Below are 144,179 nucleotides of genomic sequence, written 5' to 3'. Positions count from 1 at the left end.
CTGTGAACAGGGCCACGACTCCTGAGGCACTATTGTGAACTTGTCGTGCTAGTAGAAAAGATGTGTATCTAGCACAAGAAAAAATGGAATATAATAAATTAGAATTGTGACGCGTTAATTAGCGATTCAAGGGAAAAGACTGGTATTCAAGAATTTGCTTTAGGTACCTATATTAACCACCTCAGTTGCAACTTGGTAGTGACTTGTACTGATCAGCTTGGCCTGGTGTCCAGCAGTAAAAAGAAAGCCATTAATCTTAGTCATGTACTCTTGCAACTCCTCATGTTATTGTGAATCCAGGAATGAGGACGGGCTCATGGTCTTTGGATTTGGCCCCAATACATGTCATTTAGTTGTTCGTAATAATAACTATATACAGTATTGTAACAGATACTGGTCGTAAGAGTAATACAATTGCAGTGCCTTTCCTTGTAGTGCAGAAGATGGAAAGTGTGTGCTGAGATTTCATGTATTCTTAATCCCTGTACAACACTAACTTTATTATTTTTTAAAAAAGGAAAGTAAACCTACAGGATTTGGGAAGTGATTGTTTTTAAAAAAAAAAATTCACCTGCGGTTCATAATTTGGCACTATCTAGTTGATTGATGAGAACCATGTCGGCAGAGAAGCCAAAGATTTTTTTCATGCAAGATGATGTAAGCTTGTGGAACATGGTCATGGACAGATGGTTTGAAAGAGTTTTTGACATTTTCGCAAGATTTTTAAACAAAATGACATTTCATTTCTGGAGTGCTCCAGTCATATTTGATACTATGGGTGACTCACAGGCATGATAAATGTTCTACAGAAACTCAGGACTTGAAAATTGCTGGATCTGATTTTTGTGTTAATGAAGTTTAGCTCTACTTGAAATTGTGTAATCATTCTCAAACTCTGTAAATTGTGATGTACTAGTAAGTTCAATTTGTTTTAATTGAAATAGACATTACTTTGAATGATGGTGCTTCATTGTATATTGTTTTATTTGAGACTTGTGTATGTATTTGCTGCAGGACAAGAAGTTGGTTGTTTCTGTTGCACACGGACATGTCAATAAACTAGAAAATTTTGGAGAAAATGGTGGTCAATGCGTCTGTCTTTCTTTCACAAAGAACATTTCTCATTGGTACTGTTGAAAATAGTTTATTTCAGCAGTCTTCAAGAGTACATTGATATATTTGTTCCAGTCATTTCCACGTGTTGCCCCACAGATATAGAATTAGACATTTCACACACTTTTTCACTAAAGTTGGAGCTAATGTGTAAAATAATTATTGATCATTAAATGTGCACAATTCCTTTTATAGAAAAGCACCAATTTGGTTTGTAACCAAATGTCCATCTTTCCCCAAAGATAGTTGAAATATTCAAGGTTAAACAATGATTTACTGCAGAAAGCCTAGAGGAGTAGAAAGTATAGAGGTGAAATTAAAAAGGAAATTAGGAGAGTAAAGAGAGGGCATGAAAAAATATTGGCAAGTAAAATCAAGAAAAACCTAATGATGTTTTATAAATAACTAAAGAAAGAGTAGGGCCTATTAGAGACCAGAAAGGTAACCTGTGTGTTGAGGTAGACGACATGGGTATGGTTCTTAATGAATACTTTGGCCACGATTTCACTGACCGAGGTGGGTCCGGGGCTGCCGGGGCCAGTGTCTCGGTCCCAGCCAGCACTCTCCAAACGATTTTTCGCTGATTGGGCTTGTGAAGCCCGCCTTGTGAGATTCCCGGCCAATTAAAAGGAAGCGGGTCTGCGGACGTCATTTGATGATGTGTCATCAGCCAGTTTCCTTAAAGGAACCATGTCCAAATGGATCTTGACAGTGGCGCTGTCAGTATTCTACAGCATTGAGGTGCTGCAAACACTGACGAGCACTGCACAAAAGTGCACGGCTGCACCCAGACTCTCCCATTAGCTGCTCCATATGCTTATGGAGGGAGTCACAGCACACAGGGAGGTTCTCTTCCCTTCCAATGGACAGAAGACACCTCCCCAGGAGATCAACGCAGCCTGGTTGCACATTGCACAGGAGGGCAGAAGCAGGAATGTCGTCAGGAGGACCTGGCTGCAGTGGCGCAAGCCTTTCAATGATCTGAGCAGATTGTGAAATGTTACTGCCAAGCCACACTCAACCTCATCCTGCTGTGCCACTTGTAGTGTATGTACCCGTCTACCTTTAAGGGAACGATTGAGTGTAACCGTTCACCTTTAAGAGAACTACTTTAGGTGTGGCACTATTTGATTGGCTTCTGTATACGGTAATACCGACAGTGACCACACCAGTATATAAGTGATGTTACAGGATAACTAGGGCAGATTCGCCCTGACCTCTGAATAGTAAAGACCTGTTTGTACTTCAAAAGTCTGTGTATTTATTTACTGCACAACCCACAGACTTTACAGTGGCGACGAGTCCAATCGTACCCTGCGGCAAGAATAGCAAAGTAACAAAGAGCGTCGAAGAGAGACAACCGCCCTTGTCGTGCTACCAAAAGAAAACACGAGGCTACAACAACAGAAAGTGTGGTACTTTACAGAAGCTGGAAGACTAGCAACAAAAGCTTCATCAGCAACAGGCACTGATTACCCTGCTACCACGGTGTGGAGTGAGCTGACCAGCAAGAAACAAGGCGGCCGAAGAGACTGTGAGTAGGGGAAGGGGTAGAAGTATCCGGAGGAGAAGGGCAGAGCACTCGACCTCGGTCGAGGGGGAGCTGTACCGGCCAAAAGTCGGGTCCAACGGCGTCTGGTGACAGCCGGACCGCGATCGGCGGGAAAAATCCGGGCAGCGACCGCAGCCACGAAGCGCTGAACCTGCGAGTAGGCGCGGGAGGAGAAACCCAGCCGCAGCCGGGGAGGGAAACACCGGTCTGCGAGAGGGCTGGGGAGGCGAACGGGAACCGTGCGGGTGAGAGCCGGGTGCGGAGTGAGAGACTGCGAGGAGCCAGTCCAGCGGCTGAGCTGTTCTCCACCAACGGGGTACTCAGAGCTGGCAAAACCGAACGTGCGGGAGTGGGAGAGCGAACAGGAGCCGAGAACGGGGAGAGAGACTGCGCGAGAGCCAGTCCAGCGGCTGAACTGTCCTCCGTTAACGGGGTGTACCCAGCGCCGGTAGAGCCGTGCGGGCGGGAGGAAAAGACAGAGCCGAGTAAGGGGAGCTGTGCGAGAGCCAGCCCAGCGGCTGAACCTGTCCGCTGTGGGGAAAGCATACCCCTTACACCAGGGAGAAACGCGGAAAGCCGCCATTAGGCGGAGAAGACGACAGAGGCGGGAAACCGCCATTGAAGTGGGCGGGGAGAGAAAGGAAGAGCGGAAACCGCCATTTTCGCGGGAAAAGAACCGCCATCTTAACTACCATTGAAGTGGGCAGAGAGAGAGAGAAGGGAAGAGCGGGAAACCGCCATTTTCGCAGGAAAACCGCCATTTTAGAAAAAAAAAAGATAATAAATAATACTTAAAGAAATACTGTGCTGCTTCAAAGAAAGAAAGATGCCTAAGCGAGGGAATATTAACGATTTTAATTCTGAAATAGAAGACTGGGCCACGTACGTGGAACGCATAGAGATCTATTGCGAAGCCAACAAAATAGAGGAAGACGACAAGGCGATAACATTGCTAAACTCGATGGGGGCAAAAACATATGGGCTCTTGAAGCATCTAATAGCACCAGCTAAACCAGCGGATCAGACCTTCGAAGAAATTGTGGCTGTGCTGAAGGACCACTTGAACCCCACACCGTTGATGCTGGCTGAGCGATTCAAATTCTACGCAAGAACGCAGAGGAAAGACGAAAGCAATGCGGAGTACTTGGTCGAACTGCGTAGGCTAGCGAAATACTGCCAGTTCGGAGGGAATCTGACAGAGGCACTGCGGGACAAGTTCGTATGCGGATTGTCCAAAGAAGGAACGCAGAAGCGACTACTGGAAGAAAACGACCTCACACTGGACAGGGCTGTCCTCATAGCTGCATCACACGAAGCCGCAGCGAAAGGAACGGCCGAAATGCAGCTAAAGGCGGCGGCACTCGGGGTGGACCAAATTACTTCGAGCACAACAAAATGCTACCGTTGTGGGAAGACCACGCACGACCAGAATCACTGCTGGTTTAAGAACCAAGAGTGTCGGAAATGTGGCAAACTGGGTCACATCGCGAAGGTATGCAGGTCCGGGAAAAAGACCAACAATCAACGGAAGCCACCACAAGAAAAGTACAACATGGTACACAAGGTGGCTGAAAAGAGTTCAGACGAACAGAATTCAGACTCGGACCCAAACAACCAGGAGCTGGGTAGTCTGAAGATCCACAATGTGGGGAAAGAAACTGATCTACAAACTATTTGGGTCGTACTAAAAATAGCTGGAGTCCAAGTACGAATGGAGCTGGACACTGGATCAGCTCTATCAGTCATCAACCGAAGGGACTACCACCGGCTGTTCCCTCACATACCTTTGAGAAATACCAAGTTCGTATTACAGACATACACGGGGCATAATGTATACCCCATGGGGAAAATAAGAGTCAAGGTGAGAGATAGAGGAAAAGAACACCCAAGAATGAATTTGTACGTATTACCTGAGGGAGGACCACCACTTCTAGGACGGGAGTGGATTAAGAAAATAGACATGGAATGGCACTACCTAAAAGCCATAATGAAGGAGGATTCGGTGCAAGCTATCAGCTCAGATTCTGAGATGGATGACGATAAGACCAATTCAAATATGCATGATAAGGCTAAAGGGGACTTGCCGACGATGGGGAAGGAAACAAAGACATGCAGAAAGACTTATGTCACCAAGAAGAATAAAGTTACAGAGCAGAACTCCAGGTTGACAGAGAATTCTGAGCCTGTTCAAGCTAAGGATTCATCCACGACGGAAGAACACCGAGCTCGGACTCAAACTTATGTCAAAGTACGACAACAATTAGAACAGTGGAGTGACCGTCTCGTACAAGAGATGAAAAATATGGAAAAGTTCTGGGACACTGAATGGGAGAACCTGGAAAGACAACAGAGACAGCTAGCTCGAGAAAAGAGCGACCATAGAGCCATCGTGGCCAAGTACCGATCACATCTCCCTGAAACTGTTCAGGAACTAGACTATTTACAGAACGACCTAAAGGAAGAGGAATCTTCAGGAAGCCAGGATTTTATCCCAGTTCATCTCTACGACTCGTTGCAAGCAGAGTGTAACAAGTTGAAGGAACAGTATGAACGGGCCCAGACTACAATCCTGGAAGGGGTTAACTCGGCAACCTCCGAAAAGCTAGTTTTAGTGAAAGCATATGAACAACTAAAGTTTGAACATGAGCGAGAATTACAAAGGCTGCAGGAAATGTTTGACGAGCTCCAGGCCAAGACAGACTCATCGGTAGAGATTCCATCCGTAGATGGAAAATTAGAGGTGGAAGACATAGCAGAACGTGAAATTCAAGATGTCCAAGAACTCGTTAAATTATTGAAGGAAACCCAAGACAAATATGAGGCGGCAATGGCAGAGGTCCAACAACTTGAACATATTCAACTAGGAATCCGGGCAGTGGAAGGAAAGGCCAATGGGAGGAACACAGAGACTGTAGGAATGGCCCCTGATCAGGAGTTAGAGAACACCAAGGCGCAATTTCTTCGAGCGCTTAAAACCAAAGGACCGGAGGAAAGGAAGGTGAAAACATTGGAGGGAAAGGTGGATGAAATGGAGAAGGCGCTAATCCACAGTGTCCCCGTAGAAGAGTTAACGGCCAGCCAACTCTTATACACGCTGAGGGACAAGACTCCAAGATGGGAACACGAGTTTCAGGTTTCAAAGGGAAAGAATTCGGAGCTTCCAAAAGTCACGGAGAGAGCTGAGGGGGCAACACAGCTTGCACATGGATGTCAAAAGTATGCTGAATTACGTCAAGGGGAACAGAAGAATGCGGAAACAGCTACTTCAGTAGAAGGATTAAATAGCCTGATAACGGAATCCCCGATGGAAGGGAAGGTATTGAACTCACAAATGAGGCCAGGCGTGAAGGAATGGCAGACATCCCAGGAAGAGCGGGATGAATATGAATGCTTGAAGAAGTCTTTTCAAGAAAGATGGTCAGAGAAGGAACCACCGTCGGCTAACGTCCAGTTGGATAAGAAGGAAGTAGAAGGGCCCCTCACTGGCCTAACTCAGGACGACCCCGAATACTATCATGACCTATTGAGTGACACTGAATATTACGAGGATCTGGTCTGCCCAGTTTGTGATGAAAACTCCCAAAGTACAGAAATCCGCATGAAGCACTTAAGGTCTAATGAACATAGAGAGTTGGTGGCGCTACAGATGGCCGCAGAGAAAGGAGCTCCGAGAGTTTCAAAAAGGCAGAAAAGGAAAAGAAGAAGCAGGAGATAATAACTGTCTAAAATACTATCATCTCAGGCGGGACACCATGAAAGGAGCTAAATTAGTTGGAAACCCGAAAATTATCAAGACAGCCAGTTGGTTGTAAAAGTCCGCACTGCTGGTTCAACAGGACGGAAGGTCAAGCTGTTACGTTAAGAAAAAGGCTATGGAGGAGTCACGCTAGCCATGTGAACCGGCTACACCAAAGAGATGCTGTTCGGAATGAGTCAAGATCAGAGACTGAATCTATGAACTGTTTCCGCAGAGACTGAACCTGTGAACTGTTCCCACCGAAAGTATATCTGTAAACTGTTTTATATGACGTTGACTCCACCGGAATTATCTCTGTAAATTGTTTGTTCTCCACCGAGAGTATATCTGTAAATTGTTATGTGAAGTTGAAGATATGTATGTTTAACAGGGACCCTGTAAGTAATAAGCTAAAAAGGGAGGATTGTAGTGTATGTACCCGTCTACCTTTAAGGGAACGATTGAGTGTAACCGTTCACCTTTAAGAGAACTACTTTAGGTGTGGCACTATTTGATTGGCTTCTGTATACGGTAATACCGACAGTGACCACACCAGTATATAAGTGATGTTACAGGATAACTAGGGCAGATTCGCCCTGACCTCTGAATAGTAAAGACCTGTTTGTTTGTACTTCAAAAGTCTGTGTATTTATTTACTGCACAACCCACAGACTTTACACCACTCATCACATCCACATCACTCTGCCTCCCCTACCCTATTCCTGCATATCTTTACTCACACCAACTTACCTTGCACCTCCACCTTTCCCTCTCTACATTATCACTTCCCCATCTCACTAGCCACCCCTCGCACTCGCCCTCAACCTACTGCAAGCATACAAACTAAACACAAGGGTAGGCACCTGGGTGGTTTAGCCAATGTTCATGTGAAGTTTCTGTTAATGTGTTGTCAAATATTGAAATCTTTATTTTCAACACTTTACCTTATTGGACAGATCTGTGCCCCCCCCCCCCCCGCCGCCCAATTTGTGATGAGTGTGAAAGGATTGGCTTGGACATTGTAGGGATGGATGCTTTATGGTGCTGCTGTGGGGTGGTGTCAACCTGGCGCATCATGTGGCAGCCAGGGTGTACAGCATCAAATGAAGTAAATCTAGCCATGGTGATGCCATCGCTGGCCTCCCAGGCAGCAATGTTGTCGGGTGCTGATGCCCTGTGTCCTGTGCAGCATCAGGTGATTGCGGAGAAGTTTGGTATTGTTATTGGTGATGTTGGGGCTGATCGTGGAGGGATTCAGAGGACCAAGGTGAGATTTTTTCAAGGGCACCGATGTTGCTGGAATAGATGGCAGCTGAAGTTGAGATAATAGAAGCAACCTGTCGATGGTGACAGAGACTGCTCCAATGAGGTGACGGTGGATAGAGAGTTTACTCAAAACATTTCCAAACTGCATAAAGTTCAAAAGTGTCTTCCAAGTTCTTAAGGCTCAAGCTTCTGACATTGGAAAGTGGACAGCTGTGAAATGGTAACTTTCATACCACTTTTGCAGCTGTCACCTAATCACAGCAATGGGGAGACATAGGGATCCCGACCTACTTACCTGACGTGATCTCCGAACGACGTGAAGCCCGTTAAAAAAGTGGGAAAATAGAAATAGGCTGGCAAAATAGTAACAAGCATTTAACTATCTTAAATGCCTCCCCCCACCGCTTGGTGTCGGGTCTGTTGTGAAATCACACTTTGGAAACTGACATGGAGGCGGGTTCGGAGCAAGTTCCCAACCCGCTGTCAATAATTTTGATTTTGACAGCGGACCCGCCCTCTGAGCACCGGCAAAATCACAGCCATCGTGTCTGTCTTTACAAAAGAGAGGGACGATGCAGACATTGTAGTTGAGGAGGAGGAGGAGTGTGAAATATTAGATGAGATAAACATAGTGAGAGAGGAAATATTAAGGGGCTTAGCATCTTTGAAAGTAGATAAATTGCCAGGTCCGGATCAAATGTATCCCAGGCTGTTAAGAAAAGCAAGGGAGGAAATAGAGCCTATTGCCATCATTTTCCAGTTCTCTCTGACTACAGGTGTGGTGCCGGAGGACTGCTAACGTTGTACCGTTGGTTAAATAGGGAGAAAGGGATAGATTGAGTAATTACAGGCCAATCATCCTAACCTCGGTGGTGGGCAAATGATTGCAAATAATTCTGAGGGGCAGTATAAGTCATCATTTAGAAAGGCACAGATTAATAGAGGACAGTCAGCATGGATTTGTTATGGGAAGGTTGTGTCTGACTAACCTGATTACATTTTTTGAGGAGGTAACAAGGAGGGTCGATGAGGGCAGTGCATTTGATGTAGTCTACATGGACTTTAGCAAGGCTTTTGACAAGGTCCCTCATGGCAGATTGGTTAGAAAAGTAAAAGCCCATGGGATCTAAGGGAAAGTGGCAAGTTGGATCCAAAATTGGCTTAGTGGCAGGTAACAAAAGGTAAGGTAGCAAAGGGTAATGGTTGACTGGTATTTTTGTGACTGGAAGGCTGTTTCCAGTGGGGTGGTGCAGGGCTCGGTACTAGGCCCCCTGCTTTTTGTGGTATATATTGATGATTTAGACTTCAATGTAGGGAGCATGATTAAGAAGTTTGCAGATGATACAAAAATCGGTCATGTGGTTAAAAGGAAGAAAGCTGTAGACTGCAGGAAGATATCAATGGACTGGTCAGGTAGGCAGATAAGTGGCAAATGGAATTCAATCTGGAGAAGTGTGAGGTAATGCATTTGGGGAGGGCTAACAGCTAAGGGAATACACAATAAATGGTAGGATACTGAGAAGTGTAGAGGAGCAGAGGGACCTTGGAGTGCATGTCCACATCCCAGAAGGTAGCAGGACAGGTAGATAAGGTGATTAAGAAGGCATATGGGATACTTTCCTTTATTAGCCGAGGCATAGAATATAAGATCAGGGAGGTTATGCTTGAACTGTATAAAACACTAGTTAGGCCACAGCTAGAGTACTGCATACAGTTCTGGTCACCACATTAAAAGAAAGATATGATTGCATTAGAGAGGGTACAGAGGAGATTTAGAAACATAGAAGATAGGAGCAGGAGTAGGCCGGCCCCTCGAGCCTGTTCGCCATTTAATGAGATCATGGCTGATCATCCAAATTCAGTACCCTGTCCCTGCTTTCTCCCCATATCCCATGATTCCTTTAGCCTTAAGAAATATATATAACTCCTTGTGAATTGGCCTCAACTGCCTTCTGTGGTAGAGAATTCCACAGGTTCACCACTCTCTAGGTGAAGAAATTCCTCCTCATCTCAGTCCTAAATGGCTTACTCCTTATCCTTAGACTGTGACCCCTGGTTCTGGACTCCCCCGCCATCGGGAACATCCTTCCTGCATTTAGTCTGTCTAGTCCTGTTAGAATTTTATACGTTTCAATGAGATCCCCTCTCATTCTTCTAAACTCTAGTGAATATAAGCCTAATCGACCCAATCTCTCTTCTTACATCATTCCTGCCATCCCAGGTATCAGTCTGGTGAATCTTCGCTGCACTCCCTCCATGGTAAGAACATCCTTCCTCAGATAAGGTAACCAAAACTGCACACAATACTCAAGGTGTGGTCTCACCAAGGCCCTGTACAACTGCAGCAAGACATCCTTGTTCCTGTACTCGAATCCTTTCGCTACGCCTGCATGCTTACCTTCAGTGACTGGTGCACAAGGACACCCAGGTCTCGTTGCACTTCCCCTTTTCCCAATCTATTGCCATTCAGATAATAATCTGTCTTCCTGTTTTTGCTACCAAAGTGGATAACCTCGCATTTATCCATATTATACTGCATCGGCCATGCGTCTGCCCAATCACCCAACCTGTCCAAATCATCCTGCAGTTTCTCTGCATCCTCCTCACAGCACACACGCTCACCCAGCTTTGTGTTGTCTGCAAACTTGGCGATATTACATCTAGTTCCCTCGTCTAGATCATATATATATATTGTGAATAGCTAGGGTCCTCACACCAATCCCTGCGGTACCCCACCAGTCACTGCCTGCCACTCGGAAAAAGACCCGTTTTTTCCAACTCTTTGCTTCCTGTCTGCCAACCAGTTCTCTATCCAAGTCAGTACCCCCAATCCCATTTGCTTTGACTTTGCATGCTAATCTCTTTTGCGGGACCTTATCGAAAGCCTTCTGATGAAGGGATAATTACAAGTCCTAGCCCTTCCCGGGCTATCCCAGATCAGGCGTATTCCCCAGACATTCACCTTCAACTTAAGTTAGAGATAGCTGAATTCCATAAGACGCTTAAGTGGGTCTAAAGGTTCAGGTTATCTCTCCCTAAAGGAAAGGAATGACTGAAGATGTTACCGTCCGCCAGATAGTACTTTTAATAAGTTGAACTAGACTGTAACCTTCTGGATATTAGGAGGGTCTGGAATACCCCCCAGAATTCTGCAACTCCTTACAAAAGAGTGTACAGAAATTGGGTTTGCGAGTTTATACAGAAATACTCTTTGAGACAATTCTAAAAATATATAGTTTTATTTAAGAGCCGACATTCATTTAACAGCTGTTGAATCAGTCGCAACATTAACAATTCAAAATACAAATAGCTTACTTTTCTTATTTCTCAGAGATCCTTATTTTCAAATCTTTACTTCGTTTCATTTCTACATTTCTTTCTTATTTCTAAATCCAGAACATCCACCAAAATCAATTACTTGATTTCCTGAGACTCAGTTAAAAACTTACAGAGCATGCCTGTGAAGTTGAGAAACGCTTGCCCCATTCAGCGAGTTCTGACTTTCTGTTTGAAAAGCTCTTATTTTTATACCCTTTTGCAGTGGTTTCTTCTTTGAAGTTCTTTGCTGATGTCAGAACATAAGAACATAGGAAGTAGGAGCAGGAGTAGGCCATACGGCCCCTCGGGCCTGCTCCACCATTCAATAGGATCATGGCTGATCCGAACCTAGACTCACGTCCACTTCCCTGCCCGCTCCCCGTAACCCCTAATTCCCTTATCAGCTAGGAAACTGTCTATCTCTGTTTTAAAAAATTTTAATGTCGCAGCTTCCACAGCTCTCTGAGGTAGCAAATTACATAGATTTACTACCCTCTGAGTGAATAAGTTTCTCCTCATCTCAGTTTTGAAAGGGCAGCCCCTTATTCTAAGATTATGCCCCCTAGGTCTAGTCACACCCATCCTACCTGATCAAGCCCCCTCACCATCTTATATGTTTTGATAAGATCGCCTCTCATTCTTCTGAATTCCAATGAGTAGAGGCCCAACCTACTCAACCTTTCCTCATAAGTCAACCCCCTCATCTCCGGAATGAATCGAGTGAACCTTCTCTGAACTGCCTTGAGAGCAAGTATATCTTTTCTTAAATATGGAAACCAAAACTGTACGCAGTATTCCAGGTGTGGCCTCACCAGTACCCTGTATAACTGAAACAAGACTTCCCTGCTTTTATACTCCATCCCCCTTGCAATAAAAGCCAAGATTCCATTGGCCTTCCTGATCACCTGCTGTACCTGCATACTAACCTTCTGTGTTTCATGCACCAGGACCCCCAGATCCCTTTGTACTGTAGCACTTTGCAGTTTCTCTCCATTTAGATAATAACTTGCTCTTTGATTTTTTCTGCCAAAGCGCATAACCTCACACTTTCCAACATTATATTGCATCTGCCAAATTTCTGCCCACTCACTTAGCCTGTCTATGTCCTTTTGCAGGTTTTTTATGTCCTCCTCACTCGCTGCTTTCCCTCCCATCTTTGTATCATCAGCAAACTTGGATATGTTGCATTTGGTCCCCTCCTCCAAATCGTTAATATAGATTGTAAAGAGTTGGGGTCCCAGCACTGACCCCTGTAGAACACCACTAGTTACTGATTGCCAACCCAAGAATGAACCATTTATCCCAACTCTGTTTTCTGTTAGATAGCCAATCTTCCACCCATGCCAGTATATTACCCCCAATCCTGTGATTTTTTATCTTGTGCAGTAATCTTTTGTGTGGCACCTTGTCAAATGCCTTTTGGAAGTCCAAATATACCACTTCCACTGGTTCCCCTTTATCCACCCTGTTTGTTACGTCCTCAAAGAATTCGAGCAAATTCGTCAAACATGACTTCCCCTTTATAAAACCATGCTGACTCTGTCCGATTAAATTATGCTTATCCAAATGTCCTGTTACTGCTTCCTTAATAATGGACTCCAACATTTTACCAACCACCGATGTTAGGCTAACTGGTCTATAGTTTCCAGCCGTTTGTCTACCTCCCTTTTTAAATAAGGGCGTTACATTAGCAGTTTTCCAATCTGCTGGGACCTTTCCTGAATCCAGGGAGTTTTGGAAAATTACCACCAATGCATTCGCAATCCCTACCGTTACTTCTCTCAAGACCCTAGGATGTAAGTCATCAGGTCCAGGGGATTTATCCGCCTTAAGTCCTGAGTACCATCTCCTTAGTGATTTTAATCGTGTTTAGCTCCTCCCCCCCCCCCCCCCTATAGCCCCCTGTTTGTCCAGTGTTGGGATATTTTTAGTGTCCTCTACTGTAAAGACTGATACAAAATATTTGTTCAGCGTTTTTGCCATCTCCATGTTCCCCACTACTAATTTCCCAGTCTCGTCCTCTAAGGGACCAACATTCACTTTAGCCACCCTTTTTCTTTTTATATAACTGTAGAAACTCTTGCTATCTGTTTTTATATTTTTTGCTAGTTTACTTTCATAATCTATCTTCCCTTTCTTAATTAATCTTTTAGTTATTCTTTGCTGGCTTTGAAATGCTTCCCAATCTTCTATCCTCCCACTAGATTTGGCTACTTTATATGCCCTTGTTTTCAGTCGGATACTATCCTTTATTACGTTACTTAGCCACGGATGGCTGTCTTTTCTTTTATGCCCCTTTTTCCTCAGTGGAATATATTTTTCTTGAAAGTTGTGAAATATCTCCTTGAATGTACACCACTGCTCATGTACCGTCTTACACCTTAATCTATTTTCCCAGTCCACTTTAGTCAACTCTGCTCTCATACCTTCATAGTCTCCTTTATTTAAGCTTAGTATGCTGGTTTGAGATCCAACTCTCTCACCCTCCATCTGAATTTGGAATTCAACCATGTTATGGTCACTCATTCCAAGGGGCTCCTTTACTAGGACATTTTTTATTAATCCTGTCTCATTACACAGGACCAGATCTAAGATTTCCTGCCCCCTGGTTGGTTCAGTAACATACTGCTCAAGGAACCCATCCCTAATGCACTCTATGAACTCTTCCTCAAGGCTGCCCTGCCCAATTTGATTTGTCCAGTCAATATGAAAGTTAAAATCTCCCATGATTATAGCTGTTCCCTTATTACAAGCCCCAACTATTTCCTGATTTATACTCCGACCAATAGAGTTGCAACTGTTAGGAGGCCTATAGACTATGCCCACTAGTGACTTTTTCCCCTTATTATTCCTTATCTCCACCCAAACTGTTTCACTATCCTGATCCTTTGACCCAATATCATTTCTCACTACTGCAGTGATTCCATCCTTTATTAACATAGCCACCCCGCCTCCCTTTCCTTCCTGTCTGTCCTTCCTAATAGTCAAATACCCCTGGATGTTTAGTTCTCAGTCATGGTCACCTTGCAGCCATGTTTCTGCAATGGCCACCAGATCATACCCATGTGTAGTTATTTGTACCGTCAACTCGTCTATTTTCTTACGAATGCTGCGTGCATTCAGATAAAGAACTTTTAAATATGTTTTGTGACAATTTATTCCTGCTTTTACCCCCTTTACTACTTTACCTTTATCTTTATACATTCTGTCCCTTCCTGACACGCTCTGGTTTTTAATTCCCCCACTGCTACCTTGCTCTATTGCCTTCTCGGCTGGCATTTTTATTTTTCACTCTCTTGAAACCTCCCCCCCACTAATTAGTTTAAAGCCCTCTCTACAGCCCTAGTTATTCGATTCACCAGGATTCTAGTCCCAGCACTGGCCAAGTGAAGTCCGTCCCAACGGAACAGCTCTCTCCTGTCCCAGTACTGGTGCCAGTGTCCCAAGAAGCAAAACCCATTTCTCCCACACCAATCTTTGAGCCATACATTTAACTCTCTGATTTTATTTACCTTAGCCAAATTTGCTCATATCAGCTAATTGTCTTATTCATTCTCTCTGTTTGAATGCTTTCTATCTTACTGTCAATTCAACTATTGCATGCATAATTATGTCTCTACCTTTAGGTGTTTCAAAAACCATCATAAAAACAATATGACAGCTAAGATGTTAAACTGAGGCTCTGCCCTCTCAAGGGGACAAAAAGATCCCACGGCACTATTTGAAGAAGAGCAGTGGAGTTTGCTTTGTGTCGTGGCCAACATTTATCCCTCAATCAACATTACTAAAGCAGATTATCTGGTCATTTATCTTGATGCTCTTTCTGGGGGCTAGCTGTGTGTAAATTAGTTGGTGTTTCCTTACATTACAACCGTGACTACATTTCAAATTACCTAGATTCTAGAATGGTCCCAGCAGATTGGAAGGTCGCAAATGTAACACCGCTATTCAAGAAAGGAGGGAGAGAAAAAACAGGGAGCTACAGGCCAGTAAGCCTGACATCAGTCATTGGGAAAATGCTGGAATCCATTGTTAAGGAAGTGGTATCAGGGCACTTAGAAAATCATAACATGATTAGGCAGAGTCAACATGGTTTTATGAAAGGGAAATCGTGTTTCACAAATTTATTAGAGTTTTTTGAGGATGTAACTAGCAGGGTAGATAAAGGGGAACCAGTGGATGTAGTATATTTGGATTTCCAAAAGGCATTCGATAAGGTCCCACATAAAAGGTTATTACACAAGATTAGGGCTCATGGGGTTGGGGATTGGTTAACGGACAGAAAACAGAGAGTAGGGGTAAATGGATCTTTTTCAGGTTGGCAGGCTGTAACTAGTGGGGTGCTGCAAGGATCAGCTATTTACAATCTATATTAATGACCTAGATGAAGGGACCAAGTGTAAAGTATCCAAGTTTGCTGATGATACAAAGCTAGATGGGACAGTAAGCTGTGAGGAGAACACAGAGTCTGCAAAGGGATATATATAGACTAAGTGAGTGGGCAGTAAGGTGGCAGATGGAGTATAATTTAGGGAAATGTGAGGTTATTCACTTTGGTAGGAAGAATAGAAAAACAGAATATTTTTTAAATGGTGAGAAACTTTCAAATGTAGGTGTTCAGAGAGATCTGGGTGTCCTTGTGCATGAAACACAGAAAGCTAGCATGCAGGTACAGCAAGCAATAAGGAATGCAAATGGCATGTTGGCCTTTATTGCAAGGGGGTTGGAGTATTAGAGTAAGGAAGTCTTGCTACAATTGTACAGGGCCTTGGTGAGACCACACCTGGAGTACTGTGCACAGTTTTGGTCTCCTTATCTAAGGAAGGATATACTTGCCTTGGAGACGGTGCAACGAAGGTTCACCAGATTGATTCCTGGGATGAGAGGGCTGTCCTATGATGAGAGATTGTGTAGAATGGGCCTATACTCTCTGGAGTTTGGAAGAATGAGAGGTGACCTCCTTGAAACATAAGATTCTGAAGGGGATTGACAGGGTAGATGCTGAGAGGTTGTTTCCCCTGGCTGGTGTGTCTAGAACTAGGGAGCATAGTCTCAGGATAAGGGGTAGGCCATTTAAGACCGAGATGAGGAGGAATTTCTTCACTCAGAGAGTTGTGAATCTTTGGAATTCTCTGCCCCAGAGGGCTGTGAATGCTGAGTCTTTGACTATATTCAAGGCTGAGATAGAGAGATTTTTGGATTCTAGGGGAATCAAGAGATATGGAGATCAGGCGGGAAAGTGGAGTTGAGGTCGATGATCAGCCATGATCTTATTGAATGGTGGAGCAGGCTCGAGGGGCCGTATGGCCTACTCCTGCTCCTACTTCTTATGTTCTTAAATGGCTGTGAAGCACTATGGCACATTCTGAGTTCATGAAAGATGCTACATAAATATAAGTTATTTATTTCAACAAAGTTTTTACTTGAAGACTGGCCTATTCCAGCAACCTGGGCTTGAACTTGACATATTTACTCAGAGCTGTGCTTCTTTAAGCTGAAGGCAGATCCTGCAGTCTGAGCATGTGCAGTGTGAACAGTTTCCCAGGCCCATGTCCTCTCCCTCCTCCTGCTGCTGGCAAGTACCAGGAATCCACCAGTGAGCTAAATCCCACATGCCACCACTAGTTTTGCCAAACCTCAGATTTCCTCTCCCCAGTTCTACCAATTCCCAGGCTGTTCCTCCAGTGATGCCAGGCTAAAGGCTCCAACTACCTCATGCTGCCAAGCCCCAGCAACCCTGGCATTAGTACTGCCAAACTTAGGACCCTCACCCCCGTATTGCTAATCCCCAGTGGCACAAAAGCCCAGGAGTACTTTCCCGGTGTAGCTAAAGCCCACTCCCCTTCCCCATTGCCGCTAAATACCAGAGTATAGATTTTCCACCTTTCTGTCACTGGGACGCATCTCTGGGTTGAGGGAGCAGCACCGTGGGCAGCACGGTGGCATAGTGGTTAGCACTGTTGCCTCACAGCGCCATGGACCCGGGTTCGAATCTGGCCTCGGGTGACTGTCTGTGTGGAGTTTGCACATTCTCCCCGTGTTTGCATGGGTTTCCTCCGGGTGCTCCGGTTTCCTTCCACAGTCCAAAAGATGTGCGGATTAGGTTGATTGGCTATGATAAATTGACCCTTAGTGTTAGGGGGATTAAATACGTGGGGATAGGGTGGGATATGTGTAGGGGTTACGGGGATCGGGTGGGATATGTGTCGGTGCAGGCTCGATGGGCCGAAATGGCCTCTATCTGCACTGTGGGGTTTCTGTGATTTCTGTGATTCTGTGATTTCTGCCCGCCATAAAGATTCAACCTTGACCCCTAGTCAGTCACCTGGCATCAGGCATATTTGAATATTGGAAGCAGCTTCTCTGCCCTCCAGTGGGGAGCCTACTGTAATTGAATCATAGAATGGTTACAGCACAGAAGGAGGCCATTCAGCCTGTGGAGCTGGTGCCAGCTCTCTGCAAGAGCACTTCAGCCAGTCCCACTCACCGCCCTTTCCCCGTAACCCTGCAATTTTTTTTCCTTCAGGTACTTGCCAATTCCTTTTAGATAGCCACAATTGAGTCTGTCTCCACCACCCTTTCAGGCAGTGCATTCCAGATCATAACCACTCGCTGCGTAAAACAGTTTTTCCTCATGTTGCCTTTGGTTCTTTTGCCAAACACCTTAAATCTGTGTCCTCTGGTTCTCGACCCTTCTGCCAATGGGAATAGTTTCTCTCTATCTGCTCTGTCTGGACCCCTCATGATTTGAACACCTCTATCAAATCTCCTCTCAACCTTCTTGTGGTGTACGTCCCTTTAAGGGAATAACTGGTCTCAGACTGCAGTACCGGCAGTGACCATCCCTGTATAAAAGGCCCTGGCAGGCTTCTGTAGTTTCAGTTTCCAGATGGTCTCCATTCAGTAAAGACTTGTTAAACCAACTCCTGCATTCCGTGTCTCCATTAACACACGGATTTAATACTGGCGACGAGTAAGAAACGAACTTACCTGCAACTCGGCAGCACCTCAGACGACGTTATTGAAGGTCGAAGCCAGAAAAGAAAAAAAAAATAATCCAAAGAAACTTGAGAAACGGGCGTCGACCGTGGGCAACCACCCTCCAAATCATCGGATTGAAAACTTGCAGGGGAGACTGTCAAGAGCCAGGCTTGGTTCCCCAGTCTGTGGTTTCCCAGCTAATCGGGCTGGTGGCAGGTAGTGCACTGATCCTTCCTGGGCTGCGGCGGGCTAGAGCTCGATTGGGTGGCTCTGCAATGGGGCCGGGCAGCGAGTCGGGAAGCAGAGAGAGAGAGAGGGTGGAGCACACAGGGCGCGGCCGGTGCTTCGCAGCCGGGCAGCGTTCGGACCTAAGAAGAGGGAGGGAAGTGTCCCAGAGGGTTTGCTCCACGACGGGAACGGTTAAAAATAAAAATACCGCGGAGAGCGGCGTTGACAGTAGCGGCAGCGGCGGGAAAGCGCGGGAGGCGCCATCTTAACTCGGCGGGGAAGAAGGAAAAGCGCGGGAGGCGCCATTTTGATCCATCGGGGACGACGGAAAAGCGCGGGAGATGCCATCTTAGATTTTCAAGATGCCAAAGACTGGCGATATCACTGCCTTCGATAATGCAATAGAAGACTGGACCACGTATGTGGAAAGAGTCGAGGTATATTGCGAGGCAAACGAAATAGCCGAGGGGAAAAAGGCATCGGTATTGCTAAATTTAATGGGCGCAAGAACGTACGGCCTATTGCGGGACCTAATTACTCCAGCCAAACCGAAGGCGAAGAGTTTTAACGAAATTGTTGCTATCCTACAGGAACACCTAAATCCTACACCGCTGCTGATAGCAGAAAGATTTAAATTCCACAGGAGAAATCAGCATAAAAATGAGAGCAATGCTGATTACCTTACGGAACTACGCAAGCTATCAAAGCACTGCCAGTTCAGAGCAGGACTGGCAGATACCTTACGGGACAAATTTGTCTGTGGACTCCTGAGTGAAGGAACCCAGAAGAGGTTACTCTCAGAGAAAGAGCTGACGCTAGATAAGGCTTTCAGCGTGGCAGTATCGTACGAAGCAGCAGCAAGGGGAGCTGCAGAAATACAACAAAAGCCACAGGAATACGGCACCCACGAAATGACACGGGGATTTGCAAAATGTTATCGCTGCGGCAGAACAAACCATGACCAGAAGGACTGCTGGTCCAAGGACAAAATATGCAGGCAATGCGGAAAGATGGGACACATTGCACGAGTTTGCAGGTCTGAGAAGAAGACCAACGACAATAAAAAGGCAACTAAGGAACCGTACAGGAAAGTACAAAAGATGACAGACAGTAGTTCCGAAGACCAGATGAGCGATAGTGAATCCGGGAACAAGAGACTAAGCTGTCTCAAACTTCACAACGTAATCGCAAAAGAGGATCACCGAACCATTTGGGTCACCCTCACGATAGCAGGGTCTCAAGTCAAAATGGAATTGGATACAGGATCAGCTCTAACCGTCATGAATCGACGAGACTACGAGCGGCTATTCTCACACATACCCTTGAGAGAGACATCCATTGTCTTGAGGACGTATACGGGGCAAAAAGTATACCCCAGAGGAAAAATAAGGGTGCCTGTCGAATACAACAGCAAGAAAATACAGAAATTATATCTCTACATTCTGCAAGATGGTGGACCACCGTTATTGGGACGTGAATGGATCAGAAAGATAAGTTTAGACTGGCACTCCATTCAGGCACTGATGGTGGCTGGTAAAAAGGATGACGACGTCACTCCTGGACGATTGTCAACAATCTTAGCTGACGCCAAAGAGGTATTTCAACAAGAACTGGGCACCCTTAAAGGCGTAACCGCCTCGATAAAAATAGAGGAGAATGCAATTCCCAAGATTTTCAAAGCAAGACCGGTACCATATGCAATTCGCCCAGCCGTCGAGGCAGAGCTGGAGAATCTGGAGAATGCAGGCATGTTATCTAAGGTAGACTGGAGTGAGTGGGCGACACCCATCGTTCCTGTCATGAAGAAAACGTTAAACAATAAGTCTGAGGAGCCAAGGAAGGTTCGCATCTGTGGGGACTTCAAGGTGACAGTGAACCCAGTCCTTCACACAGTACAATATCCTCTTCCAAGGATAGAAGATATCTTCGCCTCACTATCCGCAGGGAAGCGTTTTACAAAAATTGACCTAGCGCAAGCATATTTGCAGATGGAGGTTGAAGAATCCTCTAGGAAGTATCTCACGATACACACTCACAAAGGTCTTTACCAGTATAATCGACTGGTATTCATAGCAGCATCAGCTCCGGCGATATGGCAAAGAGCGATGGAACAAGTCCTGCAAGGGATTCCGAGGACTCAGTATTACTTGGACGACATCCTAGTGACAGGTGATGATGACAGTGAACACCTTGCCAACCTAGAGCAGGTGCTCACTAGACTACGTGAACATGGGCTACGAGCCAATTGCCCCAAGTGCGAGTTTTTTAAGAAACAGATATCGTATTGTGGCCACGTGATTGATGAAGAGGGGTTGCATAAGTCCCCTGACAAAATTGAAGTGGTAGTTAAGGCTCCAGCGCCTGAAAATGTGTCACAACTGAGGTCATTCCTCGGATTGGTGAATTACTACCATAAGCTTTTGCCGAATTTGTCCACAATTCTGCATCCACTGAACGCCCTACTACGAACGGGAGTAGCATGGAAATGGAGCAATGAATGTAAGCGGGCCTTTCAGAAGAGTAAGGACCTAATCACTTCAAGAGAAGTATTGGCTCACTACAACCCATCACTACCGATAAGACTGGCGTGTGATGCGTCTCCCTACGGCATTGGGGCGGTACTGTCACATAAATTCCTTGATGGTTCTGAGAGGCCGATAGCTTTTGCGTCACGCTCGTTAACTTCAGCCGAGCGTAACTACGCCCAGATTGACAGAGAGGCCCTCAGCCTGGTGTGGGGGGTGAAGAAGTTCAATCACTACCTGCACGGTCAGAAATTTACTCTACTAACTGATCATCAACCTCTCGTCTCCATTTTCAACCCTCAGAAGGGCGTACCGATAATGATGGCACAACGGCTACAGAGGTGGTCCCTTTTCCTAGGGGCACACCAATATGACATAGAGTACAAAGGAACTAAACAGCATGGGAATGCTGATGGATTGTCACGCCTACCGTTGCCAACGGTGGATGAAGAACTGGCAGTGGATCCAGTGGATTTATTCCCCTCGAGTATTGTCGAATGTCTCCCTGTGACGAATGCAAACATAGAAAAGGAAACACGAAATGACCCGACACTCTCCTGGGTCTATGATTTAACGGTGAAGGGATGGCCAGCTCATGGCGAACCACTGCTGCCAGCATTCTCGCCGAGAAGAGAACAGCTGTCAGTGTGCAGAGGAACCTTGATGTGTGGATCCAGAGTAGTAATTCCACCCAAATTGAAGGATAGAGTGCTCAATGAGCTTCATGAGGGTCATCTGGGAGGGGTAAAAATGAAGAACTTAGCCAGAGCGTTTGTGTGGTGGCCGGGAATCGATAGAGAAATCGAAGAGATGACCAAGAGCTGTACAGGATGCCAGAAGGTCCAAAACGCCCCACCACAAGCCCCTCTACATCCATGGGAGTGGCCCTCATCTCCATGGCAAAGGGTGCACATTGATTTTGCTGGTCCCTTTATGGACTCGATGTTTTTAATTGCGGTGGATGCACATTCAAAGTGGCCAGAGGTAATAAAAATGTCCTCAACCACCACAGAAAAAACTATCACAGTCTTACGAACCATATTCACCAGGAATGGGCTGCCTGAACAGATTTGCTCTGACAATGGACCACAGTTTGTGTCTGAAGAGTTCCGGAGGTTCTTAAAGAACAATGGTGTTAAGCATTACACATCCGCCCCATATCATCCAGCCACTAATGGATTGGCCGAGAGTTTGTTCAAACATTCAAGAAGGCTATCAAGGCAATGTGTAATGAAGATATACCCCTACAACACAAGGTGGACAACTTCTTGTTTGCCTACCGGAATGCGACACATGCGGTTACCAACCAAACTCCAGCCATGATGTTCTTCAATCGAAGACTACGATGCCGCTTGGATTTGGTTAAGCCAAACGTCAGAAGAGATGTGGAGAACAGACAGTTTCAGAATATGAATGAAAGGCCGACCAGGAGTTTTAAGATAGGTCAACCAGTTTTGGCCCGGGACTACCGCACAGAGAAATGGCAGCCAGGAACGATCTGTACACGGCAAGGACCTCTAATGTATACCGTGGACGTTGGAGAAAGCATTGTAAGACGCCATGCTGACCAGATTCTAAAGTCACTGGAAAACCTCAACTCCACACCACGATCTGATACACCTGGCGATGAAATCGAAGTACCAATTACATCTACCGCAGAATCGGTGATATTGGAAGCAGACGAACCAAACAACGACATTGATCCCGACTCAACCTTGCCAGAAGAACCTGATATCCCAAAGAGGCATTATCCAGACAGAATCAGGAAGCCTCCTCAAAGACTGAACTTATAATTGCTTAACTTCAACTAATATATCTAGCAACCGTAATTGTAATTGTAATTAGTTATTATTTAGTTGTTAAATGAATGTTATGTACTGTTTATCTAAAAGGGGAGGAATTGTTGTGTATGTCCCTTTAAGGGAATAACTGGTCTCAGACTGCAGTACCGGCAGTGACCATCCCTGTATAAAAGGCCCTGGCAGGCTTCTGTAGTTTCAGTTTCCAGATTGTCTCCATTCAGTAAAGACTTGTTAAACCAACTCCTGCATTCTGTGTCTCCATTAACACACGGATTTAATACTTCTCTGCTCTAAGGAGAACAACCCCAGCTTCTCCAGTCTACCTGTGCAACTGCCGTCCCTCATCCCTGGAATAATTCTCGTAAATCTTCTCTGCACCCTCTCTAAGGCCTTCACATCCTTCCTAAAGTGTGGTGCCCAGAATTAGACACAATGCTCCAGTTGAGGCCGAACCAGTGTTTTATAAAGGTTCATCATAACTTCCTTGCTTTTGTACTCTATGGGTTCGATTTTGCCATTGGGGCGGGCTGGGGGCATGCCAGGTGTTTTTCGAGTCCTGAACCCGACTCCAGTGTGATGTGGGAAAAAAGTGTGATTTCCCCCTAATTGGGCAATTGATTTGCAGCGTGTGGGAACCCCTGGCCCAATTAGTCTTTCCATCCTGAAAGTCACCTCCGATGACGTCATCAATGCTGCTGGATTTAAGGCCTGCAAGCAGCCTTGCTTCTTCTGGAGACTGCAAACTTTATGCCCATTGATGTGATCACTTCATTCAACAACTATGTCCAGCAGTAGGCCAAAGTGGGCTCCACGGTTCGATGACGCCGCCCTGCAAGCTCTGGTGGAGGGAGCAAGAGCAAATAAGGAGGTGCTCTTCCCTTTCTCAGGGAGGAAGAAGCCTCCCCAGCAGACTAAAACTGTGTGGATGCAAGTGGCCCGGGAGGTCAACTCTATGTCTATGTGCCGCAGAACCTGGCTGCAGTGCAGGAAGAGCTTTCATGACCACCTGCGCGCAGGAAAAGTGAGTATGATTTACCCATCACCCTCAAACTGATCCCCATTGCCTCTCCTCAACAGCACTCAGCTTTGCCAACTTCTTCCTCCACATCCCACTTGACTCTTACATCCCTGCACCCTTACCCATTCCCTCTCTCTCTATGGTCACATTCACTTAACTATTCGACCATGCAGCCCTCACACTCTCTATCACTGTGATGCAATGACAACTTACAACACACAGGGAGGGCTCTTTGTCTCCATCTAAGCATCTATGCTATGGATTCTCTACACTTACTCCTTCATTCTCACTCAAGCTCCACTTGTGTCCCTCATTGCAGGAAAAGAGAGCCCACAATAAGAGGGAAAGAGCCATGACAGGAGGAGGGCCACCCTCAGTAGCCCAGCTCACCACCTCGGAGGAGGCGGCCCTGGAAATTGACGGGATCGAGGAGGATTCCTAAGTGGGGGACGGACAGGCAGGCGCATCACAGCAAGCTAGTGACAGAATAGTTTGGCATCTCTCTCATTGACATTGCATGAGTCACTGATAATGAATCTGATGCTCTAACAGATTGACTTATGATCATCTGCACTATTCAATGTGCATGTAACCTTGACCTCACATCTCTAACTCTCCTTTACTCCCCCACAGGACCATCGAAAGCCCCCGTCCCCACTGTCCAGGAGGAAGCTTCCAGACTCCTCAGAGGAAGCTGCAACCTCTGAGGGTGCTGCATCAGCAGAATTAAACACACACATCACCAGCGCACACACTCACACCTCGGTGGGACCTTCAGGGCATAGAGTAGAGTTGTCACCTGGTGTATCACAGCTCACAAGTGAGCATCAGCAGATGGTGGAGACAGGGACAGCAGTGGAGTGTCCTCGTCAGAGGGTGCAGGACGCTCCCAGCTCGGCTCCGCTGCATGTTGACCCTGTGACTCCGGGTCCATCCAGAAGGACAGCGGTGCTGGAACTCCAGGAACAGGTGCAGGAGTCTCTGGCAGGTTTTGTCTCCAGGGTCGCTGCGAGTGTGAAGTGAATGGAGGAGTCCATCGCTAACATGAGCAGAGCCTGTGTGGAGGCATTGGCGCATGAACGCATCACCACGGAAAGGATGGCAACCTCCTTGGAAAGGATGGCTACCTCCATGGTGAGGCTGGCTGGCTACCGTAGTCACTTGGGTGTAATGTTGTGTTTAATTTTGAAAAGCCATCAATTGTTTGTCATAAAAAATTCTGATGGCAAACTGTTGCAGGTGTGGCGTGTGTCATTTCGCTGAGGGCTTAGGGTGCCTTGCAACTGTCAGTATGGTCGTCAGAGTGATAGGAATCTGCAGGTTCTTGGCCATTGTCGATAGTCTGATAAGAAGGTGCGAGGCAAAATTGTTTGATTGTGCAGGCTAAGCAAATCTGGCCAAGATGAGTGCATCCCTTGCATCCCGGGCAGCAATGTGGTCGCGCGCTGGCGCCTTCTGGCCTGTGCAGCTTCAGATGGGTGAGCAGCAGCTTGGCGCTCCTGTTGATGCTGCTGCTGTTGGTGGTGCTGTTATTCATGGTTCTGCTGCTGCCACGGCTGGTCTTTGTCTGAATCTGATGTCCAGGAGGAAAGGAAATAAATGGTTCCCATGCTTCTGGTATATGCCTCAGTTGAGGAAGCGCTCAGTCAAGGTGGCGAGAGGGGTTTCCCAGGAGGTCACACTGGAGATGGGTGTCAGGCTCCAAACTTCCACAACAATGGGTATGTCTGCTAAAAGTTCCCCCAGATCTGAGACAACAAAGTTCTGCCACCTGTTTTGAGTCTGTGTTTTCCAAATGTAGTTATGCTGAATAACTGGACACAGACAACAGAATACTTAAACAGGTCTTTAGTAACTGAGGGTCAGGGCTGAACTGAAATACAATTTGCTCCACAGGGTTTATATACCGGTGTGGTCACCACCGGTACTACAATATACAGGAGCCATCAGAAAGTAGTCCATCACCTTAAGGTAGTCTCTTAAGGTGGTACAGGTTACATACACTACAATTCCTCCCCTTTTAGCTTAACAGTGTACACCCCAATTTAAACATAACATGGATAACATATATACAACTTTCATACAAAACTGTTCAAAGATTCAGTCTCTGAGGAGGCCTCCTGATCCAGGCCGGATAACGCCTTTCAGGGGTCTCTGGTTCTCGTTGCTGGGGTGACTCATCCATTTGATCTCTTATGGATTGAACATCATCATGTACATTCGAGTCTGAGGTAGATGCTACAGGCTCAATAACTTCTTCAACTGGTGTCTCTGCCGTAGACATGGGGTCGACCCTTGTTCTCGATTACACCAGTTGGTCAGCATGACGTCGTATTACGTTCTCACCAACGTCTACCGTGTACATCAAGGGTCCTTGTCGGGCACGAATTGTTCCGGATTGCCATTTATCATTCCTATAGACCCTGGCCAACACTGGTTGTCCTATTTCGAAACTCCGAGTGGCTTTGTTATTTACGTGCTGGAATTGTTTGTTTTCGACTTCCCTACGCACATTGGGTTTTAATAAATCCAACCGGGACCGCAACCTCCTGTTATAGAACATTATGGCAGGGCTTTGATTTGTCACTGCATGCGTGGCGTTTCGATATGCCATCAGGAAATTGTCCACCTTGTGTTGTAGTGGAATATGGTCTTCGCTCATGGCCTTTATCACCTTTTTGAACGTTTGTACAAATCTCTCAGCCAACCCATTGGTAGCCGGATGATATGGGGCAGATGTATAGTGTTTCACCCCATTCTTTTTCATGAATTTCTGGAATTCTTCTGACACGAACTGTGGTCCGTTGTCTGAACATATTTGTTCCGGCAACCCATTCCTTGCAAATATGGTTCTTAGAACTGCGATCGTCTTTTCAGAGGTAGTGGTCAACATCTTAATCACTTCTGGCCATTTAGAATGTGCGTCTACCGCTATCAAAAACATGGAATCCATGAATGGACCTGCAAAGTCGATATGCACACGTTGCCATGGGGTTGAAGGCCATTCCCACGGATGCAGCGTTGCAATTGGAGGTGCGTTTTGAACTTTTTGGCACCCTGAGCAGCTTTTAGTCAGATCCTCTATTTGTTTGTCGATACCTGGCCACCACACATAAGCCCTAGCAAGGCCTTTCATCTTGACTCCCCCCAGATGACCTTCATGCAGTTCCTTCAGAACTCTCTCCCTTAATTTAGGAGGAATAATCACCCTTGTTCCATACATCAATGTTCCTTGACAGACGGACAGCTGTTCTCGTCTGGCTGAGAATGCAGGTAACAGTGGTTCGCCATGTGCTGGCCATCCCTTCACTGTCAAATCGTAGACCCGAGACAGTGTCGGGTTGTTTCGGGTCTCTCTCTCTCAATACTTGCATTGGTGACTGGTAAGCATTCGATGATGGTCAAGTGAAATATCTCGACAGGGTCAACTGCCGGTGCCTCTTCCACTGTAGGTAGTGGCAGGCGCGACAGCCCATCAGCATTACCATGTTGCTTTGTACCTTTGAATTCGATATCATATTGATGTGCCCCTAGGAAAAGGGACCATCTCTGAAGCCTCTGCGCCGTCATAACCGGAACACCCTTCTTAGGGTTAAAAATGGAAACCAACGGCTGGTGATCTGTCAGCAGCGTAAACCTTTGGCCTTGCAGGTAATGGTTAAATTTCTTAACTCCCCACACGAGGCTGAGAGCCTCCCTATCTATCTGAGCATAGTTGCGCTCTGCGGAGGTCAATGATCTGGATGCGAACGCGACTGGCCTTTCCAAGCCATTTGGCAACTTATGTGAGAGCACTGCCCCGATACCATATGGAGAAGCATCACAAGCTAAACGAATAGGCAGCGTTGGGTAAAGTGAGCCAACACTTCCTTAGAGGTGATCAGTGCCTTGCTTTTTTGAAAAGCCCGCTTACAGTCCTCGCTCCACTTCCATGGTACTCCCATTTGCAAAAGAGTGTTCAGCGGGTGTAACACCATGGATAAATTTGGAAGAAACTTGTGGTAATAGTTAATCAACCCAAGGAACGACCTCAACTGGGATACATTTTCCGGAGCGGGAGCTTTCACAACAGCTTCGATCTTGTCAGGTGACTTATGAAGCCCCTCCTGGTCAATGACGTGACCGCAGTACGAGATTCGCTTCTGAAAGAACTCACATTTCTGGCGATTAACTCTGAGTCCATATTCTTTCAATCTGGTGAGCACCTGCTCCAAATTCGCGAGGTGTTCCTTATCATCATCTCCTGTAATCAGAATGTCGTCCAGGTAGCATTGTGTGCCTGGAATTCCCTGTAATACCTGCTCCATGGCCCTTTGCCAAATCGCTGGAGCCGATGCCACTCCAAAAACCAGTCTATTATACCGATATAAGCCCTTATGTGTGTTGATCATGAGATACTGGCGTGACGCTTCATCAACTTCCATCTGTATGTACGCCTGCGCCAGGTCTATCTTGGTGAAGTGTTTCCCGCCAGACAGCGAAGCGAAGATATCCTCAATCCGCGGAAGCGGATATTGCACCGTGTGAAGAACCGGATTAACAGTGATCTTGAAATCGCCACAGATGCGAACCTTCCCAGGTTCCCCCGGCTTGTTGCTCAACGAACGCTTCATGACGGGAACAATGGGTGTGGCCCATTCGCTCCAGTCCACCTTTGACAGTACTCCTGAACGTTCTAGCCCTTCCAGCTCTGCTTCCACAGCAGGTCGTATCGCATAAGGTACCGGTCTGGCTTTGAAAAATTTTGGGTTTGCATGTTCTGCAACCTTGATGTTTGCCGTAATTCCTTTCAGTGTTCCCAGTCCCTGTTGGAACACCTCCTTAGCATCGTCCAATATTTTGGACAGTCGTTTAGGTTTGACGTCGTCCTCTTTACAGGAATCTACAGTTAGTGCTTGTAAGGAATGCCAGTCCATATTTATCCTCCGGATCCATTCCCGTCCCAGTAGTGGCGGACCTCCCTCAGGTAACACATACAAGTCCATTCCCTGACTTTCTTTACCATTGTAGACCACCTTTACCTTTATCTTTCCGGTGGGGTATACTCTTTGCCCCGTGTATGTTTTCAATACAATCTCCGTATCCCTCAGGGGAATGTGTGAGAATAACCTTTTGTAATCGTGCTTATTCATGACCGTCAATGCCGATCCAGTGTCCAATTCCATCTTCACTTGGACTCCTGCTATCCGAAGCATGACCCAGATAGTTTGGTGGTCTGCTGTGTTACCCACATTATGTATTTTTAGACAACCCAGTTCCTTACTGCTGGAGTCTGAATCCGTCTTCTGTTCATCCGAACTGTTCTCTGTCACCTTGTGTACTTTTTTGTACTTCTCCTGCGGCGACTTTTTGTTGCTGGTCTTCTTTCCTGACCGGCATACTCTCGCTATGTGACCAAGTTTGCCACATTGCCTGCATTCTTTATCTTTGAACCAGCACTGGTTCTGATCATGCGTTGTCCTTCCACAACGATAGCACTTTACTGCGCCCAATGCCATTTCACTGGTGCTGAATTCCGATGGCCTTTGCTGCATTTCTGCAGTGCCTCGTGCTGCTGCCTCGTGCGATGCTGCAATGCTGAAAGCTTTGTCCAGCGTAAGATCCTTTTCCTCTAGCAGTCGCTTCTGGGTTCCTTCCTTTAGTAGCCCACACACGAACTTATCTCTCAGAGCATCTGCTAGTCCTGTACCGAACTGACAGTACTTTGATAACTTGCGCAGTTCGATTAAGAATTCAGCGTTGCTTTCCTCTTTAAGCTGAATTCTTTTGTAAAATTTAAATCGTTCCGCTATCAGCAGCGGCGTGGGGTTTAAATGCTCTTGCAGGATAGTAACAATATCCGCGAAACTCTTTCCTACCAGTTTATCTGGTGTTACAAGGTGCCTTAATAACCCGTACGTCTTTGCACCCATCGAGTTTAATAGGGTTAGTGCTTTCTTATCCATTGGTACCTCATTCGCTGTACAGTAAATTTCAACGCGTTCCACATAAGTGGCCCAATCTTCTACATCGCTATCAAAAGCAGTGATGTTACCCGTTTTTGGCATCCTTGTTGAGTTTCCTTTATTTTATTTTATTTTTCAAAATGGCGGCTTCCCGCGCTTGGCGGCTTTTCCCATGCTTGTCTTCTTCCCCCGCCGACTAAAATGGCGATTACCGCGCTGTTGCCGTTCTCGCCTCCCAGCGGTCCTTTATTTCCCCCGACGCTGCTGCTCTTGTTCCCCGCCGCTCCCGCGGTCCTCGTGGACATTAACGCTTTTCTGGCTGCTGCGCGTCTCTGCCCCGATTGCAGTCCGGCCCCTGACACCGGCTGCGGTCGTGTTCTCCGCCCTTTTCTTCGTTTTCCCTCCCCTTCTCCCACTGACAACTCGGCCGACTTCCCCTCCGTGCCGTTCGATCGGGGTTACCCGCCGCTGTCGTAGAAGGGATGATCACTGCCTGTTGCTGATGGTGGACTTCGTGGCCAGCAAACCAATCCGGGTTCCCGATGGCCTCCCGTGCGATGCAGTGCTCAGCAGGATGTTGAGGGCGGATGCCCCTTTTCGACGCCCGTTCTGAGGACGCAGCTTCCTTGGATGCAAAACTGCCGCTAGGTACAATCAGACTCGTCGCCACTGTTGAGTCTGTGTTTTCCAAATGTAGTTATGCTGAATAACTGGACACAGACAACAGAATACTTAAACAGGTCTTTAGTAACTGAGGGTCAGGGCTGAACTGAAATACAATTTGCTCCACAGGGTTTATATACCGGTGTGGTCACCACCGGTACTACAATATACAGGAGCCATCAGAAAGTAGTCCATCACCTTAAGGTAGTCTCTTAAGGTGGTACAGGTTACATACACTACAACCTGCAAATGATGATTGCTGAAAACTCCTTTTTAATGGTGGAGCTGCAGCTGTTAGTAAGCAGTCCATTTGTTCCCACTGGCGTGTTCCAGAGGAGACATGCAGGACGTGGGAAAAGTGGTAAAATCTGAAAGGCCTCTCAAATGGGATTATAGAGGCTGGTTGCTAAGGGCCTTAAGGGCCTATCCCGCCTCTTGGAGGCGGGATGGAAACGGGGTTAGAAAACACGCATTTGGGAAAATTGCTCGGAGGCGTGATCGGGCCCGCCTGCCATTTTTGCGATTTTAACACCTTACACGCCTCCAATCCCGCCTCCTCGGGCCTGGCAAAATCGAGCCCTATGCCTCTATTTATGGAGCCCAGGATCCCGTATGCTTTTTTAACCGCTTTCTCAACCTGCCCTGCCACCTTCAACGATTTGTGCACATATACCCCCAGGTCTCTCTGTTCATGCACCCCCTTTAGAATTGTACCCTTTATAGTTTATATTGCCTCTCCTCGTTCTTCCTACCAAAATGTATCACTTTGCACTTATCTGCGTTAAATTTCATCTGTCACGTGTCCGCCCATTCCACCAGCCTGTCTATGTCCTCCTGAAGTCTATCACTCTCCTCCTCACTGTTCACTATACTTGCAAGTTTTGTTGGGGCAGAATTTTGCTGTGGCAGGCCTCAAATCTAGGCTACTTCTTACTCAGTTGGATGGTGACTATTCCCTTCATGAGCTCGGGCAGTAAGCCGTTTCCTCCAGTCTGTTCTGATGATCTTTACTTCTAAGTTTAGTTCTTTTTCTACTTCAGAATTCCACAGCACTTATTATTTTAATCTGGAGTGAATTTCTGATTGCCTTCGCACTTGCTATGAACTTTTTAATACTGTTTTAAATTTAAGAGTAGTAAAACAAAATTGAATCCAAAGAAAGCTATTAGATTGGTAACTCTTAGACATTTTTCTGCGAAAAAGCAGAAGCATTGTATGTATTGTTAAGTGGGAAAATAATACACATAATGGGCCAGAAATTCCAGGCCAGAAGCGTGAGTGCGGTCGGCTTACTCACACTTCTGGCCGTTGGAAATGCCGGCGTTCAGCATGAACAGCGCATGCGGGGAACGCCGGCATTTCCAGACCTCGAGCGCGTGCGGCTGCACAGGCAGCGCTTGCGCAGTGAACTTCGTGGATTTCATTCATGAAATCCGTGAGGTTAAGTCCTTAGAAGTTACACTGAAAAAAAGCAAGTGTAAAGTGGTTCATTGGCTGCGGAGGAAGATATATTTTATCGTGGAGCTTTTGAAATGCAATATTTTTGTTTGGGAAAGGGAGGGAAGTTATTTTAAGAAATTTTAAGTAAGTTTTAAAGTTAAAATTTTTTTTTTTTTTAAAAGGGTTTTCAGAACGGTAGGTAGAAGGAGCAATTGTGGCTGTGTGAATGGAATGTGAGAATGAGTTATGTATGTATGTCCACATATATTCCTTTACGTATATGTATGTATTTTTTATATTCCTTTACTATGAATGTATGTTTTTAATTATGATTTTCCAATAAGTTACTTTCTCTGAAAGTCATAATTAAATAATACATTCATACACATAAGTAAAGGAATATATACATAACACGCAAAGGAATATATACAGACATACATACTTTCAGAAGCTCCACGATAAGAACTATCTTCCTCCGCAGCCTCTGTAGCAACTGTACCCATGCTTTTTTCATGTGTAAGTTGTAATGACTGGACCTCACTGAAAGCATTAATGAAAGCGGCGAATTATACTGCGCACGCGCTGCCTGTGCAGTCGCACGCGTTCTGCCTCTGAACCCCTTCGTTCAGAGGACAGGAAATGCCGGTTTTCCCCACATGCACTGTGCATGCTGAAAACCGGCATTTCATCCGGCCAGATGCGTAAGTACCCCGATCGTACTAGCGCATTTGGAAGGGAATTATTGGGCCAACATTTTACATGTCAATAAAATAAAAAATTTAACACTTGCACGACTTGCCCCCTCGCATCTGCGACTGAGGGTCCAAGGAGGTGCATTGCACAAGAGGTCATCATCGCACGTATCCTCACACTGTTCCCTTTGGGGAACTGTATGAAGTGGTGGAAGGATTTATGGCCATGATTAACGCTCATTCCGTGACCGTAACCATCTTTGAACCAGCCATTAGGGTGGTTAGTCCTATGGCGGGAGGGTTTTACGGGCTCCCACAACCCATCTGAGGGGGGGGGGCCACCAACACCCACGGACGCAAGTATCCCGCTGGATGTCCACACAGAATTTAAAGTTGGAGCTCCGACTCCACTTGCCGGGACTGTCTGGAGTGGGGTTCAAAACCCCACTCCTTCTGGCCCAACGGTGGGGATGCTTACTGCTACGCAAAAGGCCCACTCCGCACAAAAGGTGACACCCATACGTTTCCTGCGCCTTTTCCCTCCCCGTGACTGGAGCCCTATGCTGCCATTTCACGTAGCTAATCGGGTTGGGCGTTTGTCATAGCGGTAGGATCCCCGCCGCTGGGCCAGATCAGGGTAGGGTTTCGAACCCCGCTCCAGACAGTCCCGGCAAGTGGAGTCGGAGCTCCGGCTCTAAATTCTGGGTTGACATCCAGTGGGATATTTGCGTCCATGGGTGTGGGTGGCCCCCCCTCCTTGTATAGCTTGTGGGAGCCCGTAAAACCCTCCCGCCATAGGACTAACCGCCCTAATGGCTGGTTCAAAGATGGTTACGGTCACGGAATGAGCGTTAGTCACGGCCATAAATCCTTCCACCACTTCATACAGTTCCCCAAAGGGAACAGTGTGAAGACACGTATGACGGCGACATTGCTAAATAAATAAATGGAATTTAAAAAATTCTTTTAGGGCTTTTAAAAGTCTTTAAATTGCTTTAATTCTCTTTAAAACTACTTCAGATTACTCAAAATAATGTAAACATTTAAAAAAGTTTATAAAAGTTACCAAAATCTTCAAAAAACTTCCAAAAACCTATTTAAACTGCTGCTTTGCATGTAAAAAAGCAAAGCAGCTTGACAGAAACATTGGGGGCGTGTCCAGTGAAACTGAGACCTCAAGGGGCGTGTCTCACTTACACTGCACGCTCCTGGGTCCGCGCTGGCTGCACTCCTGGGCGGCGTGACGTCATACGCTGCCCGGGAATGTGCTTTCAATTTCTCCAAGTTCAGGCGTCCCAGAAGCTGATCGGCAGGAGCGCGGGGTAAGTGCAAATACGTGCAAGCCCCGTTCTGGAATTTCTGGCCCAATAATAGACCTTGTTCATTCAGTAACTATCACTTTTGATTGAACATAAAAATGAACGACTCCATTTTGTAACCATAACAGATTTTTTTTATTTCTAATATAAATAAACAGATCCCCTATAATTATTCCCTGCAAGGAAAGATATCATAAATGCAAGTTATAGTCAAAGCTATGGAATATATATACTAAATGTAGCGAATTCATGCAATATATATATATATTATTTTCTTAAATGGTTAATTTTTTTTTAAAGGTTATCACCCAAACTTGATCTTACAAAAAGGACTACAAAACTTGCTTGACACTTCCATTCACTGTAAAAGAGTTTTTTTTTTAAAGCATTGCTAGTCCACAGTGTTCCCTCCACTGGAATATGAAATTAGGGTTTGGGGCCTTCCAGTCAAACTCACTGTTTTTAGTATACTCTTGTTCTGCCCCATTCCCTCATATGAAAACATCTTTGATTCCTAAAACAGAATGAATACATTTGCTCAAGTTTTTTCCATTTTGCTTTTGGGTCTTGGAGACTCAGTCCATTATTGCTAAATTCTTGAATTGCTTGTGGACAAAACTAAATCAATTCTGAAAATGTAGGGTGTTTCTTTTTAGGTATCCAATAAAACAAACACAGATTTAAAAAAGGTCCTTTGCTGTTGAGCATCATGTATTAAAGCTCCCTTTCTTGACTTGCTTTAACTTTCTTAATATGTGTATTGCAAAAGTCAAAGGCCCCAAAATTCCTGGAACAGGAAAGGATGATATCAGCCAAGTGGGGAGACAGAATTTGAGGTGGAATCTGTCTATGATTGAATTCTGCTCTAGCCTTTTAAATTCCGGTAGGTAGGACCATGGGTGAATCTTCTGCCTGGTCCCCCACTACATCAAGAGCTTCCTCAGGAAATTCTCTTTCCATCCTTGAAAGGCCTCAATGAACTCACACCCATGAAGGCCTTCTGAAAGGCCCCAAACCTTTACTAGACTAAAGTAATTGATCTCAGACAGAACCAATTACCCTGTCTGGAAGCTAAGTGGCTCCTTTTGGAGCTGAAAACTGTAGGCAAGTCATTTCTTCTTCGGTTCCATTGAGCCTCAGGGAACCTCAAGGGCGGATCAAGCTAGGCCAGGGCGGTGCAGCTGATATGCTCTTGCAGGTGTTGGAGGCCCACCCCAGCCATGTAAACAATCCTGTTCTCAGGGGTTGGGATGGAGTCTCTGGCTTAGGGCTAGGGTGGGCAGGGTTTCCACACCACCGAGCACAGCCGGAGAGTGCCCCCCCCCCCCCCCCAGTAATTTTGGGGGCCAAATTATTGGTAGATATTATGCACAAGGTTCAACTGTGACATGGGGCAACTTATGTTGGTTTTCTTTAAATATGTTACTGTATTTAAAACGTATGCAATGGAGATCAGAAATAAATTTATTTTAAGATATAAAAGCTTTCAGAAAAAATAATCCTGAAGTATTAGTAATAGTAGTTTACATTAATATTGGCTTTAATTCAGGTAGCTTCCCCCCATCCCGAATAAATTCAACTGGTTTCATCCAATAGTTCTAATACAGCATTCTTTTGTTTTCAAGGTGGTCTGTAAGTTGATAGCTATAGACGATTGCGCAATGATCTTTGCATGAAGATAAAGGCATTAGCGAGATTTGGAGGAGACAGGTAGCAGCAGCAGCCCAGTTTCCTGGTCAGTGATGGATATATCCAAAGCTTCCTTGTAATTAATGGGATGTTTGCTAATAGGGTCCACCAGATCGTTAGGGTAAGAGGTGTCATCTTTGAGTTTTTTGGCCACATCGTCATCTATTAGACCAGATGATATTGCTTTTGTTAGCGAATTTTTATCAGATGTGAGAGGGTCAATCAGACCTCCAGTTAAGTATTGTGCTTCGAGATATCGTTCTGTAGCCTCAGGGTAAAGCCAGCCACGTTCTGCAGCCTTGGCAGCTGAAAGCAATACCTTGGTTTTAGGATCTTCAATACCTGTGTAGGCACTCTCTGCACTGGATAGCTTCGGTACGAGTGCATAATCAATCAGGCCAAGCTCTGCAGCCTTCTTCACATTGTACTTACTGCCATCATTCACGTAGATAATTCCACCAGTTGCAGCTTGGGCCTCCAGAAGCCTCAGAGCAGTGTCTGAGTTAATAAGATTTCGGTTAGCCGCATTGGTGATGGACATTTTACTGTCTGTGTCTACATCAAATATACCTCCGATTGCCTGCAGTTTTGCTTTGGTCGAAGGGAAAGACTGTTGCTGGCTAGAACTTGTGGAAGAGATTGACTGATCACTATCTGCTTTATTGATGTTGTTGAAGATAGCTGGAGGTGTCGCATGTTTAGGTGATTCTTCAATTTTTCCTGACACCAGGACTGCAAATTCTTGGATTGGAATTTCCTTATTCAAGTACTGTTTAAACTGTTTCTCGGTAATCTTTCCCTTCTGTAAAGCCTCGTCAATGGAATACTTCTCTCCAGATTTTCGGTCATGGAGGACTGAGGAAATGCCAGAAGGACCTTTTACTGTTATCTCCTCCCAGTCACATTCCTGATTTTGAAGGTTGATAAACATGTCCCAGTTGATGAGGCCAAGACTATAGGCCTCCTGTGGAGTCATTTCTTTGCCAGTATCTGGATCTATTACTACAATGTGACGTTTTAAACTGTTCTCCCGCTGTTCTCTATTTATTTTCAGTGAGGCTAATTGCTTCTCCAAATTTGCAATTTCATTTTCTTTGGATGATGTTGTCCGCTTTAGATCATCCAGCTCTCTTTGTAGTGATGCAATTCGAGACTCCATAAGATCTGCACCTGGCATTGACTTTTCTGACTTGACATCTTGGGTTTGTTGAACGGTTACCTGTATGTCAGAATGCAGTCTTCTGTGTTCATTTACCAGATTTTGGTTTTCCCTCTGCAGATCGGTGATCTCCTCTCTCAAATGCTCTATGTCCTCCAGTGCCTTTGTATCCTTGAATTCAGTGTCTGACAGTTTAGCGTTCAGATGGTCAAGTTCATTTTGCAGGTCACGCTTTAGTTTTCCCTCTTCCTCTAAGTTTTTTCGAAGGCGTTGAACTTCCAATTCTGTCTCAGGATCTCTCTCTACTTGAACTTTCTCCGTAAAAATATTTTTTTCCTTGATTTTCTTTGTTTCAAGTTCTATCTGTTTAAGTTTTAGGGTATGAAGCTTATTTTCAAGTTCGTTTCGATTTATTTTTTCATCTTCCACGTGCAATTTAAGCAGGGAAACTTCTTTTTCTTGCTGTGGATCCTGCTTCAGCACCACCTTTTGTTTTATTATTACTTTATCTGTGACCTCCTTTTGTTTCTCTTCAAGGTCAATTAGCTTTATTCTTAATCTCTTGACCTCCAGCTCAGCATTACGCCGAGCCTGCTTCTCTGCCTCGAGTTCTTGCAGCTGTTCCTCCAAGTCGGATTTTCGAAGTTGTAATGTTTGGATCTGGGCTTTCAGATTTTCCTTCTGCCTTTTTTCCTGCTCAATTTCGCTTGCCAAATTACCACATTCTGCCTTCAAAGCTGGGTCCTGTTCGAGCTTCACCACTTCTTGTTGCACCACTTTCTCTCTCACTTGCGCTAGATCCTTCTTTTTCAGTTGGATGTTTTCTTCATTCATTGCTTTCTCTCTCTCTTGCTCCAATTGTTTTTCCTGTTCTTCTAACAGTTTGGCTCTAAGGAATGTCTCTTCTTCTTTGGTCTTTGGATTTTCACGGTACTGAAGGACCTCATTGACAACTTCTTTTGTTTGAATTTGAGGCTTACTATTCTTCAACATCTCAATCTCTTTTTCTAGCTGACGTATTTCTACCTCACATCTTTCCACTTGTCGTGATTTGTCCACTACCTCGTCCCTTAATCTCTCCAATTCTTGCTCAGTTTCAGGATCTGGTTTGTATTTTATGACTTCTTTTATGTTGTCTTTTATCTCAATTTTGGGACCTTTATCTCTTAAAAGGGTAATTTCATCATGGATACTTCTCAGCTGCAGTTCAGCATCATTGTATCTTCTCTGCTGCTCAATCAGATCAGTCCTAAGGTTAGCCACCTTAGCTTCAGCATTTGGATCAGGCCTGACAATCTCACGCACCTTTTCTTGAACAACAGGTTTTGACTTTTCTTCCTCAAGAATCTTGATCCTTTTCACAAGATCATTAATCTCTCGATCATGGGAACGTTTTTTGGCCATTTCATCCTCGTGTTGATGTCGGAGATTATGAACCTCCTTCTCCAAGTTGACATCTTTTTCCATCTTCAGTACTTCCTTCACCGTCACTTTCTCCTCCTCCTTGGCTTTTTCTCTTTGCAGTCGCACCAGCTTTTCCTGAAGCACTCTTAGCTCCTCCTCTTTCTGCTGCCGTAAGAGACTTTCATGTTGTTTATTGTCCCGGAGACGGTTAAACTCTGCCTCTAACTGTGGGTCATTTTTTACTTTGAACACCTCTTTCTCTGTGATTTTCTCATGCTCCTTGCTTTTCTCTTCAGTCAAAATGCGGAGACGTTTCTGAAGCAGCAAAATGTCACTTCCCTTTGCTGATTTTTGCCTTTTGATGTCTTCAAGCTCCTCCTTGAGTCTCAGTATCTCATTTTCCTGATCCTTGTCCTGTTCAATTCGAAGAACCTCCTTGACAACATATTGCTTTGCAGGGTCTTTCTTTTCTTGTTCCAGAGAAAGTAGCTTGCGGCGCAAGATCTCCAGCTCATTCTCTAAGGTTTTGCTTTGCATCTGCTCATCTGCTAATGCTACCTGAACCCTGTGCATCTCCTCACCTAGCTGGGGATCAGCCATCTTTTTGACAACCTCTTTCTTGACCAATGACCCCTTGACCGTTTGACTCTCCAGGGCTGAAATTTCTTGCTGTACTTTCTTTAGTTCATTCTCCACTTCTTCCCTGTGTTGCAGCTCATCTTTCAGTTGTTTATCCCGTTTGTAGGAATCATTAGGCGCTGCTGCAAAGTTTCTGGATTGAACCTGTTGCTGGATCTGTTCCATTTCTGGTTGCTAAAATAAAAAGAAAAGAACAATCTAATGAACTCAAGGCATATTTTACAATGGGAGCAATTGATGGCGGGTCAGGTGGGAAAGTTGTTTTTTTTGACAGCGGGATACCAATAACTTCACAATTAAAGTACTTTTTAAATTATGTTCTTGATTGTATTTGTAGATGGAGTCATATTACTTAATATTATTTAAATATTTCTTTGTCACTCATATATAACTTTTATTATATTATTGTACGGTAAAGATTCAATACCCACTATGTTAGATTAAACTTAAAATTTAATGTGGCCAGGGTCCCTTTAAGGATCCCGGCTTAAAACGCGTCATGAATGACGTCACCAGACCCGCTCCATCTCATTGGGCCGGGTAACGCGCTGGGTGGGCTTAATAGGCCCTATTAAGGTAAGTTCATTTTCTGCAGCGGGATGGAGTCAGCAGCGGGGTCGCGACTCGCCACAGGCACCGCTTGCACCGGACCCGCCAAGGTAAGGAAAATTCCGGCCAATGACTCCAATTATGTATTTGGTTAAATATTAGGCACTGGTGCCTTTTTTGCTGGATGACGATTCTGGAGGACATTTTTGGTAAACCCTTGGTTAATCTTCAGCCTAATATCAACTTCAGTAATCAATGTATGATAGGAAGCTGTGGATTTTGGCACCATCCAATTCCTTTTTTCATTAATCTTTTGATTTTAACAAATATGTATTACAAGAGACTGTTACCTGTTTCAGCAAGCCTTGTGCAAACTCTAAGTTCCGCATACGCTGATTGTTCACAGCATTCACTGCTGAAAATTTGGTGGCTAAGGCGGTTTCCTGTGGATTGACAACACAATATTTTCTCAGAGGTCAGGTATAGAAAGTAATGTCTACGTTTCAGATACTTACTTAGTAAGTATAATATATGTTATAATGCAAACTGCATTCTAGAAGAAGGCTGGCTAAAATGCTAACTTTTAAAATGTTATATTTAATGTATATTTATAAACAATGAGTCCATTACAATACAAAGTGTCAACTGTATTTAAAAATAAGTTACTTCATGTTGGTTTCTTCAGACCGGGAGCTGGGAATTCATAACTTCCTTCTAATCTGCAGAATTCCCTTGCTAATTATAATCTCTAATTGGCCTATTTATAGCAATTTGTGGCCTTAAGGGACAGGTCAAGATAAACGCAGCTACATCTTACCAGCAAAATAATACATTATGTATTACACAGTACAACGCTCTTGTCATTAGTACATGGTTATGGCATTACAATTTACCGTAACCAACACCATGAGAGACCCACTAGCTTAAACAAAATTGTATGATAATTGTTAGCTCTGCTGTTTCAGAGGACAGTTTCTCAATTATTTAATCCCAAGAGCTTGTGTTTCTTCAAGATGCACTGCAGCAACTCGCCAAGGCTTCTTCGGCAGCACCTCCCAAACTCGCGACCTCTTCCACTGAGAAGGACAAAGGCAGCAGGTGCATGGGAACACCACCACCTCCAAGTTCCCCTCCAAGTCACACACCATCCTGACTTGAAAGTATATCGCCGTTTCTTCATCATCATTGGGTCAAAATCCTGGAACTCCCTCCCTAACAGCACTGTGGGAGTACCTTCACCACACGGACTGCAGCGGTTCAAGAAGGCGGCTCACCACCAACTTCTCAAGGGCAATTAGGGATGGGCAATAAATATTGGCCTTGTCAGCAACGCCCACATCCCATGAAAGAATTTTTTTAAAAGACATATATACAAGATGGTAATTGTATGGCAGAGGTTAATCTTGGAATACTACTTTAATTAAAACTGTGGGAGTAGGGCAAGGGGACACAGGTTCAACTAATAAAAAGGCAACTTTTCACACAGAGAGTGATTAATACTTGGGCCAGGAATTTCCTCAGAGCTGCTCCCACTTCACTTCAATTACAACGGTGAAGTGGGATCAGCGCTAAGGATTTTCCCGGTCTTGGAATGGATTTCCAGGCAGAGCGGTGGAGGTGAGAACTCTGGAACCATTTAAGAAGCAACTCGATGCAGCAAGAGTAGGATGCCCCCGGATGAACGAATTAAGATGGACCAAATGACCCTTCTTATCTGTAAGTGTCTTGTATGCACACTGATGCTTCCCAAAGTGTTTGCAGCGTTTGCACATAGACTTTGTGCCTTGGCTTGTTGGCTCGTTGAATGTTTAAGACCAGGAATATTTAGAGGGAGAGAAAAAAATCTACTTCAGGGGCAAAAGTATTCAACGTCAAAGTTCAGTCTTTAACATGCAAACTGTGAGATCATCTAGTCAACCATCTGTATGTTGTATAGTTTTCCTATTACCACAGAACACAATTTCCTGATGGCCCAGAAATTCGGGTCCCAACGCGTGAGTACGCACGGGGTACTCACGCGTAGGCCCATCGAAAGTGCCGGTTTCGTGCATGCGCGGGAAACCGACACTTCCGTTCCCCTGAAAGAAGGGGTTGAGAGGTGGAACGCGTGCGCCGGAGAGGCAGCGCGTGCGCATCGAACTTACGTTTTTTTTGCAGGTTTCTCCGGGAGGGTAAGTCTCCAGCAGTTACACTTTTAAAAAGCAGGCGCAAGGCCTGCTTTTAACAAGGTAAGTGGTGAATTAATTAAAATTAAAACATTTTTTCCACAGGTTTATTATTGTTAAATACTTTAAAGAAAGGTAAGTTTATTTTTAGCCCCGTTAGAAAATGTAATTAATTTTTTCAAAAATTTAAATTATTGTTTAAAATAGTTATTTCATATAATTTATAGTTATTTTTAAAATGTGATGTATTTATTTGAAGATTTAGTGATGTTTTGGGGTTTATAGTATTTATAGGTTTGACAGCTCTTCCTGTCAAACTTATGAATGAAGCATTCCCTGCTACCATTGGCTCTCCATGGCCCACGTGATCCCAGGGGACGCATCGAACTAACTGCGCCCCTGGGATACGCAAGCACTGCGCGCCGGCAGTTGGAGGAGGCCCAGGATCGGAATCCCACGGGGGTCCACAGCTCAACGGCCGGCGCGGTAGGTAAGTGCAGGTCGGGGGCTTGCACCCGCGGGAAGCCCCCGACCCGAATTTCTGGGCCAGTGATTCTTTTCACTTCAATAAATAAAATCTTAGATACTAAACACAACTCTCAAGATTATGCATAAGCACTAACAAATTTTTGTGAATATATTCAGCTTATAAATACTCTTTTTTTCCCCCCAAACAGCCATGTATATTCATATGACTGGGTTGAAAAAAATTCAATTTATTAAACTTTTTTGAAAATCATAAATTTCTGAAATCTATTTTTTTGTCTGTACTTAGTATTGCAAAGTGTAACCAAACAGTTAGGTGATAACTTTAAAATAGTTTCCATTGCCATGTCTGAGAATGAACTGTCTGTGCTGTTTCTATCTCCCATCGTTAAAACATACAATTTAAGCAATTCAATCAACTGAAGTTTGCATCAGGGTTTCAACATAGTGTACATTTTTGTTACACAGACAATATCATAAAATAATTACCTCATCTTTAATCTTGTCAGCTGGTGATGTGAATTTTGTTTTTTTGGAGGATGTTTGCACATTGTCTGGGTTGATCAGTGACTTAAACACCTCAGCCTCAAGTTCGTAATCCTGTGATCAGGCCATGAGAGACACAGAGACGGAGACAGAAATAAAAAGAGGGAAAAAAGTGTGAATGATATTCTTTCTTGCATTTATAAATTATGAAGAGTTGACTAACCTTCCCAGAAACTTATAAAACCAGACACTGTGGCCTAGAAAATCGGGGGTGGGGGGGGGGTACCCATTACTGGATCACTCCACATGCCTGAGTGATGCAGTATGGTGTCCGTCACACTTCTGGCTCGCAAAAAGTGTGCACTTCCAGTCCGTCATTTTGGAGGCTTGAGGCTATTTAGCGCTCAAAAACAGATGCTGTGCGGCCAAATTTCTAGACCTATAAATTAATTCTCCCACCTACTTCTGTGTGTTATGTTCTGGAAACATCAAACAGAAAATCTAGATTAAACCCATGATCCCACCCACTGTCCCACCCATATCCTGCCACTTGTCTACATCAGAACTTGGGAAAAGATAACTCTAGTTATGAATAATCTACAGACTACAGGAAACTTTGTGATATCCGGCACTGACGGGACCGAGCTGTTGCCGATCTATCAAAACTGCCGGACATACAAAGTTAATGTTGAAGCATACGGAGGTTTTCATCTCCGTATCTGACAACAAACACTGTTGCTTAGCAACAGCTTCTAAAGAGTCGGCTGCAGCTGCAAGCGTCTCTAGCTGAAGCTGTTGCTATAGCTACAGACCTTGCAGTGGCTGACTGGGAAAAAAAAAGAACGAGATCTAAAAAAACTTACAGAAAACGGCTCCTGATTTTTGCTGTTAGATCGAGTATTCCGGACATACAACCTCCGGATAAACCAAAGTTTCCTGTATAAAAAGAAACTAATCTTCCAGTACAATGGACCCAATATAAAAACAGCAATGCTTGCAGCCACCATTCTTATCGAACTGACAGTCTCCTCCTCAGTATATCAGTTTACAACTTAATTTCTTACCTTGGCTGCCTGCTGATATTGCTGTGCATTATCGGTTGCTTTCACAAGTTCGGGCTCCTTGTTGGTAATATCTGTTAAAACGCGCTGTTTGAAAAGGTTAATAAAATTAAAGTTAACACTGAGAATAATGTAACTCACTGGAGGTCAACTATAAATGATGGTCTTTGTTAATAAAATAGGCTGTATGGAAGGATTTGTTTCTAAAATCAATGTTGTATGGGAAGGAAGAAAAACCTCAATTCGGAGTCTCTAATCTTCCATCCCCCTGGTACATTAAACCTCTACTGATTAAATGTTCAAAAATAAGCTTCTCAAAAACAGACATATGTTGTGAAATCATTATGAATCCAATTCCATGTAACTATTTCCAGGCCTTAAATGCTTCATGGGGAATAAGCAATCTCTTCAGATTAAGTTTGGATAAAATAGTGGAAGCAGCTGCAGGGAACGACAGCTCTGGTCTCCATTGACTTGGCACTGGAGAGAGAGTCAACCTGATGACATTTTGTCAAAGCCCCTCACATGAGGACCTGAATCGGGCAGTTGGTGATGAGCGAGCCTGGATGGGGCCATGCTGAAGGTGGATATCCGCTGTATAGCTCACAAGCAGACAGAGATTTGGTATTGACATTTGCTGGAAGGCGTTACTCAAAGGACTATTATGAGAAAATGTGCTTTATATAACCAGGATTCTTCACCTACTATAAGTGGGTTGCAAGAGAGGCAAAAAGCTACTGCTGAAGCTTTGCATCTCCAACTGTTGACACCACTGTGTCGTTGGAATTTGGAGTCCAGGAGATCAGCATCCATGAGCAAACTTCCGCTACTTAAATTCAGCTCCCTTTTATTCTGGCAACAGACTTGCAGGCACCCAAACAAAATTGGGTCTACAAGATCAAACACTGGTCTACCTGAATCCAAATTAAAAATGTACCTATATAAAAGCAGCTTTAAGCACAGAAGTGGGTTTCTACACGTCAGGCACATGTCTGGCCAAAGGAAAACAACTCGGACAAGTGGCTTTGGCATGTTCATGTAAATAAGATCAACGGAATATCATTTCTATATTCTGCCTGGCAGATTCAATGCAATCTCATAAAACAAGTTGCCCCATTTATAAATATGCAAGAAACAATGGGGGAAGTTAGTCACTTCTTTAATACATGTGCACAAGTCTGAAAATTCACTGAGGTTGTGCAAGTAGAGCTTTCAATACAAGTGCGATCCTTTCACACACACAGTGACTGGTATGGTTTATAAAGGGTTCTTGATTGGCAAAGACTAATTATAGAGTTACACAAATATTTTGTAATTCCAAAAATCAACCTGAGCCAATGATTTGTCTTTTAGAAGAACCCTAGACTGTCTGGCATGGAGAATAGGGCATTCTGAGAACTAAAGCCCAGATTTAACCCAGGGGATGAGTGCGACATGTGGGGACTGTGGCAAGCGGCAAGCTGGCATGACAGCACCATGTGAATCCCGGGGAGATTTTAACTCCCGGGCCTCCTTTCAATGTTGGATGTCGGACTTCCATCTGAACCCGGTGGGAATCGCTATCTGGCCGGTGGGCAGGAGTGGTATTTTGGGCAGCAGGAGGCTTCTGCTGGGAACTCGAGGGAACAGTCCTGTGACAACCACCTTTCCCGGATCCAAAAACTGTGCAGTTAAAATGGCAGTGGGCAGGCGGGATTGCGCAGAGAACGCAGCGAGAAGCACGTAGGCGCCATTTTAACCTGCCTGCCTCCTTCCCGTCAAGCGAGCAGGGCTAAAGTTGGGCCTTAAGCCTCTCTGCAAAAATGCCCTACCATGGTGGCACAAACCTTTACGAGTCCCTCCTTAAGGATGGAGCAAATATATGAATGGACAACTACAGACATTGTACCCTGTGCCATCAAGCTAATTTGTTTTGTGTTTCTTTTACAATTGAAACAGAAACTCAAATGAAAAAAGATCTTGAAATATTTTCAATATCCCACGCTGATTATTAGTTGGATATTAATCAATCATCAAGTATATGTGTAGTTCCACATTGATTAAACTTTGTACCATTTGATGCTTCAGTTTATTATCAATAGTCTTGGCACTGTCTGTTTCCCGTGGTTCGTAGTTAGGTATGTTAGAGAGCCAGCTGTCCAAACCATCACTACTAGTCCGGAAATCGGAGTATGCAGTCTTGGCCTTTTGTAGATTTTCAGACCTGTTTAATAGAGGACAAGAAAGTGAAGGGATGTGCTTGCTATATTAATTTCCTCTGAATTAACACATTAAAGAGGTATTAAATGAGAAAATGGCACTTAAAAAAAAAACTGTTTTAAAACTAGATCTGCCAACCAGTCCACATCCATGTTAAAGCTTAGTCATGAAATTAAATTTACATTTGAAAAAAATTAGTCAACACAAATATTAGTTGTAGTGCTGCAAAAGTAATCTGGCAATTATAGGCCTGTCAATCTAACTGGGTCCTACAAGCAACTTCCTTTAAGGATTCAAATGAAGAGGGGGAGGAGACAACAAAATGAGAACAGTCTCCTTCCTTGGCGGTGAACTGGCATTTAACCATATTACAGCTCATGAGAAAAATGGAATCAAAATGTTTCCTTATGTCCAATCATTATGTCCTATTAAAATAAACTGACGTAGAAGAATATATCCAGATTTGCTAAAGTATTCTTTTTAAACACTCATTGCCAATTAACAGGTTGTTCATTGCCTGGTATGGACTGCTTCTAATGGCCAGGAATATTAAATATCCATTTATTCAGCAGTTTCTAAACTTGAGCACGTAATCCAGGCTGACACTCCAGTGCAGTACTGAGGGAGCACTGCACTGTCGGAGGTGCCATCTTTTCAATGAAACATTAAACCGAGGCCCTGTCTGTCCTCTCAGGTGGACATAATAGATCCCTATTTCAAAGAAGAGCAGGGGAGTTATCCCCGGTGTCCTGGCCAATATTTATCCCTCAACCAACATAACAAAACAGATTATCTGGTCATTATCTCAGTTGTTGTTGTAGTATTATCTCATTGTTGTTTGAGACCTTGTATGCTCAAGTTGGCTGCTGCGTTTCCTACAACAGTGGCTACATTTCAAAAGTACTTCATTGGCTGTAAAGCACTTTGGGACGTCCTGAGGTTGTGATGGGCGCTATATTGATGCAAGTTCTTTCTTTAATTGGCAGATCAATTGTCAGCAAACCTGATTATTGAGATAGAATAGAAACCAACCGGCTGTCCAGTTGCTTGTTGAGATTGTCGTAGCGTTGGTTGAGTTTTTTGACCTCGGCTTCCTGTCGCTCGACGTCTGGGCAGTGCTCCCGAAAGTTGTCGGTCAGCACATTGCAGGTTCTCTTTACTGAATTCAAATTCTGCTCAGCTTCCTGCAGGATTGGTTTCTTGGATTTGAGCTCTGAGCGCATGGCCTATTAGAAAAGTAAAATGCTGGGTTATATAAACAATTAAAATGCAGTGACAGATCAAGAAGTGTTTTCACTACCTGCGACACCACTTCTACTCCCTAACCCCAATCCTAATCTGAGGTGTTAGCATAACTGTGGAGCATTAAGTCTTGTGTAGCAGAAACCAGCCAGAAACTTAATATAATCAGTCTGGATTAATCTTGGAAGGGAAAGTAAGCTTTTGGTGCACAGACAATAAGGAGATAGAAAGACTGAAAGTTACACAGGACAAGATGGTGGAAATGAAAATAAAATAAAATCAGGATGTGAGAAGGCAATAAGAAGGAAAAATTGCAAACCAAGGGAATTCAAATTAGACTGTATTTATCTCATTGCACAGAGAAATAAAATGGAGGAACTAGAAACATTGATGAAAATAGATATCCATGACCTAATAGCAGTAACTGAAATATACTGCAGCTAGGTCAGGATTGACAATTACACCTTCTGCGTTATAAAACTCTCAGGAGGGATAGGGAAGGAAGACAATGGTATCAATTAGAGGCAATATCACAGCACTAAAGCACAAGGATTTAAATAGAGATGTGCTCCAAACAGAATCCTTTTGGATTGAATTGAGGAATGGCGAGGGATTAGTCACATTACTGGTGACAAAAAGGGGAGATTAGAAAGGCTATTTCTTGGGTTTAAACTCCTTTATGGAGTAGGCCATCAGGGCTACACTGTATTTGAGTATGTATCTTAGGATGTAGTACTCACGTCAAGCTCCTTCTTCTTGGTATCCAGTCCCCAGATACTATCTGGAACTGTTTGATCCTTTACCAATTTGTTTTCGTATTCTGACAGCGAGTTTCTGCCTTTCTGTAGGGTGTTCTCCAGCTTGTTAGCAGCCTGAGCTCTGCGAAGAATTGCATGTTAGTGTGCCTGTTATTTTGTATTTTGGACAAAGGATCACATAACAAAAGTAAACCAGCATCAAGTACAAAAGTAAGGGGAAAGCTAAGTATGCAGTACATATCTGGATTAATTCACCAAGCTCATGCTCCCAGCAGGAGCATTGCTCAGTGGGATCCTGGACTGGAAACAGGGCTACAGCACTGTAGCCCCACTTCTACAACCTGTGATCCTTCCAAGCACGCCTCCCTGCTACGAGCAAGGTATCAGTGAATTTACCCTGTAATGTGAATGACAATGTTGGTTCACATATAACTAGGTGTGCATATTAAATGAATATGTCTGATTGTACCAAATGCATAGAGGGTTACCTTCACCCAGTGTATAATAAAGTAACATACAATTTTTTGGGGAGGGAAAAGGGGCTGGGAGGCATTTTGCAATTTTCGTCATGACTTCAATGGAAAAGAAAATTGGGCAGGGTGTAAAATGGGCTGACAATTCGATATTGCCTGTTTTACACTCAGTGTGTGTTTGTAAACAAATAAAAAAGGTTAGCTAGACTTGTTTTTATGAAGACAGAATCCATTTAATGATTGACCTAGAAACCACAATATCCAGACTTGGCAGTACCCCAAAATTTCCATCTATAAGATCATTCCTACCCAACATCAACCTCTCTGCCCAGACGTCCCTTTATAGATTGTGCACTGGAATAATCTGTGGACTCTAACTCAGAGATTGCCCTTCAGAGTTTGTCCCATACTCTGTGAAAAAGCTTGTTTACCACAACAATGTTACTTACTTCTCTTGAGAGCAGTTGAGCAGGAGGCTGACCTGGTCAAACTTGTTGTTTGTGTCATCCAGTTTGGTGCGAAGCTGAGGTGCACCAGCTACTTGTGGGTACTGTGCAAGAAAACCCTGGCATTCTCTTTCTTTCGACATCTTTGTTATTTCAATTTGGCCAACGGAACCACTGATGTTCTAGAGAGAAACAGATTTTTTAAAAGAACAGGTTCAATACCATTCACATTTCAGAAGTGTTCATCCACTTAAAGCGACCTACTCCCTCCAAAAAAAAAAAAATCAACTCCCTAAAACCCATCTAACTCTCATAGAAACTATTTAGTACAAGGCAGGTTTTTTTAAGCAGGGAGGCAGGCTGATCTGGGTCAAAGACAGTTTACTGACAGCCATCAAAGTTGCTATACGCTCAAGGATATGTGAAGACAGTGCAGTGAGCTAACTGTCCATTCAACATTGAGTATTATGAGAGAGCTCATCTAATAGGCCAACTCCCAGCAACAGGTGAACTAGCACAGCATTGTGTCAAGAAGTGGCCCCTCTACTGCACCATCAAATTTAACATGATGGCAAACACAAGATCACATGTCCAAGAGTTCAACAATATGACCGGAAAACAGACCGTCACAAAACATCTGCAAGATTTCTAAAATAGATTACTAAAATTGGATTTTATATTTGTAAAATGCAATTATTGTCCTCATAATCTGAGTTCAAACATTCTGACTGAGCCAGTGATCATCATTACTAAACTGAAGTCTTTCTCCTTCTCCCTCGCGCACCCCCATTTAAAAATTAGCATTACGGTATTGGCATCTGAACATTGAAAGCTATGAGTATCACAACACTGCCCATTGTTGATCATTGATATTGACATGCAGAAACAGTCATCGATTTACACCCAGACTCAAACATCTCAAAAGAACATGTAGTTTATGTGAATCAGCCTTGGCTCAGTGGTAGCAGCCTTGCCTCGGAGCCAGAAGATTGACGGTTCAATCTTTCCTCCAGGATTTAAGTGCATAATCTAGGTAGATACTTCAGTGCTACACTGTTGGAGGTGCTGTCTTTTGAATGATATGTCTGCCCTCTCAGGTGGATCTATAAGATCATATTGCATTATCTGAGTGCTCCTGGTATCCTGGCCAACAGTTATCTCTCAACCAACACCACCAACACAGATTGTCAATGAGCTCAATTCCATTTGTGAGACCTTTGTGTAAATTGGCTGCTGCATTTCCTACAATATTACACTTTGAAAGTACTTCAAAGCTTGACGCGCTTTGAGATGTCCTAAGGTTGTGAAAAGCGCTATTTAAAATGCATATTCTTTCTTTATCATGAACCCTAGAAACTGAGATTACCTTTAAATCCTGAATTCGGTCCTTGCTGTCCTGGATAGGCTTTTTCTGTTCCAGTGGTGGTCGTGTACAGGACTGGATTCCCTTCTCCTGTTTGGCCACACTGTTCTGAATTTTATCCAAGTCAGATAGCAGTTTCAGACATTGATTGTCCTGGGAGTCTGACCACACATAATGAAATAGTTAGAATATTGGACTTACACGGAGCTTCACCGTGTCTCCCTGTTACTTTCCCACTTGCTGAATATGACGCAGCTCACTTCAAACCATCTGGAATAAAATCACTTTGTACAGTCCCTCCCCATTTAGTTAATGCTAGTCCATTCCTTGTAGCCTTGATAAATGTTTCTTCTAAATAATCTAGTCCATTAAGATTTCAGCTACTTCACACTGTCTTCGATCTCAACAGGCAATTTGCAGCAAACCATTATAACTGGATGGATTTCAATGTTTTCGCAGGAGAGGAAGGGAGCTTGTAGCATGTACCACTGTGGGCATTTAATCCCATCCGTCAGAGGAAATACAGTGAAGCTAAAGCAAATTTAAATCTTGGGTGACTCTATTGAGCTCAGATCATCCTGAATCCAAAGTTAGTACAGTTGCTATGTGGCTGTAGTATAAAGGGGGATTCAGATCACTTCCCAATCTTTTTGCATAAGGCCAAAGGAAGAAAATCCCAAGCGACTGCAGAATCACTTTTCACTTACAATCAGGTTTAGTATCAACTTATGCTGATCATTACGTAAAGCTCACTAAAACATTGTTAATCCACAATACCTCAGAAAGGATTATAACAGAAATTCTGTTAGCGTGGTGGCTTTTGCATTCATTTTGCAACTTGTGCAGCAGGGAAATGATTTACTCTAATGGCCTACTTTTGTTAAAATTATACTTGAATTTAACAATAATCCATTTGTTTAATTTACAAAAGACTCAACGAGTTATGGGTTATATTTTAGTGGCAGCTTGTATAAGTACTATTGATCAAGTTTTGATTTTATCTGAGATGACGAGTGGATTAATTCACTCACTTTTAAGGCTTTGCTCCCTCATTGTGAATCATTTACAACAACAAGTTCTACTTCAACCAGTAGAGCAGGGTATTCTGGGTCACTACATCGGTGACACCCTGAAAAGATGGCAAGCGGCTAAGCTTAACTGCATTGAGATAAATTCCATTTTCATCCATCAACCATGTTCACCAAAAGCCAATCATTTCAAGATGTGAGCCAGAAATCACTGTATCCACAGTTAATGACAAGATGGCTACCAGCACATAAATAAATTAAGAGACTGCTTTCCCCAAACTGATATCCGCACAAACAGGTAAGCATCTATGAAAATGTCAATCATAATTTCCACCAATTAAACACTGGGAAGACCAAAGCCATTGTCTTCGGCCCCGGCCATGAACTCCGTTCCCTTGTCTCTGATTCTATTACCTGCTCTGATCACGGTCTCAGGCTGAACCAAAATGTTTGCAACCTTGGTGCCTATTTGACCCCGAGCTGAGCTTCTGACCCCCATATCCTCTCCATCACAAAGACCGTCTGCTTCCAGCTCCATAACCTTGCCTATCTCTGCCCCTGCCCCAGCTGATCTCTTGCTGAGTCCCCCATCCATGCTTTTCTTACCTCCAGATTAGACTACTCCAATACTCTTCTGGTCGGCTTCCCATCTTTCACCCACCAGAAACTTGAGCTCATCCAAAACTCTGCTGCCCGTATCCTAACTCATGCCAATCACAGTCCCCCATCATCCCTGTGCCTGCTGACCTACATTGGCTCCCAGTCCACTAATGTCTCAATTTTAAAACTCTCATTCTCATGTTCAAATCTCTCCATGGCCTCACCCTTACTTATCTCTGTAACCTCCAGCCCTACAACCCTCCAAGAACTCTGCATTCCTCTGAATCTGGCCTCTTGTGCATCCCCCCCACTCGCTTCACTCCACCATAGAGCAGTGCCTTCAGCCATCTAGGTCCGAAGCTCTCGAATTCCCTCCATAAACCTCTCCGTCTTTCCACCTCTCTCTCCTCCTTAAAGACCTTCCTTAAAACCAACCACTTTAACCAAGCTTTTAGTCTCCCATCCGAACATCCTAATATCTCCTTCTTTGGCTTGGTGTTAATGTTCTCCTGTGAAGCGCCTTGGGATGGTTTCCTATGTTAAAGGCCCTACATCATTGCAAGTTGTTGGTGTTATTATAAATATAAAGCTAAAGTACAAAAAAGTCAAAAATTGTACTGTATACAATCCACTCGTGTAATAAGAAAATGTTACATACTTGACACGGGCACCACGGGGGTCTTCACCACTGTGAAGAAACAAGAAAAAAAGTAACAAAATTGTTTGAATAGATGAGTGTGCCAAACCAGTGCCATCAATATTAAAGACCTTCTCATGACCTGAAATACCCTAGACCCTACCCGAGACGAGTAAATGTTGGTATTCTGAAGGATTTGGGGGTCCTTCTACACGAATCACAGAAAGTTAACATGCAGAAATTAGGGAGACAAATGGTATGTTAGCCATTATTGCAATGGGGTTGGAGTATAAGAGTAAAGAAGTCTTGCTGCAATTATATAGGGCTTTGCTGAGACCTCAGGAGAGAAATTCAGTGTAGCTTCGATTGGGACACTAAAATTTTAAAAGTTGAAAAATTAGCGGCAGGCGCTAATCATTCTCACCTCCCGCAAAATTCAGTTTTAGCGCTCCAAGAAGGAAATGGAGCGCTAAATCAAACGCTAACCACTTCCCTTAGGGCGCTAAAGTCCAAGAGCGGGGCGGTAGCGGCAGAGCGCTGAACAATTTTAAGCGCATTGTAAACGGCACTCTTTCATCACAGAGGCTGCTTCCCCAGCTTAAAGGGAAGGGCCAATGATGCTGCACAAGCTAGTTGTCAGTCAGTTCTGTTTTGCAAGGTGACCTGGGCAACTGCCATCACAGCCCCAAACACTCTCACAAAAGTGGACGTCTTGCACCAATGAAACAATAAAGACTTTGCGCAGGCACCAAACTGGTGCAAATAATAAAGGTTGCGCTAGCTGAAAAGCATTCCCTTTAATTACCGCTCCCGAAGCGGCCAGCCGAGGTCACAACGCCTCCTCTTGCTGGCATTGTCAGCGCAAGGCGATAAAGCAGGGGGCGGGAGTCAATTTTCCATCTGGGGCGATAATGGCACGCTGCGAACTTTATGACATCACGATCTGCGAGGCACTAGAGGCCCAGGCGCTAAGAGTTAGCGTCGGCGGTAAGCCAGCACTGAAGTCCGCGGGCGTCGCTGCATTGCACTGATGGAAAAATTGTTGAATTGCCCAGTACCCTTTGAAAACTGCTTCTCACCTGGTTTGTTAACTGGTTTCAGCTCATTGCAACGCTTCTGGAAAACATTCTTGGCAGTGCTGCTCTTCTGTTTGACGCCATTGTACTGATTAGCGATGCTGGGGTGAAAGGTAACATTGAGAAATATATGAATCACTGATCGCTGGGTAAGGGAATTGGTCAATTTAAAACTATGGAAACACCAACACTTCACAATAAATTTTGATCAGATGATTGACATGATGGCGGATGGAATTGATCCTGCAAGTGAGAAGGACTACCTTCCTTGCCCCCATTTTATTTCTCTCTTCCTTTTTGGTTTGTCTCATACGATGCATCATCTCACAGTCAGGCTACAGTATTGAGCACAAGGTGTCCAGCCAACAGGAGGGAGAAAAGTAGCTGAGATCGCCACCTTGAGGCCCATTTCAGCACCAGCATCATTCAATACTGGCTCGCCATTGTACTGCGGGCATGGAGCAGTGGAGATGTCAGCTCTCCCGGGCAAAGCCTAACTTTTGGTCATGGGAAGATACAGGGAAAGAAATGGAGCTAAAATACATAAATATTAAACAGCTGATCTATTTTGTTACAGATCTGTGATAAGAATGGCATTACATGGCTATCAATAAAGTATCAGTTTGTTTAAAAAATAACGTGACTGGTCCACTCGAATCGTACCACTCACTGACTGAATCTGCTGCAATACGGGAGTTTGTGGTCACTTTAAGGGAGCAGGAGGGTGAATTTTGGAATAATGATGGCACTTATTTCCAAAGAAATTATCAAAAAAATCCGAAAATGTCATGTAAGCCAAATTATATTTAAAAAAACTGGCCGATTTTTTGATGCGTGCAGTAAATTCACAACACTAATTCCACTGGACTTCATAGAATAGCTCCTTTCACAGCCTTCTCTGAAAGCTGACTGCCATTGGCCATCTCTGGGGTACACTGTGGCTACTGAAATTCAAACACATATTGCAGATAAAGGGCCATTAAGTTCCCTTTCCAAGCCTTTTGGATATGCTCTTGGAGGTTGGTTTTAGGACTTACTCATCTCCAATTGTTATTGCCTTAGGGTCAGTTGGAGGAACTACAAAACAAACAGCAGGAGCCTTCTGCTTCTGTCCAGCTGTATCAACCACCTCCCAGTGGGCTCCATTGATGTTCTTATTCAGTGTGTACCTCTCCCCACGTTGGATATTTGTCTGTCAGGAGGGAGAACAAAGAATGATTTGCTAACAAATACTCACTTCCCAAATCAGTTTAAAACAGCCAACGTTTCACAGGGGTAATACTTTGGCCTTCCTGCTCTCCACATTACATGGAATTCACTAATCGATTTGCTGGTAGACGATCTGTTGCTTCCAATGGCAACTATCAGCCTGTGTCAGCCGCAGCTCAGTTGGTAGCACACAAGCCTCTGAGTCAGAAGGTCATGGGTTCAGAGTCCCACTCCAGGGACTTCAGCACAAAGATCTAGGCTGACACTCCAGTGCAGTGCTGAGGGAGTGCTGCACAGTCAGAGGTGCCGTCTTTCGGATGAGACGTTAAACCGAGGCCCCATCTGCTCTCTCAGGTGGACGTAAAAGATCCCATGGTACTATTTTGAAGAAGAGCAGCGGAGTTATCCCCAATGTCCTGGCCAATATTTATCCCTCAACCAACATAACAAAAACAGATTATCTGGTCATTATCACATTGCTGTTTGTGGGACCTTGCTGTGTGCAAATTGGCTGCCGCATTTCCCACATCACAACAGTGACTCCACTTCAAAAGTACTTCATTGGCTGTAAAGCGCTTTGAGACATCTGGTGGTCGTGAAGGGTGCTACATAAATGCAAGTCTTTCTTTTTTTTATGTCACCAAAACTTAAATCTTTAAATCTGAGATCGATAGATTTTTTTCTAGACATAGGTATACAAGGATATGGAGCCAAGGCAGGTGGATGGAGTTAAGATACAGATCAGCCATAATCTCACTGAGTGGCAGAACAGGCTCGAGGGGCTGAATGGCCTCCTCCTGTTCCTATGTTCCTAAAACTCTCCTTCAAGATGGAAGTTGCACTGGATGCCTCTGATGGCAAAGCTAAGTGGTTCTCTCCGGTGGCACTGCTGTCTTTTGCCACTCAGTTCAGCTCATGAACAGACTGCCCTCTCACCCTGCCCCCACCATGCGCTTCTAGCATTGCTGGCCCGTACAGCCTTGCGGGGAAGTTCCATTCACGTCTTCTTGCAAATTTCCTGATTGTCCATTGCTGCCAAATCCACACCACTGTTTAAATGGAGCAGATTCAACACCAATGAAAACCGACTTAATTTTAGGAACCACTTCCAATGCAAGTGCTCCTGTAATATAAGAGGGCCACATATCTCACACTGATAGTCAGCTGACTAGATTAGGCCACACTCAGCCTTGTAGCCTAACAAACAAAATAAACAATTTGGTATTCAAATTCCTGCCTGAAAAAGAAATTGGACAATGGGAGCTGGATGGCATTTTGTGACTATAATTGCACTCGGTGGTGCAGCTTTTGACAGTAATGAGTTCCACCTAGGAGAGCACTTCCCAACAGATGATCACATAACCTCATTTGTTGAGAACACCATTGTCAGCTCCTAGTCTGGCAGTTGAAGGTCACATCAAAGAAACAGTAATTCTCACCCATTAGAGGTAAAACTGAGGAATAGCGAAGGACAACTATGGAGAACTCTACAATTAGGCTCATTTAGGAAGATTGCCTTGAACCTTGGTCTTGATTACCACTTGAATTCAGTTCTTAGTGTGGGCAGAGAGTGAAGTTGCAATCGTTCTTTGCCAGGACACGCAACAGTAGCGCACACACAGAAACACTCCCCGTCAGCTGATCATAGGGAAAAGTATACTTTCATGCAATTACTTTTCCACCTTAATTCAAGTGACTATCGTTTTCAGCTGAATCTAGATAAGCTTATCTTTGATAATTTATAAAGAATTTTGATGTTTCCATTTGTTAACTGTACATTAAGATGAAAGCACCATTGGAGAGGGTGTATTCAAAATGATAGCTATGTAAATCTATTATTATTCTCAATCAGATAAAGTTTTGAGTACTAGAGCAACACTGACTTACAGGCACACATAAATCACACTTAGTACATCTGTAGTTTTTTTTATTTGTTCATGGGATGTGGGTGTAGCCGGCAAGGCCAGCATTTATTGCCCATCCCTAATTGCCCTTGAGAAGGTGGTGGTGAGCCACCTTCTTGAATACAACTGAGGGCAGTTAAGAGTCAATCACATTCCTGTGGGTCTAGGAGTCACATAGGGGCCAGACCGGGTAAGGAGGGCAGATTTCCTTCCACATTAGTGAACCAGATGGGTTTTTATGACAATCCGGTAGTTTCATGGTCACCATTACTAATACTAGCTTTTTATTCCAGATATAATTAATTGAATTTAAATTCCCCATCGTGAGATAGAAGATAGGAGCAGGAGTAGGCCATTCGGCCCCTCAAGCCTGTTCCGCCGATTTGAACGCATGTCTCTAGATTAGTAATCCAGGCTTCTGGATTATTGAGCGAATATTAAAATATTTTCGACATTATTTTGACAAGTTGTAGCGTTGGGTACTGTATTTCTAATCCAAAATAAGCTAATCAGGCAGCAAAGCCAAATTATTCACTAAAATGGCAACAAATAACATTTGGTCGGATATGATTAAATGTCTGACTTAAAAGAAAAAACCCCACTGTGGATTGAATAGGTGTGAGCTCAACTAACAATTAGCATGGCTGGAGTTTGTTTCCCTTCACCAAGCAAGTCAGAGTAAACACACACAGTGCGCAAGGAGGTTAGCTCCACACAAATTAAACTGAGAAATTCTTACTTGTTCTGCCTCAAAGTCACAAAGTGCCTCCACTGGAACGCATTTGGGAGGGTTTGCACGGCGATACTCGAGAGGCAGCACCTGCTGGCTGCGTTTCTTCAGGGTTTTCACCGCATCATCATACTTGTCCAGAGCTCGGTCCTGGTCCTGCAGAGGGCGAAGCAGAAAGCATCATTAACATTAATAAGACTTTGGGTGTTCGCACACACACTGCCCGTAGCATAGCGGTGAAGCGGCTTCTGCTTTACGCTGACACGAAAGGTGTTGTGTAAACGGGGTGCTGGAAAATTGATCGCCAGACCCGACTTTTTAATGCAATCTAGTATACTGTATTCGCTGCTCACGATGTGGTCTCCTCTACATTGGGGAGACCAAACGCAGATTGGGTGACCACTTTGCAGAACACCTCTGTTCAGCCCGTAAGGGTGACCCCGAGCTTCCGGTCGCCTGTCACTTTAATTCACCGCTCCATTCCCACTCAGACCTCACCGTCCTCGGCCTCTTGCATTGTTCCACGGAAGCTCAGCGTAAGCTCGAGGAACAGCACCTCATCTTTCGATTAGGCACTTTACAGCCTTCCGGACTCAATATCGAGTTCAACAATTTCAGATCATAACCTTGGCCCCTATCATATTTTTATATATTTTTTATCACACTTTTGGTTTGTGCCTTTTCTTTTTTTCTCTTCCATGTGACAGCTGGCTTTCATTCTGCCAGCGCATTTCACACTTCATCTAGAACCATCCTTTGTCTCTTTACTTGTCCTATTACCATCTCGTCTCACCTTGTATATCTCTTAATGTCACTCCACCTCTCCCAGACCTTCCCTTTTGTTCTTTCATCCCCTCCCCATTTCCCAGCCCCCAAACTTGCTTCTTAATCTGTTTCATTTCCTGCTTTTTTCTCAGTTCTAACGAAGGGTCTTCGACCTGAAACGTTAACTCTGTTTCTCTCTCCACGAATGTTGCCTGGCCTGCTGAGTTTTTCCAGCGTTTTCTGTTGTTATTTCGGATTTCCAGCATCCGCAGTATTTTGCTACCGACTTTTTAATGCTCAGTCCCCCTGCTGGCTTCAGTCTCACATTGCAGGTCACAAACCGCAGTGTAGACACCGCCCGGCCGACTCGCTCAGGTCCTACATGGTCAATTTTACCAGGCCCAAGAAGAAAACAAAAATTTAATGGCCAAAACAAAAAAGAACTGCCGATTGTTTACCCTCCTGGGGATAAAGTAACAGTTTTAAACAAAATAAAATGAACTGCAGTTTTTGTTGAGTGTGTCACCGCCAAAAGAATTAGAAAAATTGGCTTTACGCCCTTTAGTGCAGTGCTGAAACCTAAAATAAGTGCACGCTTTTGACTGCTGCCTTGAATCAATTACCAGCACAAGTCACCTGTTCCTGAGGCCAACAGGGCCGACTATATTGTGGCACTACAATAAGTCTGCATGGACTCGCTGCAGAACAACTGATGTTCTGCTGCAGATTCCAAGCGTTTCTCAGAGTAAAAACAATAGTGGCCCGTAATTTGCGGACAGCGGCGAAGCAAAGGCGTTCGGCGCTGGCCCTGAAGTAAGCTTCTTCACAAAGATCTCGTGAACTCTGTGGCGAGAAGTTCGGCTTTTCTGACGAGCTGCTGTGACGTCAACAAGCTGCCTAAGCAGCCAATCAAAATGCCGAATTCGCACAGACGGCGAACCAGGAAGTCAGTAAGCTCCTTTGGTTCTAACTTTTTTTTAAATGTTAGAGAGAGCAAAAACAAAAATTGGGGCTCTCACATGGGGAAAAGGCAAACCTGAAATAAAGATGAACAAACTTTAAAGAAAAAACTTTTTTTTAAGTTTCTTAAAAATTTTAATTTTTATTATAATGGCTAAATTTGACACTCCACAAAATTAAAATTAGTTTTTCAGGGCCATAACCTTCGTTTAGCAGAAGAACTGAAGTCTTTGTCAGTTTCCCTGATTTGACAGATTACACTGATTGCCGGCTATGGGGGGTGGGGGTGGGGGTGGGGGTGGGAGGAGGGGTGGGAGGAGGGGGGTCCATAGCGCAGCCAGTGTTGGAGCAGTGAATGACTGACCGCAACTTCAGGATTTCCGCGTTAGGATGCGCATGCGCTACATCCTGACGTTGCGGTCAGTTTCAAAAGGAGTAATAACAGCGAATGCTGTTCGTTCGCTGTTATTACCCACCGCAAATTCCGGGCCAGTGTGTAACTGCTCCAATTTGACACTGGCTGGGCGTGTCGTTGATAAAAGGTGGATCACTCATTCTCCGCTCTAGACACTTTGCAACTACTTACATCGAGGTCACGGAGCAGAGTTTGAAGCTGGAATTCGTCCTTGAATTCTGGATTGTACTTCTGATCCAGATCATTGTCAACTTTTTTGAGAAGATCCTGCATGTCATTTGCATCTTTGTAAAACTAAAGGATTAAAAATAAATAAAGATAAAAGATGTTAGTTTACACAGTTCTATGGGCTAAATTCAGACAATGGACTAGCTTCACTCCATTTTGTTGGCTAGGAAGCTAGAGATTTTGGGAGTTAATAATATAGAAAGAATTAAATAGTCAGCCCTGAACATGTTCAAGGTGAAAGAAGAGGGGAGGTAGGAGCTTAATCTGTGGGCAGTGCAGAGAGCTAGTTGTGCATTGATAGTTTTAGAACTGGCTCTACTGGATATCTAGGAGGTTTTAGGCTATACTTCCCCAGAAAATTTTCATCATCACCACTTCATTTGGTGCATGTTGCAGCAGAAGGTATTATATTCTTTAATGGCGATTGTCGAAGTGGGTATACTGCAAATGACACTAAACGCCACACTGCTTAAAGAGAAATCCCACTTGCAGAGATGTGAACTGAAACCAAAACCATTACAACCTGCAGATCTCTTCTGAAGTGCAGCACCCTCAACTGAATGGCCCACAAGGCTGTTACAAATGGGTGCCAGGAAGAACAAGCCATCCTTCCATTCACTCCTTGAAGTCAGTGAATCCAAGGAACACACAAGCCATTCCAGAAGACACGGTAAAGCTGACCAGCAGCTTCACATAGCTGGCACAGCTCCCAAAGGATGGGCAATTCACGAACGGCCCTGGCTATAAGCCTCTGGCCTCGCAAAAACAAGTGGTTGCATTGGCTTTGTAACTTCACCGCGCGATGTACACCCAACATTCTTTACACTTATTTTAGACACAAACAAACATAAGTACATGAAAGCCTGAAGGAGAAAATTCAAATGTTGAAGATGCAAAATTGGTGGTGCATCTCTAGGAGGTTCCAGATGCACTTTCCCCTGGAAAATTTTGAATATTAAAATTTTAAATGATGCACTGGGGTTAATTTTAAGCACTTCTACAATCCACAGTTGTTCTTCCTCTTTTATTACATAAAAAATCTAAGTAGCATTAGATTTTAAACAGAGCAGCCAGAACATCAGTTCCCCAAATGTTACGTCGGCAATCACTCTCACACATTCCCGCCCCCCATTCCTTTCAGAGAAACAATCTCTCCTCCTTCAACCCCCTTTCCCAACAGTTCATTCTGCCACTTTTCTTCCACTCCCAAACCTATTCAAGTCCATACTCTTCTCCCTCATTCCAACCTGGTACTCTTCTCCCTTCCAACACAGTTCAAGCTTCGACTCTTCTTCCCTTCCCCCTCTCCATTCAAGCTACTGTAGCACCCTTTATTCCCCTTAACACTCCCAGTTCAAGCTGACTATCCCTCTCTCACTCCCAACCCCCCACGCCCACCCTTCTCTACTCCAATCGGTTCATGCTGGCATTCTCCTTCCCTAATCCGTCTCAGCTAATGCTGGCACCCTTTCTCTCAACTCTGTCTGAGTTAACACTGGCACACTTTCTCTCAACTCTGTCTGAGTTAACACTGGCACACTTTCTCTCAACTCTGTCTCAGTTAACACTGGCACCCTTCCTCTCAACTCTGTCTCAGTTAACACTGGCACCCTTCCTTTCAACTCTGTCTCAGTTAACACTGGCACCCTTCCTCTCAACTCTGTCTCAATTAACACTGGCACCCTTTCTCTCAACTCTGTCTCAGTTAACACTGGCACCCTTCCTCTCAACTCTGTCTCAGTTAACACTGGCACCCTTCCTTTCAACTCTGTCTCAGTTAACACTGGCACCCTTCCTCTCAACTCTGTCTCAATTAACACTGGCACCCTTTCTCTCAACTCTGTCTCAGTTAACACTGGCACCCTTCCTCTCAACTCTGTCTCAGTTAACACTGGCACCCTTCCTCTCAACTCTGTCTCAGTTAACACTGGCACCCTTCCTCTCAACTCTGTCTCAGTTAACACTGGCACCCTTCCTTTCAACTCTGTCTCAGTTAACACTGGCACCCTTCCTTTCAACTCTGTCTCAGTTAACACTGGCACCCTTCCTTTCAACTCTGTCTCAGTTAACACTGGCACCCTTCCTTTCAACTCTGTCTCAGTTAACACTGGCACCCTTCCTTTCAACTCTGTCTCAGTTAACACTGGCACCCTTCCTTTCAACTCTGTCTCAGTTAACACTGGCACCCTTCCTTTCAACTCTGTCTCAGTTAACACTGACACCCTTCCTTTCAACTCTGTCTCAGTTAACACTGGCACCCTTCCTTTCAACTCTGTCTCAGTTAACACTGGCACCCTTCCTTTCAACTCTGTCTCAGTTAACACTGGCACCCTTCCTCTCAACTCTGTCTCAGTTAACACTGGCACCCTTCCTTTCAACTCTGTCTCAGTTAACACTGGCACCCTTTCTTTCAACTCTGTCTCAGTTAACACTGGCACCCTTTCTTTCAACTCTGTCTCAGTTAATACTGGCACCCTTCCTTTCAACTCCGTCTCAGTTAACACTGGCACCCTTCCTTTCAACTCTGTCTCAGTTAATACTGGCACCCTTCCTTTCAACTCCGTCTCTGTTAACACTGGCACCCTTCCTTTCAACTCCGTCTCAGTTAACACTGGCACCCTTCCTTTCAACTCTGTCTCAGTTAACACTGGCACCCTTCCTTTCAACTCTGTCTCAGTTAACACTGGTGATGCGCTATCAATTACTCATAAAAGACGGAGAGTTAGGAGAGTAACTAAAGGCTTTTATTAGCAAAGAACAGAGCATGCCTCTCATGGTTGACTGGGTTCCAAGAAGGCAGGGGGCTGCAGAGCGGTCACCTTTATACCTGGGCCTGTGGGTGGAGCCAGGGGCGGAGCCAGCAGAGACATGCAGAGGCATGCATAGGTACAACAGTGTGCAACAACAACAACAACGGTGAACAACAATAACAGTGGTTTACCACATTCACCCCTTGTTTAAAATTGAGTCCGGCGGGGTGAAGTGTACTAAAGGTTCGTGTAAGTAAATCTATCAGGTGGCCTTGTATGCCGTCCTGATCGTCGTGGTGGCGGCGGTGATGGTGCAGCATCCAACGTTGAATCTGGCGTCTCATTGAGTGGTTGGGTGGTCAATGACGGGTCCTGGGGCTGCAGCATGCCGTCTAGCGGGGTTGGGTTGTGGGTAGTGGTGGATGGCAATGGTAGTGTTTCGGGGCACCCGAAGGTGCGAGATCTCGTGTGGAGGCTGTGTCCTCCCGCCCGTCCGGGTACGCTACGTAAGCGTACTGGGGGTAGGCGTGGGTAGTGGTGGGTGGCGAGGGAGGTGTTTCGGGAGCACCCGAAGGTACGAGGTCTCGTATGGAGACTGTGTCCTCCCGCCCGTCCGGGTACACCACGTAAGCATACTGAGGGTTGGCATGGAGGAGGCTCACCCTCTCGACCAGGGGGTCCGTCTTATGGGACCTCACGTGCTTCCGCAGTAGGACGGGTCCTGGAGAAGTCAGCCATGTCGGTAGCGAGATCCCCGATGTGGACTTCCTGGGGAAGGAGAACATTCTCTCGTGAGGGGTAGCATTGGTGGCTGTACAGAGCAGTGACCGAATGGAATGGAGCGCCGCAGGGAGGACCTCCTGCCAGCGAGAGGTCGGAAGGCCCTTAGATTTCAAGTTTAAAAGGACTGCCTTCCAGACCGTTGCATTCTCCCTTTCCACCTGACCATTCCCCCGGGGGTTGTAGCTGGTGGTCCTGCTTGTAGCAATACCTCTCGCGAGCAGGTACTGCCGAAGTTCGTCGCTCATAAAGGATGAGCCCCTGTCGCTATGGATATAGCTAGGGAAACCGAACAAGGCGAAGAGGTCATTCAGACATTTAATGACCGTGGTACTGGTCATGTCTGAGCAAGGGATGGCAAACGGGAAACGGGAGTACTCGTCAATTATGTTGAGGAAGTACACATTGCGGTCGGAGGAGGGGAGGGGCCCTTTAAAATCGACGCTCAGCCATTCAAAGGGGCGGGTGGCTTTGATCAGGCTTGCTCTGTCTGGCCTATAAAAATGTGGTTTGCACTCGGCACAGATTTGGCAGTTCCTGGTCATGGTCCTGACCTCCTCGATGGAGTAGGGCAGGTTACGGGATTTGATGAAGTGAAAAAACCTGGTGACCCCCGGGTGGCAGAGGTCATTGTGGAGGGTCTTCAGTCTATCAACCTGCGCGTTGGCGCATGTACCACGTGATAGGGCATCTGGGGGCTCATTGAGTTTCCCGGGCCGGTACAAGATATCGTAATTGTAGGTGGAGAGTTCGATTCTCCACCTCAAGATCTTGTCATTCTTGATTTTGCCCCTCTGCTTATTATTAAACATAAAAGCTACTGAACGCTGGTCAGTGAGCAGGGTAAATCGTTTTCCGGCCAGGTAATGCCTCCAATGTCGCACAGCTTCCACAATGGCCTGGGCCTCCTTTTTGACAGAGGAGTGTCGAATCTCGGGGCCCTGGAGGGTCCTTGAGAAAAAGGCCACGGGTCTCCCCGCCTGGTTAAGGGTTGCAGCTAGGGCAAAGTCGGATGCGTCGCTCTCCACTGGAAAGTGATGGACTCATCCACTGCGTGCATCGTGGCCCTTGCAATATCTCTTTTTATGAGAGTGAAGGCTGCACAGGCCTCTGCTGTCAGGGGGAAGGAGGTGGACTTGATGAGGGGTCTGGCTTTGTCCGCATAGTTGGGCACCCACTGAGCATAGTACGAGAAAAACCCTAGGCATCTCTTCAGTGCTTTTTGGCAGTGGGGGAGGAGGAGCTCCATAAGGGGGCGCAATCTGTCGGGGTCGGGGCCGATGACTCCGTTCTCCACTACACAGCCAAGAATGGCAAGGCGCATGGTACGAAACATACACTTGTCCTTGTTGTATGTTAGGTTCAGCCATTGGGCCGTACGGAGGAATTTCTCTAGATTAACATCGTGGTCCTGCTGGTCGTGGCCGCAGATGGTGACGTTGTCTAGATAGGGGAAAGTGGCCCGGAGCGCGTTCTGGTCAACCATCCGGTCCATCTCCCGTTGGAAGACTGAAACCCCGTTGGTGACGCCGCAGGGAACTCTGAGGAAGTGGTAGAGACGACCGTCAGCTTCAAAAGCTGTGTACTGGCGGTCCTCAGCCCTGATGGGGAGCTGGTGGTATGCCGACTTCAGATCAATCGTCGAGAACACCCGGTATTGTACTATCTGATTGACCATGTCAGATATGCGGGGGAGTGGGTATGCATCTAGCTGGGTGTAGCGATTGATCGTCTGGCTGTAGTCAATAACCAGGCGCTGTTTTTCGCCAGTCTTCACTACCACCACTTGTGCTCGCCATGGGCTGGTGCTACTTTCAATAATCCCTTCCTTCAGGAGTCTCGCTACCTCAGATTTAATGAAGCTCCTATCCCCGGCACTGTAACGCCTGCTTTTGGTAGCGATGGGCTTACAGTCGCGGGTGAGGTTAGCGAACAAGGAGGGGGGGGGGACTTTAAGGGTGGAGAGGCTGCAAATGGTGCGCGGCGGGCGATTTAAAAGCTGCTGGCTGCAGACTGTGAGTGGGGGGAGGGGTCCGTCATACGCTAATGTGACACTCTTAAGGTGGCACTGAAAATCCAACCCCAGTAGAACGGCAGCGCAGAGATGTGGCATGACCAGAAGTTTAAAATTTTTGTATTCTGTGCCCCGTACTGAAAGGGTCACTACACAGTAGCCAACGACATCCGCTGACTGGGCTTTGGAAGCCAAAGAGATCCGATGGCGCGTCGGCAGGACCGGGAGAGAGTAACTGCGCACCGTGTCGGGGTGGATAAAGCTCTCCGTGCTCCCGCTGTCAAAAAGGCAGGTAGTGGCGCGGCCGTTTACCGTAATGCCCATCATGGACCTGGACAGTTGATGAGGGAGAGATTGGTCCAGCGTCATGGAGGCCAGCGTATGGTCGAGCGGGTCGATGTGGTCGTCAGATGAGGCGGTGGTTGAGTCCGGGTCCCCCGTGGTTGAAGTTGGAGACGTCCAAGATGGCGGACAAAATGGCGGCGCCCATGATCCCGATCCCCACGCGGCTGGGGGAGCACAAGATGGCGGACAAGATGGCTGCCCCCACGGTTGGCACGCGGCGCTGCTGGCGTTAGCGGTTTTACCTTTGCAGGCGCTGACATAGTGTCCTTTCTTCCCGCAGCCGGAGCAGGTAGTGTTTCTCGCCGGGCAGCGTGCTCTGGGGTGTTTTGCCTGGCCACAAAAATAACATTTCTGTGCCTTGGACATCGCAGCAGCAGTTGAAGGTGGCGGTCCCGTGACCCAAGGTTGTGGCGTCCACGTTGCAGAGCGGTTAGGGGAGAAGGCGTCCATATTCCTGTGGGCCGCGTCGAGCGAGAGCGCGAGGGACACTGCCTTTCTCAGGTCCATTTCTCCCTTTTCCAACAGTCTCTGCCGGGAGTAGTCGGACCTTAGACCCGCAACGAAAGCATTTCGGATCAGTCCCTCCGTGTGTGCTGCGGCTGATACTTCTTTGCAATCGCAGCCTCGGCCGAGTATCCGTAGTGCCCGTAGGAAGGCCTCCACCGATTCCCCGGGCTGCTGTCTGCGGGATCTTAAGAGGTGCCTGGCATAGACCGTATTTACCGGGCGTGCGTACTGCCCTTTTAGCAGATCGATAGCCGCCGTGTAGGTCGTCGCGTCCTGGATTATCGTATAAACTTGGTGGCTCACCTTTGAGGCCAGGATTTCCAGCTTGTTTTCATCCAGGGTCACAGTTGAGGCTTGCAGGTAGGCCTCGAAGCAATGCAGCCAACGCGCGAATTTGGTAGCCGAACCCGCTTCTTGGGGGTCTAGGTCCAGGCATGTTGGTCTGAGGGCTCGCAGCAGCTCCTGCTGCTCAGCGTTTGTTGTCGACATTTTGTTTTTGCTAATAAAATTGATGCGCTATCAATTACTCATAAAAGACGGAGAGTTAGGAGAGTAACTAAAGGCTTTTATTAGCAAAGAACAGAGCATGCCTCTCGTGGTTGACTGGGTTCCAAGAAGGCAGGGGGCTGCAGAGCGGTCACCTTTATACCTGGGCCTGTGGGTGGAGCCAGGGGCGGAGCCAGCAGAGACATGCAGAGGCATGCATAGGTACAACAGTGTGCAACAACAACAACAACGGTGAACAACAATAACAGTGGTTTACCACAACTGGCACCCTTCCTCTCAACTCTGTCTCAGTTAACACTGGCACCCTTCCTCTCAACTCTGTCTCAGTTAACACTGGCACCCTTTCTCTCAACTCTGTCTCAGTTAACACTGGCACCCTTCCTCTCAACTCTGTCTCAGTTAACACTGGCACCCTTCCTTTCAACTCTGTCTCAGTTAACACTGACACCCTTCCTCTCAACTCTGTCTCAGTTAACACTGACACCCTTCCTCTCAACTCTGTCTCAGTTAACACTGACACCCTTCCTCTCAACTCTGTCTCAGTTAACACTGACACCTCTCCTCTCAACTCTGTCTCAGTTAACACTGACACCTCTCCTCTCAACTCTGTCTCAGTTAACACTGGCACCCTTCCTCTCAACTCTGTCTCAGTTAACACTGACACCCTTCCTCTCAACTCTGTCTCAGTTAACACCGGCACCCTTCCTCTCAACTCCGTCTCAGTTAACACTGACACCCTTCCTCTCAACTCTGTCTCAGTTAACACTGACACCCTTCCTCTCAACTCTGTCTCAGTTAACACCGGCACCCTTCCTCTCAACTCTGTCTCAGTTAACACTGACACCCTTCCTCTCAACTCTGTCTCAGTTAACACTGACACCCTTCCTCTCAACTCTGTCTCAGTTAACACTGACACCTCTCCTCTCAACTCTGTCTCAGTTAACACTGACACCTCTCCTCTCAACTCTGTCTCAGTTAACACTGGCACCCTTCCTCTCAACTCTGTCTCAGTTAACACTGACACCCTTCCTCTCAACTCTGTCTCAGTTAACACTGACACCCTTCCTCTCAACTCTGTCTCAGTTAACACCGGCACCCTTCCTCTCAACTCCGTCTCAGTTAACACCGGCACCCTTCCTCTCAACTCCGTCTCAGTTAACACTGGCACCCTTCCTCTCAACTCCGTCTCAGTTAACACTGACACCCTTCCTCTCAACTCTGTCTCAGTTAACACTGGCACCCTTCCTCTCAACTCCGTCTCAGTTAACACTGGCACCCTTTCTCTCAACTCTGTCTCAGTTAACACTGACACCCTTCCTCTCAACTCTGTCTCAGTTAACACTGGCACCCCTCCTCTCAACTCCGTCTCAGTTAACACTGGCACCCTTTCTCTCAACTCTGTCTCAGTTAACACCAGCACCCTTCCTCTCAACTCCGTCTCAGTTAACACTGGCACCCTTCCTTTCAACTCTGTCTCAGTTAACACTGGCACCCTTCCTCTCAACTCTGTCTCAGTTAACACTGGCACCCTTCCTTTCAACTCTGTCTCAGTTAACACTGGCACCCTTCCTCTCAACTCTGTCTCAGTTAACACTGGCACCCTTCCTCTCAACTCTGTCTCAGTTAATGCTAGCACTTCTGCTTCCTCCTCTCCCCCCAAAGCAGCGCCCCTAGCTTCGGCCCCCTTCTTTCTCCCCTTCATTGTCATCCACTTCAGCCTTTTCCCTCGCCCCTTTAGTGCCATCCATTTTCTTCCTACTCCCCGCTCCCTTTCCCTCCTCCATCCAGGGCTGCTCCTGCCTCACTTCTGCCATTAATGGACGGGAACAGGCTCCTGTCACCTCAGCGCTGCTCACCTAGTGCTGCCGTTAGTGGAAGTAGGCTCCACCTCGGAGTACTGTAGATGGGAACTCCGCTTTCCCGTCCACTAGTGGCAGCACCGGGGGAAAAGCACAACCTGTGGTTTACAGCAGCTGAAAAGTAGGCAGATGTTTCTCTCCTGAAATTAAAAGTGGGCATATGGAATATACTCATATAAACCCCCCAAAAGAGAGCTGCACTAACAGATTGTGGCTATCAGCACGGACTCTGTTCACGGTGTGGGCACCTATCCTATTACTCTGTTTTGCAAGTGTTCCTTTACAAGGATACTGAACCATTGTGCCATCCTATAAAACTATTCAGAAGGAATCAAAAGAAGTGAAACTGGCAGGTATAAAACTATGCTGAAAGAGACAAACATCAAAGGTGGACAATTACTTTCTTATTGTTAATACCTGGTCTGACTTTCCAGTCATTTCTCTAACTTGACACCACAGCAATGGCAATTGGAGAGTTGGCAGGTTGAAACACAATCCTGACAACAGGGGAGCTGTGTGTTTAATAATTGTATTAACTGTTGGCTCAGAATTCTTTTAATTCCCTGTTTATGCCTAGTTACTTCGATTAATCAGGCAGCGGGTGTAGACTGGATAGTGTAGTGGCTTTTTACCGCTGGGACCCGAGCTGGAATCCAGCCCAGGCAAATGACATTAAGGCCTCTTCTCTCTGATAGGCAGAAGAATTCTAATTTAAAATAAGTTTGCACATTGTTTCAACCCTAATGGGTATGGGTTCAAGGTACAAAGCCACACAACATTGTGTACAACTTCCACCTGCCCACTGAATGAAGTACCAGGGCTAACAATTTGATTAGGCCCAAAAACAGGTGCAGGGATCGCGATGCGCGATTGGCTGCACCCATTGAAAGTAATGCAGGCAGCCATGCCACATTTGCTGAGTGCGCTACTGAGTGGCTGAGCGCTCAGCAGAGGGCCAATGTTCGTGCGAGGTTCGCTCTACTTAAAGCTAGCCTCCACTTTTAAAGGCAGTCTGCACCTCTTAAAGGTGAGGTGCATTCTGCATTCAGCAGCTGCTGCAACTGCTTGTCAAGGCAACTGTGGCTCAGTAATGGCTCAACAGAGCAGAGAAAGGGCACCAAGGTTCTCCGGCACAGCACTAGAGCCCTTAGTGCAGGGAGCAGAATGGAGGAGACAGGTCCTCTACCCATAGGGGGCCAGGAGGCCCTCCAGACTCACAGTCAGAAGGCAGTGGGAGCAGATTGTTGAAGCGGTCACTGCCAGCAGTCTTTCCCCGAGGACCTGGATCCAGTGCCAAAAGAAGTTCAATTACCTCACACGAGTGGTCAAGGTTAGTGAATGCATCTTCAAAAGCCATCTCACACCAACTGCACCACTCGCCTCACACACTGCTCCATACACCACACCCCCATCACTCACCTACCAACAATCTCCATCAATCTCGACTCATACCTCACATTCATAGCTTCACCTCACCCTCACACACTTAACCTCTGCTGCAAGCCTCACACCCATAATCTCACACCTTGCACACATTGCCAGCTATTCAACCATGGCAGGTACATCACCCAAACACATTGCACCACACTCACTGACACACTTCTCTTTCTCTTGCAGGCCAAGGTGGCTCATAACCGCAGACAGCAGCAGCTAACCGGCGGGGGATAGGCACAGCTGCATATCCTGACCCAGCTGGAGGAGACCGTGCTTGACATTATTGGAGGAGCCGTCACTGAGGCCGTGGTGATCGGCGAGACTGAAACCATTGATGACGGTGGTATGCTCATACCTAATCCTCCTTCTTACATCCCACTTCCCCCTCATCCCACAATCTCTTCTCACTTACAAGCTGCTGATGGTGTAAGAATGCACATCTTGCTTTCCCCCCTCCCCTCACCACAACCCTACCCTTGTGCCTTTCTCCTTTCAGATACCCAAGAACTCCAAACTGCCCAGCCTGTGCAGGAAGAGCAAGAGGAGAGTGATGGAGAAGAAGAGACACCGTCACTCGATCTGACACTCACAGGCACCAGCTCAGAAACTGGTACTGTGCATACTTTAGCGGGTAGTATAGAGGCAAGATCTGCACATGGTGAGTCACCGGGCACGAGTGGCCTGCAGCCAGGGCAGAGGGAAAGGGTGGCGCAGGTGCCAGCTCCTTGGAGGACGAGGTCGCACACAAGTTCTGCTGCAGAGGACTTAGATGTGGACTTCAATGGGGCGGCCTACAGAAGAAGGGTGATGGGCATGCACACAGAAATTGTGGATTCAGGCCTGCCAAAGAGCCTGTTGTCACTGTCAAGCAGCATGGAGGAGTCCGGCAGGGCTTTGCACAGAGCTTGGAGCCCATGATTTCCAGGATGGAAGTGATGGGCAACTCCATTAGCGCACTTGTGGACCCAACCATGATGCTGGGTGTGATGGGCGATGTTGCAGCTTCCATTGCAGAACAAGTGGAAGCACCCAAGGTCTGAGTGCTGCAGTGGAAGCTCAGACTTCTGTCATGCAAGCTCAGCTTGTTGCCATGCAAGCCCAGACTGCTGCCATTATGGCTGTGTTTACCAGTGTGGAAATGGGCTTGCAGGGGGTCACAGCAGTCCAGCAATCTGTCCTCCAACAGATTACTAGGAATGCTAAGGCACTACCCCGGGGGAGTGGCAATGGTTCCATGGAGCACGAACCTGCTGTCCTCTCTCAGAATGAGAACATTCATCCTCCCACCCCTGCCACTCTGCCAGTGCCCTTGCTGTTGCCTGTTAGCCAGTCAACCCAGACTGCTGCCGCCCATGCTGAGGTGATGCAGTCTACAACCGAGCCTTCTAGGCCCAGAGCTGCTCGAGGTCGTCCTGCAAGGCCATCTGCAGTCTCCACCACTGAAAGTCAGCAGCCTTCCACCAGCCATGCTGCAGCCACTGGGGTAGCACTTCAGAGGAGCACTAGGACAAGCAAAGGCATATGGAAGACAGGCACTAAAGGAATGCACAAGGGTGATTAGTTGACTTTGTTATGTAGTATTGGATTGACTGATTTATAAATGTGGTTTGGAATGTTTGTTTTGTGGTGGCTTTCATTTCAGCATTGTGCCCAAGAGGACGCTGTGATGAGGGATGGTAAGATGGGGAAGTGTTGAGCAACGGGGATCTGGGGCATTATTCAAGAGAACTTGAATCTGACGATGCGCTCACAGACAGCCCATCTGGAATGTACAGACTGCTTCCTCTCTTCCTCCTCCTCCGGAACCTGTGGCGGTAAGGGCTGGGCCCTCATGATGGCCAAGTTGTGGAAGATGCAGCAGACCATGATGAATTGTGACACCCGCTCCGGTGAGTACTGGAGGGCTCCTCCCGAGCGGTCAAGGCAGCAGAACCATTGCTTCAGCACCCCGATGACATTCCTCGTGGCAGCATGGCTCTCATTATGTAAGTGGTGGCCAAAAGTGGTGGGGTTGCGGAGGGGAGTCATCAGCCAGGTGTAGAGTGGATAGCCCTTGTCACTGAGCAGCCACCCTTGGGTTCGACGTGGTGGCTGGAAGATTGCTGGCACAGCGACTGGTGCAGGTTGAATGCATCATGACTGCTGCCAGGATACCAGGCATTCACCAGCATAATGTGCTGTGTGTGTTTGTACACCAACTGCACATTAAGTGAGTGGAACCCTTTGCGGTAATGGAACATCTCACCATTGAGATGCGGCGCCCGCAAAGCCACGTGTGTGCAGTCGATGGCGCCCTGCACCATGGGGAAGCCTGATATCCTGGCAAAGCTACGTGCGCACTCCTCCTACTTCTCTCTGTTTGGAGAGAAGACAATGACATCCCCTCCCCTAGCGTACAGAGCCTCTGTGACCTCCCGGATGCAGCGATGGATGGCAAACTGTGAGATGTTTGCTATGTCGCCTGTTCCAGCCTGGAAGGAGGCACTGGCAAAAAAATTCTGGGAGCTTGAGGGCCACTGGCAGAGCTGTCATCACCCTGCTCTGAGGCTGCAGGTCTGGTTCCAAGAGGTGGCAGAGTTCTGTGACCTCCTTGGTGAAGCGGAGCTGCCGAACACACTGCTCCTGGCTTAGGTGCAGGTATGAAAAGTGCTCCCTGAAGACCCTTGGTGGGTAAAGCCTCCTGCTGAGAGCTCTCCTCCTCCTCCTCCTCCTCTCTCTGCAAGCAGCTTGTCCTCTTCTTTGCTGCCTCTGCTCTATCTCCCTGTCAAGCTGCAGTGCGATGGGGGGCTGCAACTAGAGCTCCCATGACTGGGACCAAGTGGTGAACTCAAAGGCCTTCCAGTAGCAGTCAACACCTTCCCAATATCCAGCAGCACTCCCTGCACACTAACTCCATCTACCCGTCTTGGTTCCATAACCCTTAGTTCTTAACAAAAATCTATCAATCTCAGTTTTGAAATTTTCAATTGACCTAGCCTCAACAGCTTTTTTCGGGGGGAGAAACTACCGTTGTTACTTTTAATGGAAAAATAATCACTGACATATTTGCTTATAGCAGGTTTACAGTGAACTATTTTGAAGATATTTTGCAGGACATGTAATATAAAAATTGGCAATAGCTTGGCATTCTCCAACAGCCATTCCAAACTACAAAGTAACCGATTGTACTGAGGGAAGACACCAAGAATAGTTTGACTTAAGTTCATCAATTGAAACCTTGTACAAACTAACAGTGTAACTGGTCAGCGACTAATCCTCAACAACTGAGAGTTTTAAACCAGTTTGTCATGAGTTTTGTGCTCTATCCAAACAGTAAGCCTGATGGTCAATTGAACAAATTTTATGTGTCAAAAGAAAGCTATCACTTTGTGTGAAACAGTTGGAAACAATGGAGCTTAAGTACCACACAGCAAACACAAAGAGCAGTCTCTCAATAGAAAAACTTGCATAAGAAGAAGGAAATCAATTGCATAACATGGATATCCTGATCTAGCATTTGAAATAGAATCAAATTTCAGTGCAGAAGGAAGGTATTTGATCCATGTAGCGTCTAACAATTGGAGCTGCCTGCTCTAATAATATTTCCTCACTTGTTCCCTATACACATTAATATTTTTCTTCTTTAAGTGGTTATCTATTCCCCACTAAATGTCCGGATTGACTCAATTTCAAAGGAGAGGTTCTTGGAGCAGAAGCATTTAATTAAATCAATGATGTGTGTTTTCAAAAAAATAATTCTTACTAATTTTTCAGAAAGTGTGCAAGTTGCTGCAAAACAACCATGAAAAAGAAAAGTCAAACTAACAATTTAATTGAAAAATCTTTAAATGCAACCAGCAGCCCATTAAGAGTTGCTGGTACCAGATCGTGCACCTCTTTGCTCATGTGCTGTGTTCTGGGAGCACATTGATATTGTTGAAAGGAACAGACTTTGTATTATAACTCAAAGTCAACTAATAGCACTGCAGGCACTTGAAATGCTCAAAAAACGGCACTTCCATTATCACAGTGCTGGAAGCACATTAACCACCCCATAGATCAGACCTCAGAAAGTGAAAAATTCAAATCAATTTCTTTCCTTCCCAACTGGGATAAAGCGGGTTTAGCTTTTTGTGGCAGGGTTGGGGGGGCGCGGGTGGTGGGTGGGTGGGGGGTTCCCCTCAGAGCTGCATATCCCTTTTACCTTGTGGTAGTCATCCATATTTTTGAGATGATTCTCCTCACAGATCAGCAGGTTGAGGTATTCTTTCCAGTCAGCATGTACAGCTTCCATGTGAGCCTGAGGGAAGAGAGTTACAATAATGTAATCAGCACTTGTATTATTGATGAACAAGACCTCAAAATTCAGTCCTATTGTTCTGATGCATCTGTGGAATTATTTACACCAGAAGTAACACAAGTTCACAAGAAATTTTAACATAACTTTTTTTTAAAAGGAGAAGGAAGCATCGCTATAACAACAACATTTAACCCATCTTGAGAAAGAAGTTGATGATGAAGATGGTTCTCAGTGACTTTAAATGGCTCATTGTGTAGCAATCATATCTCAATTATTTCAGAAACTATGACATTGATCAAACTCGCTCATTTAAAAATCGCTTCAAATCATCCGCACAACAAACTTGATGCAGTCCTCTCGTTAGAGAAATGAGCGAGAAGAGGGCAGGTGAATTTTAAATGCGCTAGAAATTGATATGCCTTGGCATTTGTCTTTTGGGTGTAAAACGGGTGCAAAGTAAACCAATTTAGTAGTGGGACGGCCTGCATCCAATCTGCACAAGCATTGGTCCCACTGCCAAATTCGTGAGGCCCACTTTTTAGGCATCCCTGGCAAGGCCCCTTCAACATGTAAATTAGGCACCCAACGCCTGTTAGAGACACCTCTCCTAAATTAGTGACCGATGAGCAGAGCAGGCCTTGGCTGCTGCGTTTATCTATAAAATAACAGTGACTATACTTAAAAAGTAATTTATTGGCTATCATGTGCTTTGGCACATCCTGAGGACATGAAAGGTGCTTTAGAAAGGCAAGTTCTTTCTTTGCTAGAAAAAAATGACCAAACTAAAATACAAAGCCACAAACTTAAAATATTCTGAGAATGAGCAACAATAAATTTCAGCCAGCACTTTGGATACAATTTTTTTTCTACTTATTAAAATTCATGCAAGTGAAAAGTCACAATACAATTCAGCTGAGTTAGAAAGAAAACTTGACTAACTAAACTGGTTTGGGGTTGGGACACGTTTCTAAGCTGTTATACAACATAATGTTACGGCTACTCTACTGACTTTATAAAGCCAGGCAGTTGATGCAGTCACAAGCGTGGTTTTAAGAATATCACTGAAGTTCTCCCAATTACCTCAATAGCGTTCTTTCCTGGGTGGTTCGCTTGTAACAGTTTGTTACCGTCATTATGAAGTTTGGTAATGGCAGCTTCCTTAGCCTCCAGATGTCGGTTTACAAAGCTCTGTAACACACAAGCAAGGTCTCAGGCAGATTATCTTTTATGCAAATGTTCTCCTTATCCTCCTTATAGCGCTGACTCTTGCAGAGGTACAGTTCCACTCTTACAAAAGGTACAGTTCGTCTCTTAGAGATAAAATTCCAGTCTTGCAGAGGTATAGTTCCGTGAGTGTCGGAAGTGCTCTGCTACCTCCCCCAATTGCCCATTCTTCGTCTGTTACCCTAGCCTGTGAGTGTTATCAGGCTATTTAACAGCGAAGAACATTACAGCAGGGCACTGAGCCTGTTTTCACATCTACACTGATCAGAAGTGGGAACCATGGCCAACTTTCTCCCAGCCCAAGGGGTCCTGAGGCCAATTCTGGTACCCAACCGTTGTGCCAGCTGGGATCCAGTAAGTCAGCACAAACTGGAGAACCAAAAGTTTGACAATGATTTAAATGTCTGTCTGGATTAGAAATTTCTTGCTTCCTGTTCTCCTCTTCAAGTGGGTGGTTAAATCACAATTATTAGCAATTGTACCTCCAATACATCAATTAAATTTAAACTGTGCCACAACTCATGCCTGCAATCCCTCACACAGTGAGTTACTTGCCTTAGCTGTGTCACCATGGAGGGGCACAAAGCTAAGGCCAGCAGTTTCCACATGGTGGGAGCAAAATGCTGAAAGGAACATATCAGGCCACTCTCACTGACCGGTCAGCTTCAGACCAGTACAGGCCAATGCATGTGAGCAGCTCCCCACTTACTTGTCCTCTCAGCCAAGGATGGGGTGTGAACCACAGATGTCGACGAGAGAGACGCAAGAGATAAAATACTTTAAAATAATTAACAAAAGGTTTCTCTGCAGTCATTTCAAGTAGACTCTCATCCCTGCCACCCTGCAAGAGCAACTGTTTTTAATGTGATTGGACTATGCTGCTTTTCTCACCCATCTGCTGCCTTCTCATATTTTACAGGTTGTCCATAGGTGTATCAAAGACATGATAGACTTGTAATTTGAGATAATCTAGAGAGAGATAGGACCTACTAAATTGAGGTGAGCCAAGACAACTCTAACAAGAGTAAGAGTGAAAAGTATTAGACAGCCTCCACAGATAAGCTGCAACAATCCTTTTATATCAATTATTATCTGATTGTTCTCTACAATCACTTCTTCTCACCCAGTGGAGGGAGAGTGACATTTCAGGCCCGCACTTCAGTGTCAGATTAGAAGGTATATATGCCACCTTCAACCTTCACTCCCTCCACCACTGGCGCACCATGGCTACAGTGTGTACTATCTACAGGATGCACTGCAGCAACTTGCCAAGGCTTCCAAACCCGTGACCTCCACCACTTAGAAAGACAAGGGCAGCAAGCGCATGGGAACACCACCACCTTCAAATGCCCCTCCAAATCACATGCCATCCTGGCTTCAAAATATATCGCCGTTCCTTCATCGTCACTGGGTAAAAATCCTGGAACTCCCCCCCTAACAGCACTGTGGAGTACCTTCACCTCACAGACTGCAGCAGTTCAAGAAGGCGGCTCACCACCACCTTCTCAAGGGCAACTAGGGTTGAGCAACAAATGCTGGCCTTGCCAGCGACACCCACATCCCAAGAAAGAATTTTTGAAAACCTAACTCTGTCGTCATGGTTACCTCGTACTGGCGGTGGCGGTTTTTGTAGTCTAGGTTCTGGTCACTCCAGTCATAACGCAAGCGGTCTTCCTCCTGGGTGTCCATCCAGTACAGCTCGTTGGTGCAGTCCTGCATGTACTCACGGAGGCTTCCCAAGTCTTTCTGCCGCTGCTGCGATCCTCTCTGTAGAATAAAAAGAAATGGGCACATAATTTCTTCCTGACTGGTATCTAATAATAATGGGCATTATAGTGATTTTATACGCTATCAGTTTCACTTTGTAAGAACAAGCGCTTTACATTATTGGAAAAGGATTAGAAGAGTGAGCCTGTCTCCGGATGTTGTTAAAATCACAGCTCAGATATCATTTTCTTACTTCTTGATAATACTGGTGATTTGCAGGATCATGCCATTCTAAGGCACATGGGGTATGAGACAGCATGTGGGCTGATACAGCTTAGAATGAGCTTGCTATTCTCATACTCACCAACAGTTTGTTGTACTTCACCTGGATGCTACTGATGTAGTCCTGTTGAAAGAAGAAAGGCAAGCACTTTAAGAGATTAAACAGTGTACTTTGTGGGAGAGGATTTCACTTGATTTCCGCCAGTAAAAGCTTTAAATGGGGATACATTCTATCGCGAGTGATTACACAATTTAAGGGAGGAGAGCCTATCTGGGTGTTTGACACTGCAACAGTAAAGCTCACATGATATACCACCAGTTGAACACGGAGGTGAAATTACTTTAATTGAAATGAATCCTTAACAATCAACCTGAATCGTTAACTCTGTTTCTCTCTCCGCAGATGCTGCCTGACCTGCTGTGTGTTTTCAGCATTTTCCTTTTTATTTCAGATTTCCAGCATCCGTAGTATTTTGCTTTTGTTTTCAATTTTATTTAACATCACTTTAAATAGCATTCCAACATCCCTGAAGGATCACTCTTGATGTACAAGATTACAGGGATTTAGTCTGTTTTAGGCCATCAGGAACAAATGTCTATGAATATTTACTCTGCAGTTCAAGAGTTAGACTTTACGGATTGTACAGCATGCCTGATGTCCTGTAATAACATACAGTAAGTATGTTACCCCACTGCAGTAAAGAAGCCTTTCACCTGCTGACTGCTAACTTTACCTGGTCTTCATTCTTGTTGATGTGATCCCCAATTGTTTCAACTTCTTTAACAAAGAGATTGTGGTGTTCCAATTGCTGATCGACAAATGGTAGCTCATTGCCAAAGCCTTGGCTGTTCAGTTCTGCCTGAAGGAGTAAATGGACATTGGTAAGGTGCGTAGGAGGAATCGGAACTTGCAGAACAATGGCTCCATGGAGTTTGGAAAAAGACAGAACTTTCCTGCACTAAAACAATAGATGAATTGGAAATCTAAACAATCTGGATATGTGAATGTTGTATCTTTATTTAATGGGGTTTTTCCCCTTCTCACTCCCACTTGTCTGTTTCTGTGAATAAATACACTAGAATTAAATGCCCAGATGTGCCAAGTCTGAGTGTTTCAAAAACTAGATCCAGTTCATTAAATCCATTATGCAGTACATTAGGGATTTGAAGTGTTACAAGGTGGTCCATCACATTCGAGGAGCAATGCACCGACTCGCACAGACAGATAAAATGTGTGTTTGTGCTTAAATTAACTTTGCTGTAGTGGACTGACACCAGTACAGTGATCAACAGAACTCTGACAGAGAGAGAGAGCTCAACTGTTACACAAATGGGTGAATTTAAAAAAAAAATTTATTCATTGATGGGATGTGGGCGTCGCTGGCTAGGCCTGCATTTAGTGCCCATCCCTAATTGCCCTTGAGAAGATGGTGGTGAGCCGCCTTCTTGAACCGCTGCAGTCCATATGGTGTAGGTACACCCACAATGCTGTTAGGAAGGGAGTTCCAGGATTTTGGCCCAGCGACAGTGAAGGAACGGCAATACAGGTCCAAGTCAGGATGGTGTGTGGCTTGGAGGGGAACTTGTAGGTGGTGATGTTCCCATGCGTCTGCTGCCCTTGTCCTTCTAAGTGGTAGAGGTCACGGGTTTGGAAGGTGCTGTTGAAGGAGCTTTGGCGAGTTGCTGCAGTGCATCTTGTAGATGGTACACACTGCAGCCACAGTGCGCCGGTGGTGGAGGGAGTGAATGTTGAAGGTGGTGGATGGAGTGCCAATCAAGCGGGCTGCTTTATCCTGAATGGTGTCGAGCTTCTTGAGTGTTGTTGGAGCTGCACTCGTCCAGGCAAGTGGAGAGTATTCCATCACACTCCTGACTTGTGCCTTGTAGATGGTGGAAAGGCTTTGGGGAGTCAGGAGGTGAGACACTCGCCACAGAATTCCCAGCCTCTGGCCTGCTCTTGTAGTCACAGTATTTATATGGCTGGTCCAGTTCAGTTTCTGATCAATGGTAACCCCCAGGATGTTGATAGTGGGGGATTCAGCGATGGTAATGCCATTGAATGTCAAGGGGAGATGGTTAGAGTCTCGCTTGTTGGAGATGGTCATTGCCTGGCACTTGTGTGGTGGAATGTTACTTGCCACTTGTCAGCCCAAGTCTGAATGTTGTCCAGGTCTTGCTGCATATGGACACGGACTGCGTCAGTATCTGACGAGTCTCGAATGGTGCTGAACAGTGTGCAATCATTATGATGGAGGGAAGGTCATTGATGAAACAGCTGAAGATGGTTGGGCGTAGGACACTGCCCTGAGGAACTCCTGCAGTGATGTCATGTGAGGCACGGTGGCATAGTGGTTAGCACTGTTGCCTCACAGCGCCAGGGACCCGGGTTCAAATCCAGCCTTGGGCAACTATCTGTGTGGAGTTTGCACATTCTCCCTGTGTCTGCGTGGGTTTCCTCCGGGTGCTCCGGTTTCCTCCCACAGTCCAAAGGTGTGCGGGTTAGGTTGATTTGGCTATGATAAATTGACCCTTAGTGTTAGGGGATTAAATACGTGGGGTTACGGGGATAGGGTAGGATATATGTCGGTGCAGGCTCGATGGGCCGAAATGGCCTCTATCTGCACTGTGGGGAATTGTGTGTGTGATTCTGTGTGTGATTGAGATGAATGACCTCCAACAACCACAGCCAACTTCCTTTGTGCTAGGTATGATTCCAACCAATGGAGAGTTTTCCCCTTGATTCCCATTGACTTCAGTTTTCTCGGGACTTAGGCGTAAACTCCCATTTATGCATTTTCCACTGCCATCTTTACAGAAGTTACAGCGGCAGAGCAGAAGGTCCAACGAAACCCATCCACATTGAGTAGATTTCAATATCAACACACGTTCCCTGCTCCATGCTGCCACACATAGGAAGCCTCTTGGATAGGCATCTGAGAAACAACTTCCAACACCCATTGTGTGTACAAGGTACATTTTCAGTTTATATTGTGGCAGAACACCAGTGGTTTTAGAATGAGAGACTAGCACCTTTTTTATCCACTACTACTACTACCTTGTAGCCTTCATGTTCCGCACAATGGGTAGGACATGGGTTTTTAGGGGCAATTTTAACCTAACATGCCCATCGGGAAACATAGAAACATAGAAGATAGGAGCAGGAGTAGGCCATTCGGCCCCTCGAGCCTGCTCCGCCATTCAATGCGATCATGGCTGATCATCCAAATTCAGTACCCTGTCCCTGCTTTCTCCCCATATCCCTTGATCCCTTTAGCCTTAAGAAATATATCCAACTCCTTCTTGAATATATTTAATGAATTGGCCTCTACTGCCTTCTGTGGTAGAGAATTCCACAGGTTCACCACTCTTTGGGTGAAGAAATTCCTCCTCATTTCTGTCCTAAATGGCTTAACCCTTATCCTTAGACTGTGACCCCTGGTTCTGGACTCCCCGACCATCAGGAACATCCTTCCTGCATCTAGTCTGTCTAGTCCTGTCAGAATTTTATAAGTTTCAATGAGATCCCCTCTCATTCTTCTAAACTCCAGCGAGTATAAGCCCAATCGACCCAATCTCTCCTCATACGTCATTCCTGCTATCCCAGGTATCAGCCTGGTGAATCTTCGTTGAACTCCTTCCATGGCAAGAACATCATTCCTCAGATAAGGCGACCAAAACTGCACACAATACTCAAGATGTGGTCTCACCAAGGCCCTGTACAACTGCAGCAAGACATCCTTGTTCCTGTACTCAAACCCTCTCGCTACAAAGGCCAACATACCATTTGCCTTCTTAACCGCCTGCTGCACCTGCATGCTTACCTTCAGCGACTGGTGCACAAGGACACCCAGGTCTCGTTGCACTTCCCCTTCTCCCAATCTATTGCCATTCAGATAATAATCTGCCTTCCTGTTTTTGACACCAAAGTGGATAACCTCGCATTTATCCACATTATATTGCATCTGCCATGCTTCTGCCCAATCACCCAACCTGTCCAAATCATCCTGGAGTTTCTCGGCATCCTCCTCACAGCACACACGCCCACCCAGCTTTGTGTCGTCTGCAAACTTGGAGATATTACATCTAGTTCCCTTGTCTAGATCATTAATATATATGGTGAATAGCTGGGGTCCAAGGACCGATCCCTGTGGTACCCCACTAGTCACTGCCTGCCACTCGGAAAAAGACCCGTTTATTCCAACTCTTTGCTTTCTGTCTGCCAACCAGTTCTCTATCCAAGTCAATACCTTGCCCCCAATCCCATGTGCCTTAACTTTACACGCTAATCTCTTATGCGGGACCTTATCGAAAGCCTTCTGAAAGTCCAAATACACCACATCCACTGGTTTTCCCTTATCTATTTTACCAGTTACATCCTCAAAAAATTCCAGTAGATTAGTCAAGCACGATTTACCTTTTGTAAATCCATGTTGACTTTGTCCGAAGGGGTCAAGTGCAGTGTTGAGTTACACCCTGCTGTCAGTGGAGAGTAATATTGGGCAGAGTGTAAAACCAGTGTTTCACCTGATCTCGTGGGTTTCAACCTGGCTAAAATGACCCATTGTTTCCAGAAATACTAAAAAATGTATACAGGCCCACAATTTAGGAATGAGGAGATTAAAGTTCATCTTTGACTTTAGGAAGTCCATGACCCATCTAATGCCCGATAATGACAGACCAGATCCAAGGTGCTACTTTCTAAAACAGACCAGTTTAGATTCACGGAGATTCTGGAAACTATGTTTACCCTGTTCCACACAATGACAGATGTCGCTCACAGCACTTCTAAAACAAACTGTTATGATGAAGACTTAACAGAAGGAAGTCTAGAGATGTCTGAAAGATGGCTTTTGTGCTTACCTGTTTCTCATCGATCATTTTGGACCAGTCGATACTGGGAACTCCATCTGTTCGGGTAAGAGTGTAGACCTTCGTATGTTCTATTCGCAGCTTACGTATTCTTTCTTGCAACTGCCGGACACTGAAAAGAAACTATCTTTTTTACTGAAAGTATGATGGTAACCACAGCCCAAGGATACATTACCCTCTGTACCCCACCTTTATTTCAAATCATAGAATCATAAAATGGTTACAGCACAGAAGGAGGCCATTCGGTCTGTCGAGCCCGTGCCGGCTCTCTGCAAGAGCACTTCAGCTACTCCCACTCCCCCGCCCTTTCTCCGTAGCCCTGCAATGTTTTTTCCTTCACCACCCTTTCAGGCAGTGCATTCCAGATCATAACCACTTGCTGCATAAACAAGTTTTTCCTCATGTCGCCTTTGGATCGTCTGCCAATCACCTTAGATCTGTATCCTCTGGTTCTCGACCCTTCCACCAATGGGAACAGTTTCTCTCTATCTACTCTGTCTAGACCCCTCATGATTTTGAACACCTCTATCAGATCTCCTCTCAATCTTCACTGCTCTAAGGAGAACAACCCCAGCCTCTCCAGTCTATCCACGTAACTGAAGTCCCTCATCCCCAGAACCATTCTTGTAAATATTTTCTGTACCCTCTCTAAGGCCTTCACATCCTTCCTAAAGTGCGGTGCGCAGAATTGGACACAAGACTCCAGTTGTGGCTGAAACAGTGTTTTATACAGGTTCATCATAACTTCCTTGCTTTTGTACTCTATGCCGCTATTTATAAAGCCCAGGATCCTGTATGCTTTTTTTAACTGCTTTCTCAACCTGTCCTGCCACCTTCAATGATTTGTGCACATATACCCTCAGGTTCGTGCACCCTGCACCCCCTTTAGAATTGTACCCTTTAGTTTATATTGCCTTTCCTTGTTCTTCCTACCAAAATGTATCACTTTGCACTTTTCTGCATTAAACTTCATCTGCCCCGTGTCTGCCCATTCCACCAGCCTGTCTATATCCTCTTGAAGTCTATCACTCTCCTCCTCACTGTTCACTATACTTCCAAGTTTGGTGTCATCTGCAAATTTTGAAATAGTGCCCTGTATACCTAAGTCTAAAATATTAATATATATCAAGAAAAGCAGTGGTCCTGATACCGACCCCTGGGGAGCACCACTGTATACATTGCTCCAGTCCGAAAAACAACCGTTCACCGCTATTCTTTGTTTCCTGTCACTTAGCCAATTTTGTATCCATGCTGCCACTGTCCCTTTTATTCCATTGACTTCAACTTTGCTGGCACTTTATTAAACGCCTTTTGGAAGTCCATGTACACCACATCAATCGTATTGCCCTCATCAACCCTCTCTGTTACCTCATCAAAAAATTCAATCAGGTTAGTTAAACACGATTTGCCTTTAACAAATCCATGCTGGCTTCCCTTAATTAATCCACACTTGTCCAAGTGACTGTTAATTTTGTCCTGGATTATCGTTTCTAAAAGCTTCCCCACCACTGAGGGTAAGTTGACTGGCCTGTAGTTGCTAGGCTTACCCTTACACCCTTTTTTGAACATTTGCAATTCTCCAGTCCTCTGGCACTACCCCCGTATCCAAGGAGGATTGGAAGATTATGGCCAGTACCTCCGCAATTTCCACCTTTACTTCCCTCAGCATCCTAGGATGCATCCCATCGGTTCTGGTGACTTATCTACTTTAAGTACAGCCAGCCTTTCTAGTACCTCCTCTTTATCAATTTTTATCCCATCCAATATCTCAACTATCTCCTCTTTCTCTATAACTTTGGCAGCATTTCTTCCTTGGTAAAGACAGATGCAAAGTACTCATTTAGTACCTCAGCCACGCTCTCAAATGGAATTCAGCATTCCTCAATGATTAAAGCTATTTTAGCAAGGTTTGTTGTAGCTCCTCCAATGGCCTAATGGCTTAGTATAGTACCAGGCTACATAGACCAGAAGTTCCTGGATTTTATCCCTGTTGGATGTTACAGTGCAGCTAGGCTAAAGAGGCAAACATCAGCGAGGATTCCCGTTCCTATGGCCAATTCCGCCATTTGCTGTCTAGGCTTATATGTCATGAAGGGCTGAGTGGGGGAGATACCAGTGGGTTCCTGGCATCTGTGGAGCCATGCCCTGGCAAGAATTGGCCCCCTTCAGGAAAATAAATCCAATAAGGAATTCAGGAGCAATGTCTTTACCCAGAGAGTGTTAGAATGTGGAACTTGCTACCACAGGGAGTGGTTGAGGCGAATAGCATAGATGCATTTAAGGGGAAGCTAAATAATTATATGAAGGAGAAAGGAATAGAAGGTTATGCTGATAGGGCTAGATGAAGTAGGGTGGGAGAAGGCTCGTATGGAGCATAAACACCGGCATAAGAACTGTTGGGCAGAATGGCCTGTTTCTGTGCTGTAAATTGTATGTAATCCTATATAATCGGGATGGAGGAAGAAACAAATGCAAGTAACATTGGCCTACATTCATTTATCTTGAATTTGTATGACCGATCTTTGTGAAATGACCATTACAAAAATGAATCCACTTACTCTTCTACAATCATGTCAGACTGCGGATGCCTCTCAGAGTGCACTGTCTGAGCGTCATCCTGAAGGCCTGACAGTACTACATCTGAATCATCCAGCAACTTGGCAGCGTCCTCACGGAACATGAAGTTTTTCCCTTCCTCTATCCGCTTGACATCCTAGAAGGAGAAATAAAAGAGCATGAAAATAAACCTATTCAAGATAAGGCTTTAACTCCTTGATAATCCCTTCCATCCATTCTTCATCAAGAAAGAAGTGAATCACTTTTGGGAATATCCTTCGACAAGGATGCTTGAGTCTGCAATCTCCTTTAATGAGGAAATGGTAGGATTTAAGAAAAACCTTGAAAAAAATCAGTTTGTGCTACCAACTTTTTCTTTTGTGATCCTTATTGGAATTTCTCACTGCAGTCTTCAATCAACTGAGTAAAGGTTGGTTTGAATAAAGTTGAGACTTTTTTGATTCTAATGCAGTAAGATCCCTCCACCAGTGCGGTGCTGTGATTATGGGGAATGAACCGTGACCCCTTCAAAAGTACACCATGATTGATCGTGTGGAGATCCACAAGCCAATAATAGAGGTGCATTGGCAGAGGCCTGGAGCAAAACACATGGGGGGAGAAATTCAGTATCGCCCCATTTGGGGCGCAATTATCGGCCGGGCGCAAAGTTTAGCGCCTGGCGCTAATTATCGCCTCTGACTGCAAACTTGGCTTTTATCGCCCCTGGAGGTGATTGGAGCGCTAAATCAGGCGCTTCACACCTGTCTTAAGGCGCAAAGGCCGAGGAGCGAGGCGCTACCTCAGAGCGCTGGCGAAGCTCATGTGATGTCAGTCAGCAATGGAACACAGACACAATGGCACTGGCCAGTTCTTAAAGGGGTGGGTTGATTTTGCTCTCCATCCACATCCTGCTCATTGCAGCCTTGAATCTCGGCCTGGAGAGACCTGTACATCAAATCCGCTGGAAAGAACAATGGAGAGGCCCAGGGAAAGAGCTCACAGTGCAGCCCCCACAAACTCTTCTAAATCGATACAAGGGCAAATCAAAATGAACCTGCAAAGTGCTGCTCAGTACCCTAAACTCCTTTACACAGCGTTGAATCTCTCCAGAAGTCTCTCTCTCTCTCTCTCAGAATGCGTGGTGCAAAAATGTCACCAACAAAAAAATGCAGGAAGTGGTCGCCTTTAAATAGCACTCCCCCAGTCCCTTTCTGACTGCAGAACGCTCCCCTCAACCTGTCGTTGCTAGCAGCAGGCGGTAAGGCAGGGGGCGCCACTCAATATCCGGTCCTGGGCGCTACCGGGGCGTTGCGCACTCGACTGACATCACGATCTGCCGGCGCAGGAGATCGTAGCGGTAGTGTTTAGCGCTGCCGCAAAATGTCTAGTTAATTTCGCGAGCGGCGCAAACATCGCCGCGCCCGGGCGCTAGTTGCTTTGCACCCCATTAGCGCCCTCTTAAGGCGCTAATGGGAGGCGCAAACCAACTGAATATTTCCCCCATGTAGCGTAATAAAGGTTTTCTAACGGCACATTAATATTAAGAGGATCGTCAAGGTAAAGGGAGGGCCACTAAGAGATGTAGGAGGCCAGTTTGTAGTGGAGAGTGAGGCAATGGCAGAGATAATAAATAAGTAATTTACCTCAGTTTTCATAGATGAGGTGATGATTGGGATTGTACAAAGACCAGACATGGATGGAGAAGAGTTAGTGAAAGTTAGTAGCCAAAGAAATATTAAAGGAGTTACTCAAATGTAAATAGATCACTGGGGCCTAATGGTTTGGGTCTGATGATTTTCACCCAAGGATCCTGCAGGAGACTAGGGAAGAAAGCTCTGACTATAATTGTCCAATATTCTGTACCAAGGAAAATTGTGCCAGAGGACTGAAGGCTGGCAAATGTGATGCCCCTCTTCAAAAAAGGCCACAGGGATAAACCAGGAAATTATAGGCCAGTTAGTCTTACTTCAGTTGTTGGTAATCTGCTAGAATTTATGATACAGTTCAAATTACTACAGATTTGAAGAAAACACACTATCAATAGATTTATTGTAATTCTGAATATTGGTTAGACCACACTTGGAGTACTGTGTGCAGTTCTGGTCTCCGAACGCTAAAAAGGATTTGAAGTACGAGAGAAAGATTTACAAGGATGCTAACAGAATTGAGGGGATGCAACTATCAGGAAAGGTTGAGCAGGCTACAGTTCTTTCCTCTGGAAAAGAAAAGTCCAAGAGGAGACATGATAGAGGTCATTAAAATTATGAAGGGATTCAATAGGTTGGTTGCAGAGAAACTGTTTCCACTAGTGGGTGAGTCCAGAATAAGGGAGCATAAATATGAGATAGCCACTAACAGATCAAATGAAGTATTTAGGAGAAATTTCTTTACACAGAGTGGAGGTAATGTGGAACTCACTGAAGCAAATAGCATTGTTGCATTTAAGGGGAGGTGTGATGCATACATGAGGGAGAAGAGAATAGAGGGATATGGAGGGCAGGGTCGGAAGAAATAATTAGAGTGAGAGGAGGCTCGCGTGGAGTATAAACATCGGCATTGGCCAGTTGGGCCAAATGTGCTGTAGATTCTATGTAATCTCAGTGACTGGTTTTGACAAAGGGTCCATCCACACTTGATATGTTAACTCATCTGTTCTCTCCACAGATGCTGCCTGACCTGCTGAGTGTTTTCAGTATATTATTTTTTATGGGTTTAATATTCTTTGGCCCACACGTTAAGCCATTACGTTAAATTCCTTTGTGAGCTGCTTTTAAACACATTCAATGGCCCAGTAATTCCGGGCACAACGCGCGAGTACGGACAGGGTACTCACGCGTGTGCCCGGAGGAATTGCCGGTTTTCAGCATGCACAGCGCATGCGCTGAAAACCGGCATTTCCTGTCCTCTGACCCAAGGGGTTAAGAGGCAGAACGCACGCGACTGCACAGGCAGCGCGTGCGCAGTGAAATTCCTTTTTTTTTTCAGAGTTGCACGTGTGTAAAGGTCCTCCGGTCTTTACGCATTGAAAAACCACATGTAAGTACTTAGTTTTTCAGGTAAGTGGGCTTTTAGTACAATTGAGAATTTTTTTTTCCACAGGTTTGTTATTTTTAAAGAATTTACAGTAAGGTAAGTTTAGTTTTAGCACCGATTTAAAAAAAAATTTTTTTTTCAACTTTTAAAATTATTGTTTAAAATAGTTTTTCAGAGTTCTTTATTGTTCATTTAAGTAGTGCAATGTTTTTTTTAATTTTCTTTCAGGTTTAAGTAGTGTTTTAGGGCCAGGAGTTTTCATGAGTTTGACAGTTCTTACTCTCAAACTCATGAATGAGTTTCCCCTCCCCTGATTGGCTGAGCAGAGCAGCCTTGCGGATGAGTTCATTGAGTGTATTAGGGATGGGTTTCTTGAGCAGTATGTAACTGAACCGACCAGGGGGCAAGCAACCTTAGATCTGGTCCTGTGTAACGAGACAGGATTAATTAAAAATGTCCTAGTAAAGGATCCCCTTGGAATGAGTAACCATAACATGGTTGAATTCTATATTCAAGTAGAGGGTGAGAAGGTTGGATCTCAAACAAGCGTGCTGAGCTTGAATAAAGGAGACGATGAAGGTATGAGAGCGGAATTGATTAGAGTGGACTGGGAAAATAGATTAAAGGGTAAGACGGTACATGATCAGTGGTGTACATTTAAGGAGTTATTTTACAACTTCCAAAAAATATATATTCCACTGAGGAAAAAAGGGTGTAAAAGAAAAGATAGCCATCCGTGGCTAAGTAAAGTAATTAAGGATAGTATCCGACTAAAAACAAGGGCATATAAGGTAGCCAAATCTAGTGGGAGGATAGAAGATTGGGAAGTCTTTAAAAGACAGCAAAAAATAACTAAAAGATTGATTAAAAAAGGGAAGATAGATTATGAAAGTAAATTAGCAAAAAATATAAAAACGGATAGCACAAGTTTCTATAGTTATATAAAAAGAAAAAGGGTGGCTAAAGTAAATGTTGGTCCCTTAGAGGATGAGACTGGGAAATTAATGGTGGGAAACATGGCGATGGCAAAAATGCTGAACAAATATTTTGTATCAGTCTTTACAGTAGAGGACACTAAGAATATCCCAACACTGGACAAACATGGGGCTCTAGGGGGAGAGGAGCTAAATAGACAGTTTCCTAGAAGTAAAGGGAATTAAGGGTTACGGGGAGCGGGCAGGAATTTGGACATGAGTCTAGGTTCGGATCGGTCATGGCCCTGTGGGTAGCGGAGCGGGCCCAGGGGCCGTGTAGCCTGATCCTGCTACTATTTCATGTGTCTAATTCTGTTAGATTCAGGAGATAGTTCTGTGATAGTAGATTGGCGGTTAGGATCAGATCAGCCATGATCTTATTGAATGGCGGAGCAGGCTCGAGGGGCCGATTGGCCTACTCCTGCTCCTATTTCTTATGTTCTTATGTTCTAAATACGATTAAAATCACTAAGGAAGTGGTACTTGGTAAAATAATGGGACTTAAGCCGGATAAATCGCCTGGACCTGATGGCTTACATCCTAGGGTCTTGAGGGAAGTGGCGGTAGGGATTGCGGATGCATTGGTAATAATTTTCCAAAACTCCCTGGACTCAGCAAAGGTCCCGGCAGATTGGAAAACTGCTAATGTAACACCATTATTTAAAAAGGGTAGTAGGCAAAAGGCTGGAAACTATAGACCTGTTAGCCTAACATCTGTGGTTGGTAAAATGTTAGAGTCCATTATTAAGGAGACAGTAATGGGACATTTGGATAAACATAATTTAATAGGACAAAGTCAGCATGGTTTCATGAAGGGGAAGTCATGTTTGACAAATTTGCTTGAGTTCTTTAAGGAAGTAACATACAGGGTGGATAAAGGAGAACCAGTGGACGTAGTGTATTTAGACTTCCAAAAGGCATTTGACAAGGTGCCACACAAAAGATTATTGCTGAAGATAAAAAATCACGGGATTGGGGGTAATATTCTGGCGTGGGTGGAGAATTGGCTCTCTAACAGAAAGCAGAGAGTTGGGATAAATGGTTCATTCTCATACTGGCAATCAGTAACTAGTGGTGTTCCACAGGGGTCAGTGCTGGGTCCCCAACTCTTTACAATCTATATTAACGATTTGGAGGAGGGGACCGAGTGTAACATATCAAAGTTTGCAGATGATACAAAGATGGGAGGGAAAGTAGTGAGTGAGGAGGACATAAAAAACCTGCAAAGTGACATAGACAGGCTAAGTAATTGGGCAGAGATTTGGCAGATGGAATACAATACTGGAAAGTGTGAGGTTATGCACTTTGGCAGGAAAAATCATAGAGCAAGTTATTATCTTAATGGCAAGAAACTGGAAAGTACTGCAGTACAAAGGGATCTGGGGGTCCTGGTGCATGAAACTCAAAAATTTAGTATGCAGGTGCAGCAAGTGATCAAGAAGGCCAATGGAATGTTGGCTTTCATTGCTAGGGGGATAGAATATAAAAACAGGGAGGTATTGCTGCAGTTATACAAGGTATTGGTGAGACCGCACCTGGAATATTGCATACAGTTTTGGTGTCCATACTTAAGAAAAGACGTACTTGCTCTCGAGTCAGTACAAAGAAGGTTCACTCGGTTAATCCCGGGGATGAGGGGTTGGTCATATGAGGAGAGGTTGAGTAGATTGGGACTCTACTCATTGGAGTTCAGAAGAATGAGAGGCGATCTTATTGAAACATATAAGATTGTGAAGGGGCTTGATCGGGTGGGTGCAGTGAGGATGTTCCCAATGATGGGTGAAACTAGAACTAGGGGGCATAATCTTAAAATAAGGGGCTGCTCTTTCAAAACTGAGATGAGGAGAAACTTCTTCACTCAGAGGGTGGTAGGTTTGTGGAATTTGCTGCCCCAGAAAGCTGTGGAAGCTACATCATTAAATAAATTTAAAACAGAAATAGATAGTTTCCTAGAAGTAAAGGGAATTAAGGGTTATGGGGAGCGGGCAGGAAATTGGACATGAGTCTAGGTTCGGAATGGTCATGGCCCTGTGGGTAGTGGAGCGGGCCCAGGGGCCGTGTAGCCTGGTTCTGCTCCTACTTCTTGTGTTCTAATTCTGTATTAGATTTCAGGAGATGGTTTTATTCCTGTTCCTGGCTGGGGTGGAGATCGCCTTTACAGAAGGTAAGTACTGTAGAAAATATAGGGACAGAGTGATCTCCTGGAAGAGTTTCGATCGCCTAGATGGGTCGGAGAGGAATTTATAAGAACATAAGAACATAAGAAATAGGAGCAGGAGTAGGCCAATCGGCCCCTCGAGCCTGCTCCGCCATTCAATAAGATCATGGCTGATCTGATCCTAACCGCCAATCCACTATCACAGAACCATCTCCTGAATCTAACAGAATTAGACACACGAAATAGCAGCAGGATCAGGCTACACGGCCCCTGGGCCCGCTCCGCTACCCACAGGGCCATGACCGATCCGAACCTAGACTCATGTCCAAATTCCTGCCCGTTCCCCGTAACCCTTAATTCCCTTTACTTCTAGGAAACTGTCTATTTCTGTTTTAAATTTATATAATGATGTAGCTTCTACAGCTTTTTGGGGCAGCATATTCCATGGACCTACCACCCTCTGAGTGAAGTAGTTCCTCCTCATCTCAGTTTTGAAAGAGCAGCCCCTTATTCTAAGACTATGCCCCCTAGTTCTAGTTTCACCCATCATCGGGAACATCTTCCCCGCATCCACCCGATCCGACTCCTTCACAATCTTATATGTTTCAATAAGATCGCCTCTCATTCTTCTGAACTCCAATGAGTAGAGTCCCAATCTACTCAACCTCTCCTCATATGTCCATCCCCTCATCCCCGGGATTAACCGAGTGAACCTTCTTTGTACTGACTCGAGAGCAAGTATGTCCTTTCTTAAGTATGGACACCAAAACTGTATGCAGTATTCCAGGTGCGGCCTCACCAATACCTTGTACAACTGAAGCAATACCTCCCTATTTTTATATTCTATCCCCCTAGCAATGAAAGCCAACATTCCATTGGCCTTCTTAATCACTTGCTGCACCTGCATACTAACCTTTTGAGTTTCGTGCACCAGGACCCCCAGATCCCTTTGTACTTCAGTACTTTCCAGTTTCTTGCCATTAAGATAATAACTTGCTCTACGATTTTTCCTGCCAAAGTGCATAACCTCACACTTTCCAGTATTGTATTCCATCTGCCAAATCTCTGCCCACTTACTTAGCCTGTCGATGTCCCCTTGCAGGTTTTTTATGTCCTCCTCACTCACTACTTTCCCTCCCATCTTTGTATCATCTGCAAACTTTGATATGTTACACTCGGTCCCCTCCTCCAAATCGTTAATATAGATTGTAAAGAGTTGGGGACCCAGCACTGACCCCTGCGGAACACCACTAGTTACTGATTGCCAGTCTGAGAATGAACCATTTATCCCAACTCTCTGCCTTCTGTTAGATAGCCAATCCTCTATCCATGCCAGAATATTACCCCCAATTTCCCAGATTTTTTCTCCCAAATTGGCCACTGGGTTTTTAACCTGGTTTTTCGCCTCTCCCGGGAGATCACATGGGTTCGGGTGGGATGGAGAGTGATAGAAGATTTGAGGTTAGGATCAGATCAGCCATGATCTTATTGAATGGTGGAGCAGGCTCGAGGGGCCGATTGGCCTACTCCTGCTCCTATTTCTTATGTTCTTATGTTCTTATGTTCTGCACAGTGCTCACCTGATCCCAGCCGGCACATCGCACTAACTACGCCGCTGGATCAGGTAAGCAGATCGCGCCGACATGTGAACCGGGCCAGTGACAGGAAATGCAAGCAGGCCCGGGCTTCAGATGTCGGCGCGCAGGGTGAGTGCACATCGGGGGCTTGCACGCGCGGCAAGCTCCCGATCCTAATTTCAGGGCCATTAACTTGCTTAAAACAAGTGAATAAACAACTGCTTTTGCTAAAATAGCAACAAAAGAATTTTGCCCAAATGCACACCCAAAGAAAATGAATCACATCATTGTGAAATAGTTGGAATTTGTACTTCAGCTACTCCCTAAAGAATTATTGAAATGATAATAGGGTTAACTTTAAATCAGCACATGCATCATTTGCATAGTATTGGTTGACTCATTTTTAAATTATGAAACTGACCTGATAGTGACAAGCAAGTGGGTGGAAAAAAGCTAAAGCTTTAAAATCAATACAACCAGTACTCTCCAAGCACCTCACGGTGTTAGAAACAATATAATACAGGGTGGGGTTTCCCCTGGAAATATCTGCGAGATAATGAGAGAGAAAAAAAACACACAACCACACACACCCACGCCAACACAAGATTTTAAAACTGGGTGTAACCTGTGAAAACTGTAGACAGGGAGAATCTGATTTAGGAAAGAAGCCAGATAGTCATTCAAGCAACTGCTGTTTGCAGCCAATTCAAACTTACCTGAAGCAGGCTTTCCTCAATCTTGTAGATGTTCTTCTCCACGTGATCTGCATTCTGTTGCAGTTGTTCAATCAGTTGTGTGAGCTTTGAAGGCACCTTTCTGTAACAGATGAAGGGAACTATTCCATTATACTGGAAACAACAAATTTGAACATGTTCAATTACTTTCCAGGCACATCATCGGACGCTTGCACACAGTGTATTTCTGTTTTATTATCACTTTCCAATTTGCTTCCAATACAGGACCGCCAATTCCTTCTCTTTTGTTCTTTTTCCCTCACACCCACTCCTCCAAAACTTCACCAAGCAGCTTTCCCTGCCTTTCCCTCCCTAAACCTCTCCGGCTCTCACTCTCCACCTTTAAGATGCTCCTTAAAACCTACATCTTTGACCAAGCCTTTGGTCACCTGTCCTAATATCTCCTTATGTGCCACAGTGTCAAATTTTGTTTGATAATTGCTCCTGTGAAGCACCATGGGACATTTTATTAAATGCAAGTTGTTGTTGTTTTCAGGGGGGAAATAAAATTCAAACTGAAGTGATGTATTGCTACCCCAGTTGGCTGTGCTAACTATCCTCGATTGATGGGAAGTGCTCGGCAGGACCCTTATACTTCACCATCGTGGGGGTGGGAGGGTTGGGGGAACAAGTGAGAAAAGCAGGTCACTCCATTACTCCTGTGAATCTGCTGATGGCTAGATTCAGAGTGGCACTGGCAGAGGTTTCTGATCCCCACCCCTCGATCCCAAGCACCACAAATGAAATTCAAAATTCGAAACCCATTCTCCAGTAAAAACACTTTCAAACAAAGACATTTCTGGCAACTTCTTTTAATGAAGGTGTTTGGAAGTAAAGAGGAAAATATATTCTACAAACAGGAAGCAACATGGAGATCACAGACATTATACAATCTATGGAGCCCTGACCCAGAAGTTCTAACCCATTACTGCATTTTCTCAGTTTCACAAAAGAATTAGTACCGGCTTTGTGTAGGCACTTACTGGAAGATAATTGTACTGAACTAGTAGTTATTTGACACCAACATAGCAGACTTCCCAACCACTGGGCTGCTAAACTGCACACGTGTGCTTGTATATTCTGTGACCAACTCCCAGTAGTACTGATGGTTGACACTAACACAATGGCTTCATCTATGTGTTCCCCAGAAATTACCAAACTCATCTAGAATCCTATAAATAGGGCACTGAACTGCATATTGCACTGAATCACTGGAATCAAAATCCTGACTGATTTAGTATCAAATGCATTGTTTCCTGACTGATTACTTCCCAATTCAGCCAATATGTCTGAAAATATAAACACACATTTTCAAAATTGAAAGTTCTTGCAGCAAGTGTTTTCCTTATCTAAGGTAGGATATACTTGCTTTGGAGGCGGTGCAACGAAGGTTCACTAGATTGATTCCTGGGATGAGAGGGCTGTCCTATGATGAGAGATTGTGTAGAATGGGCCTATACTCTCTGGAGTTTAGAAGAATGAGAGGTGACCTCATTGAAACATAAGATTCTGAAGGTGATTGGCAGGGTAAATGCTGAGAGGTTGTTTCCCCTGGCTGGAGTGTCTAGAACTAGGGGGCATAGTCTCAGGATAAGGGGTAGGCCATTTAAGACTGAGATGAGGAGGAATTTCTTCACTCAGAGGGTTGTGAATCTTTGGAAATCTCTGCCCCAGAGGGCTGTAAATGCTGAGTCTTTGAGTATATTCAAGGCTGAGATAGATAGAGTTTTGGACTCTTGGGGAATCAAGGGTTATTGAATGGCGGAGCAGGCTCGAGGGGCCATATGGCCTACTCCTGCTCCTATTTCTTATGTTCTTATGTTTTTATGTGTTGTAGGTGTTTAAAAGGAAATCAGCAAGCTTCTTGGTTTCTAAGTACAACTTCCGAGCAGTGGTCCAGGATACCTGACTAACTGGGCAGTGATTCAGAGTTAACAACAGAAAATGCTGGAAAAACTCAGTAGGCCAGGCAACATCCGTGGAGAGAAATTAGAGTCAACGTTTCGGGTCTAACCCTTTTTCAAAACTGGAAAGGAAATGAAATAGATCGAAAGGCAGGGCTGCGAGAGAACAAAAGAAGTGAAGAGACATTAAGAGGTATTCAAAACAAGACGAGATGGTGATAGGACTACTGGAGACAAAAGACAGCTCAGATTAGGTGTGAAATGTTCTGGCAGAATGAGAGACAGCTGCCATGTGGGAGAGAAAAAAAAAAGGAAAGGGGGGGGAGGGAGAAACCAAAACAAACGGGTGGATAAAAAATGTAAGTACAAATGTAATAGGGGCCGAGGTTATGATCTGAAATTGTTGAACTCGATATTGAGTCCGGAAGGCTGCAAAGTGCCTAATCGGAAGATGAGGTGCTGTTCCTCGAGTTTACGTTGAGCTTCCGTGGAACAATGCAAGAGTTCGAGTACAGTGAGGTCTGAGTGGGAATGGAGCGGTGAATTGAAATGACAGGCGACCGGAAGCTCAGGGTCACCCTTACAGACTGAACGGAGGTGTTCCGCAAAGCGGTCACCCAATCTGCGTTTGGTCTCCCCAATGTAGAGGAGACTGCATCGTGAGCAGCGAATACAGTATACTAGATTGCAAGAAGTACAAGTAAATCACTGTTTCACCTGGAAGGGGTGTTTGGGGTCCTGGACAGTGGGAAGGGGGAGGTATAGGGGCAGGTGTTACATCTCCTGCGCTTGCACGGGAAGGTGCCAGGCGAAGGGGAAGGGGTGCTGGGGGTGATAGAGGAGTGGACTAGGGTGTCTCGGAGAGAGCGGTCCCTACGGAATACTGAAAGGGATGGGGAGGGGAAGATGCGTTTGGTGGTGGGATCACTTTGGAGGTAGCGGAAATGGCGGAGGTGATCCATTGAATGTGGAGGCTAGTGGGGTGAAAGGTGAGGACAAGGGGAACTCTATCGTGGTTCCGGGAGGGAGGGGCAGGGGTGAGGGCAGAAGTGCGGGAGATAGAACGGACACGGTCGAGGGCCGTGTCAACCACGGTAGACGGGAATCCTCGGTTGAGGAAAAAGGAAGACATGTCGGAAGCACGGATGTTGCCTGGCCTGCTGAGTTTTTCCAGCATTTTCTGTTGTTATTTCGGATTTCCAGCATCTGCAGTATTTTGCTATCGTTATGTGATTCAGAGTTGTCTGTTTACTGGATTTGAACTGCAAAGAAGGTTTGGAAATTTTGCAACGGCTAATTAGGACGGCACAGTCTCAAATGGAAAATACAGCCGCATACTTGGCAACATTTGAACAAGAATCTGGGCACTGAATCAGAGTTGAGGATTCATCAACAGGGGAGATACATGGTGTATAGCTCTCCTGATTCAGGAGAGTCGAGATGGCCACACCCTCCCCTCCCCCATCAAACAGTTGTTTGAACTTTAGTCATAGCTCCTTTTGTTTCTTTCAATACTTTAAAGTTTCTTCAAGCTTCTCACAGATTAATCAACAGCTATCACCTCTTACCTTTGATGTCCCCAGCCTTAGTCCTTTTTCATCTATCAAAGTTCCTAACGTCACTTGTCCTCTGAACTCAACTAGAACTTCCCAAATTCCTCCATTTTTAAAGCTGCCTCCAAAAAGCTTGGTTTCCTCAATTGTGCCAAATATTACATGTCTCCACAACAGTTCTTAACTGCCAGATGATATGAGTAAATATGTGGGAGGCGGGGTTGGGGGAGGGGGGTGGCAGAGCGGGGAGCTGCAGAGCCTGACAAAGAGTTTACAGAAGGTAAGTGCAGGATCTTACACATTAGAACAAAAAAAGTAGTAGACGTACTTAATGGATAATGTTGACCTCAAAGTCTGAAAGAGATCTGGCAGTGATGATGGATTCAACACTGACCTTGCCCAAATCTTGCAGGGCAGCAATTAAAGCAAACAGAATGTAGATTTATTGTCAAATCAGTAAAGTATAAGTCCGAGTCTGTCATGCTGAAGCCGCACCTTAGACTCTGTGTTCACAGAGGCATAAGGGAAACATCTAAGCCTGGGAACTAGTGCAGAGAAATGAGGCTAATCCCTAGTGTCAGAGAACTTTAACTCTTCCATTTTGAAAGGAAGCAAATGAGAGGAGACCTTGGCCTAGAAATTCGGTTTGAGTCCGCCAGGGCTTTAGCGCCCGAAATTTTGCGCCCGCCATAATTGCCGCTGCGCCTGCCTAAAATTCAGTTGCCCCGGGCCCAGACGGCGGCGGGCGCTAATGGAGGGTTTTAGCGCCTCGCTATGGGCGTTGAATGCAGGTTTCAGGCGCTAATCCCCCGCTGCGGCACCCGATGCGGTGCGGCAGGCTGGGGTACTGCAGGCCTCCTCCTTCGCTTAAGGAGGAGCTGCGTGCAGCCGACAGCTGACCGGTGGATTCCCCCGACAAATGAGCCCGGCACCTCGGAGAAGTGCCGGGCTCGCGGGACACACACATCAGTGCCGCGGGGGGGTGGTGCAGGAGTCCGGGGAGGGAGGTGCGGGCAGGCGGCCGCCGGGAAAGCGGCCGGCCGCCGCTCCACCTTTATGCGCCGGCCTTACGGTGCTGCAACATCCCGTTCCACAATCGTTGTTTGCGGCTGCCACGGGCGAGGCGGCCGCAACTGAATTTGGCCATCGGGCCGGATTACCACTGCAACCGGGGCGCTGCGCACACCGATGACGTCATCGGTGCCGGCGCAGCGCTACCGGGTAACGCCGATGTTAGGGCCCATCGCAATTTCGGGCGCAACGATACCGCCGGCGCAAGCCACTCCAACGCCCCTAATTGGGCGCTAACCCAACCGAATTTCTAGGCCCTTATATACTTATACTAGCAGGGGGTGCCCGGCGTTGCCAGGGCAATTTTGGGGCGCGCGGTCTCCCTGCCCCTGTCTGTCCCCCCTCTGTCTCCCTCTTCCCCGCTCCCTGTGCTGTCCTCTCCCTCCCTCCCCTCCCCCTCCCTCCCCTCTCCCTGCGTAGCGCCTGAGGAGGAACTACTTCACTCAGAGGGTGGTAGGTCCATGGAATATGCTGCCCCAAAAAGCTGTAGAAGCTACATCATTACATAAATTTAAAACAGAAATAGACAGTTTCCTAGAAGTAAAGGGAATTAAGGGTTACGGGGAGCGGGCAGGAATTTGGACATGAGTCTAGGTTCGGATTGGTCATGGCCCTGTGGGTAGCAGAGCGGGCCCAGAGGCCATGTAGCCTGATCCTGCTCCTATTTCGTGTGTCTAATTCTGTTAGATTCAGGAGATGGTTCTGTGGTAGTGGATTGGCGGTTAGGATCAGATCAGCCATAATCTTATTGAATGGCGGAGCAGGCTCGAGGGGCCGATTGGCCTACTCCTGCTCCTATTTCTTATGTTCTTATGTTTTAGGCCCGGGTGCCGTTGTGATAGCAGCCGTGCGGGGCCTAGCGCTTGAGGCGCGGCCGGGCTGTCGGGCCGAGATGCACCCGAGCTGAGCTCCCCCGCGGATTGCGCGGCTGATGGCCGGCCGCTGCCCCTCCCCCGATCGCTGTGTGTGTCGGGCCGAGCGGTTGCGAGGCACGGCCCTAGTGAGCACAACTTACCTGCGGCTCCGGCGGGGCGGGATCGGGAGCTGCAATGTGAGTGTTTGTTTTGCTGCTGCTGTCCCTGTGGGGATGGAAAAAATGGCGGCGAAGTTTAGGGAGACTGGAGGATTAGGACCTGCCCATGACGCACTGATTGGTCAACCGTCAGATGAGTGAACTGTAGGATTGGTGAAGCAGCACGTCACTCAACGGTAATGAGAGGTAGGATTGGTCAACCGCTAATGAGTGGATTTTTGAGGCTTTTTGAACGTTTTTTGTATACTGTCCAAACAATTTTTGTCTGACGAAAAATGTAATACACCTACGAGAGTCCCCTAACGATAAGCTTTCTTTCGATATAACATACGTGTAGGTAGGCTCTATAACTTTTGATTGTATAGCCGGACAGAGAGACAGACAGAGAGACATACCGATTTATATATATAGATAGAAGATATACAAGTTACTAAATGAAATAGAAAAGGTTAATCCTGAACACTCTTTCACGTTAAACCATGACTGCTGGACATAGGAACATAGGTCATCACCAAGACCACCTATTTCCACCTCTGTAACATTGCCCAACTCTGCCCCTGCCTCAGCTCATCTGCTGCTGAAACCCTCATCCATGCCTTTGTTACCTCTAGACTTGACTATTCCAACGCACTCCTGGCTGGCCTCCCACTTTCTACCCTCCGTAAACTTGAGGTCATCCAAAACTCTGCTGCCCATGTCCTAACTCACGCCAAGTCCCATTCATCCATCACCCCTGTGCTTGCTGACCTATATTGGCTCCCAGTTAAGCAACGCTCCAATTTTAAAATTCTTATCCTTGTTTTAAATCCCTCCAAGGCCTCGCCCTACAACTCTCTGAGATCTCTGCGCTGCTCCAATTCTGGCCTCTTGAACATCCCCAATTTTAATCACTGCATCATTGGCGGCCGTGCCTTCAGATGCCTAAGCTTTGGAATTTCCTCCCTAAACCTCTCTGCCTCTCTTTCATCCTTTAAATGTAAGAAGTCACACAACACCAGGTTATAGTCCAACAGTTTTATTTGAAATCACAAGCTTTCGGAGCGCTGCTCCTTCGGCAGGTGAAGTGGAGAGATGCATAAAGACACAGCTTATATAGTCAGAGAATAATGCCAGATGATTACAGGTAATCTTTCTAACTGCCATTTATCACACCTCGGCAGAGAGATAATCACAGCGATCAAAGGTGTGAATGGTGTCCAAACAGGTTAGTCAGGAAAACATTACATCAAAGAACAATGAGGTGGGGTCACAAGGGGTCAAATGTTGCAGATGCTGGGGTCTGTATGAAAAACAAAAAACAGACAAAAAAACATTTTTTTTTGCTGGAAATCACAGCAGGTCCGGCCGCATCTGTGTAGAGAGAACAAGCCAACGACAACTCCGAAAGCTTGTGATTTCAAATAAAACTGTTGGACTATAACCTGGTGTTGTGTGACTTCTTACATTTGTCCACCCCAGTCCAACTCCGGCATCTCCACATCATCCTTTAAAGACGTTCCTTAAAACCTACTGCTTTGACCAAGCTTTTGTTCACCTGCCCCAATATCACCTTATGTGGCTCGGTGACAAATTTTGTTTCATAACACTCCTGTGAAGCACCTTGGAACGTTTTACCACATTAAAGGTGCTATATAAATACAGGTTGTTGTTGTATAAACTGGTGAAAGGACTGACATCAGGAAGCATTAATTCAGAGTGATTAATATCTGGTATAGCCTAGGATAGTGGAGGCAAAAACGCAAGAGTCGTTCAAAAGACAGTTAGATGCTGTGATGGGGGTAAATCATAGGTTTCTGTCGAAGGATAAGTTAGATGGGCTACATGGCCTCCCTCATCTTTGTGAGCTCTCTATAAAGCCCAAGTTTAGCCAAGACTTAAATACTCATTTCCTATCTGGGAGACTCTTATTAACTCTTGTGCTAGTATTCTATGTGATATGGGATTTCCCCTTCCCCTTTAACCCATCTCTTTCTTTGATACTATTATGGTCTTCTGAACGTTCCTCGCTCAGTCCTTCTAAGATCCAATATGTCGTCCTACAAAGTCTTCTTTCTCCCCACAACCCCACAGTGTTGAAATCAAGACTCCTCACAATCTCTGACTCCAATTCATTCTTTCTCATTACTTCAGAACCATAGACCTCCTTATTTCCTTCATCTTCCTCCAACAACCTTCAGGCTTTTAACACCAAAGCTCGATGTCACCTAATCACTACTTTCTGATTTGTCTCGTCTTCTATTAGTTCTGTTATAACCCTAGTGATAATCCTGCACTATTGCCTTTGGCCTTTCACCTTGGGCTTCCCTTGAATAGACTTGTTCAGACAATTTTTTAACATTTTTGGAAAACACAGCTCCCCAAAATTTTAGGTTCATTCAGAAAATCTGGATAGTCCAAATTAAATTCAAACATCTGGCAAGAATGGAGTTCCATACACACATCCACATATACACATATGTACCTTAAAACTCTAACACTATTCTGTCAGTTTAATTTAATTCTATTAAAATACAAATGTAGAGGGAATAATGATGGCATAATTGCATTATTGCGGTTGTGGATTTTAATTAAATGAAAGCTGAAGCATTAGAGGGGGGACTAAACTTCAGAAGACATCGCTGTTAATGGGACGAGATCCTGTGGGTTGCTGGAAAAACCTTTGTATCAGGAATAAAAACTTAAGAGAAATTAAACCTGTGCTACCTGCGGATCCTAGCTTTCCTACATGACTACAATGGATTGGATAGTGATAATTAAGAGGGGAGGAAAGAAAAGAAGGACTATTTCCTATATAATTTCTTTCTAGGAGGTAATTCATACCATAGTGCCATTGAGCGATGTGTTTTTATTAATTCTAGACTAGACAGATGCTTTAAAAAAAGCTAGTTTTAATATAGTATTAAAAGGTCATTATATGAGTTGTTGATGTTTCACTCGTGAGGCGCTACTGAAATCAATTAGCCATTTGGTTTCTTCTTTGTGGACAATATCATGTCAACGTTATAATGTCAACATCAACAATGTTTGTATAGTTAAAGTTTATATTGCATAGTGCACACAGGGCATTCATTAAAACCCTCATTGTTACCTGTAATATAAACAAAGGTAACCTCCTAATGAAAATCTGTCCAGAGTGATTATTTGCAAGGTCTAACCGCCCTTCTGCACATGCGCCCCCGTTTGGGGCGCCTGAAGACCATTTTGGTACTGCGCATGCGCACTTGATGGTTCGCGCACGAGGAAACCGGAAGTGGGGCCTGCCAAAGCACAATGCCAAGCCTGGAGTCTGGAGCCACAATGACCTCCTCACAGCAGCGTGAAGCACAAAAATGAAAGACTCCAGACCCAAACAGCAACATCAATGCAGCCATTACAGGACAGAAACCTGGTAGAAATAAGTCCCGCCTTGCAAAAAAGTGCTGGTGCATTATACTCATGCCCCAAACCCACAAGTATAAAGTCTTTTACATTACCAGCCAAGGGCAACTATAATTACAATTGCATAATACTAGATTGTGGAACGCCGTGGCTTCAGAATTGGGCGCCAAGCTCCATCGCACCACGGCTTACCACCCGCAAGCCAATGGGTTATGCGAACGCTTCCATCGTTCTCTGAAGGCATCGCTGCGGGCCACCCTCCAAGGGACCGCGTGGATGGATAAGTTGCCATGGGTAATGCTCGGGTTGTGCACGACGCCTAAAGAGGACCTGTAGGCGTCGGCCGCCGAATTGGTCTACGGCCAGCCGCTCAGGGTCCCCGGCAAGTTTCTCCCGTCGCTGACGCGTCCGTGGTCCGCCACTGAACAGCTGAAGGCTCACCGAGCCGCGGCTCACGCTTTCCGGCCCATTCCGACTTCACAGCATGGACTGCCTGCGTCACATGTTCCGCCAACACTCATGAGGGCTAAATTCGTTTTTGTACGGCACGATGCCCACCGTAGTCCCCTCATGCCTCCATACACGGGCCCCTTCCGGGTACTGAAGGCGGGCGCCAAGAGTTTTCTGGTAGACGTCGGCGGGACGCCTGACTACATTTCCGTGGACCGCCTCAAGGCTGCACACCTGGACCTCGGCCAGCCAGTCGAAACAGCGCAACCGCCGCGTCGTGGACAACCGGCCGCTACGCCTGGCCCATCGGCCCCACGGCCCAGCTCCTCTCCTGCACCATCCATTCCTCTCCGGGAATATCGGAGTCGCTCCGACAGGATTGTCCGACCTCCTCGGCGATTGACTTTGATGATTAAAGACACTTCTGGGGGGGCGCATGTGGTAAAACCACCAATGAACTCCTGTACAAATGAATAACTGTCTTTAAAGCAATGTTACAGCACCTATGTCCGTTTGCTGAGTGTAAACATGCTTTCTGTAAAAACCCTGAAACAACGCGATGACGTCATCACGTTGGTCACGTGGTGCCCCGGGTGGCGGGAAACGTGATGACGTCATGACGTCAGAGGTGGGAGGTTCTGAGTTCAGACCTCGCGGAACTAGTTACTGTGTAGACCTGTTTGCTGTTGCTCCTGCATGTTTTTGTTTTGTTCACCAGTTTAATTAAATTCGGTTAATTTACTGAACTGCCTCGACCTCAGTGATTTAGATTGGAATCCGTTGATTCCTACAAGATAACAGAGGATCTTCACAAAGCTAACTACAACTCCACTTTCTCTAAACTGTCTGACAAGGCTGGATCAAATTATACTTTGCAGAGCACTCTACAGCAGGCAAGATCAAATTACACATTCCAGACACACTGCTGGGTGTGTCTTGCCCTTCAAGGCGGACAATCAGGAATCTGGTGCAATCCACTTGTGTTGCAAATAAACATAGATCGATAAATTGATAGATACTTGAAACTGCCTTCCTCAGTTGGAGGAGTGAGACACAAGCTGGATTGTTGCAAGGCAGCAAGGTTTTTCCACTTAGCAGGAGAGAAAAATTCGATCAAGCACCTGTCCCTGTTGAAGAGATATTGGCCTAGGTGGCCGTGCCTTCAGCTGCCAAGGCCCTCAGCTCTGGAATTCCCTCCCTAACCCTCTCCACCTCTCTACCTCTTTCTCCTCCTTTAAGAGGCTCCTTAACACCTACCTCATCTGCCCCAATATCTCCTTATATGGCTCGGTGTCAAATTTTGTTTGATAATGTTCCTGTGAAGCGTCTTGGGACATTTTACTAGGTTAAAGGCGCTATGTAAATGCAGATTGTTGTTGTAACTACAGTAAGCGTGGCATTAGGGCATTTTTACGAGGAAATTCGTGTATAACTGAAATATTGCCAGGCTCGAATTTCCTCAATTGTTTGCGCGGCTTTAGAGATACTGTACATCTGCCGAAACCTACTGCCACTCATTTACATAGCTCCGCCCCCATGCAAAAGACCAGCTCACGCCAATTTCCTGAATTTATGCAAATAATCCACTGGCGTAGATTTACGGCCAAAAATGTATGCGCAGCATGGCCCAAAGTCACCTGATAGTAACAGTTTGATAACGGCTTTCTTTCATTTTTTGAATTTTTCTTATTGAGAACTGCACTATAATTACCCAAAGTGCTGTCAGCCTCAGCGCACCTGAAATTTTTATGAGCCCTATTCCCCGCCCGCAAACCCCATGAGTTCAAGAGGAATAAGCAGATGGAATGGCCTTCCCAATGGGATCTGGATAATAATACGAGGAAAAGGAGCAGCAAAGGCAAAAGGCTCCGCGAGCGAGCCATGGCAGAAGACAGCAGCTCTCTCGCTGTTGGTTGCGCTGCATTCGCGCTAGTTTTACACCGGTTTTTACATTCCAGCATAGGCAAATGAGCTCCACAGGAAATTCTGGAGTAAGTTTCCATCGGCAAGATCGGCGCAGAAACTAGCATAAATGTCAAAGTGATTTCTCCATAACTATATTCCAGATAACTCGGAGCAAATATATGGTAATGATGAACAATATTTAATAAAGGAATGCAAGTGATGGGGTCTAGAGCAGGTACTGACTAATCAGATATCAGTACTGCAGTGGCAAATTTGTTGATTTCACAAACTAAATGCTTACCTATCTCTTGCCCCCTCATAGGTCCTCACGTGCTCCGCTTCACCTGATAGTAGGGTTGCCAACCCTCAAAGACTGTCCTGGAGACTCCAGGAATCAAAGATTAATCTCCTGGATACTGCCACGGGCAACACCCGGGAGAAAAATCACAGAGCCAATTTTTAAAAATTGTGTGGTTTTCTCATTTTCTTTTAACATTTTTGTTAAATCCGTGAATCTTAAGGTATGGTGTTCTTCAATAAATAGACGGAGACTGCAGATTAACAATCAACAGGTGTTTACTGGATGAGGGTAGTCTAAAAACTAACAGTACAGATCCCTACTCAGGGTTTATATACAGGTGTGGTCACTGCCAGTACTACAGTACACAGGAGCTGTAAAAGTAGTTCTCTCTTAAAGGTACATACACTACAATTCCTCCCCTTTTAGATTAACAGTACCATAACATTCAAATAACAGTTAACACTTTTAACATGCACATTAACTGAAATAGTCCATTTATAGATTCAGTCTTTGGGGCGGCTTCCTGATCCTTTCTGGATCGCGCCTTTCTGGAGTGTCTTGTTCTTGGTGCGGAGGCGATTCTGGCCCCCTGTCGTCGGTTAGTTCATCAGCTTCCGATGCAACTGTTTCTGGGGTAGATGCTACCGGTATGTCGGGTTCATCACTAGGTACGTGAGACATGGGGTTGACTCATTCCTGTGACGCTAGGATCTGGTCAACATGGCGTCTCACAATGTTCTCCCTAACATCCACTGTGTACATTAGTGGCCCCTGCCGTGTACATATCGTCCCTGGTTGCCATTTCTCTGTTCGGTAGTCGCGGGCCAAGACTGGTTGTCCTACATTGAAGCTCCTTGTCGGCTTCTCATTGATGTGCTGGAATTGCTTATTCTCAACATTTCTTCGTACATTTGGTCTGAGCAAATCCAGACGAGATCTCAACCTTCGGTTAAAGAACATCATGGCTGGGGTCTGGTTGGTAACTGCATGTGTCGCATTTCTGTAGGCTAACAGGAAATTGTCCACCTTATGCTGCAGTGGAATGTCGTCATCGCACATGGCCCTTACGGCCTTTTTAAAGGTTTGTACGAACCTCTCAGCCAATCCATTTGTGGCAGGATGATAAGGGGCGGATGTGTAATGCCTTACCCCATTCCTTCTCATACATTTCTGAAACTCTTCGGACACAAACTGTGGTCCGTTATCAGAGCAAATCTGTTCTGGCAAGCCGTTCCTGGCAAAAATGGTCCGTAGGACTGCAATAGTTTTCTCCGTAGTGGTGGAGGACATTTTGATCACCTCAGGCCATTTCGAGTGCGCATCCACTGCTATTAAGAACATTGAGTCCATGAATGGACCAGCAAAATCAATATGCACCCGTTGCCATGGAGAGGAGAGCCACTCCCATGGGTGTAGAGGGGCATGTGGTGGTGCATTTTGGACCTTCTGGCATCCTGAGCAGCTCTTTGTTAGGTCCTCGATTTGTTGATCGATTCCCGGCCACCACACATAAGCCCTAGCAAGGCTATTCATTTTCACCTCTCCCAGATGGCCTTCATGAAGCTCATTGAGCACTCTCTCCTTTAACTTGGGTGGAATTACCACTCGGGATCCACACATCAATGTCCCCTGGTATACTGACAGCTGTTCTCTTCTGGATGAGAATGCTGGCAACAGTGAGTCGCCATGTGTTGGCCATCTCTTCACCGTCAAATCATATACCCGAGACAGTGTCGGATCATTTCGGGTCTCCTTCTCTATATCCGCGTTAGTTACTGGCAAGCGTTCAATTATAGTTGAATAAAATATTTCGACAGGGTCCACTGCTGGTACTTCCTCCGCAGTAGGCAGTGGCAGGCGTGATAGCCCATCAGCGTTTCCATGCTGTTTCGTGCCCTTATACTCTATTTCATATTGGTTCGCCCCTAGAAAAAGGGACCATCTTTGTAGCTGTTGTGCAGTCATCACCGGAACGCCCTTCTTTGGATTAAAGATGGAGACAAGTGGTTGGTGGTCAGTCAGCAAGGTGAACTTCTGCCCGTGCAGATAGTGGTTGAACTTTTTCACTTCCCATACTAGGCTGAGGGCCTCCCTGTCAATCTGGGCGTAGTTGCGCTCGGCTGAGGTTAGTGACCGAGACGCAAAGGCTACTGGCCTCTCCAACCCGTCTGGGAATTTGTGCGACAGCACCGCTCCAATACCATAGGGTGATGCATCACACGCCAACCGAATTGGTAGTGCTGGGTTGAAATGAGCCAACACCTCTTTTGATGTGATCAATTCTTTGCACTTCTGGAAAGCTCGTTTACATTCGTCATTCCACTTCCATGGTACCCCCGTTTGCAGTAGGGTGTTCAGTGGGTGTAATACTGTAGACAAATTTGGTAAGAACTTATGGTAGTAGTTCACCAGCCCGAGGAACGACCTCAGTTGTGACACATTTTCCGGTGCTGGAGCCTTGACTACTGCCTCAATCTTTTCAGGGGACTTATGTAACCCCTCTTCATCAATAACGTGGCCACAATATGAGATCTGCTTCTGGAAAAACTCGCATTTGTGGCGATTAGCTCGTAGCCCATATTCCTTCAATCTAGTGAGCACCTGCTCCAGGTTGGCGAGGTGATCACTGTCATTTTCGCCCGTGACCAGGATGTCGTCCAAATAACACTGGGTCCCTGGAATCCCTTGCAGGACTTGATCCATTGCCCTTTGCCAAATAGCCGGAGCTGATGCTACCCCGAACACCAGCCGGTTGTATTGGTAGAGACCTTTGTGAGTGTTGATCGTGAGGTATTGTTTCGAGGCTTCTTCTACCTCCTTTTGCAGGTACGCCTGGGCCAAATCAATCTTAGTGAAGCATTTTCCTCCACATAGCAAGGCGAAAATATCTTCAATCCGCGGAAGCGGATATTGTACCGTGTGAAGGACTAGGTTCACTGTCACCTTAAAGTTCCCACAGATGCGAACCTTCTTTGGTTCCCCAGGCGTATTACTCAACGACCTCTTCATTACAGGAACGATGGGTGTAGCCCACTCGCTCCAGTCCACCTTGGACAGTACTCCTGAATGTTCCAAACCTTCCAGCTCTGCTTCGACTGCTGGGCGGATCGCAGAAGGCACCGGTCTGGCCTTAAAAAACATTGGGCTTGCATTTTCCTCTATTTTGATCGTCGCTGTTATGTCTTTTAGTGTTCCGAGTCCCTCCTGGAACACTTCTTGTGCGTCAGTTAGCATTTTTGACACTCGTCCAGGTGTGACGTCGTCATCCTTTTTGGCCTCTACCATCAGTGCCTGTATGGAATGCCAATCTAACTGTATCTTCCGGATCCATCACGTCCTAGTAGTGGTGGTCCTCCATCTGGCAATACATATAGGTCCATTTTTGGTGTTTCCTTACCGTTGTATATCACGTTCACCCTTATTTTTCCTTTGGGGTAGACTTTTTGCCCCATGTACGTCTTCAAGACAATCTCTGTATCTCTCAAGGGTATATGTGAGAATAGCCGCTTGTAGTCCCTTCGGTTTATGACTGTTAGGGCTGATCCTGTGTCCAATTCCATTTTCACTTGGACTCCGTCTATCTTGAGCGTGACCCAGATAGTTTGGTGATCCTCCATTTTGATTACATTATGTAGTTTCAGACAACCCAGCTCCTTACTTCCGGAGTCTGTATCGCTTTTCTGTTCATCTGAACTACTCTCCGTCACCTTATGTACCTTTTTGTACTTCTCCTGTGGAGATTTCTGGCTGCTGGTTTTCTTTCCCGACCTGCAGACTCTTGCTATGTGTCCTGCTTTTCCACACTGTCTGCACACTTGGTCCTTGAACCAACAATCCTTCTGGTCGTGTGTTGTTCTGCCACAGCGATAACATTTCACTGCTCCATATGACATTTCATTGGTGCCATATTCTTGCGGTCTCCGTTGTATCTCTGCAGCGCCCCGTGCGGCTGCTTCGTGTGATACTGCCATGCTGAAAGCCTTGTCCAGCGTAAGATCCTTTTCTGATAGAAGCCGTTTCTGGGTTCCTTCACTTTGAAGCCCACACACAAACTTGTCCCTTAACGTATCTGCTAGTCCCATTCCAAACTGGCAGTGTTTCGATAGCTTGTGCAGTTCCGTTAAATACTCAGCATTACTTTCGTCTTTATGCTGGTTCCTTTTGTGAAACTTAAATCTTTCTGCTATCAGCAGCAGTGTGGGGTTTAAGTGGTCCTGTAGGATTGCCACTATGCTTTCGAAATCCTTATCCACTGGCTTCTCTGGGGTTACTAGGTCTCGCAGTAAGCCATACGTTTTTGCACCCATGGAATTCAACAAAACCAGTGCTTTCCTGGCATCTGGCACTTCATTCGCCCCAATGTGTTCCACATATGTTGCCCAATCTTCGACTTCATTGTCGAACGCTGTGACACTGCCACTCTTCGGCATCCCTGGGTGTGGTTAGACTGGCTCAAAATGGCGTCTCCCGCGCTTCCCTTTCTTCCCGCGCTCGCCCTTCTTCTCCGCTGCGGCTTCAAAAATGGCGTCTCCCGCGCTCTCATACACTACAATTTTCATTATTAAAATATTAGCTTTGCTGTTTGACTGACAGTCAGGAATCAGCCAATCAGGTATTGAAGAGCCTGTTGCTTATCAATCGAGGCGGAAGGCGGGGCTCCGCGAGGATGGACATGACAGGCGACCAATGGCGGGAGCCTGGGGGGCAGGGCGCTGGGAGGTCATGTGACGAAACCACCAGGAAGACGTCCAACCAGAGTTTGCCAGCCCTACCCGATGGGGCAGGCGAAGAAGGCCTGGATGTTTTTCACTGCTTTTACTACAGTGCCTTTTGTGCTGGCAGTGGTGGGAGGTTTTAGTCAGGCTCCCTCTCCCATGGGGATACATGTTCTGGAACATGCCTGCTGCACTCAGACAGATTTGCAGCATTTAAAAAAAAATCCAACTAAATCACTTTAGGGCTCTTAGAGCAAACAAGTCGCCTTTGTGCTAATGGGAGGAGTTCCAATAATAGGTGGTGCTGTGCAATGGTGAAGAGGTGTTGCAAGGTTTGCTTTTGCCAAAGGGGCCTGTCATTCCAGTTAAACTACTCTTGGGCCACAAACCTGTACCAGCCAAATTTGCATTTACAGATCCTATCTGCTTTGCAAAAGTAACTAAATCAATTTATTGTTCAGCACAAGTCTAAAGGAAAACAACTCCTGCTTGACAAGGTTTTAAGTATCATTAAACCTATCTGGTTACAGACTATTCAATGTAATCTCAACAGTATATCCGTAGTGAAGACTCCAGCCTCATGAGGTCAATCCCAGACTTTGCTGCAGTGATAATCACTATGACAACCAAACATTTGAATTAGTGACTCCCAATAGTTAGAGCTGAATGCAGTCAGGCAATTTTACCACCCAGTGTTTTGGATAGTTACGAAAATGGTGGTGTGCTTCCTTTCATCGGATCTAATAAAATATTCAGTTTTAACTGTCCAGTGAAACAACATTAATATAGGTACAGGAGTAGGCATTAAGCCTACCCTGCCATCTTGTGAACCATGACAGCTCTATTGTTTTAATCCTAATCTTTTCTCCATATCACTTAATACCTTTACTTCCCAATTGCTGTAATACTTTTCTATGCCAACCCAGCAACCCATTAGATTTTTTGATCGGTTTTTGCACCTGCAAGCTAACTTTTACTAACTTATGCGCCTGGGCGTTTAAATCCCTTTGTTTACCTCATCAAACTCCCAAGTGCTCCCCAATTTAGAATGTACTGTCATCCTTACTACCTCGCACTTTGGGGGGAATTTTTAATTGGGGACAAGTGGGGTACAGGGTGAGCATCAACCCCCCCTGCCTCTGCCCCCCGCAATACCATCAATTTGAGACCCGAGCTGTTTCAATTCCCGAGCCTCATTTACGTCCCACCAACCAGCAGCCCACCAGCTAAAACCATGTAACCCAGGGGCTGAAAGGTAAGTGGCGAGGGTGATGAATGGAAGGGTCTCGCGGGCAGGAGCTCTGGGCAGCAGAGGCTGAGACTTTCCTTGTGGATCCTGGAGGAGCACACTTGCTCTTCCTGGCCCCACAAAGCAATGTTTAACACTTACCTTTTGTGGCCTCTTCAGTTTTTGGAGCAGCTTTCGCTGGGCAGGGCAATCATGGCAGGTGTCCAGCCCAGACCACCTTCGGAATCCTATTGACATAATAGGACCCCGATTGGCATACGCGTATGAGGCTTCTGCCTGATTTAGGCAGGCGCTTCATCCGCCGGCAAAAACAGCGGCGTTAAAATCCCCACAAAGCGGAAGCAGAATTGATTCGCTCCTTTTTAACTGCCCTTCACCTGATTTCTACGCTAAATTGCAGTTGCCTCATTCCACCCACTTGCTTAGTCATGAAGAAGCCTTCTGTTCAAGTGTTATAACAATGTTTGGAGAAACCTGTGCTACCTTTACGGATACAATGTTAAAATCTGTTGTGGAACATCAAAGCTAAGCAAAGAGGTCTTTTTCGTGCTAGGAGATTCCACTCGTCATCTAACCTGCTATAAGAAAATGTTTTCTTTTAGAGAACTTGGCAACTGTTCTGTTAAGATGCTAAGAATTTGCATGACTAAATATTTTTCAAACCGCAGTTTTCTCAGGAACTAGATGGTACAGTAGATTAGCTCAGTCTCCCTGTGACCCTTAAGAATTGGGTTTGAATACAGCCCAGATTGGCGAGATGGAAACTTCCTCATTCAGCAGACTGTAAGGGCTGGATTTTCTCAGCCCCGAGGAGGCGGGTATGGAAGTGGGACTGCCGGTAAAGTAGCAGAAAATGGAGGTGGATGCGGGAAGATGTGCTGCTTCGGGTCCCGTCTCCTCGAGACGGAAAAGGGATTAAATCCTTTAAACTGCCTGTTAACAGGTAGTTAACAGGCAGAAAAAAGGATTAGTCCCATTTCACCTTTTCAGGCTTCCCGGCCTCGGAGAACCCCGCCGGGTTGGAGGAGTCGAATAGGAGGTCTGCGGGGGTCAGAATGGCCTGAAAGTAAGATGTAGTGGTGAGTGATGGGTGCAAGTGTGGAGTGGTAAGTATGTAAGGTGAGTGTTAAGTGTTAAAAAATGTTCACTTACCTTGGTTTCTGCCTACAGTCTTCATCCGCTCTGGATCGGGAGTCCCGACATCTTCCTTGTCGATTTCACAGACTGGCTGCTGGATCCTCTGAACCAACAGTCATTTGAAATCTACAAAGTAGAAAGGTTTGATGAGCTCTGAACACAAGGACTCATCAAACTACAGAGAATGTCAGTGTTTGACGGCTTCACAGAGCTGTCAAACGCTGACATTTCTTCTTTCAAGACGTCTTGACAGATGGCATGTCAGACGTTGACGTGCGCTGTCAGTGACTTCCCCCCTAATTGGCCTGCTGAGCCCACAGGGCGGGCTTAACAAGGTCAATCAGGGGAAAATCTCGCTGGTTGGCCAGAAGATGATGGAGGCGGGACATAGTCCTGACAAGCAGCAGTCCCGCCTCCAACTCATCTCCATCCACAAAATCCAGCCCAATGAGTCCCACTTTACGAGAGTTCCTAAAGGATGAGAGTACACAACACCAAGCTGCCTGATGTCACTCAGAAGGTAAAAGGGCTAGTTATCGAAAATACTTGAGGGGGGCAATTTTAACCCAACGCGCTGAGCATGAAAGCCACAGGATCAGGTGGAACGCCGGTTTAATACCCCACCCAATATTATTCTCCTTCGACTTCAATGGAGAGTAAAATCAGGCGGGGTGCAAAACAGACATTGCACCCAATCCCGTCAGTTTTCCGATGGGCGGGTTAGATTGACCCCTTCAATCCCTCCCGTACCAATCCCCCCCAAAGCTTTTTTTAAACAACTCGCTGCGTTTGATTCTTGTGGCCACACCAATTTTTCCTACCCTGTCAATTTACAATACTGGACAGGGTGGTTACCATTTTGATTATAACCTAGTCAAGACTGGATTTCCTAATACAGGAAACTCTTTTTTATCCGGCACCGACGGGACCGGCGTGGTGCCGGTTTATCAAAAAATCCGGATTACAGAGAGTTATAGTTAAAAGGTACGAGAGCTCCGTACACAGCAACAAATCCAGGCTTCCCTGTTGCTTAGCAACAGCTGCAGGAACACCGGCCAGAGACCAAGCGTCCCTGTTGCTTAGCAACAAGTGCAGAAACCCCCGATTACACAGCCACAGATCCAGGAACAGCCACTAATATGAAGAAAAACTTAACTGAACCTACTCCTGAATTTTGCCGGTTAACCGAGATTTCCGGTTGTTTGGGTGCCGGTAAATCGAGAGTTTCCTGTACAATGGAAACCTTTGAAACTACAACAGAGATTCAGCGTTGGTCAGGAACCAGCTGAGTGTTATTCATTAATAATTTGATGGAATGAAAGAAGCTCTGCAGCTCAGTTTTAAATGGCCGCATTTATTAAATATGCGGACATGTGTCAGAGTTTCAGTCAACACACAGGCAGAGATTTAGTGCTTTATGGCATGGGGAAATTACATTGATTTATGACGCTCGTTCCACTCATTCAACTCCTCCTAAAACAATGGAAGGCGAGCTGCACTCAGCTTTCACTACAGGCATGCAGTCATTTCACTCCAATAGGTGTTAGTATTTTCGGTCAAATAACCAAGCTAGCCATTGGTATTTCTTTCCTTGCTATTAATGGGCCCTTTCAGTGGCATACTTGAAATTCCAGTTCTCAAAGAGCTAAGCAATTTACTGAAGTTAGACTGGTTTCAACACCCCATTTTAATATGGTGTGGAGGGCACACCTAGTGCATTCATTGCATACTTGATAGGCCTGACTCCTCCCCTAAAAAGGGTCGTTAATATAATTTCCATTTGAATCTTCAAGTACGTGGAATGATCAGGTTATAGTTTACTTAAGGATGTCACAAAAGGAGCCAGGGATATGTCACGTTCTCCTTAATCAGCAACAATTGAAGGTTTCTTTAAAAAACGTAGATAAAGTGTAATCCTGTTGTCAAGGCACAAAACAAATTAATTGCGCAATTGTTCTGACTAAATCCAAGCTGAAAAATGGCATTGTTTTAAATTACCTTTTATTTTCCCTCATGCACTGTCGTTTTGGGACTGATTGCATCGTTCTAACTGCGCTATAAACCTCCAGAGAATTTATAAAAAAGACACAAGGATAAAGGTTTATTCTTTGGTCAAACTTCAGAGTTGACAGCCCAGCTACAGAGAACACGTGCAGTAGATTAAATCTTCCCCAGAAACGTTGTGCAAAAGAAGTGATTATAAATCTGCCTCCAGCTCGCTGTGGTTTTACAAATATCTCTCGCATTAACTGGATATATGTCCCTGCGACAGAGCCACTGCATTGAATCTCAATCGTTGAGTGCGGAAATCAGAAAGATAGCCTCTCCAAAACTTGCTGGCCATTGGGAGCCTTCAAATCCCTGAGATTTAATGAAAATCCGTGACAGTTGACATGTCTGCTACCACCATAGATACAGGAAGCCAAGAAGGCAGGAGTTAATAGACGGATAGAAAAACTAGGATTAATGCCTTTTTTTCCCTGCCAATCACAAACAAATAATACATTCACTGGCCTAGTGTTTCCGATCCAGCAGGAATCCTTGGTGATCTGTAAACAGAAGGCAGCAGTCTGTAACTTACTGGTGTTTGTACTCTGAGGTTGAGCGCTAGGGAGGCAGGGTATGATGGTGGAGGCAGGCAGGGGGGTTTGGTGAGAAAAGTTGTCGTGCGGGATGCTCCAAGAACCGGGACGCCACTGCAAGCTGGAGAAGAAAGTAGACAGGCCCGATCCATGAATGAGAAATGCGAACTCTACATCCCTATGATTGTTCTCCCGGGCTGCTCGTAGCAGTTCATTACTGAAATACCCAGCACTCCCAACAACCTTCTGTTCAACATGGTCATTGGCATGAAGAGACAACAACAACTCGCATTTATATAGCACCTTTAACACGGTAAAACGCCCCAAGGTGCTTCACAGGCGCAATTATCAAACAAAATTTGACACTGAGCCACATAAGGAGATATTAGGACAGGTGATGTAGGTTTTAAGAAGCTTCTTAAAGGATGAGATCTAGAGAGGCGGAGAGGTTTAGGGAGGGAATTCCAGAGCTCAGGGCCTAGGCAGCTGAAGGCACGGCTGCCAATGGTGGAGCGAGGAAAATCAGGGGTGCGCAAGAAGCCAGAGTTGGAGGAGCGCAGAGATTTCGGAGGGTTGTAGGGTTGGAACAGGTTACAGAGATAGGGAGGAGCAAGGGATTTGAAAACAAGGATGAGAATTTTAAAATCGAGGCGTTGCTAGACCGAGAGTCAATGTAGGTCAGCAAGCACAGGGGTTAGACTAATTATTCTGTGGTTCTTCGACCTTAGCCTGGCCTGACAAACTGCAGACTTGCAATTACATGAAACCAGAAGCCGCGGTAAGAAGGACTATTAGCAACATTAACCCAGAGAAGTGGCTTATTTTCTCAAGTTCTCAAGGAGGATGGTCATTACTGTTAAGTACCAGCATTTGCAGGATATTACACTGCATAAATAACTTCAGTGTTCTACTGCTGTCCTCCATAATCTTTAGAAATTTAGTGGGTTAGGTTGGTGCAAGATTTTTATAGCTAGCACAAGAATGACAAGGTGAAGAAAAAACCAGTTCATATAAAGCATGAACACTATGATAGCACATTACTGTATATAACTTGTTCACAGCAAAGCTTGAAGTTGCCAGTATGGCAATTGGATAAAAACTACAAGACACATGTTTAAATGGGTTCAGTGATTCCACTACTAAGATTGAGGGTGTCAAAGTATAAAGTACAAAGGAAGGCATCAGGCCAATAAATCTGGTCTACAACAACAAATTTGTAACTAAGTTCAGGTGATATTTATGCATAGTAGGCTTCCTTATGCATAAATATCCAGGTTCAAGCTGAATCATTATAGTTAAAGTAGCTTTTAGGTTTTCCAGTTCATTGTATTTACACTGTAGTGACCACACATCAGCTTCCTCAACAATCAATGATTTAGACATAAAGTCCTGGAGACCATTTCTTCCAAACAACAGGAGTGTCAAACCAAGTAATGCAGATTCCTAGTCACATAGTGAGGCCATCATAACTTTGTCTAAATTTTGGACAGCTCACCTCTTTAAAAAAGAGACCAGCATTTTTTAAAAAGAAAATATGCCTTTATTTAGTTGCATTCAGTGGCTAAGAAGACTTTTTATTTTAAAATTGAACATTATGCAGCTATATCTCAAGGTAACTCAACTAATTTGTGATCTGCAATCTGTGTGTTCTACTTATGAAAATTGATTATTTCTACGAGTTTCGCTGATAGAGGTTTAGCAGTTTAGTCGCACCATACTGAATCTTTATCAATGGGCACACTGGCTTATGTTTTGGGCTTCACACAAAACCAGCATGTTTAATGGTCCAGGAGCAATCAAATCAGGACAATAGGATAGGCTCTCACAATAGGTACGTTCACAGTCAAATGTTCATTTTATGTTAATACTTAAATAAATTGATTAAGATGCCATTTGGAACTTAAAGGTGCTGTGCAACCACACCTTGGCATCTCTTCTGGAAATGTGATTCCAAACAGTGTGTACAGTCGATTGGGACGCTAGCCCATTACTAAAATCAGAAACAACAACAACAACTTGTATTTATATAGCGCCTTTAACATTGTAAAATGCCCCAAGGCGCTGCACAGGAGTATCTTAAGACAAAAAATTTGACACCAATCCACATAAGGATAAATTAGAGCAGGTGACCAAAAGCTTGGTCAAAGAGGTAGGTTTTAAGTAGCGTCTTAAATGAGGAAAGAGAGGGAGCGAGGCGGACAGGTTTAGGCAGGGAATTCCAGAGCTTAGGGCCTAGGCAACGAAGGCACAGCCACCAAAGGTTGAGTGATTATAATCAGGGATGCTCAAGAGGGCAGAATTAGAGGAGTGCAGATATCTCGGGGGGTTGTGGGGCTGGAGGAGATTACAGAGCTAGGAAGGGGCGAGGCCATGGAGGGATTTGAAAACAAGGATGACAATTTTGAAATCGAAGCGCTGCTTAACTGGGAGCCAATGTAGGTCAGCGAGCACAGGGGTGATGGGCGAACAGGACTTGGTGCGAGTTAGGACACGGGCAGCCAAGTTTTGGATAACCTCAAGTTTACGTAGGGTGGAATGTGGGAGGCCAGCCAGGAGTGCGTTGGAATAGTCAAGTCTAGAGGTAACAAAGGCATGGATGAGGGTTTCAGCAGCGGATGAGCTTGGGCAAGGATGGAGGCGGGCGATGTTACGGAGGTGGAAGTAGGCGGTCTTTGTTATGCTGTGGATATGTGGTCGGAAGCTCATTTTAGAGTCAAATATGACACCAAGGTTGCGAACAGTGTGGTTCAGCCTCAGACAGATGTTAGGGAGAGGGATGGAGTCAGTGGCTAGGGAACTGAGTTTGTGGCAGGGACCGAAAACAATGGCTTTGGTTTTCCCAATATTTAATTGGAGAAAATTTTTGCTCATCCAGAACTGTATGTTGGACAAGCAGTCTGACAATTTAGACACCGTGGAGGGGTCGAGAGAAGTAGTGAGATAGAGCTGGGTGTTGTCAGCGTACAAATGATCAGCGTGGAAACTGATGCTGTGTTTTCGGATGATGTCGCCAAGGGGCAACATGTAGATGAGAAATAGGAGGGGGCCAAGGATAGATCAAGGAAAGAAACACTTTTAATCCATCGATGCAGTTAAAGTGACAGAAGAAGAAACAACTAAGAAGTATCTATCATTTAGAAGGGAGAATTTTGTTAATCTCATATGTAAATTTGAATGGCTATGTGTCTTTGCGGGGCCCATAATCGACCATAGTTCACATTTTACAGAGTGGATCCTGCCCATAACTACATTACTCATGAGTGACAAGAGTCCAGAGTGAGTTACTGTCAGCCTCACAATTGTCAATGGAGCTTTCAGGCTGGAAAAAGTGATCTGTGTGGTGATGTTACTTCTTCACCACTAGATGTTTTCAGGATTGTGGCTTGCATTCCTTTTCACTTGATTACCAGGTCCTATCAGACCTTATGCTTCCAAGTAGTAGAACAAGTTCATTATATGAATTGCTTTAACCAATTTTCTGACACAGATTTTTAGAAATCCCTAAAACAACAAGTGCCCATGGAATCTGAAAGGTTTTCCTTCACAATGAATGTTCGGTTCAGAGGCAGCACACCTGTTTTACAATACTTACCATTATTGCCTAGATTTTTAAAACAGAGAGTAAAAGACTCCAGTATAATCCATCAGTTCCTCTCCAATAAACAGTCTGTGTTATCCACAGCATTCTTTGGAATTCAGTGAACTTCATATCTAAAGTAAGACACTTTACATTTCCTACTTTACAACAGTGACTACACTTCAAAAGTACTTCATTGGCTGTAAAGGGCTTTGGGAGGTCCGGTGGTCATAGAAACATAGAAGATAGGAGCAGGAGTAGGCCATTCGGCCCCTCGAGCCTGCTCCGCCATTCAATGAGATCATGGCTGATCATTCAAATTCAGTACCCTGTCCCTGCCTTCTCCCCATATCCCTTGATCCCTTTAGCCTCAAGAAATATATCCAACTCTTTCTTGAATATATTTAATGAACTGGCCTCCACCGCCCTCTGTGGCAGAGAATTCCACAGGTTCACCACTCTCTGGGTGAAGAAATTCCTCCTCATTTCAGTCCTAAATGGCTTACCCCTTATCCTTAGACTATGACCCCTGGTTCTGGACTCCCCGGCCATCAGAAACATCCTTTCTGCATCTAGTCTGTCCAGACCTGACAGAATTTTATAGGTTTCGATGAGATCCCCTCTCAATCTTCTAAACTCCAGTGAGTATAAGCCCAATTGACACAATCTCTCCTCGTACGTCATTCCTGCCATCCCAGGTATCAGCCTGGTGAATCTTCGCTGCACTCCCTCCATGGCAAGAACATCCTTCCTCAGGTAAGGTGACTAAAACTGCACACAATACTCAAGGTGCGGTCTCACCAAGGCCCTGTACAACTGCAGCAAGACATCCTTGTTCTTGTACTCGAACCCTCTTGCTACGAAGGCCAACATACCATTTGCCTTCTTAACCGCCTGCTGCACCTGCATGCTTACCTTCAGCGACTGGTGCACAATAACACCCAGGTCTCTTTGCACTTCCCCTTCTCCCAATCTATTGCCATTCAAATAATAATCTGCCTTCCTGTTTTTGCCACCAAAGTGGATAACCTCACATTTATCCACATTATAGTGCATTTGCCATGTTTCTGCCCAATCACCCAACCTGTCCAAATCATACTGGAGTTTCATGACATGCTCCTCACAGCATACCCTCCCACCCAGCTTTGTGTCGTCTGCAAATTTGGAGATATTACATCCAATTCCCTCGTCCAGATCATTAATATATATTGTGAACAGCTGGGGTCCTAGGACCGATCCTTGCGCTACCCCACTAGTCACTGCCTGCCGCTCGGAAAACGACCCGTTTATTCCAACTCTTTGCTTTCTGTCCGCCAACCAGTTCTCTATCCAAGTCAATACCTTGCCCCCAATCCCATGTGCCTTAATTTTGCACGCTAACCTCTTATGCGGGACCTTATCGAAAGCCTTCTGAAAGTCCAAATACACCACATTCACTGGTTCTCCCTTATCTATTTTACCAGTTACATCCTCAAAAAATTCCAGTAGATTAGTCAAGCATGATTTACCTTTTGTAAATCCATGTTGACTTTGTCCGATCCTGTCACTGCTTTCCAAGTGCTCTGCTATTACATCTTTTATAATGGACTCTAGCATTTTCCCCACTACTGATGTCAGGCTTACCGGTCTATAATTCCCCACTTTTTCTCTGCCACCTTTTTTGAAAAGTGGGGTAACATTAGCTACCCTCCAATCCATGGGTACTGTTCCAGAGTCTATTGAGTTCTGGAAGATGACCAGCAATGCATCTACTATTTCTAGGGCCACTTCCTTAAGTACCCTGGGATGTAGATTATCAGGCCCTGGGGATTTATCGGCCTTCAGTCCCATCAATTTTCCTAACACCATTTCCCTACAAATACTGATTTCTTTCAGTTCTACCCTTTCATCAGACCCTATGTTCCGCGGTATTTCTGTGAGGTTATTTGTGTCCTCCTTTGTGAAGACAGAACCAAAATATGTATTTAGTTGGTCTGCCATTTCTTTGCTCCCCATTATAAATTCCCCCGCTTCTGACTGCAAGGGACCTATGCTTGACTTCACCAATCCTTTTCTCTTTACATATCTATAAAAGCTTTTACAGTCAGTTTTTATGTTCACTGCAAGCTTACTCTCATACTCTATTTTCCCTTTCTTAATTAATCCCTTGGTCCTCCTTTGTTGAATCCTAAACTGCTCCCAATCCTCAGGATTATTGCTTTTTCTGGCCAATTTGTATGTCCTCTCCTTGGATCTTATGCTATCCCTAATTTCCCTTGTTAGCCACGGTTGAGTCACCTTTTTTGTTTTATTTTTATGCCAAACTGGGATGAACAACTTCTATAGTTCATCCATTCAGTCTTTGAATGTTTGCCATTGCCTATCCACCGTCAACCCTTTGAGTGCCATTCCCCAATCAATCCTACCCAACTCGCTCCTCAGACCATCATAGTTTCCTTTATTTAAATTGAGGACCCTAGTTTCTGAGTCAACTACTTCATTCTCCATCTTAATGAAGAATTCGATCATATTATGATCGCTCCAACCCAAGGGGCCTTGTACAACAAGATTGCTAATTAATCCTTTCTCATTACATAATACCCAGTCTAAGATGGCCTGATCTCTGGTTGGTTCCTCGACATATTGGTCCAGGGAACCATCCCGTAAACACTCCAGGAATTCCTCCTCCACAGTATTGTTACTAATTTGGTTAACCCAATCTATATGTAGATTAAAGTCACCCATGATGACTGCTGTGCCCTTATTGCACGCTTCTTTAATTTCCCTTTTAATGCCATCCCCAACCTCCGCCTTACTGTTTGGAGGTCTATATACCACTCCCACTAATGTTTTTTTCCCCTTAGTATTTCTCAATTCTACCCATACAGATTCCACATCATCAGAGCTAATATCCTTCATTACAATTGTGTTAATCCCTTCTTTAACCAGTAATGCTACCCCTCCTCCCTTTCCTTTTTGCCTATCTTTCCTGAATATCGAATACCCCTGGATGTTGAGTTCCCAGTCTTGGCCATCCTTGAGCCACGTTTCCGTAATCCCAACCAAATCATATTTGTTTACCTCTATTTGCGCAGCCAATTCATCCACCTTATTACAAATGCTCCTTGCATTAAGACACAAAGCCTTCAGGCTTGTTTTTTTAACGCTCTTAGACCTATTAGAATTATTATTTACTGTGGCCACGTTTGATTTAAACCGTTGATTTCTCTGACTGCCACTTTTGTTTTTCTCCTTCCTATCTTTTGCTTTTATCCTTGTTTCCCTTTCCTCTGTCTCCCTGCTCAGGTTCCCAATCCCCTTCCATTTTAGTTTAAACCCTCCCCCACAGCACTAGCTATATAAATGCAAGTTCTTTCTTTCTTTATAGTTGGTAAGATTATTCAGAAAGAATCATCCCTAACTCAAAACAGACTTTAGCAAAAAAGTGCTGTGGAAAGTTTAGCTCTTGGCTTAAGAATCATGTTTAATATTTTTGGGATTTTCCCTCCTAAATTAAATGACATTTCTCATTACTATTGTAATAGCATAATTTTACAAGCAAGTTCTAAGTCCTGATAACATCAGGATAAAAAGATACTGAACTTTGACTTATGACTTGTTATACTGCTGAATTCTTCACCAACTCTGTACCACTTGTTTATCAGTTCACCTTCATGAGCAACAACCCAGCTGACCAGAATTCATTGTTAAGCAACTAAAAATTCCATTTACTGTGTCATTAATCATAAACAGAACAGTCATTTGAGTGGAATTTGCCTGGTAGGAATTCTAGTTAATGATAACACTAAATTATTTAAAGGCTAAGAGAATACAGCTAACCACTCACTACTATATTCTAACTAATGTGTTTAAATAACTACGGCAATGTTGATTTTCTTTATTAAAAAAACTGTTTTTTCTGTTCAGTTTCTTTTGAAGACTTTTACCTGGTGTTAAAATATTAAATCTCAACACAGCCACTTAAACTCTGAAGAAATCCCATGCAAGGTGCACCTTGCCTCTGCAAATAATGGGTGTGGTTTACTGCTACATTGTATACTACAACAGGAGTGGAAAGACCAGATCAGGAGTTTGCATGGTGACATTATTTTCTTTAATTGCAATGGGCTTTGGTATAAGGAGAAAGGTTTTGCATCAGTTTCAGTGCTTCAGGTGTTGAATTAGAATATTGTCCAACCTGAAGAGCCTTACAAAGGTGGAGACACCTGGTAACATTCCCTATATTCAATGCATGCAGCCTTTGTATTCCAGCACTTCTTCCATTTCCATGAAATGGGAAAAGCCCCTAGTTTTTGGTTTTGACAGAAGAAATACAGAATTCAATGCTCAAAACACCAGTTAAAAATCCGATGTAATCATAACAGAATTTTTTCCAGTCACGCTGGCCCTGCCATAAGGTAATTTTAGAGTCATTAAAATGGCTATGAACCTATAAATTTACTGATTGACTGTCTATGAAACATGTTAATAGATGTTTGCATGCTAAGTCATAATGGGGTGAAGTATAACATTTCCATTAGTGAGAAATTTTTGTAAGAAGTTACATAGTAACATGATGTTTTGAGCAGGAGAACGCCATTGGTCCATGTAGATTACCCTTCCAAATCTCCCATCAGATTCCTTACTATGATCTAGAATTAGTAACCCTGCGTCCCTTCTCCTATTAGGAATTCATACAGACGTTTTATAAATTGGGTTATGATTTCCTGTTCTGCCACTACTGTTTTTTAAAAGTTAATTCTTGGGATGTGGGCATCACTAACAAGGCCATCATTTATTTCCCATCTCTAGTTGCCCTGAAGAAGGTGGTGGTGAGCCGCCTTCTTGAACTGCTGCAGTCTGTATGGTGAAGGCACTCCCACAGTTCTGTTAAGTAGGGAGTGCCAGGATTTTGACCCTGTGGCAATATATGTCCAATTCATACTGGTAATCTGTTAACATCTTTGGCTACTGCACCTAGTTTGGTACCATCCACAAACTCAGACACAGTGGGCAATATTTTATCCTCTTAAGTCATTTATAAAAATGATAAATAGCAGTCCCAACGCTGGTAACCGGTGTCCAGTCTGATATCGTCAAGCCCCCACCATCACCATCCCATTCATCAGTTCAGCCTAATATTTTATCATCTATCCCAAAGCCAATCAGCTTTTGAATCAGCTTGTTCGGTGGGGCAGTATCAAATACCTTCATGAAATCCAAATAATATCCACCGCCTCACCTTTATCCATTAGTTATGTAACCTCCTCAAAGAAATCCAGTAAATTGCTTAGACACAATCTATCCCTTATGTTCCCATGCTGACTGTACTTCCATTTTCCTCCATTGAACAACAACAAATTGCATTTATAGAGCACTTTTAATGTAGTAAAGTGTCCCAAGGTGCTTAAATTCAAATACTAATACCATTTCTCAAGACATTAGCAGATTTTTAGCTTTTGATATATTCTCCTATTAAATTAATTAGCAAATGTATATTCGTTGCTCTAACCTCATGGACAAGGGGATAAAATCTCCCACATTTATAATAATTTAACTCCTAAGTGGGATAGTAATACCACCAGTATTTCATATTTAAGAATATGTGTACCCCAGAAAAGCTGTTTTTGATCACAAATCAACTAATATTTCTGCTTTGAACAGTAAAAGGTTGCACGGTTTCAACCTCAAAGCTGCAGAATTCATACTGAAAGACCAGAATAAAAACAGAAAATGGTGCAGTGTTTTTGGCAGCATTTAGATGGGATAATTCACTCGAGTTCTGATGAATTAACCTATATATCTCTTTCCCATACTGATAGACCAGCTGTGTATTTCCAGCATTTTGTTTTAAATGTCAGGTATTTTTTTCCCTGTTTCTGAAAACACAATTGTTTGTTAAAAATGAGGTCATTCAACAGGTGCACAATAACTGCTTGCCCATGGAGTGCGTTTTATTTTCATAACAGGTCATGTTTCCAGGTCATCTATCTGGACCGTGTAAGCAAGATGTTTTGTTTAACAACACAGCAGCAGACCAATAGGAATGGGGGGGTCCTCGACAACAGGATACACTTGGGAGTGGGTAGGCTCAGCACCATCAGTATCTGAATTCACAGGGTGTTGACTCTAAACAGGCCAGACTCGCTGATTCCAGTATCTGCAGTGTAGAAATGTGAGTTTCCTTCTCTTTTGTGAAGTGAGATATGGAATCTGATCACTGAACTGGCCACGGAGATAGAGGTTTGACTGTGGCACTTGATAGGCTTCATTCTACAATCAAACGTTGATAGTCCATTCGTTGAGGAAGTCAAGGGTTACGGGGAGCGGGCAAGGAAGTTGAGTTGAGGCCAAGATCAGATCAGCCATGATCTTATTGAATGGCGGAGCTGGCTCGAGGGGCCAAATGACTGACCCCTGCTCCTATGTCTTATGTTCTTATGTTGAGAATTAATCACTTGCTATGGGGTGACCAGAAGACACAACTCCACCCATTTCAGTGCAGTAAGGCACTGGGATTCTGCAATACTGATTAGGATATGCAAAAGATTTTTTGTGTAATAACATAATTACTAATAAAGGTCAAAATAAGCAATCTGGGATCAATCTGCATATACTCGGATATGGATTCCATATATACAGACTGGGCAGTGGATTGACAGACTGAGTGCTCCTTCTTTCTAAATGAATACTTTGGAATGTCCTACAACCATTAATACTTGAGTTAAAGCAAGTTAAGGCAATGCTCATCCACTTTAAACCTGAGGATCGTAGCCTTTCATGTTGCTCACGCCTGCTTTTTATTTTGAAAGGTGTTTTGAAAGCTATTTTTAATTAGGAAAGTTACATGCAGATCAAAGATATTTTTTAAAACTTGGAAAAAAAAGGAGAATCTCATTGAATGTTTAATTTGGGGAGAGGCTGAGACACACGATTTGGAATGTGTGACCAGATGGGGACCCAGCAGCAGACAGGTAGCCCGATCAGTAACCTGTACACAAACAGGAGGACAGGGAACGATCGGCCAGGTGCTGCATTATTACTGTACTTAGTTTACATTCAGAATCTACTGTACAAATTGATCGTCCTTTAAGGGAGACGTAGTGCTGAATTTTTAATTAATCTGTAATTAACGGCATCTTGGTGAAAGTTTATTAACTAACGTCACGTTAAAAAATACATAAAATATTGAATGTACTCTTACCAATAACTAAAATGCACTTTAAAAATGCACAAGTAAAAATAAATAGTGCAGCACTTACTTGGTTTTGGTGGGAGTTATGATCTTGGATTTCTTTTTAAACATCTTGGTTGTCCCTGAAAGTTGCTTTCACGGGGAGATGATGTGATAAATCCTTATCCTCCACAGTCACTGTGATGGTGTTTTTGAAGGCTAGCCTGGGTTGACAAAGAGAGATCTGCCTTTTCCTGTTTGGAGCACAGCAGACAGTATGTCAAGTGAGCGAATTGCAATCTCACCTGTTGTCTTGTCCTCCGCCTCTCGACACTTTACCTGCGAGTTCCAGCAGCGATTGACAGGACCTGCTGCCCAGGACCCGCCCAATTAATTCCCCACCTCTTCGTCCTATTGGCCGTCCCTCTGTCTGGTTCCACTGTTGCGCAGCAACCTGCCTTGATTGACGTTCCGCGATTCCGCCTCTTGCTCGATTGGTGAGACGTGCGCTCCCATTCGCGGCCCGTCACACTGACCGGGGCGGAGCAGCCCTGCCCATCCTTGGTGTCAGCTTGTGTTCAGGAGAGCAATTCCTCATCCCACATGCAAAATCGGCCCGAACGCCCTTTAAAGTGTGTATCTGTAGACTCATTGGGACAGTAGGAATTCTCACTCCAAATATTTGCAATATGTCCTGGCACCCTATGATACGATTGATTCCAATAAACTGAAGACTTTTATATAACGCTTAGTAATCAAAACTTCTCAAAACCCTTCACACATTGAGTTGTTATCCCAGTGCAATGACTTCAGTTATGTAGACAAAGGCTGAAGCCACTTTGAAATAGCATTATCTTACAAACAACAGTGAGTTGAATTAACAGAAATAAATGACTAGAACACTGGTAGAACTCCCTATTTATAGAATCATAGAATAGAATGGTTACAGCACAGAAGGAGGCCATAACTTCCTATGCCTCTATTTATGAAGCCCAGGATCCCGTATGCTTTTTTAACCGCTTCAAACAGTACCATGGGATATTTAACATCCACTTGAACAGGCATATGGACCTCAGTTTAACATCTCATTTGAGCCCAAGATGAGCTTCCGACCCAATATTCTCTCCATTCACAAAGACCTCCTACTTCCGCCTCCGTAACATTGCCTGTCTCCACCTCTGCCTTAGCCCATCTACTGTTGAAACCCTCATCCAGACGTTTGTTACCTCCAGACTTGACTATTCCAATGCTCCCCTGGCTGACCTTTCAGCTTCCACCCTCCGTAAACTTGAGCTCACCCAAAACTGCTGCCCGCAACAAGTCCCATCACCCCTGTACTAGCTGACCTACATTATGCATCCCTCACTCCATCCACCTCACCATTGGCGGCCGTGCCTTCAGCCATCTAGCCCTAAGCTCTGGAATTTCCTACTAACCTTTTCTTCCTCTCCATCTCTCTCCTTTTAAGTGCCTTGACTAAGCTTTTAGTCACCCCTCCGAATATCTCTTTTGGCTCAGTTAATGTTTGTCTGATTATGCTTCTGTGAAGCACCTTGGGATGTTTTCCTAAACTAAAGGTGCTGCATAAATGCAAGTTGTTGTTGATTTGAAGGACTTGGTTAGAATATAGTATGCAGTTTTGGATGACCTATTTTAGGAATGATCATGGAAGGGACACAGAGGAGATTCACTAAAATTATACCAGGGATGTGAGGCTTTAATTATGACTCGAGAAGCTGGGCTTCTTTTCATTAGAGCAGAAATGGTCAAGAGACGATCTGATAGCAGTGTTCAAAATTATGAGGGGTTTTGATAAGGTAAAGAGAAAAGAAACAACTTGCATTTCACAGAATCACAGAATCACAGAAACCCCACAGTGCAGATAGAGGCCATTTCGGCCCATCGAGCCTGCACCGACACATATCCCACCCGATCCCCGTAACCCCTACACCAACACATATCCCACCCTATCCCCGTAACCCCACGTATTTAATCCCCCTAACACTAAGGGTCAATTTATCATAGCCAATCAACCTAACCCGCACATCTTTGTGATAGTGCCTTTCTTATCCTCAGGATGTCCTAAAGTGCTTCACAGCCAATGAAGTACTGTTGATGTGTAGTCACTGTTGTTTTGGTAGGCAAATAGGCAGACATTTTCTTCACAACACAGTCCCACAAACAGCAAATGAGGTAAATGACCAGTTAATCTGTTATGTTGGTATTGGTTGTGGGATAAGCTTTGGCTGGGACAGCTCCACTTGCTTCTACGTCCATCTCTGAAAAAACTCTTCCCAAACTAACTTACAACTGCACCTTCAGACTTCCAGTTGCCTAGTCTTTGGCTTTCCATTCACCGCAATACCTCCACAGCTCCACCTTTGGGACGTCTTTCTACACTAAAGGCGCTATATAAATGCAAAGTGTTGTTGATGAATCTGCGCTTACAAGTGCAGCACTACCAGTGAAATGTATTTTGTCCAAGGACAATAATCAGCTGTGTCAAATTGTTTGCATTTATAGAGCAGTATTTGCATGTTGCTGAAGGTGTGGGGGTGGGGGGGGGTAGAGATCAAAAGAGAGATGAAGCAGCAATTTAGCTCAAAATGATTATCATGTAATCTAGCATTATATAACTTCTGTTGCTTCTTTTCAAGGGGTTATTCAAATGCACCTGTTCTACAGGAAATAACTACTAATGTGCAAAACCAAGTGTTAGAAACCATCATTATATTCATTCAAATGATAAGCAGGTCAACGCCTGGGCTTGGAAAAAACCAGCCTCGATTTGGTGTCAGCTTGCTAAAGTTCCTGTTACAATTTATAAACTGGTTCTGCCACATTCACTTCCAACAGCTCACTATCAATATGATACTGTTTTTCTATTAATTATTAAAGGTTTGGCCAGTTTTTCTAAAGGCGATAGCATTGTCTAAGATGTTCAACACCCTTAGGATACCATCCCCTTTTTCTAGGCAAAAAGAGGTTGCAGTCATATTGCACCTGTCAGACCTTCAGGGTAACAGTGAGGTAGATTTTCATCCTCACTGCTGGGCGGTAAGCTGGTGGAGCAGGTCACCCGCCCGCCCTTTATAGATCCGCGCGGTTTTCATTCCATTGATTTTTTTGCGTCCATCTCTTTTCCAGATGATGTCAGAAAAAGAGGCAGGACCTGCCGGAATTTGCAATAGTCTCTGGTGCCCTCAATGTATTGCTGCAGCTGGGACATCCACTAGCTTGGGGGAGGGGGAGGGGTTGGAAACTGCAGTGTTCTCCAGCCACTGGCCATGAATGGTGGCAGGTCTGGCCTTTCCAAATTTGGTGAACCCTACTTTAACTGCCTTGACAGTACTGTACGGCCCAGCTATACAATACGTTCAAAGTGATGGAAGTGGGGTCCACCACTTTCAGGAAGTACTGTTTCCTTGCAGCAGCCGGTCGCAAGGCGATTGCTGCTGTCAGGAAAGCAGCCTTTCTGAAAGATCCTTCCATTTAGTGCTGGATCTGCTGGCACTTACCCCTAGCAGCTAGCCAATGCCACAATTTCCATCCCCCCAACTAGCCATTGCACTCGATGCACTTATTACTGGTGCATGTTCCCAGCCACTTTATAAAAATAGCCCTGACCCCAGGAATTCCGACAGGGTCAAGGGTGCCACTGGTCAGCACACAGGAAGTCCCGCTCCACCGTCATTATGGCAGAACAGGATTATGGAATTTCTGGGCCTTTATCTCATTTTTCCACTCTCAATAGGTATGGAATGGAATGTACATCATGGTCTTATCCGTGCACCACATTTTTTTTAAAGGGAGGGCAGTACATTGATGTATTGGTTTAGGGTTGGTCTGTTGATTTCCTCATGAGGTGAGTTTCTATCTCTTTGGACCTTCACTGTTTTAAGCCTTTCACGATTTAGAAAATACCCTGTTCTATCCTTGTTAAGCCCAAAATGGATGACCTTACACTTGCCTACATTGAAATCCATTTTCCACAGTTTTGCCTAATCACTGAATCTATTAACATCTCTTTGTAATTTTCTGCTTCCATCTAAACTTCTTATAATGCAGCCTATCTTTGTGACATTGGCAAACTTGGATATTTGGCTCTCTATCCCATCATCTAAGTCATTAATAGATACGTTAAATAGTTGAGGCCCCAACTGTGTATTACATAACGTCGCGATGAAGAAAGGCTTTCTGCTTCCAGAAGCTGAAGGCCATGATGATAAAGGCGAGGGAGAAGGGTATAAGCATCGGCGCAGGCCCCAAGAATTTGTATGATTGTTACTGCTGTTTGACCAGCAGCCTGTTTGGCCCAGTGGTAGGGGCGTGGTGCAGTTGGACCTAGAAGCACAGACACACCTGCGAGTTTCAATTTAACTATAGAAAAGATGGCCTAGAAATTCAGTGGGCTGCGCCACCAGTTAGCACCTAAAGAGGGCACTCAGTGGCTTTAGCGCCACTGGCCACGCCTCCCGCGATATTTAGCGGGGCGCTAATGGCGGCGTTAGCCTGTAGCGCTGCACCGCCACCGATGATGTCATCGGTGTGTGCAGTGCCCCGCTACCGCCCCGAACGCGATATTGGGTCGCGCCCCCCCGCCGTGGCACCGGTCGCAATTCGCGACCAGTTCAGGGGGGCCTACCTGTGGCGGTAGTGGCGCAAATTAAAGGGGAGGTGCGGGGCGGCCATTTTTTTCGCTGGCCGCCTGCCAGCACCTCCTCGCACTGCCCTCCCCGGCCTCCTGATCGCCCCCCCCCACAGGCAGTGCCGGCTGTGTCCCAAGAGCCTGGCACTTCCAGCTGATGCTCCTCCTCCTCCTCCTAGTCCTCCTCCTCTGAAGAGGCTGTGCACTCAGGTATCTGTGCACTCAGTGCCTTGCTCCTCATGCAGTGCTAATCCACACTGCTGCACTATGTTGTGCAGGGCGCAGCAGACCACGATGTTTCTGGAGACCCTGGCTGGCGCGTACTGAAGGGCTCGTCTAGATCTGTCATCTGAAGCGCATTTTGAGCATGCCTATTGTCTGCTCTTTGACACATCTGGTGGAAATGTGGCTTTCATTATATCTCTCCTAGGCCTCAGTACTTGGCCTCCTGAAGGGTATCATGAGCCACGTCTTCAGTAGATACCCCTTGTCTCCAAGCAGCTAGCCGGAAAGTCCGTTTGGAGGAGCGAAGAGTTGAGGGAGGGTGGACTGGCGACAGGCGAAAGAGTCATGACAGCTGCCAGGGAATTTTGCACACACATGCATGATGATCTTCCTATGGTTGCAGACAGGCTGCAAATTGAGGGAATGGAAGCCCTGATGGCCATGTGTGTGCAGTCGCTGCCACTCCCTTTTCCCCAAATAGTATTCAAGGTTCCTTTGTTGCTCATCAAGAATGCAACCTCTCTCCAGTTTAAGAGACTGATACTATTAAGTCTATCACAATTTATGGTTGTGGGAACCTACACTTTGCAAAACAACAAGCACCAAGAAGTGCCAAAAATCCATTCACCCTTTCTACAACTATTTCTTAACACTGTGTCTACCCTTTGCGCCAGCTATCTTACTTGCTTCATAATTCTAGCCTAAAACTTCAAAGTGGTGTTCCCTGAGTGAGATGAGGTTGAGCGGCGGGTGACTGAGATGGTACCTCCTCCCGCTGCATTTCTCTGTCGTTGGTTATGTGCGACCCTTTTCCTTTGTAAGGAACGAAGATAACGTTGAAGGAATATGAGTGGCATGTGCATCGCACAAGCTTAGAGGTGCTACTGGTCAGCGTCATTACACACAGAAAAGTCCCAGCCTGGACCGTCAGTCTTTACAGGGTGTTCTGCATGTCGTGCGATTTTGACACATTGGGCAGTATTCACCTCTTTGGGGTGAAGCAGCAATGAGGTAAGACTTCTGCCTGCCCGTCTGACCCCACCGTAACCTCGACCTATTTCCATGGTTCAGTGGTCATTTACCATGCAGGACGGGCTCCTGGAAGGATTCCTGCTGCAAAAAGGGTGGCAAAGGGCACAAAGTCCCAAGGGTGTCTGCGACAAATGTTTGCTGCTAGAGGAACTCAAGTTCCATGTTATGGAGCTTGAGACCGAGCTTCGGACACTGCGACACATCAGGGAGGGGGAGAAGTTCCTGGACTCTATGTTTCAGGAGATGGTCACACCTATGAAGTTAATTACTGCAGATGTAGTCCGTGGTCAGGGACAGGACGGTGTGACTACGAGTGAGGAAGGTACAGGGATCCAGGATGTAGTGTTGAAGGAGACGCAGCCCTTGTTCTTGTCCAGCAGGATCGAGGTTCTTACTCCCTGTGAGGGCGGGAGCGGGGACTGCAGGGAGGATGAGCAACCTGGCCACAGCACCGTGGTACAGGGGGCCATTCAAGTGGAGGGAGTAAAAAGAAATGTTGTAGTGGTAGGGGATAGTATCATTAGGGGGATAGATAGGGTTCTCTGCAGTCAAGAGCGGGAGTCCCGAAGGCTGTGTTGCCTGCCTGGTGCCAGGGTTAAGGACATCTCTTCTGGGCTGGAAAGAAACTTGCAGTGGGAGGGGGAGGATCCAGTTGTCGTGGTCCATGTTGGTACAAACGACGTAGATAGGACAAGGAAGACGGTTCTGTTAAAGGAGTATGAGCAGCTAGGGGTCAAATTAAAAAACAGAACCTCAAGGGTAATAATCTCTGGGTTATTACCTGAGCCACGAGCGAATTTGGCTAGGATAAATAAAATTAAAGAGTTAAATGCGTGGCTCAAAGACTGGTGTGGGAGAAATGGGTTTTGCTTCTTGGGACACTGGCACCAGTACTGGGACAGGAGGGAGCTGTTCTGTTGGGACGGACTCCACTTGGCCAGTGCTGGGACTAGAGTCCTGGCGAATCATATAACTAGGGCTGCAGAGAGGGCTTTAAACTAATTAGTGGGGGGGAGGTTTCTAGAGAGCAAATAATAGAAATGACTACAGAGAAGGTCATAGACTTAGGTAGCAGTGGGGGAATTAAAAAACAGAATGTGTCAGGAAGGGACAGAAGGTATGGAGTAAAAAGTAAAGTACTAAAAAGGGAAAAAACAGGAACTAAGTGTTACAAAACATATTTGAAAGTTCTTTATCTGAATGCACGTAGCATTCGTAACAAAATGAATGAGTTAACGGCACAAATAATGACATATGGGTATGATCTTGTGGCCATTACAGAAACATGGCTGCAGGGTGACCATGACTGGGAATTAAACATACCAGGTTATTTAACAATCAGGAAGGACAGGCAGGAAGGGAGAGGAGGTGGGGTGGCTATGTTAATAAAGGAAGGAATCACTATAATACAGAGAAATGATATTGGGTCAAAGGAGCAGGATAGTGAAACAGTTTGGGTGGAGGTAAGGAATAATAAGGGGAAAAAAACACTAGTGGGTGTAGTCTATAGGCCTCCGAACAGTTGCAACTCTGTTGGATGGAGTATTAATCAGGAAATAGTTGAGGCTTGTAATAAGGGAACAGCTATAATTATGGGGGATTTTAATTATCATATTAACTGGACAAATCAAATTGGGCAGAGCAGCCTTGAGGAAGAGTTCATTGAGTGTATTAGGGATGGGTTTCTTGAGCAGTATGTAACTGAACCGACCAGGGGGCAAGCAACCTTAGATTTGGTCCTGTGTAATGAGACAGGATTAATTAAAAATGTCCTAGTAAAGGATCCCCTTGGAATGAGTGACCATAACATGGTTGAGTTCCATATTCAATTAGAGGGTGAGAAGGTTGGATCTCAAACAAGCGTGCTGAGCTTGAATAAAGGAGACTATGAAGGTATGAGAGCGGAATTAATTAGAGTGGACTGGGAAAATAGATTAAAGGGTAAGACGGTACATGACCAGTGGTGTACATTTAAGGAGTTATTTTACAACTTCCAAAAAATATATATTCCACTGAGGAAAAAAGGGTGTAAAAGAAAAGATAGCCATCCGTGGCTAAGTAAAGTAATTAAGGATAGTATCCGACTAAAAACAAGGGCATATAAGGTAGCCAAATCTAGTGGGAGGATGGAAGATTGGGAAGTCTTTAAAAGACAGCAAAAAATAACAAAAAGATTGATTAAGAAAGGGAAGATAGATTATGAAAGTAAATTAGCAAAAAATATAAAAACAGACAGTAAAAGTTTCTATAGTTATATAAAAAGAAAAAGGGTGGCTAAAGTAAATGTTGGTCCCTTAGAGGATGAGACCGGGAAATTAATGGTGGGAAACATGGAGATGGCAAAAACACTGAACAATTATTTTGTATCAGTCTTTACAGTAGAGGACACTAAGAATATCCCAACACTGGACAAACAGGGGGCTCTAGGGGGGGAGGAACTAAATACGATTAAAATCACGAAGGAAGTGGTACTTGGTAAAATAATGGGACTCAAGGCGGATAAATCCCCTGGACCTGATGGCTTGCATCCCAGGGTCTTGAGGGAAGTAGCGGTAGGGATTGTGGATGCATTGGTAATAATTTTCCAAAACTCACTGGACTCAGCAAAGGTCCCGGCAGATTGGAAAACTGCTAATGTAACACCCTTATTTAAAAAGGGTAGTAGGCAGAAGGCTGGAAACTATAGACCTGTTAGCCTAACATCTGTGGTTGGTAAAATGTTAGAGTCCATTATTAAGGAGACAGTAACGGGACATTTGGATAAACATAATTTAATAGGGCAAACTCAGCATGGTTTCATGAAGGGGAAGTCATGTTTAACAAATTTGCTTGAGTTTTTTGAGGAAGTAACATACAGGGTGGATAAAGGGGAACCAGTGGACGTTGTGTATTTAGACTTCCAAAAGGCATTTGACAAGGTGCCACACAAAAGATTATTGCTCAAGATAAAAAATCACGGGATTGGGGGTAATATTCTGGCGTGGGTGGAGGATTGGCTCTCTAACAGAAAGCAGAGAGTTGGGATAAATGGTTCGTTCTCAGATTGGCAACCAGTAACTAGTGGTGTTCCGCAGGGGTCAGTGCTGGGTCCCCAACTCTTTACAATCTATATTAACGATTTGGAGGAGGGGACCGAGTGTAACATATCAAAGTTTGCAGATGATACAAAGATGGGAGGGAAAGTAGTGAGTGAGGAGGACATAAAAGACCTGCAAAGGGACATAGACAGGCTAAGTAAGTGGGCAGAGATTTGGCAGATGGAATACAATACTGGAAAGTGTGAGGTTATGCACTTTGGCAGGAAAAATCATAGAGCAAGTTATTATCTTAATGGCAAGAAACTGGAAAGTACTGTAGTACAAAGGGATCTGGGGGTCCTGGTGCACGAAACTCAAAAAGTTAGTATGCAGGTGCAGCAAGTGATTAAGAAGGCCAATGGAATGTTGGCTTTTATTGCTAGGGGGTTGGAATATAAAAACAGGGAGGTATTGCTGCAGTTGTACAAGGTATTGGTGAGGCCGCACCTGGAATACTGCATACAGTTTTGGTGTCCATACTTAAGAAAAGACATACTTGCTCTCGAGTCAGTACAAAGAAGGTTCACTCGGTTAATCCCGGGGATGAGGGGGTGGTCATATGAGGAGAGGTTGAGTAGATTGGGACTCTACTCATTGGAGTTCAGAAGAATGAGAGGCGATCTTATTGAAACATATAAGATTGTGAAGGGGCTTGATCGGGTGGATGCGGTGAGGATGTTCCCAATGATGGGTGAAACTAGAACTAGGGGGCATAATCTTAAAATAAGGGGCTGCTCATTCAAAACTGAGATGAGGAGAAACTTCTTCACTCAGAGGGTGGTAGGTTTGTGGAATTTGCTGCCCCAGAAAGCTGTGGAAGCTACATCATTAAATAAATTTAAAACAGAAATAGATAGTTTCCTAGAAGTAAAGGGAATAAAGGGTTACGGGGAGCGGGCAGGAAATTGGACATGAGTCTGGGTTCGGAATGGTCATGGCCCTGTGGGTAGTGGAGCGGGCCCAGGGGCCGTGTAGCCTTGTTCTGCTCCTACTGTGTTCTAATTCTGTTAGATTTCAGGAGATGGTTTTATTCCTGTTCCTGACTGGGGTGGAGATCGCCTTTACAGAAGGTAAGTACTGTAGAAAATATAGGGACAGAGTGATCTCCTGGAAGAATTTCGATCGCCTAGATGGGTCGGAGAGGAATTTCCCAGATTTTTTTCTCCCAAATTGGCCATTGGGTCTTTATCTGGTTTTTCGCCTCTCCCGGGAGATCACATGGGTTCGGGTGGATGCAGAGTGATAGAAGATTTGAGGTTAGGATCAGATCAGCCATGATCTTATTGAATGGTGGAGCAGGCTCGAGGGGCCGATTGGCCTACTCCTGCTCCTATTTCTTATGTTCTTATGTTCTTATGTTCTTATGTCAGACTGCGGCTGTAGCACTAGAAGAGGTGACCAGCGACTATTGGGGCAAAAAAGCCCCGAAGAAGAAAAGAGAACATTTATTTTTAGGCCTCACCCAAGATCCTCTTGTGGGCCCTCTCCCTCCATTCAGAAAATTTGGGGCCTACTGCCACCTTTCACAAGACAGTCCTGGGGAGAGGTGTTAAAAAGGAAGAAAATAGGATGATATCCCGGGGCCCCTACCAACATTTTTCCCCTTAATTTAAAGTGCAATTAGTTGTCTTCCTGTCTATGATGAGGACCAGAGAAATACAAATTGTTGTTACGTTCAAAGCATTTTGAATTAACAATGTTATGTTATTTGTATATATTTCAATAATTTACCTAACCTACAGACTATAATTATTTACATTATTATCTCACTTACCTTGAGACCTGCATACATCTAGGTCTGCTGTGTCATAGAAACATAGAAACATAGAAGATAGGAGCAGGAGTAGGCCATTCGGCCCTTCGAGCCTGCTCCGCCATTCAATGAGATCATGGCTGACCATCCAAAATCAGTACCCTGTCCCTGCCTTCTCCCCATATCCCTTGATCCCTTTAGCCTCAAGAAATATACCCAACTCTTTCTTGAATATATTTAATGAACTGGCCTCCACCGCCCTCTGTGGCAGAGAATTCCACAGGTTCACCACTCTCTGGGTGAAGGAATTCCTCCTCATTTCAGTCCTAAATGGCTTACCCCTTATCCTTAGACTATGACCCCTGGTTCTGGACTCCCGGCCATCCGAAACATCCTTCCTGCATCTAGTCTGCCCAGACCTGACAGAATTTTATAGATTTCGATGAGATCCCCTCTCAATCTTCTAAACTCCAGTGAGTATAAGCCCAATCAACACAATCTCTCCTCATACGTCATTCCTGCCATCCCAGGTATCAGCCTGGTGAATCTTCGCTGCACTCCCTCCATGACAAGAACGTCCTTCCTCAGGTAAGGTGACTAAAACTGCACACAATACTCAAGGTGCGGTCTCACCAAGGCCCTGTACAACTGCAGCAAGACATCCTTGTTCCTGTACTCGAACCCTCTTGCTACGAAGGCCAACATACCATTTGCCTTCTTAACCGCCTGCTGCACCTGCATGCTTACCTTCAGCGACTGGTGCACAATAACACCCAGGTCTCTTTGCACTTCCCCTTCTCCCAATCTATTGCCATTCAAATAATAATCTGCCTTCCTGTTTTTGCCACCAAAGTGGATAACCTCACATTTATCCACATTATAGTGCATTTGCCATGTTTCTGCCCAATCACCCAACCTGCCCAAATCGTACTGGAGTTTCACGACATCCTCCTCACAGCTTACCCTCCCACCCAGCTTTGTGTCGTCTGCAAATTTGGAGATATTACATCCAATTCCCTCGTCCAGATCATTAATATATATTGTGAACAGCTGGGGTCCTAGGACCGATCCTTGCGCTACCCCACTAGTCACTGCCTGCCAATCGGAAAATGACCCGTTTATTCCAACTCTTTGTTTTCTGTCCGCCAACCAGTTCTCTATCCAAGTCAATACCTTGCCCCCAATCCCATGTGCCTTAATTTTGCACGCTAATCTCTTATGTGGGACCTTATTGAAAGCCTTCTGAAAGTCCAAATACACCACATCCACTGGTTCTCCCTTATCTATTTTACCAGTTACATCCTCAAAAAATTCCAGTAGGTTAGTCAAGCATGATTTACCTTTTGTAAATCCATGTTGACTTTGTCCAATCCTGTCACTGCTTTCCAAGTGCTCTGCTATTACATCTTTTATAATGGACTCTAGCATTTTCCCCACTACTGATGTCAGGCTTACCGGTCTATAATTCCCCACTTTTTCTCTGCCACCTTTTTTGAATAGTGGGGTAACATTAGCTACCCTCCAATCCATGGGTACTGTTCCAGAGTCTATCGAGTTCTGGAAGATGACCAGCAATGCATCTACTATCTCTAGGGCCACTTCCTTAAGTACCCTGGGATGTAGACCATCAGGCCCTGGGGATTTATCGGCCTTCAGTCCCATCAATTTTCCTAACACCATTTCCCTACAAATACTGATTTCTTTCAGTTCCTCCCTTTCATCAGACCCTATGTTCCCCGGCATCGCTGGGAGGTTATTTGTGTCCTCCTTTGTGAAGACAGAACCAAAGTATGTATTTAGTTGGTCTGCCATTTCCTTGTTTCCCATTATAAATGCCCCTGATTCTGACTGTAAGGGACCTATGCTTGACTTCACCAATCTTTTTCGCTTTACATATCTATAAAAGCTTTTACAGTCAGTTTTTATGTTCCCTGCAGGCTTACTCTCATATTCTATTTTCCCTTTCTTAATTAATCCCTTTGTCCTTCTTTGTTGACTCCTAAACTGCTCCCAATCCTCAGGATTATTGCTTTTTCTAGCGAATTTATATGTCCTCTCCTTGGATCTTATGCTATCCCTAATTTCCCTTGTTAGCCATGGTTGAGTCACCTTTTTTGTTTTATTTTTATGCCAAACTGGGATGAACAAATTCTGTAGCTCATCCATTCGGTCTTTGAATGTTTGCCATTGCCTATCCACCGTCAACCCTTTGAGTGCCATTCCCCAATCAATCCTACCCAACTCGCTCCTCAGACCATCGTAGTTTCCTTTATTTAAATTGAGGACCCTTGTCTCTGAGTCAACTACTTCATCCTCCATCTTAATGAAGAATTCAATCATATTATGATCGCTCCGACCCAAGGGGCCTCGTACAACAAGATTGCTAATTAATCCTTTCTCGTTACATAATACCCAATCTAAGATGGCCTGATCTCTGGTTGGTTCCTCGACATTTTGGTCCAGGAAACCATCCCGTAAACACTCCAGGAATTCCTCCTCCACAGTATTGTTACTAATTTGGTTGGCCCAATCTATATGTAGATTAAAGTCACCCATGATGACTGCTGTGCCCTTATTGCACGCTTTTTTAATTTCCCTTTTAATGCCATCTCCAACCTCCGCCTTACTGTTTGGAGGTCTATATACCACTCCCACTAATGTTTTTTTCCCCTTAGTATTTCTCAATTCAACCATACAGATTCCACATCATCAGAGCTAATATCCTTCATTACAATTGTATTAATCCCTTCTTTAACCAGTAATGCTACCCCACCTCCCTTTCCTTTTTGCCTATCTTTCCTGAATATCGAATATCCCTGGATGTTGAGTTCCCAGTCTTGGCCATCCTTGAGCCACGTTTCCGTAATCCCAAACAAATCATATTTGTTTACCTCTATTTGCGCAGCCAATTCATCCACCTTATTACAAATGCTCCTCGCATTAAGACACAAAGCCTTCAGGCTTGTTTTTTTAACGCTCTTAGACCTATTAGAATTATTATTTACTGTGGCCACGTTTGATTTAAACCATTTCTTTTGTTTTTCTCCTTCCTATCTTTTGCTTTTATCCCTGTTTTCCTTTCCTCTGTCTCCCTGCTCAGGTTCCCAACCCCCTGTCATTTTAGTTTAAACCCCCCCGAACAGTGCTAGCAAACCTCCACGCAAGGATATTTGTCCCGCTCTGGTTCAGGTGCAACCTGTCCGACTTGTACAAGTCCCACCTTCCCCAGAAGCAGGCCCAGTGATCCAGGAAACTAAAGCCCTCCCTCCTGTACCAACTCTTTAGCCACGCATTCATCTGCTCTATCCTCCTATTCCTATACTCACTAGCACGTGGCACCGGGAGCAATCCAGAGATTACAACCTTTGAGGTCCTACTCTTTAATCTGCTACCTAGCTCCCTAAATTCTTGCTGCAGGACCTCATCCTTCTTCCTACCTATGTCGTTGGTCCCAATGTGAACCACGACCTCTGCCTGTTCACCCTCCCCCTTCAGAATGCCCTGCAGCCGTTCAGTGACATCCATGACCCTGGCACCAGGGAGGCAACAAACCATCCTGGAGTCACGTCTATGGCCACAGAAACGCCTGTCTCTTCCTCTTATGATAGAATCCCCTACCACTATTGCTCTCCCACTCTTTTTCCTCCCTTCCTGAGCAGCAGAAGCACCACTGGTGCCAGGAAGTTGGCTGCTGCTGCCTTCCCCTGGTGAGTCATCCCCCTCAACAGTATCCAAATTGGTATACCTGTTTGAAAGGGGGATGGCCACAGGGGTCCCCTGCACTACCTGCCTGCTTCTATTGCTCCGCCTGGTGGTCACCCATTTCCCTTCTGCCTGTGCAGCCCTACCCTGTGGCGTGACCAACTCATCAAACGTGTAATCCACGACCCTCTCAGCATCATGAATGCTCCACAACCCATCCATCCGCAGCTCCAGCGCCTCAATACGGCCCATTAGTAGCTGCAGCTGGATGCATTTCTGGCACACGTGGTCGTCAGGGACACTGGCAGCGTCCCTGAATTCCCACATAGAGCAAGAGGAGCATAACACGGGGCTGGGCTCTCCTGGCATGACTTACCCCTTTAATTAATTTAAATTAATTCAATACCACCAGTTAAAGATATACTCTAGGGTGCTTATTTACCAACTGTCCCCACTACACCACAGAGACCCAAGAAAATATAAACCGCAGAATTTAAGCTTGTAATGAAAAGGAGAAAGAAATACTCACCAACCAATCACTTACCTGCTTCCTGGTGACGTCACACTTGGATTACTTTTTACCTCTCTCCCCTGCTGTTGAATTGGTCGGGCCTCGCCTCGCTGAATCAGCCGCCAGTTTTAAACTGCCACCAGTCACTGCTCCCTCACAGGTCCGATGCTCTGGTCGGGCCTCTCCCACTGAATCAGCCGCCGCTTTTAAACTGCCGCCGGTCACTGCTCCCTCACAGGTCCGATGCTCTGGTCGGGCCTCTCCCACTGAGAGCTACTTTCTGATATATACACACATGCATACATTCTGCAATCATTATTTTGAGCTCCACATGTTGAGTCACAGGGGACATATCCCCAGATGTCCCACCCCTGGAAAGAGGTTTTGCATCATCCCTTTAAACATGTCTAAATCCACTGCTGCAAAAATTGCACTTTTATGTACTCAATTTTTTACTCAATAATACAAATGATGGAATATTGGGTATCAGGGCAACTGGAGTCATGACAAGTTCAAGGTCATTACCACATCACAGCCTGTCTTATTGGCACTAGTGTGCAGCTCCTTCAAGGTAATCTAATCTGCATAATTTTCTCTTAGATTGGTGGAAAAACTATGGCTCAGCTCCTGTGTGCAAGTTAGTCAGAATTGTGTCCATTTTATGCCAGCCTCTGTAAAAGGAAGGGGGAATTCTCACACTGCCTTCCGCCCTATGGAACTGTAGGTTCCTACAACCATAAATTGTGATAAACTTAATAGTTTCAGCCTCTTAAACTGGAGAGCTTGCATTCTTGATGAACAACAAAGGAATCTTGAATACTATTTGGGGGAAAGGGTGTGGCAGGGACTGAGGAGGCATTCCCAGAGTACCATGCATAGCAACATACATAATAGATAAGAACATTGCTGCAGTACATGGTTTGGCACACCCTAAGCAGTTGACACTGAAGCTTCCTGCCTAGTCACATTATGGGTCTCTATGCACATTAGTAGGAATCTCACTAGTGCAAACTTCTAGTACAAATTTATTATTAAAGCAATTTTTTTGACCCTCGCAAAAGCTCACTCTTGAGTTGGAGATGCTTGAATCTTTGTATGATGAGCTTTTCTAAGAATAACTACTCTCCATGGACCCTGCACGTTTTTCGATGGTAGATGGGTTCAAACAGGATCCCATCTATTTGGCTAAGATAGTGCAGCCACATAACCTTCCCACCTCATTGGATGTACTCCCAGACATTCTTGGGCCAGAGACTTTTTATCCCTCACAAATGGAGAAGTCTTCAGCAGCAGCCATACTATGGTCAGATCAGACCTCCAACAGCAATTGTGGTCACCCTACAACAGATATAAGAACACCGGTTCACAGTGATTTTTAGGGAAAGAAGGTGCAGTGTTTATACAAGATGGCGTGGGAGAAGAACCTTCTTATCTCCCAAGGAAAAGGACTTGGTAACCCCTTACTTCTTGAGTTGAGCGTGCTAAAAAAGAAGCTATACTTGCTTTCTGGTAAAAATAGCTGTGTCTGAATGTCAAATAAAATTCATTAGAGTTAGAAAATAACTACAGTGTCTCACTTGATCCATGACCTTTATATCCTGAAGAGAGAGAGCAAGGGGAAACCCTCACACATCCAGGGAGGTGACTTATGCAGTGGGAACTGCTCCACTCTCACACCCTGTGAAGTGCCTGATGAAGGTCGATGCAATAAAGGAAAAGAGGAGAACCATGCAATGAATGAGCCTCACATATAAAAATAAAATCCTCCTCAGAAAAGGCAAAGCGCATTTGTACCGTGTATGACGTGCTTATAAAGGATGAACATGCTTCTGAAAATCACATCTCCAGACTGCCGTAAGTGTATCATAGGACCAGCCTTGCTTGTGCTTGGTGCCTGGTATGTCTCACTGCAGTTTTTATTTGTTGACAAAACATTGACAAAACCCCTCAGAACAGACAAAAGGTCATTGACCTGAAACATTAACTCTGTTTCTCTCTCCACAGATGCTGCCGGACCTGCTGACTATTTCCAGCATTTTCTGTTTTTATTTCAGATTTCCAGCGTCCGCAGTATTTTCCTTTTCCTTTCAAGGAAGTTGTCTTACATCCCAGAGGATGGGCAATTACAAGTAGCCAGGCATGCAGGCTGTCACCTGTCCCAAGCTGCCTGGACAAAAGAAGGACTCCCATTTATCTAGCACCCTATCACATCTCAGAAATGTCTCAAGTACTCCAATTACAGTGAATTACTTTGAAGCCCTGGGACTGTTTATGATATCTAGGTCAAAATAAACACTTTTTCACAAGATCCTAGAGGATACATAGTGATGGATGCAGCATGCATTCCAGAAACCTGGTCACTCACAGGTCACCACCCTTTCAGTATCAAATCGAACTGCATTCTGAGGAGTTGGGAAACAGCCTATAACTAATTCCACCAAAAACCTGCTGAAGAAACAGCAGTGAAGGAAGCCCTTTGCAGTGGGGTGGTCCTGATGTTTCGGGTCTGACTCAAAAGATTTCACTCTGTTGTTTACATGTAATATTCGATATATGTTTAACTCTTGCTGCTCCCTTGTACGGGGAAAATAGACACAATGGCCGACCACTCTCAGCCAAGCAATTGTCACCCAGCTGACACAAATATGGATGACTGGCTAAGGTTTGCAGGAAGAGCTACAGGGGCTTGAAATGTGCCAGTAGCACAGATGGTGAGAGCAGCTGCCACTTTCAATACTACCAGCAAAGGTGTGCTCATTGTGCTGAAATCAACCTCTACTTTCTGAGAGAGTTGAAGCCGTTTCGATAGCGGAAACCACAGATGGTTAATGGTTAACTTAATGATTACAGAATATAGTTTGCCCAATAGTACCGTTCTCTTAACACAATGTAGACATCTTATTTTGCGGGTTAATTTGCTTCACCTCAGGCACACCCATTTTGGTTTGGATTTGAGGTTTCTAATTGGACTATTTCAAGTCCACTGTCAACCCATGGGTTGAAAGAACGGGACTTTGGAAGCACACATGTGCAGAAGGTTGCAAAGATCCATAGTACACTTTAAAATGCTGGAAAATATACCAAAAGTGATCCCAAAAAAATCAAAATGTCCTGGGATTACATGCCCCAGGTTCCCCCCATAGAGAATACATTTTGCAGTATCAGCTTATTTTCCCCATCAAAAATCTCTAAGTCCACCACTGCAAAAATTGCACCTTTGTGCACTTCAACTTTTTTCCTATAAATCAATTGAAGAAATATTGGATAAAGCTGCAGCTTAAGTCATGACAGGTTCATAACCCACTGCACGCCATTGTAACTAAATTCTATTGGTGCGTCATGTAAGGCCATTGGATTTCAGTTTTCACAGAATAAAAAATGGAATTGTGTTATGTGATCCCAAAACACTAATAAAAATTCCCAATACAAAAAGAAAATACTGCAGATGCTGGAAATCTGAAATAAAAACAGAAAATGCTGGAGATACTCAGCAGGTCAGGCAGTACCTGTGGAGAGAGAAACAGAGTTAACGTTTCAGGTCGATGACCCTTCGTCTGCCATATTTTTGAAGCTGTTCATCAGCCTTACGGAGATTTGTATGTTGACATGTATGATTCTTTCACCAGAGGACACAATTACAATTTGGAAGGTCTGCTGTAGATGCCTGGATAAGTGTTTGGGGTACACTACAATATAGTCTGGCTCGGGCCTCAAGGACCATGGTGATAAGGTCATTAACTTTCTTGTAGTACTGAGCTGTCATTCATGGGACCATATAGTGGGCACTGACTGTCCTGACCGCCTCCTTCCTCTGTACCTGGGTGTTAGTCAGTCCCAAACAAGGCCTCCTTCTTATTTGTGCCAGCAGCATTTCTACTGCAGCCTCTGAAAACTTGGGTGCCCAACAGCAGATCTCTGCGACGAGCTGAAAGGGTTATCACTTCTGCTTTTGCGATGCTGTCTGGCCTCTTTAAGCTGCTGCAGGAATTTTAATGCTGCAGCAACATACCATTTCCTGCCCTCAAATGGGTGAGCTTCAAATCAGAGGCGTCAGCAATGCCCAGAGTTTGCCCACAATATTTCAATTAAACGGACCCCATAAACCTCAGTAGGGTCAGTGCCTGAGCCCTTGGGCAATCGGACGTCCCACTGTACCACACTTTGCTGACAATTGCGACCCAGAGCAAAATCTGGGCTAAAAAGACTGCCTTGAAATAACTGTGCCTCCTAAAGCAATTGGGTGCTGAAACCACACAAATAATTTGCCGCAATGAATTAAATTTTTTTTTCCCCTAAACCATACCCCTGGTCCTTTCCCAATGTGGCAGCCCAAAGGTGCCCTTAGCTGAGTGGAGCTATCTTCAG

The 144,179-nt window shown here is 45.1% G+C and overlaps 2 protein-coding genes across 6 annotated transcripts in view; one reads left to right on the top strand and one right to left on the bottom strand.

The window, feature by feature from the left end:
- Positions 1-1,083, top strand: part of LOC147110566 (ubinuclein-1-like) — an 88,509-nt gene extending 87,426 nt beyond the window's left edge. For all 5 annotated transcript variants that reach the window (XM_086000652.1, XM_086000655.1, XM_086000654.1 and 2 more), the window contains one exon: positions 1-1,083. This exon is cut by the window's left edge and continues 934 nt beyond it. The gene's annotated coding sequence lies outside the window, so the exon portion shown is untranslated.
- Positions 1,084-34,277: 33,194 nt separating this feature from the next.
- Positions 34,278-125,202, bottom strand: ppl (periplakin). The gene is made up of 23 exons (XM_086000650.1): positions 124,955-125,202; positions 92,841-92,940; positions 84,385-84,539; positions 81,818-81,938; positions 77,692-77,817; positions 77,040-77,081; positions 76,574-76,735; positions 74,825-74,932; positions 73,649-73,744; positions 59,213-59,335; positions 56,911-57,057; positions 54,096-54,250; positions 53,062-53,159; positions 52,004-52,033; positions 49,721-49,878; positions 48,358-48,536; positions 47,418-47,556; positions 46,468-46,661; positions 45,289-45,439; positions 43,240-43,323; positions 42,179-42,289; positions 39,389-39,481; positions 34,278-38,663 (listed from the first exon to the last, which is right to left on the bottom strand). The coding sequence occupies exons 1-23, from the start codon at positions 124,996-124,998 to the stop codon at positions 35,286-35,288; spliced, it is 5,994 nt and encodes a 1,997-aa protein (XP_085856776.1). The 5' UTR covers positions 124,999-125,202; the 3' UTR covers positions 34,278-35,285.
- Between the last annotated feature and the right edge of the window lie 18,977 nt (positions 125,203-144,179).

This window comes from Somniosus microcephalus, chromosome 11 (genome assembly GCF_052327205.1).
Source record: "Somniosus microcephalus isolate GS21.2 chromosome 11, FLI_Smic_1.0, whole genome shotgun sequence".
NCBI lineage: Eukaryota > Metazoa > Chordata > Chondrichthyes > Squaliformes > Somniosidae > Somniosus > Somniosus microcephalus.
The sequence above is the reverse complement of the archived record's forward strand: the minus strand, read 5'-3'. Positions and strand labels throughout refer to the sequence as shown.

Bases quoted from the DNA above. Each gene is read 5' to 3' on its own strand.
- ppl (XM_086000650.1), bottom strand. From the start codon at position 124,998: ATGTTTAAAAAGAAATCCAAGATCATAACTCCCACCAAAACCAA. The intron at 57,058-59,212 runs GTAAGTAGTTGC...CGCCCTCTGCAG, and splicing joins CTCTGCTCCGTGACCTCGAT to GACCAGGACCGAGCTCTGGA. The intron at 39,482-42,178 runs GTAATTATTTTA...GTCAATCCACAG, and splicing joins CTGACAAGATTAAAGATGAG to GAAACCGCCTTAGCCACCAA.